This window comes from Trichogramma pretiosum, unplaced genomic scaffold (assembly GCF_000599845.2).
Source record: "Trichogramma pretiosum strain Unisexual culture from Peru unplaced genomic scaffold, Tpre_2.0 scaffold136, whole genome shotgun sequence".
Lineage (NCBI taxonomy): Eukaryota > Metazoa > Arthropoda > Insecta > Hymenoptera > Trichogrammatidae > Trichogramma > Trichogramma pretiosum.
The window spans coordinates 63,764-207,942 of NW_019640816.1; the positions used below are offsets into that span (position 1 = coordinate 63,764).

Below are 144,179 nucleotides of genomic sequence, written 5' to 3' on the forward strand. Positions count from 1 at the left end.
TTCAGCCGTTCAACGTAACGTTTCAACCCTTCATATCTTTCGAAAATGCTCGGCGACCCCCATTGATAATTATATCATTGGGGAGCTTATAAAATTTACTTTCAATGATATAAATTTCAATAAGATGGTAAATGTTTGAAGCTTATGGTGGACGAAAGACTGCAATTCCTCATAAGAGCCCATGTTAAATGTGTTAAGGTGGTTCTTTCAGTTTAAGTTTTTCTATAGTGAACTCTTGCCTAGAGCTGTATATTTTGTATGCGCAGTAAGTACTGCGCAGCCTGACATCAGCTGATTTATAGCAAAAACATCGTTTTTTTCACTTTTACGTGAAAAATCTTGATTTTTTGCAGCGTAAGCCCTGTTTTACGATACACAGGCTGGAAGATTAGAGTTTTTTCTATAAAACCTATACACTCCGATACCCGAACAAATTAATTTTTGATTAGAAATACCATATGGATGGTGGCCGTTCTATGCTTCCCATGTTAAAATAGCATACTTTGAGATAAAATATCTCGAAATTTTGCAGCGTAAGCCCCATAAATAATTATACCATTGAATTCAGCGTGATTTAATCTATAAGATAGGATAGGTCTCATGTCTCAACAAATATTGAAAGAACCACCTTAAACTTTGAATGTGATTATCTCTCGCATTTGTTCGGCAACCCATACTTTTTTTTTACCAATGAATTTGTTACCACAATAACTAACATGTGTTGAAATTTCACGAGGATGGTAAATGAATTACGTTTTCGATCGAGCCTCCTTAAAAAGAGAAAAAGAAAGGAATCTCATTTTTTTTAAAAACTTGTAATTTTCGAGGATAAATAGTTAAATTAAACATTTCAAATACATAATTTGAATGAGCATCCTTAAAAACATAATATATATTGCATATGCAATAATTTTTATATTTTTTTTGTTTCAATTCCATAAAAAAACAAAAGTTCAGAAAACGTAAATATATAGCAAATTGTTTCTATCATTAAATAAGTTGAGAAAATCCGAGCGAAAATCAACGATTTGCGTTTATAGCTATATACTAACTCGATAAAACTTAATCTTGTTAACATTTACGAATATTGAAAACTTTTTAATCTCTTCAATCTGGAAAAGAATCAGTTTTGATAAGTTTACCAACATTTAAAATTCTAATGATAGTAATATTTTTCAATTGAGAAAAGAACAAGTTGTAAAAAAAACAGGTGTAAAAAAAATATCAATAAAATTAGCAGTTTGAATTGTATTTTGAAAAATGCAACTGACACTGACGGTTACACGGGCGTCGAGAACAGTCTTATTGACTTTTTAAATATCTTTTTAAATTTTTTGATGGTCGGACCACTTGTGGCTTGCATGCTACTTTTTCGAGTAATTGACCTTTTTCGACCAGTAAATAAACCTCTTTTGAACATAAAATAATTAATACTTGTTCCATGTTACGTACAGCAATAGGGCATTTTCAGATTGTCACGAAATGATCTCTTAATTGATTTGCCTGGAGGAATTATAAAGAAACAAATCAGTAAAGTGACCATTTCGTGACAATCTGGAAACGCCTTAATCGCTAATCGCTATAAAACAGTTAAAAAACTTATATACATACAAAATGGTCATTAATTAGGTGTCGGTCAGTTACTGCATGCAAAATGCGTCTATTATTTATAGTAAGTAGTACAAAGTAGGCTCGAGCGTAATTCAAACTTCGACGCTTGGCTCGCTCGACCGTCGGCAACGGGCGAATTGACGCGTCAGAGCAACTGCGCAGGCTCGAGAAAGTATACTCGTGCTGCGTGCAGTGTGCACGAGTCTACATGTAGACGTGCTCTTCCCAACGCTGCTACTCGAATCTCGTAGTCGAGGTCAGTATCTTACTAGCAGTCATACTAGTAAGAACTATCACCAACTCTAGAACGAAAGCAGTAAATAAGTTTGAGTAGATTCGGTGAACTAAACAGCGAGTCGTTAATTCGTCGGTGACTATATTGTTCATTTCATATAGGTCATTTTGTGATAAATACGGAAGCTGTCTCTAACCATCTTGACTTTATTATTTGTTGCAACTTTGTTATCGTGATTATTGTGATACTTTACTGTTGTCTTAAGTGAGCAACATAACCTATTGAATACAGTGATTTCTCGTGCTCTCAAACGTACATAGATGCATATTCGAAAGTTTAATTTCAAATAAACTAGCAAACTCGTTGATTAGTTATTATTTTTAACGTTTTTGTACGTATTTGTGCAATAAGAAATATTGTTTGGTGATTTTTGATTGATATAAACATACTCTGGGCTTGAAACATAAATCATTCGAGATCTACTTCAGATTCTTTTTTCAATTTTAACAAATCTAAAACAAAAATGGGTGAACCAATGGATTTTGATGAAATGGATAGCCTCAATGACTTTGATAATCTCCTCGAAGACGGCGAATGCGAGGAGTCGCACCGCGTTAGTCGAACAAAGATACCAAATATCGTAGTAAGTTTTTGTTTCCTTTTGAATTATTTTTTCAATATTTAAAAAAAAAAAGTTAGGTTATGTTTCATTCTAAAATTTTCATATTTTTATAGGAATCTAAAATTGAGCATGTGGACACAAAAAAGTCAAATATGTTTGTAACTGGTGTAGATATTTTCAGCAAAGAAGCCAAATTTAAAGCAGACAAACGAGCTAAACGATTTGGTATTTCACAAGGGACTGAAAAAAGTATTTCAAATGATGCTGAAAATTTATATGTCAGGTTAGTTTGTGTTTGTAAAACATTTTAATACATTTCTATGCTTCTTAAGTTTTATGAAATAATATCTCATATCTTCTATATATTTTTAGTTTTGGAATCGACAAACACAGTGAGAGTGCCAAGAACTTTCAACTAAATGCTTTACATATGCGAGGCATTGAAAATATGACAACCAAAGATATTTTCAAGTACTTTGAAGATTATGCACCTGCTTCTGTTGAAAGAATAAGTAAAATATCATGTAATGTTATTTGGTTAGACGATATGTCTGCAGCTCGAGCTTTATTAGGACTCTCAAAAAAGATAGAAGGAATAAAAAACGAGTATCATAAAGGATTATCTGATGCAGATTCTGAAGAAGATCCAGATGAACTTATTGTCAATGGAAAACTTAAAAGAGATGATAATGTAGTGCATATCAAAGATATTCGTTGCCCATTACCCAATGGTATTTGGAGAAAAGGGCAGAATTACATGGAGTCCAGAAATATATTTTTACGCTTTGCAACACTTTCAGATAAGCAACTAATTCATGCTAAGCAAATGGCTGGGTATAAAAGCCAGTATGAAAGACAAGATAAAGGAATTGTGTCATCATCTAGAAAACGCCGTCTAAGGGAGGAAAGAGAGAATATTCAAACTGCTAGTGTACCATCAACCGAGGATTCTCCCAAAATGGAAATCTCACAAACTTCAATTCCTAAAAATGGAGCTGCCACTAAAAATCCATGGGGTACACTTTCAGAAAATTGGGGGGTAACCGATTTCGTTGAGGATGACTATTTGCCAAAGTCGTTTCCTGAAACTAATGTAAGAGAGAGACTCGGTATTAAAAGAAAAAGGGGTTACAATGATGGATATAATCCTAATGTGATTATTCTATCTGATGATGAAGAATACCAAGAGGATGAGTATGATAACTCAAATAATGAAAATGGTGATGATGAGTATTGTAATAGATATAAAAGTAGCTACGATGATAGGTACGCAATATCGCCTTCAATTACAAAACCTTACATCAAATTTAATGAAACAAGTCAATCAGATGGTTCAGTAAGTGATGAAGAAGATTGGCATGTCAGAAATAAATTCCCTAGAATGCGAATGCATGCTGATGATGAAGAAAAAAAAGTTCACATGAGGATAGGGCAAAAAAGAAATCACAGAACATCATATGTTAGTGAGATTATATCACCAATATCACCAAATAAAGATCTTAGGAAAAAATTGATAGCCAAGCGTAAGCAACCACTTACACAACAAGAACCAATTCAAGTGATTGTTGCAAACCCAATTGCTATAAAGAGTAATTTTAATAATGTTATTTTAACCGAGGATGAAGAGGATGACGATGAAATAGAAAGAAATCCAATCATTGAAGAAGTTGAAGAAGATGGAGAGATCATTGATGATTCTGATGAAGACACTACTGAAGAATATGATGATAATGATGATGAAATAAAAATAGAAACAGAAAAAAATATATCAGAAGATGAAGCAACATATTCCGATTCAGATTCGAATAGTTATTCACATTCTAGTGAATCTTGTATAGAAAAAGAAGTACAAGGTTCAAAAGGAAGTGTTATTAAAAAAATATCACAAAAGCCAAGATTACAATCTACAGTATCATCAGTTTTAAATAGACTAAGTCCTCCTGAAAGTAGTTACAAAAGTTATAAGAAATCAAGAAATCCTATTCATCAAAAGAAAAATTATCAAAGAGAAAAGAGAAAAGGTAGTCCAAAATATATATCTACATCTCAAGATTTGCGACACCGATTGCCAAAAACTGATTTGAGATTACGTATTGGAGTCAACAACAAAAGAAATCGATCACCATTAAGGATAGAGTTGAGGAACGACAAGTATTCAGCGCGCCATCGCGATTCGAATTAAATTAAAAATTGAACAAATTCAACAAATAAATAAGTTCATACATAAGTTTCATAAGTAACCAATTTCAAAAACTTAAGGCTGTATCTATTTGTTAAGTTTATTTAGGGCTGCTTTTAGTCACTGCGACAGTTACAAAAAAATAATTGACAAAATTTCATAAATAAGTTTTTTTAAATATTTATGTTAGTGCATAGTGCATACAGATATTTACTTATCAATTGTTAAGTATAAAGTGTATGAAAAATAAAACTTTGGATAACATAATTTGATCATGCCTTATGTCTTATGTTTCATTCAGGTTTAAGAATGCATAAAAATTGTGAATGTTTTTACACTATTACTTTATTGAATTAAATTTTAACTATCGAAAGATTTTTTAGGAATTCTTTATTTTTTAAACATTATCTTCTAAAAACATTTTCATGTTACCGCAAATATTTATAGCGTCAAATTGAGTTGCAGTGTACGTTTTTGTAAATACATAGAAATAGAAATATTTATGTAAAAATAGTAATTAAGAATGGCATCCTGTAAATTTGAATGATATTAAAAAGTATTTGTACTTTATTATGTATACTAATTTATATTAGTACATAGCTGAAATGAAAAAATAAGATTTTAAGTATACATTTTCAGATTTTACAATTGTTTTTTTTCATGAATCCTCTCTTTTGTATTTCATGTGGTAAGGGTGTGGATTATTAATCATAACTATTCATCAGTAATAACAATTTCAAAATATTGGCAGCTTGATTTCAAGCCTATATAAAATTCTACCAACATGGAACAGTGTACAGGCATTACAATTTCTAAATTATTTTTCATTTAGAATTTCTGAGTAATAATTTGAATTCATATTACTTAACATTTTCTTTGTACATCAAGAAGTACACACATTTTTAGATTCAATCTTGAGTAATGAAGTTTATTGACAATTATATTTTAATTTTACTATCTATTAAATGGTTAAGTCAAGTTGAATGATAGGAACACAAATAATCAATTCACATTCATCAAACATCAATTGATTAGTAAATCATAGATACAATTTATGCATTAAATACTAGGCAAATTTTTATGTGTGCATTTTAACTTTTTATAAATGAACTTATTAGCTATAAAATGATTTGCTTGTCATAAACCAATTGTTAATTATAATCTGAACTTGAGTCATTGCATAACATCATACATTATAGTACTGAAAAAATTTTAACCATTCAGAAGGTAAAAATCGATCAAGTCTTAATAAAACTCGATAAGATGATTCTATTTTCCTAATTTTGCATGAACTTAATTTTGGATATATTTTCTTTTTTCCTTGTACATTTCAGTGTATACTAAAAATTGGAAGGCAATGATGTTGCATTTGTATTTGTTATATTCATCATTTATATACTCATTTTACTATAATTCAATTTTCAGTAGCATTATAATAACACATTAATCACACATTTATGATTTAAGTTTATCATTAAGCATGAACTTCTTATGATTATTTTTTATACTTGATTGAATTTAGCAAAAGATTTAATAGTCTAAATTAGGCCTGACTCTAAGTTAGAAAATTGCATTTAAATTCTCATTTATCAATATTTTGATAGACTTTAAATTTAAGTATATTAAATCAGATAGATTAAAAAATTTCAAGCATAGGTTGTTTGTAGAAATTTATTACATTTTAAAAATAACAATTTATTTGAGAGTATTTTTTTTCTTTTTTTTATAAGATTTTCCAATTTTATTGATGGCTTATACAAAAAGCATTATTTTATTAGTGTCGCCAATGTTGATTTGAATTCTTGACCTACTGAAAAATGATACTTTCTGAAACAATTTGAGTTTTTACAATAATCCAATATACATTTCCCTGAACATGCAGATGAGTACAAGTGTTCTTTTGTTGTGCCAACTATTAATTTCTTTTCATTAATGTAGATATTTAATATTGTATTCCATAATCGTTACGAACAGTAAGATAAAATCGGATTCTGTTAAGGATTCAATGTCAGAGATACAATGAAAGTTAAATTCGTTGCTGAACTTTCTCCATCACTATTGCTTTATGTCAATAATATGGCGATGACTCTTATAGGCTTTCAGTGGCAAATTAAAGCTCAAAATGAGATATAATATTTTTTTAAATTTTAAAATAAGAAACTTATAGATTTATTAAAGGTGCATGAGAAATACATACATTTTTAAGGCAATTAAAATGATTTTGCTTCTTATTATAACAGTTTTTTTGTAAATTATATGAAAATATTAAAAAAAATCAAATTCTCTAATTGATGATGTACTACAATTCTGATTGTCAACTATTTCAAGAGATTTCAAAAAATTTCATTCAAGATTTATTTACTTCAAAATAGTATCATGTTAGTTTGAGAAAATATTATTATAGTAACAACACACAAAATACTTTATACAGTGTGCAATTAAAACAGTTGATAAATCTGTACACAATATTAGTTTTTATGAGATATTTTTTACTTTAACATTAATATCAATGTATGCCATTCAGAGTAAATGTTTAAAACATTTTTACACTCTAAATATAATTAATTATTTATTGTATGATACACTAAGTGCATTAGATGCACAATGATGGCAGTATTGGGCGATGATGAAAATTAGTAAATTTTAAATATAAAAAAAGTAAATTATGATCATTGCATGAAAAATAATTGTATGAATTTAGTAAATATTTAACTTTGCCATTGAAAGTCTACATTGAAATGAATTGACTTTTTTAATAATTATAATTAAAGCAATGCTTCAAAATTGTATTTATTACAACATTTTAGATATATACTATAAATATTTGATGAAAACGATCTCTAATTTTACAATCCTATTTTTTAAATCTTTTACGGATATTTCAACACTGAAGTTTTCAAGACTCATAATTTTATCCAAAAATTTTTCCACAACATACATAAGAACTTGTCACACTTGAATTATTACTTTTCATATAAATACTTGCATTATAGAAGTACTTGTTTATAAATCTCCACGAGTACACAGATTTACTTGAGAACATGGTATTCTACTAAAAAAATAATGTTATATATGTATATATAAATTGACATTCTATCTTACTTTGGCATTTAAAATGTATTTCAATATACAGAAAATAGACTTTTAAAACACCATGACTTGGTAAAAAGTATTATTGAAGAAATATGCTTTTAAAATCAAGTTTTGAGATCATGATTTTTTTTATTTTCATTATCATTCAGAAATCATGACCTTAAACTCAAGACAGGTAAGTTTCATAAAATGATCATTTTTGAAAAATTTCATTTATGAAAAGATACAATACAAATTGTACTGTTTTTCAGTATTTAAATCACAGACATCATACGACTGCAGTGAAATAAACTTTTAAAAAGTACTACAAAATTATTACAAAGTCATAGAACCGATTGTATTCAATTGTATACAAATTAAAATATGCACTCTTTGAATTGATAACATCACTGGTTTGTTAGACTTAAATAATCCACAAATGAATAAATTGCATTTATTGATTGCACTTTTGATGCTTCTTGCAAAAGCGACTTTAATTTTTTTTATATTTATAGCTGGTAGAGAAATATTATGGATACACTGTAATTTTCATGATCTTGCTTTTGTATCAACTCTTTCAGTCGTCCTGAATTAATGAAGGAAACTTGGATAAACACAATAATTGATCAAAAACATAATTTTGTAACATTTACTTATTATATCGTATTTTCCATGTGATTTTGTTGAAATAGCAAAGTCTCTTCAAATATTAACTGCCTCAGTGATTCCTTTGGAAGGTAATCCAGCTCCATCTCAAATCTGAATGGTTCTTCTGCTACAGGCTATGGAAACAATAATGTTATTGATATTCTAGAATATTGTAAAGTGTAATAGAATAAATTTTGGCACATACCTCGTCAGCTGGATCATAATACTGTTCCAAATAAGGATGTGCTAATGCTTCTTCAACTGTTATACGCTTGTTAGGATTAAAGGTTAACATTTTATCTAACAGGTCAAGTGCTTTAGGATCTGCGTCTGGAAATAAACTTGTCCATGGAAGCTTTGGTTTGTAGGGTAGCGATTGTAAATAATTACGAGCTTTTTTATTTATTATGTAATCAAGATCCTCAGGTGAAGGGGAACCAAGAACTCCAAGAATATGATTAAGTTGATCCAAATAATGTTTTCCAGGAAAAATAGCTCTTCTGGATAACATTTCTGCAAGAATGCAGCCTACTGACCATATATCTATAGATTTAGTATAACCCTGAAAAATATTGGAATGATAGGTTTTTGCAGTACAATCTCATGATTATAAATTGTTTTAGACATTTACTTTAGAATTCAACATAATTTCAGGTGCTCTATACCATCTTGTAGCTACATATTCAGTAAGGAAACCAGCATGATTGTGGGTTGGATCAGCAACCCTGGCCAAACCAAAATCACAAATTTTAAGGTCACATGTGGTATTCAAAAGCAAATTACTAGGTTTCAGGTCTCTGTGTAATACATTTGCAGAATGAATGTATTTTAATCCTCGTAAAATTTGATACAAGAAGTAGCAAATGTGATCATTACTGATGGCCTGTCAAATTAAATATTACTTAACACAATTTTAAGACAAAAAAGTATATTAATTAGTTTTTCTTACTTGTGTTTTGAGCAATTTGTACAGATCCGTTTCCATCAAACATTGAACAATATATACATCTTTCATTTGATCTATACTTGGAGCTCTTAAAATATCTCTTATATCTATTATCTGTAAAAGTATTAATGTATTTTACAACTTCAAGTTAAAAAAAAAAAAAAAAAATTATAGAAGCTTCAACTCACATTTTCGTGTTTAAACCTGGTGAGAATTTTAATTTCCCTCAGTGTCCTTTGGCTATAAGTTTGATGCTCAAATGGTGAAATTTTTTTGATTGCTACTTTAGTATGTGTTACATTGTCATAAGCTGAGCTAAAAAACAGATTAATTCATAATTGGTCAACATATTTAAGGAATGAAAAAAATATTATTTATAAAAAATGTTGGAAAAATTTAATGCAAAATCATGCAACACTTGATCAAATGCGAGAGAATTAATAAAAAAATAAGAATGATTATGTGATGACAAAGGATTAAAGAGCTGACTCAAAGTTTTAAATGAGATGCGTAGATGTATACATTAAGAGAAATCTCGCACCCCTTTCACGGTCACTCCCGCACAAACATATACAGCTCTTGTATGCAAAAAGTAGAGAGTGCGAGTGAGATGGGGCGAGCAGACTGGCGCGCACGAGAAAGACGTCATAGCACTAGCCGTCCTCGCAATACAGCAGTAGATATAGGTATATTATATTTACATATAGGTGTGCGCATATATATAGTCGATGCGAGCACTTGGATGAGACGCGTTCATGCTTGATTATATGTCTAGGTAGGACCAAACGTACGATTGCGACATGCAATGGATGAAAAGTGTAAATACCATTGACAGGATGCACGTCATAAACATACTTACACGACCATGCCATACGCCCCTTCGCCCATGTAGGCCAGATTCGTGTATCTGGGGCCAACCTCGAAAATCTGTCCGCGAACGATCTCGGCATTAGGTGGCGGTTGTTGTGGTTGAGCGGCTGCCGTGGCCACTGATGCCTGTGCCAATGGATTTGGCTGCTGCTGTTGCTGGACAGTCGCAGCGGCAGCTGCTCCTTCTTCGTTCATGGCATCCGCCATTTCCATGATTAAATTATCTGATAATTGAGGAATCGACAAGAGTACTAGACACGCGCAGACAAGTATCTAGGATCTCTGTACAAGTCGCAACGAAGACGGAGCAGAATCCGAGATGGGGTAAGAACAAATGTTGACGGGTGACTCGTGCAGTCAAGCGAACGAATTAGCGATCACTGCAGCAAAAACATCCGCGCGCAGACACAGTCACAGTCACGAGAGCTGCGAGCTTCTTCACCGTTGCCACCGCTGAATCGCGGCTGCTGATCGGACTGTTGAGCCTCCACTTGGCACCGTCAACCTTGTCTTACGCCTCGGTAGCTAGCAGGCAATAGCCCCCTGTGCAGCGTATGCGTGCGTGCGTGTGTGTGTGTGTGTGTGTGTATGTGCGAGCTGCAACGAGCGTTTTGAGTTGCAGAGGCTCGCAAGTCGCAAGTCTGCATAAGCGAGTGCAGTTACGGCGACGTCTCGATGTATACGTGTACGATGCACTGCAGTCCACTGAAGCCGTGTCTAACGGCGCACTAAATGTCTACTGTAGACCTATGTGTGTACATATATCTGTGTATACAATATGTACGGTACAGAACACTACAGTCGACGGCGGGATAGTCCGATGGTTGTGCAGAAGAAAAGAGAGAGACTGCGAAAGAGTCGTTATTCGTGTTGCTGGCGATTGCCTGAGAATATGTGTACGGATTGCGTGCACTCGCGAGGCCGACTGTTTAAACAAAAGATAAGCCAGCGAGGTGCAGCGTGTAACGTAGGCTGCGTATAACAATCGGTGATGATGATGCGGTATTCACTCAAACAATAACAATTGCGCGTATATCCCGAACTCGGCAAGTTGTATACGTTTATGATCGTATAGGCTATATTAAGCTTTCGCGTAAGTCGAATCTGCGCTTAACGCAGGCTAGCGAGATACTGATCGGAGCGCGATATCGCTTCCTTTTTTCATGCTCGCGCGTGAGACACGTCGTCAGGCGACCGTCGCGCGCGCGAGAGTGAGAGAGAGAGCGAGAGAAAGAGAGCAGACGAGAGGCGCCGCTCGGCCAACCCGCACGAGGGACGCATTAACGAGAAAGAACCTGCAGGGATACGTCCTTGCCGAGACGAGAAACGACCGTCACTTGGGTATTATGACTGTGTAGCTCAACAAATTATACGAATAAATGGTATATATACTCGAACGCCCGGCCAGATGAAAATACGCACTTACATGTTTAGCGATAATCGAGCCAGGTACGACTGCTCCTTTATGGCGCTCTGCATCCCCATTATTTTTTGAACATGATAAATATTCTACTATTTCTATCATCGTTACTGATCAGCACATTTAACCATTGGATAGATCTATTATCTTTACGATTGTTTAATTTATTTGTTAAGAATTTGATCGCGATACATTGCATAGAAAAACAATGCTCTGTAATGATAAAGTTCACCAGGACTTGGTCATTGTACTGTAGCTCTCCATGCACCTAAGGTAATCACACAAACTTTTTCAATAAACTTATTCGTAGCAAATCAGAGTTCGAGTGTAGTACGTCGTGCGCATTTATGCAATGATAACTTATAAGATAACGTTGATCAGTTTTGATCATCAATAACGCTACTTACGAATTTTATTCGTACCTGATGACTCGGAATCTTGTCCATAAAGTTAAAAATGAAATGATGTGAGTAAATTGCATTCGGCCAAAGTTTAAATTCCTAAACTGTTTTGCACATTGAAAAAAGATGGAAAGTTCATGGTCATGTTTTCTGCTTTACTCAACGTAGAAGAGAAAAATGGAGATTAACAGTGGTTGTATTGTTTTGTCAGTGGCGCTAGTCCGTCAGAGAATATTGTGGCTCGGACCGGCTCCCTCCGCGTTATATACGACTCTTCTGCCGGTCAATAGTTATACGGACGAACGGACGAGTCGTGCGTTTTTCTCACCGGCTTGACGTCACTCATTACGTTTGGCGCGTCAAAATAACGCGCGAGGCTAAATGTGCCGTTGTTAATAAGTAACCCAAGTAACCAAAGTATGAAGGGATATATCCGCAGAGCATAAGTATAAGAGCGTACAGGAAATATATTTTTCATCGCATCTCTTAGATTGTGGAGGGCGAGTTTCGCATCAGGATTAAATATCGAAGGCTCGAGTTGTGCGAATATGAGTCGACTGGCACTCGAGGGCTGACATTGAGAACAACGACGACCCTGATGGGATGCGGGTCGCGACCTTCACCGTCGATGCAAAAGCCTCCATCGGGGCTCTCCCTCCGCGACGTGCTGCACTGGTCTGGTCGAACTGACGGTCGGGCTGTACGCAACATACAGCGCAGCTCGCTATTGTGCGTCACATGCCGCAAGCTCTCTCAAGCTCGCGATGAAGAGCTTCTCTCGTTGTAACGGCACGGCCGAGTTATAGGAGCAGCTCCTGCTCACCCGCTCATCCCCTTTCCCCTCCTCCTCCTCCTCCTCCTCTCCCCTTTGCCGTACTGTTCGACTGCTCCAGTCGTCCTTGTACGCTCCGGCTGCAGGCGCTCGTGCACTGCAGCCGTTTTCTCGGCAGCTCATCCAGTAACCATAGCAAATCATTGCTGCACGTGTAAACGTGCACAAGAGCACTTACGCTCGTTATGCTTTTTTGCGATACGTCCATTGTCCCTCTCTCTCTTTCTCTGGCTCTCTTTTATGTAAGTATGAGATTCGCAAGGCACTTCGGAAGATGGCATATAACGGGCAACATGTTTTCCCTTCAATAACCATCGACTACCGCAGAGGCTTCGAAAAATATTTAATGTCTGCTGCAGCAGCTAATGCTATTTGTTAATAAAACAAATACATGCGTCGAGTTTAGAATTAGTTCCTTCATCGATATTCAATAAATTTTTAAAGCTTTTACAGCGCAGACTCCACGCACGTTTTGCAATTCCGATGTCGGACGCTTCGATCGGTACTCGCTTAACAGTTGTAGCCTGCTCGCCTACGATTTTTGACATTGACGAAGAAAAATTCTCGCCCGGGCTTTTCACGTCGATTCAATTAATATTTCACATTATTTCAATTTTATCGCTATAGAGAAGATTGAATCAAGTACCCACCTAATTCTCAAATTCATTTTAGGGATCCATTATATAATTACTTATGCGCAAGGAAAATATTTATAATTATTAAAAACAAAATAAAAAGAATTTAATGGATTAAGAAATTTAATTCGAATTATCTTTATTTTGTGTTAAATTATAAAATATATTTTTGTGCATCGAAATTAAAGTGCAAAACTAAAATGTGCCTGAATGATACTTATTCATAAAATACAAGTAAAAATGTATACTTGTATCGCGCACTCTTTTGAAAAACGGAGGAAAGTCACACAAGCCCGTACGTACGGCTCTGCTAATAAGTTTTAAATATTAATAATTGGTTGATCTGCGTGCAAGCTCTACGGATCGCACCAGAGTACCTCTCTCTTCACGGATCATACAGTCAACAGGTCCACAATGTTTGAGATCCTCCTCATAGGATGTTCACATCTAAAAGTCGGACTTTTCAAAATATTTTTTTTCTACAGGGACTTCACGAGGCTCATCTATGCGCATTCTATTTACCCTTGGTTATTATAGATCAGAAGAGCGTTTTATCTTTTTATATAATTAGTTCATGCAAAGGTAGTGAGGTATCTAGTGTAACATACATTTTAAAGTACACCACTTCCTTGGGGCGGCTCTAGCGGCTATCATCGGCCCGAGAGTGTTGATAAATTAGGGAATTAATTTTTCTGTACCGATGATTTTCTTGTTGATACATGTTAAATTTTTTTTTCTTGACTTTTATTGGTTAATCCTATTTGAACATATAAAATATTAGAAAAGTAAGCAAGTATCAATTGATTTAATACATATTATAATCTCCGAGATTTGGCAACCACCTTTGGTAATTTATGCTTATAATAGCTTTTGATTTTTATTCGTTATCCAATTTTTTTAAAAACTTTTTTGAAAGCTCATTTGTTATTTTAGCGACAAACTGTCTCCCTCTTTCATTCGGGGTTTTCTTGAAAATGTTGTCAATGACCTATAAGTTTGCACTATTCGAAAGTTCTACCCTGTAACTTCAATTTATTTAAATTTCAGATAATTAATACACAATTTTTTACAAAACTGGTAGAGCCATTTTAATCAAACCGCCCAATTTATTTTTCTCAGGTAAAGCCATTATTGTTTCTAGTATGATTTTTTCTGAGAAATTCATTGGACACATCGGTTGAGTGTTTATCCAAAAATATCAAAATATTCATCATTTTCTGTTTATTTTAAGAATCTGAAAGCATGCCCATATTTTTATAAAACAAATTTTCTATCCATTCAACATGTAATAAAACAAAACATGAAATTTAAAAATTGACGCTTTTGTATAGAAGCGCTAATCATAAAATGGTGACAATGAATGACAATAGATGGCAGCTTAGTACATAAAAATACCGGCACTGCTGCTTGTACATACTTCATACTAGTGCACATGACGCAGTCCAAACATATACAACTTAAAAATACTGTACTTGGTTTGGTTAAAGTTGTAGCTGTCACTTTTCACTTTGTTTTCTAGTGTTACTCTACTGCAAAATATAAAACAAAAAGATGAACGCACCACCTACATTTGAATCGTTTTTGCTCTACGAAGGAGAAAAGAAGTGAGTTTGCTTTTCTTATTTAAACTCGTTAACCTAACTTTGAACTTTTTAGCACTCTATACTATACTATACTTTTTTAATTTCATTACTTGATTTATATTTTTCCAACATAAAATAATTGTGTTCCCTTGATCACTAAACATTCTTATGATAATTTAATAATTCATAACTTTCTTATTTTAAAATTTTCAGAATAGAGAAAGAATTGGACTCCAAAGTTCCAAATGCTGCTATTTTCACTATACACAAAGAGGATCATACACTTGGAAACATGATTAGAAAGTAGGTTAAAGCTGAATAAAAACTTGAGTTACTTTTATGTTCTGGTTTTCATAAAAAAAACTATATTTATTTCTTAACTATGGTAACCAAACCAATAGTTTGGTAGGTGATTAGTTGATAGGTTAATGGACAAAATAGAAAATACCAGTAAACAATTGATTATTTGAATGATTATATCTTTGCCCCAAAGCAAAAAGGTATCTGAATAAACTCAAAAGCGCAAAGATGCTAACTTCTTTATAATATAGGACATAAATACCTTTTTGCTTCTGAGCTCAAAGAGACTTGGAGATGCAGTGGGGCAATGATATTACAATTAGTTGCTCGTCTAAATGTTAGTTTAGTTGAGCTATCATATTTTTTCTGTTTTTGTAATTATTATAAAGCAATTTAATGTAAAGTACAAATACTAATAAAATACTTTCTTACAGTCAATTACTAAAGGATCCTCAAGTTTTATTTGCTGGGTATAAGATACCACATCCTCTTGAACACAAATTTGTTATTCGAATTCAAACAACATCGGACTATACTCCTCACGAAGCTTTAATGCATGCCATCACTGACTTGATGTCGGAACTATCACTTTTTGAAGAAAGATTCAAGGTATTTTGAATGGCTAAAACACTTATAATCAGTTTTATACATTATTTATAGTAACTCTATTATTATTTTTTAGGAAGCCATTAGAGAAAAGAAAGAAGGAGGCGATTAAAAATGTAGATTATATTTACTGCATGACAATCTGTACATAAAAATCAATTAGAATTTAGTGAATGAGCATTCCAATTTTTACTTTATACCTGCAACCTTGTTTTTTGTTTTCTTTAAAGTTCTATCAAATAAATTCTTATCAATAAAATTGGTCATATACAAATGCTCGCTCTCTTTCTCATTATGTAAATATTTTAAAATTAAATGAATTAGTGTGAAGATAAATAAATTGAAATATTCTAACTAAAATTATTTGTATAAAGGAATCAATAAATCACTTTTATTCCTATACTCATAAACATAATTTAAATTTAAAGTCTAAAACATAGAACAATTTAAAATTTTTCTTAACATTCATGTTACACAACATACACTATTGATTCATTTGATTAAATTAACTTGAACATGTCTATCCCTTATTTGTACAATAAATATACCCATAGTGTAATACATTTTTCATACCAGCGTCCCGAAAGTGACTACTTTTCCAGCCGCTGCGCATAGCGGGAAGAGCGATTTTTGGGCCACTATGTATGAAAAATAGGAGCGCGACAAAATCTCGGCCACTAATTACCCGTACTCTGGGACTTATCGTTTTATCGCGGCCTAGGGCAGTAATATACTATTGTATGCCTTAAAAGTAAATATATAAAGTTCAATGATCTTAGGCTGAGGATTAAAATAATTCATATTTCACGGATATGCGTAATAAAATTATGTTTGCCATGTGCGAGGTTCGTCGCCAATACCCATCATTTATATAGCGTTGCGACTGGTCTGGATGCCAGAATTCCTAATGTACATCGCTCTCAGAATTTGTAAGGCTGTGGTTACTGGCGTGTTCGGTGGTATTGCGCTTTAATCAAGCCTGTAAATACGTGAAGAAAATCATAAAAAGGCCAATGAGAGGTAGGCGAGCAACCTCACTCCGCAGACGGATGCAATATTCCCTTGGAATGGAAATTGGCATAGCTTATCAATTACCAGATGAGCGTACTGCATGAGTCTTTTACTTTTGAAAATTTTATTCACTAAAAAAGCTTCTATGGAAGAGAAGAGAAAAGCTGAAAATGAAATACATGCTGTACATGATGGACCACTTTTGCAATTAATGAATGTCGATCTTTCGATGCCAAACCACTTCAAAACTTTCCTTGACTCTGATAACTTGATGTATGTGGTTTATTCTCGGCTCATTTTATTTGTTTCACTCTTTCCATCTCTTGATCTCATCTTTCGATCTCATATTTAATTACAGTAAAACTTCGATAATTCAAACCTCGATAATTCGAATATCATAATTCGAAATTTTGATAATTCGAAATGAAATTTTGCATTTAGAGTCTAGGTATGATATAAATTTACTTCGATAATTCGAAATGACAAATGAAAGACTGAAAAATTATTTACATTACACTACTATGTATACTCAAGTAAGTATTGTGCATAAATTACTTTCCTGTTTCGGAAAGGTTGGCTTCCCAATTTTATTTGAACCGGTTATACAGAACCTAGTTGAAGAAGTTGATAGATATTAGGATTGAGAAGAATATGTTTCTGTTGATGATGATTTATCAACATTTGGAGAAAGAATTGAGCAAAAACTAGTTGCTGATATTTTAAATAAAAAATAAAAATTAAATCAGGAATCAACTTACGATGATGACGAAGAAGGAGAAGAAAGTACCAGTAAAATAATTCCTACACTCAGTGGAGCAATCGAAAAGTTTGAAGGAGAGAGAAATTTCATTGAGTCCTGTGATGACAAAGTTTCTGATGATTTATTTTTTGCTATGCAAAAAGTCTTATAAAAACAACAAAAGGTTTTCCGTTCAACCTAAAATAATTTTTTATTTTAATTATTATCTGTGTTTTTCTATAATTCGAAATTTTAACAATTTGGCTCTCGTTTATTTCATCGATTCAAACTTCGTTAATTCGAAATTCTCGTTCATTCGAAATTACAGCCTGTATTTAAGATTTCGAATTATCGAATTTTTACTGTACTAGTAACTTTCAGGCGCGCTTCGAGCGCATAATTTTTTCAGTAGGATTTTAAGAAAGTTACTATTTTGACCATAGGTGTCACTTTATTGCTTTTCGTCTCGAGGCATAAGTAACTCGACCAATCACAGGCCGAAATAGATTGGCTTCACTTTCAGGTCCATCATTATTTTAAGTGAGGAGGAGGAGGATTTAGACCATCGAATGACGCAAAGTAAAATGTTTCTATGAAAATGTATATACAGGTACTATGAATTGAAAAAAAATATATAAGTATACTTTTTTTTTCAAAATTACTTTATTTTAACTTCTCAACACATACTAAAAATGAAACGACTTCATTTATATGCTCCGAGATTCAGCTAATTTTATGAGAAAATCTCACAAGTAAACAAAATAATCTTAAACTAAATATTGCTAAACAAATAATATATCATTGATATGACTACCGTGATGTTTCTGAAAATAAGACGTGGCCAAAACTAAGGCGTTATCAATTTTTCCAGCCTTAGAAGAATACGAGGCCTATTCAAAAAATGAGCCTTACTAATTATGTCTTACTAAGTGGCTTGTTTTGCGCACACTGTGCCAAAACAACTGGACACGTGTTGTATACTAGTACTTTACGATACTAGTGGCATAAGTAACACTTTTTGGCACGAGTATTGTACAACATTTTATAGTACTGTGCAAAGTTCACATTTATATCCCCTTTTCCGAGCCATGAGTCGCTCTTTCTGGTAGGGCGAAGTCACTTTTTAGTGCGCAAAAAACGTTTTTGGACACGAGTGTGCGGTAAAATTCCTTGTTTTCGTTTGTTATATCATACTTTCAAGAAAGTATTTTTCGCTTACTATCGCATACAATTTTGTATGCAACCTGTGCCCACTTTTTGCGCACTTGTTGCATAAACAACTATTACAATAAATTGGTGTCAAAAAATAATCAATAACACGTGCCACAATTCATTTTTGAAAAAAGTCCTCGAAAAAAGCTGTAGAAATCCATTCATGTTCTTTATAACTGATGTAAATACCTTTTTGTTATACATTTTTGGCTATCGTTTCCTTTGGATAAAAAATTGCTAAGATTAAAAACGTGAGGATGAAATAAAATATTCGGATAAATCCAAGTGTAAAATAAATACTTTCCTAATATTTGTGATTTATAAAAGCTCATAATTGATAATTCATATAAACAAATATTTGAAAAAGTGATTAATTAAAACTTACTTAAATTAAACAATATTAGACAGGTTATTTTATTGACGAATAATTAGGTTGAAGTCAGCTTTATATTTAATAACGGAAAAAAGAACGAAGCTTTTTTTAAGGTACCATTATCACCAATACTAAATTAATATATATCCAAAAATCATAAATAGTTGTAAGTATGTTCACAAAAACCTAATATTCGGTTTCAATAATTGAATTTCTCTGTTGACCTTAAACTTGTTGAAAATCGCTATTTATGAAATATTATATTCGGAAGATACATTCATCAAATAACCCCACGATCGTAAATGATTTTTGTTGAAGTAGTTTATTGATTGATAGGAAGAATTTCTTTCAGAGGCCTCAAGAACCTCTCCAATAAAAGTATTATAAATTACAGATTAAACGTGTATTTTCCGCAGTAGAAAGTATCTTGGGCAAGTTTATCGCTTGATAAGTGCTCGTTTTTACGCTTGATGCAGATTGAGGGCGGAGAATCGACTGGGGAAATATTTTTGGTCAGTTCAAAAAGGCTCAATTTCGTGCATATATTCCGAAATTTTTTATTTTTCACAATAATAAAATAGATCATTAAAAAATTCACTTTAATTGTATCAAGTTTACGATGATTTCGAGGTATTTATAACTTTTCATGATCGGTGCTTCGAACAATTTATAAGCATAGGATTTAATTATTGCGTTATTTAAAAAAATTGCTTTCGAAGGATATATTTTAATAATGGCAACAGCATCAGCTATACATACACTAAAAACATGCTGCTCGATACATTTTTAATTAGTTAACTAATGAAGGTAGATGACAGATAAGACACGGCGTTGAAAGCTTCTTTGAAAAATGTTCATTGCTTAGGTACTTATTTATAAATCAAATTTCGTTAAATCAAACTCATAACGCTGGGTACAAATAAAGTTAAAGACATTGAATAATGCGAGGCACGACGATAAAATCGTGTATCTGTAAAATATATCTTGAAGAATGAAGTAAAAATAGCTCCGGCGGGCTCAAATCGTTCTCCGAGTCTTCCAGTCCAACACTGTAGGTAGAATAAATCATCAGCCTCGCGCAATGTAATCGATTCGAGTTCTTTACGAGCACGTGACGCTACTTTTTCAAACGCGCGCGTGCGTGCGAATGTGTAAGTATATGATATGTGAAAGGTAAATGTAGCAATCTCTCCAGTCGGTGGCGAATGCTTAAAGCCACTTTGTCAAAAGTGAGATCAATTTTTGACGCGCGATCATAAACGGGTTCAATGGTTCGGCAATCTTCGGCGCAGTGAGCCAACACTGCTGCTTTTTTTCATTCCACCTTCTTTATTATAGCGACCTAGCACTTTTTTTCAATCAAGTTATTCTGCAAAGCTCGCATTTACATTGAATTTGACGAATTTACCATTATTCTCTAATTTTCTTTCATATACGTTCTACTGCTTTTACTGTACGTACAACGCGTGAAAAGTCACAAAAATATTTTCTCACGCTTATTATTTCGCAATCAGTCCAGTGATTATCTTTGTTGTTCGTATTATATTGGAAAAATATAATTGATGCGCAAATATCAGTTGTGAGTTAGCTTACTATGTTACGTGTAGCCCTGCGTCTGCAGTAATGCATCGTTTGTTCTCGCCACACACACACACACACACACACACACACATAGACGGGAAGTTTTCTGACGCGAAGTCAATCACGATTCGTTCACATTGGAACGAACGGAAGTCTAATTAAAAATAAACTTGTGTATTTCAATTAGTACGAACTAAAATACAAAAGCCAACCTATTCTATTTCAGTTATATTGACGATGCACTATTACAAACTTATGAATACTAATTATTTCGAATCCAAGTTTTCTGGCAGAAAAATCCAAGGAAACATAGACGCAGTATCCCATGCCAAAGTAGGATGCCATTCCTTCTTTCTTTATAGTACAACGGAACAGCAAACTTTTTCCCTCTCGAGCGCATTGATTTAATGTTATTATTTCTCAATAAATGTGAGTACAAACGGGCAAAAACTCTCCTGACCATATCTTCTTCCAGGCAATTCTCAATGATAATTGAAAAGCCAACTTTACCGCTGTATAGAAGAGTGAACATTATTTCATGGAGTTTGCTTCGACCACATTATACACGTGTAGCGCGCGCGTATGTGTGTTCTAACATTTATCACTGAACTTTTTGATTTTTTTTCTGGCTTTAAACTTGGTGTTTTCGAGATCTTTAGATGATAGAGTGCAGAACCGTTGTTGAAAAGTACGCTCACTCGTTTACATAAAAGCTAAACTTTCGCCAAGAGTTATTGTTTTTTTTTTCAAGTGAAATTTGGCAAGAAAATATTCAAGAACAGCTTATACCACTTGATCGCATGTTTCGTAAGGGATTGAATAAAAATGTAAAATCCATGACTAATCGTATTCTGAATATTGTTATTTTTTATTTGGATAAGTCATTTGAATTTGCCAAATTATTCAATTAAAACGGAGATTAGACAGATCATATTCAGGCAAATTTATACCAGTCGACAACTAATTAATTCTAGTCGACATGCTTCGCGAACAAATCAAGAATACAGGGGCAAAGCAAGCAGAGCGCAATAATAATACCAGTCCCTGCGCCCGTCAAAGCCCGAGCTTGTATAAACATGATTTCAAACCTCTGCATAAACTTGACTGCAGTGAACATTAATCGCACAAAAAGACTGAAAATCATATGAAAATTAAACGATGTTAAAAAATAGGAAAGTTGCATGGGTGGAATTGTATCAAGAAAGGAGCTCAGCCTGCAAGATTGGATGCACAAAGAAAAAAAAATCCATGAGCCAATATGCACACGAGTATATACTGCATGTGTATACAGGGCACGTTTGAGCTGTACGTATCGAATGAGATGTGTATACGGTCGATTGCATCGTAGTTCGACTCGTGTGCCAGAAATCTTGGTCAATACAATGTCGCCCGAGCTGTCTCTTCTTTTTTTTTTTATGTATTTTTTGTGCTACGATATCTGCCGTTTCAGGTGTCTGTAGCTCGTTGATACGGCCGAGTCTATGCGTCTCTGCACTACGTGATTGTAAATGTCGACTTCTGGATTTGCTGCGCGACGGAAAAAGCGCATCGATGACTTTGACGCTAAGCTCCGGTTGTACAAGGGATTAGCGGCAAGTGGAACAAACAAGTTTGGTCAGACTAGACGCCGAATTCAGTGTTTTCCTTCTTCTGGGTATAGGCTCATCTCTGACATTGCCAGTGCCTCCTGCAGGGTTATCGAATTTCGCAGCATCTGATGCAGCAAATTCTTTCGCAGAATTCGCAGAGCTCGCGAAGCGAAGCAGCAGTCGGGCACGCGGCGGTGGACGCGCCAAGCAAATAGTCAATATTACATTCTGAGTGGATAGCTGGGGCTTGCGCGCGCGCTCGCTCGAGCCCAATGTAATAAAAGAATAGAAAGCGAGCCGAAAGGAAAAAAACTTGGTGTGCCAGCTTTGCGAATTTCTCAAAGATTTAAACTGCATCTTATACAGCGGAGAGACGCACACGCGCTCCAACCTTTTTCTCACTTTATTCCAGCCTCGGCTTTCTACCTTCATTTTGGAGCAGAAGAAAATTTCTTTTTCCTCATCGGTTATTCCTCGTACTTTTTTCTATGCACTCGCGTGCCTGCCTATCTACTTCTTACGGAGCGCATACGTATAATACCTCGCAGCTTGCGCGAGTTAAAGAGGTGAGCTATTCGATGCAATCTGGGACATTGCCTGACTTTTCGAAAAGTTTAAAGCAGCTTGGCTCGTTTATGCCCGCCGCTCCAACTTTTCCCTCCGGCGCACGACTCGCGCGACCTTTTTTCCCTTCTCTCTTTTTTCTGATATTTAGTTATTGAATTTTCATTTCAAATCTTTTTACGATCTAACACCTCTGTCTGAGCCTATACGCCATCTAACTCGTGGAAAAATACGGGTCACACACACGCGCTCGTCTTGTGCCCGCGATTTAATTCAACTCGAACTTTCCGAATAAATATTGAAAAAATTGTCTGCGTTTATGCATGGTAATAAAAAAATTACTCTTGGCTCACGTAGAGCTTGTCAAAAGAAAGAATTTATACACACACACGCAAACACACACGCGCGATAGCAGGATAATCTGCATGCGAGAGTACTACAGCAGCGGGGGGTACGTTCAACAGAGATTGCTGCCATACTGCTCACATACGCTTCGAAGGAAGGGGGTCCAGAGCTGTGCCGCCGTCGCCTTTGCTGTTGTTAGATGCTGTATATACTATAGCATTGACGAGTCGCTGCAGAGGAGATAGAGGGAGAGAGAGAGAGAGAGAGAGAGCAAGCAGGAAGTGAAGAGCCTGAGTCGGCAATAGTGAAGAGGTCGTCGTATATAGTATACAGCATCGTGCACACGGAGCCTCTCTCGGTGGCGGCGACACTTCTGAGCGACCTCATTGTCTCTGAAGTACTACTACCACTGCTGCACTATGTGTCTTCTTATTCTGCGGGTGAAGATGAAGACGACGAAGACGACAACGGCGACAACGGCGACGGCGACGACGACGACGACGACGACTGCGGCGAAGTAGAAGTAGCAGAAGTTGTTAGCCACAGCGCAGCAGTCTTGCTTACAGACAGGCTAGCTCAAACTCTGGCTCGCTCGCGAGCTTTAATAAGCTTATGCAGCAGGCTTTGTGTCGCGCACGCGATTCTATAGGCTTCATCGAACATGTGCCGTCGCTCGGCTGCCCTACGCGCCCGAGCTCGCTTCTTTCGATTTCGAGACTGCCTACATGTCATATAATATATACGCCCGATGGCTCGTATGTGCCAGCAAAGACTTTGTACTTGCGGTCGAGCTCAGATTTTTCACGCGTAAAAATAGCAGAATTGCCGAGTCTACTGAGATATTGCTTCTTATCGGCTGTCTCGGACAAGCCCTGCAGGTACCCGGCCATGCACGAATTATGTTCTTTTCGCACCTACAGTGTCCGTGGCAATACGCGACAATGAGATTTTTTCCACTCTTATAATATATACTTTTATAATCCACTTTTATAATCAACTATTTATTAACCAATTTTTCTTATTCGATCGTGATTCTGACGACAAAACACTAATTGATGCATTCGCGAGGTTTGGACTTTTCAAATGGAAAAGTACTTCAAAGTTATATATTTATCCAATAAAATCCTTTTATACTTTTCAAAGCTTTGAAACTAAGTGAGATTACGCCCAATATTCATCGTGCAATATTTCATTCAATTATGACTAAAATTGCGACATTTTGCTACGCGCGCGATCAAAATCAATGACCCGAAGGCAAAATGTACATAGTACTTTTTCAAGAGGGAATTGTCGACGCAAAGCAGCAGCAGCAGCAGTAGCAGTAGCAGCAGCAACGGTGGCGGCAAACGTGCTGGGGACACAAAAAAACCCAAGCTTTTCCCTTATGGCTAGAAGAAATAGAATACAGCATTGTGCAAGATAGAGAGGGAGAGGGGGGGACCCCTTGAAACGCCGCCAAAAGACTTGCAAATTTACCATGTATGTACATATACAGTCCAGAGATTCTCTTCCTTCTCATTCTCCTTTTCGTTCTCTTTTTTCTTCTTAATAACAGTAGATGAAGTTTTGAACAATTTTAAAATACAACATGAGAGAGGAAAATTGTGAAAGGCTTTCCAGGGAACTGAATTGTGAATTTAATATTACTGTGACTGAATTGGACTGTAAAGAAGTTACATAAGCTTTCTAAATGTATACACATATTTCATACATATATATTTTTTTATAATATATATATGAGCAGTTTTTTCATATATGTACAACTTTTGTGCGGGGGGTTCTCGGATCTGCCCCAAAATTTAGTATGTTATTTGGGTATGTGAAAATAGCCTTCAGGTAAATTTTTAGCCCTCTAGGGGCCTTAGGGCCCAAATTTGGGCCCCTCGAAGGTCCAAAAATAGCCGTTTTTACCTATTTTTGCGTATTATTCAAATATTTGTAACTCGGGCACCGGTGCATATTTTTTAACTCTGAGGGTCGCATTTTTTAGGTCAAGACATGTACTTTTCGTAAAAAAATTATGTAGAGCTCGATAGACCAACCCCCGGTTATGGGGGGGCAATGAAGGGGGATGAAAAATCGCAAAATTGACGTTTTTTAGCTTTTTTTGAATTGATGCAGAAGGCGACTGGATTGACGTATTTACTTTTGCAACGTCTCATTTTAAAGGTATTTTTATTACCTTTAAATTGCCGTGCGCAGAATTAAGATTGGTTCAAAAACGACGGAGATAGAGCTGTTTAAAGGTGTCAACATTATGAAAAAAGGCGTTTTTTCGAGATTTCGATAAGCTGTAACTTTTTTCTAGTAACATGAATCTCTTTGAAATTTTATGTGAAAGTAGTTGATTACATGTAGTTTGAAGCCATGTAGGTAAGGATCTTGGTATTTGCCTCTATAACCGAAAACGAGGCCCCCGAAATCCGGCACTTTAGCCCTTATATAGGCAAAATACATGTTAAATTGGGCGGCAAAACTATTTGGTAACTCCTGAAATTATCGCAAAATAAACATAAAAAAAAAATCAAAAACCCCATATTAAACGTATTTTTCGACGAGGAATCCAATGGTAACCTCGAATTTGACCTTGAACATAACCTCTAAACTATAGCGAACCAAAATTGATTTTTCGCACGGTGACCCCCTTTTTTTATTTCAGATTTGAAAAGAGCGGAAAATTTCACGTTCAAATACATATTTCGTTTTTTTTTTCAAGGTAATTTTAAGGGCCCCACAGATCAAGAATAAACTCTTTGGCTGAGTTTAATATTAGTTTTAATGGAGCCTTCATTTTCAAACTGTGGGGCCCTTAAAATTACCTTGAAAAAAAAAACGAAATATGTATTTGAACGTGAAATTTTCCGCTCTTTTCAAATCTGAAATAAAAAAAGGGGGTCACCGTGCGAAAAATCAATTTTGGTTCGCTATAGTTTAGAGGTTATGTTCAAGGTCAAATTCGAGGTTACCATTGGATTCCTCGTCGAAAAATACGTTTAATATGGGGTTTTTGATTTTTTTTTTATGTTTATTTTGCGATAATTTCAGGAGTTACCAAATAGTTTTGCCGCCCAATTTAACATGTATTTTGCCTATATAAGGGCTAAAGTGCCGGATTTCGGGGGCCTCGTTTTCGGTTATAGAGGCAAATACCAAGATCCTTACCTACATGGCTTCAAACTACATGTAATCAACTACTTTCACATAAAATTTCAAAGAGATTCATGTTACTAGAAAAAAGTTACAGCTTATCGAAATCTCGAAAAAACGCCTTTTTTCATAATGTTGACACCTTTAAACAGCTCTATCTCCGTCGTTTTTGAACCAATCTTAATTCTGCGCACGGCAATTTAAAGGTAATAAAAATACCTTTAAAATGAGACGTTGCAAAAGTAAATACGTCAATCCAGTCGCCTTCTGCATCAATTCAAAAAAAGCTAAAAAACGTCAATTTTGCGATTTTTCATCCCCCTTCATTGCCCCCCCATAACCGGGGGTTGGTCTATCGAGCTCTACATAATTTTTTTACGAAAAGTACATGTCTTGACCTAAAAAATGCGACCCTCAGAGTTAAAAAATATGCACCGGTGCCCGAGTTACAAATATTTGAATAATACGCAAAAATAGGTAAAAACGGCTATTTTTGGACCTTCGAGGGGCCCAAATTTGGGCCCTAAGGCCCCTAGAGGGCTAAAAATTTACCTGAAGGCTATTTTCACATACCCAAATAACATACTAAATTTTGGGGCAGATCCGAGAACCCCCCGCACAAAAGTTGTACATATATGAAAAAACTGCTCATATATATAATATATATTATATAAGGTGACTGTACGAATACTCGATCATTTTTATTCAAGTCTAATAAACGTTTCAGCATGTTGTTAAATGATTTAAATAATATTATACTCAATAAATGGTATTAGTATTGAATAAGAGTTGTTATTATTTACAAAGTGTTTTAAATAAATCAATGAGAATATATGGTGACCTAAAATCATTTGCCTCGAAAAAAAGACGTTTACAATTTTTGTTTGAATATTCTCATTTTGGATTTAGACAGTTTATCGAGTAATCTTCGAGTTTTTATAATAAAAATTAAAAATGGTATTATTTATCATAATTGTATAAAAAACGGCCGGCTACTAAAACATTGCTTCATTATACCTGAAAGGGTCACCATAAATGGATATTTTTCTAATACCCCTCATTGCTACCTTCTGTTTACTTAATCTCTTTCATCAACTATATAATTTCTCCGAAGCTTGCTTCAAGTAAAAATGAAATGTCACTATATCATTCCCATTTGACAATGTGAATGTATATTTAAAGATCTACGAGGCAGCGAGACACGGTCAATTTTCGACACATAGACATTTCAAAGCAATCTTTTATAAAGCTAAGGGAGAAAGAGAGAAAATGTTCCCAAGAGAGGCGTATAGTCGTGTCTTGCTCAGTCGCACGTGATCAGGCACGTATGAGCCGTACAAGACAATGCAACCGAAAATTCTGCGAGAAGAGGCCAAAGAAGAAACTGCACCACCGACGACGACGGCAGCGGCAGCGGCAGTGGCGTGGTGTGAGTTAAGTGCACTGGGTGTGACTGCAGCAGCGCTCCTATACTGCTTCACCCCGAGCCTTTGTACAGCATCGTGTGTGCCGCATCCCGTGCATATGCTGGCTAGACACTTCCTTTTAGCCGGGGTGCAGGCACAGATACGCTGCTTACTCGTTTTTGCTGTAGAAAACACTAGTTCCTCTCTGTCTTTTTAAGCTTTCAAAGATGAAAGAAGCCCCGGGCGCCTGTCTTGTATGCTAGCATTAAACATACGTGCAATATTATCAGCGTGATACAGCAATATATAGTCGATTGTTGACAAGACAATCATCAATAGATATTTAAAATTACAGCACAGATCTAGCCCCCGTGGAAAGACGAGTGAAGAGTACTTCGGGTATATTAATTCAACGAGTTGTAAATTTGTTTGTTATTTTCCTTTATTATTTATTTGTAATACTAATCTGAACACAACAACAAAAAAGATTCATCGTGTTAGCACTCATTAATAAAAATTAAATAAATTTAACATTTCCAAGTAAATACCTAACAGAATCACTTTGTTTTATGACAAAAATTAACTTTTAATTTTTGCCCAACATCCAAACTTCAAGTTTACAGTACAATTTTTTGTTACCCCAAGCTTTACTTTTTATTTAAAATGTCCCGATGCGAATACAAAACGCCACCAAAATAATCTTCCATAAAACACTCATTATCAACATTCTGTTGATCTGAAAATGTTGATCCATTAACTTTTCTCTTATATCTCTCAGTTATAATAATACAAAAGAAGAGTTATAAAATGGAGAATCCTCGTCTACGGCGATGGAATTTATAGTCATGTTGCTTGCGTATGAGTTCAAAACAACGCCGCTTGTGCGGTTTTTCGTTTTAGCGATAGTCCATTCGAGTAACTCGTTCGTTATGTTCAGACATTCGTTCAGGAACAATCGTTCAAGATTATCCGATTGTTCAACCAATTTCATCAAGCCTGCTTTCCCCGACTCAGTGGCAATAACAACAATCCGACTTTTTCATACAAGGCGTTTTTTCAAGCAAAAACATGATCCTCAACTCTTTCCAAGTTTTGAATGAACAAAGATCGAAGCTTTGGCAAGGAAGCTATGCCCGACAAACCTACATTTGCTACTTTACAACAATCTGGAAACAGTTCAAGTTTTCCCTTTTTTCATTTTTTATTTATTTATTTTGTTCCTAACAATCTTTATTTTTTTAAATTAACCTTTCACGAATTTTAATACTTACATGTAATATAAATCATTAATATAGACTTAAAATTTGTTTACTCATAAAAGTCATCATTTACTAATAAATTAGACAAGACGTCCAATTTGTATAACCAAAATTTTTATTACATTTAAGGGGAATTTTATCCAGTTTGCTAGTCTAACATTCGAAACTGTTTGTTTACATATTCAAGGAATTATAATGTAAGGACAACAATTTTTAATGTATTCCAAACAACTTTCATGTATCAAGTATTTTAATCACTTATGATCTTTAAAAGGATTCATTTTACACGCAACAAATTTATTCAGAAATCTACAAACGTTATATTTAAATCTACTCAATATTTTTGCCACGCGATATACCCATTCCATTTACATGGAGCAGAATATGTAACCATAAAATCTTTCAATGTTAAAATAATTGTGTAACTTAAATTATGACGTATGATAAGACGTTTTAGTGTAACATAGATTATTAAACGATTTTATTAACAATCAAGTATCAAGTTATTTGTCAAAATAAAAATCTGTTGATAACAAATTTTGTTGCGAAAATATGTTTTTTCCTGTAAATACTAGGAATTATAGGCAGATGAGAAAAAAAGTGACCGAAACAGTGATAATTTAAAACATTCGGTACATAAAGACTTTATTTTTCTGCACGAAAAAAAATATATTAATTTTCAAGCATTGATATAAAAAATCTGAAAATAAAAATCAATCATAATTTATTAATATTGTATAACGTAAACTTTTTGAGGAGCTGGCTTTTAAACATTTATCACAGCTTTATGACGTTTTTCAATCACTATTCGGTTAAAAAAAGTACTACTAAAGAGTTGTTACATTTGCCAGTTCATAAATTTCAGCAATATTTTACGTCAGACGTAGGGTATTAAAATAATAAATTGTTAGTAGTGTATTCATTGGCATCAGTCCACGGTTCACAGAATTTGTACCCAGCCACTGAAGCAAACAACAATAAAAAATGTCAGCTCAATAGAGCGTAAATTGACAATGATTAGCGCTTGAAGTTAAATTAAATATATAATTCAATTGTTTTTTCTCGGGTTCACTGCGATTAAAAGAGTCAATTTAACGCGGAGATGAATTAACGTTCTCAAGCTCAAGTACAATGTTAAGTCATGTAAAGTTTACTGGAAGGCGGTGCTATATAAAAATGCCTTTTTTCATTTTCTCCTAGAAATTTCGGGAATGTAGCACTAGTATAAACATTTAGTTGCATCATTTTCAACGCGCAATATAAAAGTAGCAGGCAAAATACACCCGAGCAGCAGAGATAACATCCACAAAATTACAACGTTATATTACGGAGGCAGTGAGAGGGAGTGAGAGAGAGAGAGAGGAAGCGAAAAAAAATAGTCTCACTAAGGGAACTAGGACAGCAAAATTAGCTCGACGCGTTGCACGCGCGCCTCGTGCCGAGCTGCTTCTTTCTTCCTTCTATTACGCACTTCCAGATCGCTGGACCGTGAACGACGAGATAAGAAGTGCGTTGCCGTTGCTGCTGTTGCCTGGCGCGAGGCCTGGCGTATACGAGTGCGAGAGAGAGAGAGAGAGAGAGCCTGTGATGCGGCAGCCAACAGCGTCGCGTTGCTACGATTGCGTTTTTCGTCTTATCGGTGAAAACAATACTAGCGCGCGTGCGAGGATACGTCGACGCACTCTGTAAATCTGACTATTATAACGACGCCAGCTGCACACGGGGGAAAATATAACGCGAGCTCAGGGGTAATTCGAGCTCATTTCTGGCGCTCTCGAGGCCAGGCGCGGCAACAGGCAGTCGGGCTGAAATTTCGCAAAGTGAAAATTAAAAAGGAATATAGGCACTCGTATAGCTGTGAAAGCCGAGAGCCGACGCATATAAGCGGGGAAAAAAACGTATCAGGCGTATTGGAAAACTCGTTGCCTAAGCGATGCTTCCTCCGAGTCATTCGCAATGCGGCGCGTTTGGACGACGACGACGACTACGAGACTTTCAAGTGAGGAGTCGAGCGAGAGAAATGCCGTCAGCTTTTTTCACCCCTATCGAGCAGCATATTTTGCTTCGCATCCATTGCTGAGAGCAGCTTGGCGCTCGATGTTGATGCGTCAGATATATGCAGCTAGAGCAGGGCGCGTCTATATAGGGTTATCCATACATATAATGCAAGGTGTGTATACACATGCAGCCAGCTCTGTGGTATAGGAGCCAGCCGACTCCGTGCCAAAGCGGCGTTACTGCAGCTGGGCGGGTTGCCTTTCTCGCGACAAAGGGATGGCAGCGCAGCAGCGGGCGTCTCGACGAATTTTCCACAATTGCTTTTCTTTGAGCCTTTGCTCGCGCTTGCTTGCTTTAGCTCCCTCTCTCTCTCTCTCTCTCTCCTCTCCATTCCTCTCTTGCCTCTCTTCGACTTGCACGCTGCTCGCATGTGCCTTGGAAATTCAATTCTATACCGAATCCCCGATTTCATGGTTGACACTCGCTTCTTTTTTTTGGTTTACGTGTACTTGAGAAAAGCCTTGTAAAACGCAGGATACTTGCGCTTTGTGTCTTTCTCACAGAGAGAATTCTTCCCGCTTTTCTATGCTGCACTGTTTACGATGAAACGATGAATCAAATTGCTCAAAGTGCGTACTTTGTTACGTGATCGTGTAAATTAAACGTTTTCATTTGTTTTTTTTTCATACGAATTCGGCTGGTTTTTACGTTTTTTTTTATCAAAAAAACTTTCATCACTACAGAGCTTGATTTATTCAACGAAATACTAATTAATAAGTAAAATACAAATTCCGTTTACGAGCCTAAACATTTCGAAGAAAAGTTAGAGTTTTATTTTCTCCAAGCGCGCCATTGTAGTCGCCCAGACGGATCTCTGAAAATTCGTCTAAATATTACATGTGGTTCGTGCGTAGCGGCAATCGCGGATGATGTAATAAAACGCGTGTTTCATTGCGCGACTGAAAATCTCCATTGTCAATGGAGGCGTTATTGAATTATTCATATCAGGTACACGACCGAGAGGGAGAGAAAGAGAAAGAAAAGCGAGCTGTGTTGCGAACTCGGAAAGATGGAAAATGTAGGAGAAAATTTTCCTGTACCAAGCGAATTTTTTGCACTCAACATCTTTTCGAGTAGCGATGCCTCCGCCTATTATACATCTCGCACAGATTTTTTGATCGAATATTTTATCCCGAATAAGCGCCTCGAAATTCGTTCGCGCTTCGGTGACATAATCAATTTATAAAATTTTAATTTGATATCGGACTTTCGTTTCCGCTGGCCAAAATTTTGCTTCTGTATTCGAGAGAGTGAGAGAGAGGGAATATATGCTTGATTACATTATCATCGGGTCAAACTTCCAGAGCGTTAGTACGCCGACGAATCGAGCTACACACATGAAACGTAAAAAATGTTTAATTACATTATTCAGGCCCATTGGCTTCTCAACAAGGACGCCTTGTTGTGAATAAAATATGTTAAAATGTGCACTGCAGTTTGTGCCGCATTAGACAGATAACATGGGCAAACGAGTACAAGGCTGGACCGCTAGATGGTGCCAGCAGCCTCGGCGTCTATGCGATTCTGCCACTGGTCGTAATAAATACAAGCATAGTAGTTGGCGAATATATACTCGCCCTCACTCGACTTTCTGCTCCAGCTGCGGCGACGGCGGCGGCGGCACTGCCAGTGGTTGAAGTTTGCGTGCAAGCAAAACTGCATGAGCACGTTTACGTTACACTGGCTGGCGGCCACTTTTATATGCCTAGTATATACACCTGTACACGTGCGTGTGTGAGCTTGTACGTGTNGGGGGGGGGGGGGGGGGGGGTGTATGCCGAGAGCAGAAAACTCGAGCCCACTAACTGACACAAGGACCGCACCTTTGCCCATTCGACCCCTTTCTAGCTCTCTTTGAGTACTCTGTACAAATATCCGAGAGTGAAATAAAAATATTAAAATCACATGATCTGCGGCAGAATCATTTTTTTCCATTGCCCTTTTTTATAACTATTTTTATTAATCTACTCATATTAATGCTTTATGGACAATTTTTCTATTTTTCTTTATGATTTTTCACCGCGACTAAGTAGTTAAATAATTATAAAGTGAAAAAATTTAATAATTGTAAAAAAGGCTCCTCCAATGAAAATCCAGTTTTTTATACCTTATCTCAAGTAACGACCAAGGTTTAACTTTACCTTACAGTTTCTATGTTAAAGATTAGAAAAACTGAACAATATTATTGAATAAAACGAATCCTTAAGTTTTTGACGAGAAGCTAAACACTTATATATAATCAGTCTTGAATACTTAAAATATAACCAACAAAAAAGTTATTATTCTTTGAAAATTGGAATTATATTATTTTTATGCAGGAAAGAAGGACTTGAGTTAATATCGGTTATATCTGTTAAAATATTATACTCGAAAACTATAATATAATAACAATGATACAGAATTTTTTGAATTATCCTGTGTTCATGCGTAAACGCGCTCTGCCTTTTTGCTTTAATTCTTAGGCTTTATCGAAAACCATCGAGGCAAATCAGTCGGAGCGCATAGCGTGTGTCCGCTTTCGACTCGGCAGTAATTTTTATTTTTTACGAATAGCGAATTCTCACAATTGAGCTGCGAAAAAGGGCAAAGGAGAAAAAAAGCACGCGAAAGCGAGCTGAATTAGCTTTGGCATGTGCGAGAGAATATATATGTGTGCAAGCGTTGGTACACTTTGCCTTGTGCGAGGATATAGAATGGGCAACTAGGGAGCCCATATGTATATATGTATGCACGGCTAACGCTCGGCAATTAGTTAATTGAGTTGATCGATGTATTTCACTGGAACCCGGAACCCGTCTGATTGCTAGAAAGAGAAAGAGATAGAGAGAGAGAGAGAGAGACGAGCGAGAGACACATAACGAGTAAGTGCGTACAAAGAGAGGCGAGGCGCAAACACAGAGCGCGTCTGATTCGATAATTCGCTGGTATTGCGATAGTCCATCCATCATTAACCACTCAGAGAGAATCGAATTTAGGTGTTATGATTAACACGTTGAGCAGTAGCAATGGCCCGGGGCGAACGTGTTGCGCGGGCTTAATTGTCCTTTCATTTTTACCGACGAGCCTCTCATTATTGTAACTTCATACCTGACATGTAACTCGCTCGTCCCTCTCTCTCTCTCTCCCTCTCTCCTGAACGCCCGCACATGTTTTCGATATTTACCTATCTGATAAATTAATTTTCCGTGCTTCGATATACGATACGCTCGCAGCTGCGCTTGCAAAGTTTATACCCTCATTTATGAGTTTAAAATAAATAGCCGTGCTGCAGGTCTATTAGCTGCAGAAGCGTTTTCGGGCTATTATGCTTACCGAATAAACGAGACAAGTATCACGAAGAGAGTTAAGAAAAACTCGCATCCCGTGTATGTGAATGGAGAAATAGAAAAGTATTTCTTAGCAAAGGGCAAGTGGCAAGAATACAAAGACTTGAAGGGTATCTCTCTCCCTCTCTCGTGCACACACTCTTTATTTCTCTCTGCTTTCGTCTCTTATTCGCTCTAAGTACAGAAGAGATGTATAACGCGAGAAAAGGATAGAGCGACAGCGACGTGTAAGAATGAGAAGCGCATGCAAGATAAGAGGCCAAAAGATGAAAGGGCTAAGAGAGCAAGACAGAGGCAAGCAAGAAAAAATAGCTCACCAGATATAAAGTGGAAATGAAGGCTATGTATATATAATATATACACGTACTTGCCGCTGCGTATACCGAGGCAAAGAAATTGGCGACTTTGAGCCATGCAGGCGTTAAAACTGCGACTAACACTGCAACTACAATGATATACTCGCTTACTCCGATAATTCCAAGAAATACAGCATTTTCTCTGAATAAAGAGCGTTTCTGAATGAGCTCGCCCATTGAATGAATACGATTTTACAAAAATTAAAATTGAATGAGTGACCTATTTCATTTATAATACTTTTAAACAGTTTCATTTTAATCACTTTCATAAAAGTTGAAATAAGTCAAATTCCTATAAAATTTAAATTGAAAAAATTTGGATTTTTGTTCGAAGAGCAATCGAGACACTAAAAATATAAAATGAAAATGATGAAAATGAAGCGAAAAGTAAAAAAGACGTTTTTCTATTGGAACTATCAAAGCTAAAATCAATCTATTATGGTAAGTTGAGCATTGGTTTATTCATCCAGTTTGATTTCAAATTTACTTTGGAATCGAATCACATTCAATATTACTATAAGGCAGTCAACAATGGTAAGCAAATTGTGTATGACTTTTCTATTAGCTGAGTCTTTTTGAAAGAAATAAGTGAAAAAGAACAATATCCTGATGGAGAATCCAAACGCTCTGTGTAAGTTGAGGTAGCGTGAAGAGAGTTTGAAGAGGGCAAGGAAAAAGTACACACAGTATACCAAGGCGTGAAGTTGCCTTTTTTGGCCGGCCGATTCTCGCTCTGCAAACGAACCGAACCCCTTTAAATGTACACAAGGTGTATATCGTAAGCAGTTGGTCTTTGGCTACTCATAATTGCGAGCCTGTGCGAGCAAACTCGCTCGGTGGATTCGATATTTTTGCATACGTAACTAGCTGCAAGGCGAGCGAGCTTTATCTACATTTTAAATTCCCAATGGCGTTTTTGTTTTTTACAATCGGAACAGAAAATGTAATAGGGCGCGCCTCGAATACCACTCGCAAGCTGGATTATTATTTATTGGGTATAAGGATGACTCCGTGCAACGGTGGAAAATCGGATGGCTGGAATAAAGCGTTGTACGGAGGAGAATCGACGCGCTGTTTGGCCATATTGAAAATTTCACAATCAGCTGAACTATGGTTTCGAGCCGGAAAGAAAATAAGATTCAAGCGAAACGTATATAGTATATAACGATTGCGGTATTGTAGATAGCATATATGTGGCAGGAAAGTGACATTGGCCGGGAGAGCCGCAGGCGATATTAATACGCTATGAAATCAAACGTTGGGCTAAGCCGTTCCATATTCATTCCGTAGGATATTTGAATAAACTGCTGGGGATTTTTGACTCGGTGTATGAAATTCGACTATCTGCAGTTCCGAAAAGGGACTGAGATGTTGCGGCAAATGGAGATATAGGTAGCTAGACGTTTATGGCCGCAATAGCTAGGGTGCACCTTTTGAACGAGCTGCCATAGAGAAGCAGCTCGACTCGGTCCGCGTGCACGACTGCACGACTGCACGACTGCACGTTCCACGCTTGGCCAGGCAAAACGAATACAATAACGAGCGCGCCTCCATGTTTTATTGTCCAGTGAAAAAGCAATTGACGCTCCGTGTACATGAATAAATATAAATGTGTATATAGCAGCGGCATACAGCCGCATGCAGTAGATGCCCGACGCGCGCGTCTATATAGTTATAAGCCGAGTTTATGTACATAAGAGCTAATCGTGAAAACGCTCACGCACACTCGTGTGTATATATACGTGCCGGGCGGCTACCTTGGCACGCTCAAGCTCTTGCTCTGTTTCTCTCTCTCTCTCTCTCTTTCTCTTTCTCTTTCTCTTTCATGAGAAGGCGAGTTTATATAGCAAATCCCGGGAATAGTTACACTGCATGTGCGCACCTACGTCTCTGTTGGCGCTACTGCAGTATATATAGTGATTGGCAGATTGCCGATCCACTCGGGAGCACTCCTCATTAAGACGTGGCCGAGACATTTTAGTTGTATATAAACCGATCGGAGCGCGCGTCTCGACTCGTAGCCAGCTATATACGACAAAGAAATTTCACGGATCCTACGACATATACTGCGAGATCCTTACCTACACGTACGTAGCAGCAGATCGAGTCACGTGTGTGTTTGTTCTTTTTTGTCGCGCTTCGTAGCTGCCGCTGCTGCCATCGTCGCCGCCGCCGCCGCCACCGCCGCCTCTGCAGACTGGCACATTTAAGCGAATGCCAAAAAACTCCAACTCGTATTTTTCCTTAATTCAGCTTCGAACGGGACTTTTTTCGGCTTCCTCGAGCCTTCAGGCCATGTTATTTTTCATCGTTAAAAGCTGTCTGAAAAATAAGCGGATAAATCTGTCGCATATAGCAAAACCAAGTGAAATTCGTCGATGTAGCCGGGCCGGGAGAGGACAGAAACACCGCAACTTGCCTTTTGGACTTTTTGAGCTTTCACGCGCGCGCTCGTGTGTCCGTATACACAGAGAACAAGACATTTACCAGCGGAATTAATGTTGCGCATTTCTGCAACACGCACCCAACTCTTGTTCCAGGCGCTTTGTGAATAGTTACTCGTAAGCCAGGCCAGCGAAAGAGTCGAAAAATTGACGCTGATACTGGGAATCACGGTTGAAAACGACGCTTTCGAGCAAGTCAACGATGAACTTTGACGTAGAAACACAGGCACACACACACGCATACAAAGCTATGCTACGAGGCAAAAGAAAAAGAAAAAATGATTGGCTGACTTTGAGCGCTAAAAGCCGTATTATGCTGTTTATTAAAATGTCTAGTGACAAGTCCATTGAATACGTCGGAATAAGTATTTTATCGAGCGCACGTCTAGTGGCTGTATATGATATGCGATTGAATGTGTATAGCGCGGGTGGGCAAAGTCAGCGAGGGAAGCTCGCGCGCAGGGGAGAAAACAAAGCGGGCAATTTGTCAGATGCGTCAGTCGCACCTACAGAGGCTCTACTCGGGCTAGAGCGTCGCTCCTGGTGGCTGCGACGGCTGCGACGGCTGCGACGGCTGCGACGTATACCATACATATATGTATAACTATAGAAATACGCGCACATCGCGTCGTTGTGTGCAGCAGCCGAGACTCGAGACCATATCGGGGCCGGTAACATTACATGGCTGCACGCGCGTCTATATCATATGTAGCCAAGGCGAGCTCGGGCAATGTATCTATGCGTGCGTATATACGCGTATACAGCATAGACTGCACAGCGCAGCATCGGAGCAGGCTATGTATATGTGCGCGCTTTCAATGTGTCAAATTCCTCACGTATGTGCGTAAATATTCGTAGGCTCGACTCGGCTAGATGGATCATGGGTTGCGCGCGCACTGCAGCACATGCATAGCACACCTCGTTCGCAGTCGCATGCGTGCAGCGCTACATAGCTATAAACACGCGTAGCGCTGCAGCTTTGTCATAGCGCGCGAGAACGAGAGAATAGGAGCAAGAGAGATGCGGAGAATGAGCCGCAAACGTCACGCGCCGCTCTTTCTCTCTCTCTCTCTCTCTGTGTTGTGGCTCGTTTTATATACGCACGCACAAAAGATGAATGAACGCACGGGAGAATCTCCGCTCGCATCCGCCCACCCGCGCCTCTTTGCAGCCACGAAACCTGTGCGTGTGCTCGTGTGTGCTTGTGCTCTCAGGCAGCAGCTCGCATTTACAGTATACACACGCTCTGCCCATAGACGCAACTTTCCGAGCACGATTCCCCGCCGAGTGTGCCTGTTTTTATACGCACACTGACCGCCACCATGGACTTTTGTTCTACCAACGAGAGCGAGAAATTCATTTTTTACCCTCTCAAATATAATATTATTTCACGAGGAATTTTCATTCTTCTACAACGTGCCGTTTTTTTGTCGTCCATTAAAAAAATTACGCGCATACATCGAGCGAGCGACAAAAGTAAATTTAACGAAAAAAAAAATAAATTGTCTACTCTAATTCACGCGCTCGAAATTAACTATTATAGATGCTATTAAGATTATATAAGCGACGGGCAGAATTACAATTATCAAAATCATTGGGCAAAAACACAATTAGTGGATCGCTTTGAAAAAGCTTCGAATTTCGTATCCAAATAAGTTATCTAAATGTATAACGTAGGTCGAGTTACAATGCCTTAAAAGTTTAATCACTCGTATTTGCACATTATGATTCTGTAGGTGGCGATCGTCGGGCAAATTCCAATTATGAATTTTCAATAAACGCGTGTACATTTGTGAGCGCGGCCGCACGTGCGGATCGTTGCGCCCGAGAGGCAAGCGATACACCGACAATATTTCATAAAAGTTGATCCGTTTTAGTATAAAGCGCAATAATCGTTACACACTCGTCGTATTTTCGAAAACGGCAACAATGCGCTAAAAGCGACAGCCTTATATAGGTGTAGTACTGCACGTTTGTGGGAGTAAAGTCAGCGAAGCGTTCGAAACGCGTCAGAGTTTCAGTGTGGCTATGTGCGTGTATACGTATATAGCATTGTGTTGTTTTTCCATGCTGGAATTTGTTCGGAAATGAGAACGTTGAAAAAGGAAAAAAAAACCAACGAAAAAAAAAAACGAATATGGGAAAACAGTCGGACACTGGACAGCGTTCGATATGCGTATACATGCAAGGGTTTTGTGCAGAGGACATTTTTTGGTTGTAATTGATAATATAGGTAGCTAGCTACTAGGACGTAGACACGCGACAAAGCCAAAGTAGAGCAATATTTACGAGAGCGAAAAGCAGAGAGGCACGAAGAGAAAGAGAAAACGAGGGATATACAAACAACACGAGCGAAGAGGAGAATGAATTGGATATGTATATTCACGTATACATAAGGCTGGCCAGCATTTGATGAATCCCTTTGCAGCTATACGGGTATCGCTAAAAGTGTTATGTATAAGTACATTGCGCAATGCGGATTACTTGAGCGAACCAGTCGAGTCTTACAGTGCACATTATAATACGCGCCTTCATTGTGTCGTACCTTTTTCTCTCCTCTTTCTTTTCTATTATATAATTTATTCTTTCACGTGCAAACTTTTTTTCAAACCATGTGGCCTTTCATTCTATAGCCCTGAGCATTTACGAGAACATCGCTGTATCTATACGTGCAATTTATGCTTAATTATGCTTGATTATGCATGCGGTTTTTCACATAAATTTTCTTCAACTCGAGGACATATTTCTACTAACTTTCATTGAACTGCCATTGAACTTCTTTCGCGAGTGTCACATTCATTGATGAATATTATAATGAACCGAGCTTTTTCTTCACTTTTTTCAATGCAATATTCAGTTATCGAGAAAATTAGTTTAATCTTTGAAAAATTTGGATTCTATTCGAGCGTAAATGTGTATAAATCAAAAATGTTGTTGTCTGTGAAAAGTTTCATCAACGTTCGGGCAATGTAAATGAAAATTAAACACCGACAACATATTATCTATATCTTTTCTAAAGTTTTGGCAGGCTTGAAATTATGATTAATTAATGTTTTGACGTCGGATCGCGTTTTCGGACTTTTCTAACTAGTCAATGAAAAGTTTAGCAATTCAAATAAATGCAAAATCTAACTTTGAATAGGGTGTCGTCACGCAATGTAGCGGCTGGTCCGAAATAAAGTCCATTTGAATGAAATCAATTTTGAGTCATTACAAAATGTTTTAATGAAACTGCAGAGCGTAGCGAACTGTTCCCAAAGCAATTGGCAATGATCTAGGGTAGCAATTAAAAGTGCATGGCTACGATTCGCTAGAAGAAAAAAAGGAAAAAGAAGAAGGACGACGACGATAAGGACGTCAATGGCGCGATATCGCGACGTTGTTCCAAAATCCAAGTAAATGCAAGGAAGAGGTGGCGGAGAAAAAGGGAGCTGCGAGTCGAGGTGAGCGGAGCCGAGAAGGGAGCAGATTTTCCAGACAGTTGCTAAGGCCTTTTCGGCTCTTAGCTGCGCTATCGAGTGGGTATATGCCGGGGATATAGCCGTCGGGTGGATGATCGTGGCCCGTGTACGTGTGTGCGACACACTGCGCCGCTACTGCCGAAGACTGCAGAATAGCAGACGACGAGGCGTCCGTATAGGCGAGCGGAAAGTGCAAGGCAGCTGGCGGCGGCGGCCACGGGAGGAGAAGTGCAGCAGCGAACCTCCTCCTCCTCCTCTCTGTACGGCCGCGCTCATGGCGCAGACTGGCGCGACTCTATCTATAGACGTACATGTGCGCCTGTATAATATGGCTGTGCTACGATCGCGAGTATATCGCTGCGGCTGTTGCGTGTACGTGTGAGTCGGCTTGGCGCGTGTGCGTCCGTGAGGCCGCGTGAGAGAGTGCGAGAGTGCAGCAGAGTGCAGACTGCACATATATACATGCGGAGAGCGAGCGAAGAGAGAGAGAGAGAGAGAGAGCAGTCAACTCGGCACTGTACTCCGTAGCCGCGTTTTTGGCGCTTGCGCAGACGGCCTCACCGGGCGCTGCTCTCGCGGCATCGCCGCCGCAGCAGCTTGAGCGCAGTGTCGCGTTGAACTTCTCGCCGAGCGCGTCGTCAGGTCAATATATATATACAAAATATAATACATATTTACACGTATATAGCACATATATATATGTACAAAAAATAGCTGCTAAATACACGTATAGATCAGCGTAATCGTGCGTCGTTGCGTGCGTGTGTTTACTCTTGGTGCAGTCGTCTTCTGCCAGTCCGCTATCTGTCCACCTGCCTAATCTGCCTGTCACATCGGCGCAGCGAGGCGACCTTTCCATTGCAGCAACGATTGCCGGAGCGTAACAAGAGACGAGGGAAAGCAGAATCCATCGCGAGAGAATCAGCTGTAGCGAATCGAGCAGACGTCGCGCGCGCGCGCGCCTTACCTATATAGAGTCTAGAATAGAAGTAGTGGTGCGCATCGTCGCCGCGAGTCTGCCCGCCGAGGAAAAACAAAGCTCCACATACGTAAGCTCTCCGATATATCTCGAGAGTCGTGCAATTGGAGAAACGTAGAAGCCCAGAAGAAGCCGCTTGCCTCCTCCTCGGCTCTCATCGATCTCTGCTCGTTTCTCGCCTCTCGCTCTCTATTTCTCTCGGCGATCGTAGACTCGGAGAGTCGGGAGCTTTGCGTCTGACTTAAACGACTGACACTACTTAGGCCAGAGCAGCGGCTCCGTTTAACGAGCTGCAGCCGCCGAGCCAAGCACGCACGAGCTCGTCTAACGACCCGCACAGGCCAACGACACGCAGCAGCGCCAGTAGCAACAGTAGCGCACGTTTTTCCGCAACAAGCTCGTTGAGAGGAGAGCGCGCGGCTACGCCTTTTAAATCGCTCGCTCGGCTACGCCGTCAGCTGATGAATTATACACGCTGGCTCGCAGTGCGTAGCATTGGAAATCGCAGCGGACCTGACTAGACTTGTACGATATACAAGCTCGTACACGTACCGTAACAACGCATACGAATCCACACTTACACTCTCACACACACACCCACACACACTGACACACATATACACAATCACACCATTACACTCGCACACGATAGACGCGCGCGTGCGTCTAGCCCCGAGTTAGTACATACACATGATTTAAAGCTGTGAGCGAAAAAAGTGCTACACAACGTACCCTCGAATTGTTCAGTGTTGGTGAGTCCACGTGCATTCAATCAGTGGATACATCGCTCAGTGATTCAGCCGATCCGTCACAAGAGTCTCATCTAATATAAGATCTAATAAAAAGCTTCAGTAAAATATATTGTGTGTTTTGTTTATTGTCCTGACAACGATTTTGTGCCGCTGCTCGTATTGCATAATACAAGTAGAAATATCTAATAATCTGGTTCCATGGTCGATCGCGCGTGTGAAATTGAATATCTTTCTCACCTCTCTATCTATCCATCTATTAGTCTCTATATCTATTAGTCTGTCTACCTATAGTCATCTATCTAGCTGTCTATATCTATCTGTGCTCTTAGCCGTTGAAATAAAGCAGTGCATAAGTATCTGTCGTTGAAAGTGTGCAGTGGTACTAGTCGGTTAATTGCCATCCCGAGTTCAAAGTGCCCGAGTAAAAGTGCAAACTAACAGAGCTGTGCTAGAGAGACAAAGCAAGACACGTGTGTAGAACAAGTCATCGAAAGAGGCGTCAGCGACTCGGCGAGACCCGGCAATTTTCTTCGCTAGGACGATTTTCGGCAACTCGTCAACGACGGAAATCGAAGCGATGGAAGCGCAAAGTCAAGACATCGTGGCGAGCGGATCGCCGCCCGAGGTGCCCAACGACCCAGGGTACGATGACCTCCCATTATTATCACGTGACACCCACATACATGAAAATAAACATACAACCGCAGACAAACAACGCGCGCGCCGTAAGACACGCGCGCCAGCCTCGACGTCGAGCCGTCTGTGTGTGTGTGTGTGTGTGCGCGCAACGTATTACGTAGTACACGACGCTCGCAGTTTTCAGCGCTATAGGTCGTCGAGTCGTGACTAAGAGACACAAAGTGCAGTAGAGCGGCGGCGGTTATAAGCTTACACAGAGACCGAGGCGAGCGAACGACCTATAGCTAGCTGCTCTTCCGCATGCATCACGCGACACGTGTTTTGCGTGTACGTCCGTCCGACTGTCTGGCCATCCATCCGTTCGTCGTCTATCTGTCTCATTGAGCACGCGATCACGTGCTCCTCGCCACGCGCTCGGCTAATTTACCGGAGCCGCGAGGCGCGCTCGTGGCTTTGTTGCGCCCCGGGCTGCGGATACCCCTCGCTGCAGCTTTGCTCGCCCTCGCAGAGCCCCTATACGACTCTGCGCTCTATAGCTCGCTAATAACGATAAAGGCTCCTTTAATCGTGGCCCTCGTGCCGCATTTACCTATATACGTAAGAGCCGCGAGCCAGACAAAGTTCGCGGAGCCGACGCGGACGCCCTCTTGGAATTGCCAAAGAAGGGCCTCGAGGCCGAGCAAAGCTGCAGCGAGGGATATCGAACTCGGTCCATGCATACATACAGTACGATTGACCCGCTTGCGGTCGTATCGTTTTGTTTTTCCTCCGCAAGGGTCGGCGCGCGCCTCGAGTTAGTTGGGTGCTGCGCGAGCTGTTGCTCGGGCTCCATAACCTCGCTCCATCGCCGAGAGTTGGCGAGTCGCTTTTCGCGCTGGCTGGCAGTAGCAGCAGCAGCAGCAGCAGCATCGGGTGGGTGCGGATGATCGGTGGCGCGGAAAGGAGGGTGGCTACGGCAAGCCAGCCAGGAGGTCGGGTCACGTGGGGGCTGGGAGGGCGAACGCTGCCGCGATCGAAGTTACGTGTACGTGCGCGCGCGCCTCGCTGCGACACGGCTGTTGCAGCTGCAGTTTTCGGGCGGGGAATGCAGACGTCGGGGAGCTTGCGGATCGCGACGGAGCTTGCAGCTACGCCGCCGAGCGAGTTGCCAACTGCCTCGACTATATATCATGCCTGTGTACGCAGGCGAGAGCTAGCTAGCGAGCCAGCCGACGTCTGCGCGTCGTGTACTATCTCCCTCTATCCCTCTCGCACAGCAGGCAGCTGCATCAGACACAAAGGGGCTCCCGAAGCTCCCTTCGGCCACTCACGTGGTCGATAAGCGGCTGCGCGCGCGCCGACCCGAGCGAAAGGGGAAAACGCCGGTTTGTTCGCGACGACGACGAGTAGGAGGAATGGCGCTACTCCCCCAGTCACTGCCGCGTTATCCCTGCAGTCTCTATTTTTCTCTCTCTCTCTCTCTCTCGCTCTCTCTCGTACACGCTCGGATGCTAGTCGTGCTCTTTATATGCATGCTGCGTGTAGCTTGGCGCTGTTACGGTCAAATTGTACAACGACGACGACGACGACTGTAGCGTCGAAAGAGCACGTGGCTGTCGAGCGAGATACGCACACGCACTACGAGCTACGCGACTTCCGCTGCTCGCTGACCTCGATGCGAGGATGCCCTCGCCCGGCTAGTCTGCGCTCGCCACTGCCACTGTAACCATGACTCGGCAGCGATTTCGGGAATGTCGTCGAAAACGCGCTCACTGCTTTCTCTCTCGCAGACGGGGGCTGCGCGTCTTTGGTCGCGTTAGCGAGCGCGCTCCACGCAAACCAGTGCTATTGATTCTAAGCTCGCTTTTCAAGGCTGCTGCCACTGCAGCTGCTCCTACTGCTGTGTTTGCGCCGTCGAGAATGCGCAAATATTTGCAGCCCCGCTGCCCTCGCGAGTTCAACTCGAGTCATCGGCCCTTCTCCGTTCGCCCGACATTTTTCAGCCGCGGACTCGCGACCCTTTCGTTCCTAGGCCTTTTCCTCCACTGTTTGATTTATTTTAAACAAGATTTGGGTTAGATGGAACGATACGATACGTCTGACTAAAGCAACTCTCTGTCTACTTAAAAAGTAGCATTTCGCCTCGCGGTCAATATTGATTTTTCTCCCCGAGTCGCGTTGAATAATCGACCCCGATACCTCAATAATTCGACTTTTAATAATTGCCTAATTTGCCGTATTATCGACTCGAATAGAACGAAAAAAGAAGAAAGATTATAGAAAGAGCCGAGCCGGCTTTGAATTAATTTCCAGCAGGACAGCGCACCGTACGAGGCGCTCATTATTCATCGTGACTTTTAATCTACTCACGTACACCCACGTGGCAAGTAAATGCATGCACGGGAGTTTTACGTGCCTGCCGTACTTACGGCTCTGCGTGTGGTATCATATCGTCAAAATGACCGAGCGTGAACGCGCAAAATGCGTCGGCTCGAGCTCTACATATATTATATATAATACCCAGTAAATACGCTACGCGAGAATCGATTAATTTTTAGAGCCGATTATCAATCAGACTCGATCGAAAAAAAGGAGAGCCGAGCGTCCTCCTCTTTTTTTTTCTTTTCTCGTTAGTCTTTATCTAATCGAACTCAGACGTGGAGTAGGTAAAAGAGCTACTCAACTCGAGTAGGACTATATATAGGCGCATTGCTTGGCGTAGAGGATAACGATCGATGTCGACGTCGGCGGCGGCGGCGGCCGTTTTGGCGACCACGTGACGAGGCGCTCTCTGCACCCACCATCCAGCGTTGCGATTCCGCAATGCCGCTATGTATAATACGTGTGCTTCTTCGCGCTATTGAAATCGCAGCCGTGAGAATCGAGTTACATCGCGCATTGTTTCGCATTGCTTCGCATTGCTTCGCATTGCTTCGCATTGTTTCGCATTGTTTCCCTCGCGCTCAGCGACGCCAAGCTGGTCAAAAAGTTCGATGACATGCGAGGCACTTATTTGTAATTCCTCGGATCGAATGCCTAATAGTCGTGGATGAATAACCAAACAAATATTTGTAAAAGTTTCGGTCAAATAAGTCGGAGCAAGCGATAAATCAATTCTCACTTTCGAGAGAAATCAGAGATACTACATCGAGTCTTATTCTTCATTTATTATGTCCGCGTGCACGGGCTTATGGGAAAAGAAAGAGAGTCGAGAGAAAAGAAAAAGAGAATTAAATAAACGAGTCGTGCGCGCAGGGCTGTGCAGGCGGGCGTATCGACGCGAAACTGAAGCAGAGCACAAATAGCAGTCGAGCATAATCGGTTAGTCACTAGTAGGCGAGCGAGCGGGCGCTATCATAAAGATGGAGAAGAGCACGAGAGGCGGCCGAGTCGAATGAAGTTGGGCCAACTTTTAAGTGCTTCGTTTCGTCGCTACTGCCTGGGCGAAGCAGCATCAGCTTTGAGAAATCCGCGCACACGCGCCTGCCGATGTAGCGTAATACTCTTTTTCCATTGCAGCCAGGCACAGTGCCGGCCTCGGGGATGCTATACTTATATATATAATATGTACGCGCGCAAAGCAGCTAGCAGAAGAAAAAGAGGGAAAAAGATGAATAAGAAAAGGACGAGGCCGCTGCTGTTGCTGCTGGCCCCCGTTGTACTACGCGGCTTGCTCTTTTCATACGATCGCCGAGAAACAAGTTTTCTTTCCAACTTGCTTCGCTTTTTTTCTTTTTTCTTTTCTTTTCTTTTTTTTTTTTTTTTTTTGGACCACCAGCTCTTCTCTTTGTTCGAGAAGTGAAAATTACGAGTTTATAATTCGTCTATGCTTTCGCATGCCCGAAGAATTTGAGCCGCACGAAAAGTTTAGGGCTTGTGAACGGTTTTGCGGTTTATCGAGAGAGCATTTCCGACTCGTTCAGCGATGAGAATGCCAGATGTTGGAGCTGAATCGAGCATTAAAAGGCGAAAGAACGAAACATCGGTGCGCAACGATGAAAAATGATTTAACCGAGTTAAGAACGCTACGAGCACGTCGCTCATAAACGTAGGCTAGATCGATGGAAATTGACGTATATGCTTCAACGGAATGAATGCGCAGCGATCCAATGATGGATATGGACACTCGTGTGCACTTTCGAATCGAAGACGGCCCACAGCTCTAACTGCGCGCGGCCATTAAACGCGCAAAAGTTCCATCATCGTGCGTAATATCATACGACGTGTGTAACGTTCAAGATTTGGCTCCTCGATACGAGCACTTTTCCTTGCGCCACTCCTATATCCTTTCAATACACATGTACATATACACACATGCATGCCAATACGTATAGACAGCCAAGAGCAACTGATTCAAGGGTTTCTTTTGGCTTTCTCGAGACACTGCGCAATGCTGACATGGTCGTCTTTTTTTTGCAGAAAAATGTTCATCGGGGGATTGTCTTGGCAGACTAGTCCAGGTAAGAATGCAGAGATTGTTACTGATTGCCACGTTTGTACTATAAGTAGTGGGTGGCTTCTTTATATCACGTAGGCTCTAAAGTAAAAAATGTAAGAAATGGAAAAAATAATTCAATAGTTTCAATTTCTATGCGACCACTGCAAATGTGCTCATTGTTGTTTGAGTTGGTTTAAGAGCCGCACTTTTCAATGATCGATCGAATTATTAATAGCTAATTCCAATTTGCCTAAGTTTATTTTATCGATTCGACTCTACGACCATTGGCTCGTGGCGCTCGACGAGCTCTCTCAATAAATCTTTGCAACGCCTGGTTTATGTATCTCATTGTGATGTCACGGTGAATAATAAACGAGCGATATTATTCGCGTACGTCGGTAGCTGACACTATATGCAATGCTCAGTCCACATTATGCTTCCATAATAAGCGTAAATTAAGAGCGAGTCTAGGCTCGCGGCTGCGATCGCACGCGCCTGGACTAGCTAATTATTGCGTACGAAGAGCGAATAAAATACGATAAAAGAAGCTTGCCGCGCTGATCGGTGCGTTATATCGCGTGCGCGCGCAGTTTGTAAACAAGTCGACGCCTCCGGCGCACCAAATACGTCTTTATTATTTCACCTATTGACAAGCTGCAAAGGAGGAACGAGGGGCGAAGCAGAGGCAAGAGAAGATAAGCCTGGTACATATAGAGCTCGAGCAGAGTTCGAGCTCGTGTGCGCTTTGGCTGATAAGCTCGTCGCGGCACGCAACGTCGTCGAGGCCGCCGCCGCCGCCGCCGCATCGTTTCGACAATAATTCCTTTGCCTCGCGTGTGAACGCACTCGCATACATATACACGTTTATTTACAGATGCGCACGCGTATTCGTGGGCGTATAAAAGCTAGCCAGATTTGAGCGACTCTAGCATAATAGCGCAAAGTTTCTAAATGTAGCGCGCAGAATTCCGTCTCGTGTGCGGTGGCGGCCGCGTAGGCGCGTCATCGTCTGATGTTGTACACACGTGCTTAATAAACGCTAACGACTTGGAGAGCAACACATGCACGCGCGCGAGCGGCCAGAGTAGACGCTTTGTAATCGTGCTGCTCGCGAGCTCTGCGCAAAAGTCAAGGTTGGCCACCGTTTTAGAGACGATGAAAAGCCGTGTTAAAATTTGATTTTACATGCATATAGTCGAGCCTATAGCCTACGCGATATACATATCTGATGTATTAGCGCGCGTCCAGAGCCCAACAGCTGTGCTTGCACCTAAGTGGCGCGCCGTCGCCTGCGCGTGTATATGTATTTATTATTCGGCCAGTAAGCTCATGAATCACGAGTATGCAGTGCGCGATTCAACTCGCCGGATGGCTAATGAACTGTTTACCTTATCTTTTATTAAATAATTATATAGGCGCTTGCACAAAGTCGGCCTGTGTAAACCGTACATCGTTGCCGGCATATTATATACGTATTGCTGCACGCAGAGTCCGGCGCGCAACTCGCCCGAGTACGCTTCACAAACATTTGCAAATGAATAACCATTTTGCTTGTCGTTAAATGTGCTGCTCTTCTATCCGCGTTTTCTGCCCGGCTCTCGACTCTCGACTCTCTCTCTCTCTCTCTCTCTCTCTCGTGTGTAGTACTTTTTACCATACACAGTTGGAATAATTATACCCGGCATTATAATATATACGCGCGAGTATATGAACGCGCGTGCGAGTTACGCGCCTGCAAGTGATTTAACGAGCTGCGTTCGATAGAAATATTCGGCCGTACTCATTCACGGGACGTCTTTTGCACGATTTGCTATGCTCGTGTTTTAATATTTATTTATCGTTTGTTTGTTTTTTTTTGTTTTTAATTACTTCGTTTATTATACTTTTTTTTTTTAAACGATTGAATTATTTGCACGGAAGGACATGAAAATACAGCTAAAAATTTGATCAAAATTCGAAATTAAAAAGGAAATTGCATAACTATAAATTAGAAAAGCATTTTATTAGGTAACATGTTTCATTGGCACGTGGTAATTAGGCACACGTACCGATTTACTGACGAGCGAGTGATTACTCTTCTACTATTTTTACAGTTGATTAAAATCTAGCAACCATAGGCGTATATTGAAAGTGTGCTTGACCTCAAAATATTTATGGATCATTTTTCGAAGAGTAATGTGCCACCTCATCATTGCCACTAAATTTTTCATCGACTTATTTATGCACGACAAAAAATAATGAGGGCTATTGGTTTTGAAGCGATCTGAAGAATGAAAAAAATCTTGATCTCTTTAATTGGCTAGTTTTCTGAACCACTTTAAATGGCAGTTACTTACACGTGTAGTAGCAAAAATTTAAATGAAAAATTTCCTAGTCAGATTTCGAGGCAAAGCAGTTTATAAACAAGGCTACTAGTGATAAACAAAGAGCTGCCTTATCGCACATAAGCAAAACAGAGAGAAAAAGAAATATTGGCTACAGGACAAAAGTAGGCATGATATGGGCAGAAAATTTAGGTTGAGCTTATGTAAGCTATGATGGTGCGCTTGAATAGTCGCCAAGCTTGTATGAGCGCGCCGGCTTTGGCCTTGGACCGAGGTGTCGCTTGCATCGGAGCTAAATGTATATATAATCTTTAGACGATTGATCTAATTTACTAGTCACAGAGCGATGAAAAATGAATATTGTGCGTATAGGCAGTCTGACCTGGAAGCAGATCTCATTACCAAGCTAACTTTACAATCAGACGGACATAACTACTTTTTTGACAGTAGAAAAGACGAAATATTAAAAAATTCATCCAAGTTGTCAAGAAAAGTAATCAAACGAATTGAGGCACGAGTATGATCGAATAAGATTTTTCTTCAGATATCCAAACGAATTTTCATTGAGACGGGTGTGGCAAAGTTGTCTCCTCGCAATTGGATAATCGCGTAATGCCTAATTTGCAACGTAATTTGTTGTACAAGAATATATAGCTTCATCAATGGAGCTCGAGCATGTATTCATTTTACTTGTATGAGTGACGACGTTACTTGTCGAAGTTTTCAATTGCACTTGTGTACGTTAATTGTGAAAAAAGGTCAAAGCTATATGTAGAGCATACTGAAATAATGACGCACATATATGTATCGTAATCATCATCATCATCAGCAGTGGCGTCGGTAATGGTGGCAACAACAACAAAAATAACAACAAAAAACATGAACAACAACAACAACAACAACAACAACAACAACAATCATTCGGCGAATGAAACAATAACAGTGTAGAATACTCGAAATTAACGAAGTCTTTCTCTATGCAGTCGTTGTGCGAATATGCCTGTATGAGTCGACGTAAGCACACATAACACATTGTGCGAGTTGACGCGCACACACAGAGACAAATATAGAGCGACGTACGTGAGCGCGCGCTTGTGAAGACGAATTGTCTTGCAAGCATTATTTCGCTCGCTCGCAAACGCGCGCCGCTGCACTCGACGAGCGGAATCGATCTGTACGTGAGCGCACAGATCTAGCCTATATTCCTACGTTGTGTGTGTGTGTGTGTGTGTGTGTGTGTGTGTGTGTGTGTGTGTATTGTGCACGAGCAGCGAAGGCAGTCCTCGTTGATGGAAAAGTGACACACTTTCCCGCGCGACGACGCTCGAGCCGCATCCTCTCGTCTGTGCATCGCAGCGTGCGCGTGCACAAGCCACAACGCGCACGACACCGAACTCGCTATGGATCTGCTGTAGACGATATCTCATAAATACAAGGCGTCTATGAAGATGTATCTGTGCGTTCGTACGTATGCGCGATCGTTAATAGGTGACTCGAGGCGCGCGCGCGCGAGAGCGACTCATTAAAAGAGAATCGAGCTCCGCCGAGCGCACGGAAAAGCAAAACAAGTAGGAGCGAGGCAGAACGTCGAGCGAGCGAGGAGGATGAAAAAATTATGTCATAATATGGCTCGAGCTAGGCGATCGCGCGCGCGCCACATGCTGCACACGACGCGTTTCTCTTTGATGTTACGCCATGTAGCGATGGCGGCTGCGGCAAACTGCATCGTGTACACTGCACGGCCCGTCGCTCGCTTTAATCATTTATTTGCGAGAGCTGCTCGCCGCCGAGCCAGCGGTATATACCTTCGATCTATGACGTATAACATGTTTACATGTTCTGTAAACATCGCACGCGATAAGCTACACTGCGCCGCGCACGATGCGCTCTTTTTTCTTTTCTCCATCGAGCGTGTAACGACGTGCGCCATATGTATAGCTATACTTACCATTATATACTTTGGCTAGCTCGTTCTCAGCATCAGCGACGAGTGATAATTATATGTTCATGTACCGCTGAGCTGATTCAATTTCTTACGTTTAACGCTGCGTTTAACGCTGATAATACAAAGCGACCTTTACCTGCAGCCGCCGAGATAGTAGCAATGGCTTTTAGCTTCTCTCGTCTATTCGTAAACTTCGACGTTTACCTTGGCTAGTCAGGCGTGGGTAATACGTCGAGCGAATTTCACGCCTGACGGATTTTCATCAGTTATTTTCAAAAACTCCTTCGTGCGTAGAGTGCCGAGAAACAAATCGTGCGCCTTTGTGCATTACTCGATTGTCAAAGGAGCGTCAGACGAGAGCGCGCGCAGCTCTGATTTGTACTTTCAGACCGACTCCGGGGATTCTTCGAGCGATAAGCTGCGACACGTTTTGCGCCTTTTCACGTCACAATACACCAGTTGACTGGCTCTTTTTTTTATTCTTTTTCTTTTTTTCTTCGCTGAAAACGAACGGACGATAAGTTAAAAGCTGTATAATCACCAGAGAGAAATTTTACGAAAAAAATAACAAACTCGATGAAAGGATCGAACGGACGCGTTCGGAGCAATACCGTGCCACGGACTGGAAAATTAGTGGGCAAAAAGTTTGTACGTGTAAATGCTGAATACGTAACGTACTGGGAGATTTTCGCTCGCTCCTAGCGTAGACTGTCTCGTTGATTTTGGTGTCTCTGCGTCAGGAAAAGAAAAGCAGCAACAGCAGCCGAGTCAGTAGCAGATTACGCACGTAATGCACGATGAGTCGAGTGTGTACATCGAGCCCGTAGCAACTCTGCGTTAGCTCAGTTGAGAGACGAAGCAGCAGCAACAGCAGAGAACAGAGAAGGAGGAGCTCATGACACGGGCTCATTAGCGTTTATTTGCCGTCGTTACATAAGTCATTCCGCGCGCAGTACCCGCGCGCTCCCTCTTCCTCTTCGTCCATTGTCTCTTGCTCTTTCTTTCTCGCTCCATGCAACACTGCTCGCGTTACTATTACTGCTCTCTTCTTTTTCTCCTACTCCGCCTTCTCTCCTCTTCCCCTTCTGCTTTTCATCCTCGTCCTCCGTGCCCCGTCATACTTTAGCTCCGCTTTTGTCAAGTGCGACAACGTCTCAACTACGACGAAGACGACGACGACGACGACGACTACAACGATGCCGATGACGCCAAAGACGCATGTGAGCCATTTACATACGAGTCGTGTGTATACAATGTTAGCTACGTAAAATTATATTCGTGCTTAAATATTGTATTGCTTCGTGGAGATTGAAAGATCGAATCGAATTCCTGGATAGCTACGAGCCGAACGAAACGACGATCGGCATCGCTCCGAGATGCTTTCCAAAACAGCTCGAGCCAAGAATATAAAGCAATAGATAACGGAGTCGACTCGAGACTCGCTGTTCTCGTTGTGGCGAGCTCTTATATAGCACAGCTATGACAATTACATACGTTCAGCTCTTTATGCGCAGCTCGACGCTCCTCGGAAATGCTTAATCTTTGCGACAGGCTGGTTTTAAGGCGCCTCGTTGGCTGCCTCGGCGATCGAGCTTTTCATTGTCGTATCTCTGCAGTCAATATTATGAATGTATATTTTTTTACACGATCTCGAGAAGCGACGTCAGAGAGTGGCACGTAATCGTAAAAATAATAATGAAAATTGCCGCGTGGCGATTGCGGAGTGCGCCGCCTTGCTTGCTCCAACTACTCGTAGTAACAAATTCATCAATGACGACTTTTTTTGCGTCTATGCGTATGATTGTGCGACGCGTAACAAGCATAATAATAATATCGTCGAATAATATGTATAATGATACACGACTATCTGGCCGGAGGAAATGCAAATTGTTTATGTTATTACGATTGTGAAATCCTTGCCGAAGCGGCGGCATGTGTAGCCTCAGCACGACGAGATTTATGTAAAGTATATATAACTACATATGATATGCTGTAATGCTAGTGAACCACCGCCACGGCTGCTGTTGTCGTTGCCGTCGTCGTCGTCGTCGTCGTCGTTGTATATGCTCAAGCGTATATATTGTACATGTATATGCGCTCACGTGCGAGCAATAAAACTCAAAATAAAATGGACTCGGAATATAAGCTAGGCAGCATCGGGTACAAGTCGGCGAAACCCAGCCTGGATATCGCTTATTTCAATTATTTTTCACATTGGCGTCGGGAGAATAACTCGTTTTTTCGATTCAAGACTTGGAAACGCGTGCAGACATAAAGTAAATCGATGAATGAAAAATTGCACTACTGTTTCGAGGCGTTTCCCGTGCAAAAATTGCACCGTCGGCCATCGCGGCCTTGGCTGTATATGTTTAGATTAGTAAAAGGAACATTGCACGACTATGACAAATAGCCAATAGACAAAGTTTTCATCGTTGAATATTTAAAGCAACCCTTACAATTGATGAGAAAACGATTAATCATATACCTCTGTAGAATTTTTTATAATTGTATAGATTAAATACAGATGCGGGTTAAAGTGTCCTTAAGATTAAGATTGCGCATATGTAAGGCAGTAGGCATCATACCGACACAGACACGCTACAACGAGCATGTAGTGAAAGTTTGACGCACACGAAGCGTTGCAAGTTGATAACTGGAAAGGCAAATAAATACCAATGCGAAAGAGCTGCAATTGCATAGTTGATACAAAATGGCCAAATAAAGAGTATATGGTGCAGGCGCGAATGGGCGCGAAAGGAAAGGGAGATACGAATTTGCGGCGAGAAAGGGCAATCACTCAAAAGGCACTTTAGCATAAAGGCTAAAGCCGTTCTTCTCTCTGCGCCAGCAGCCAGCGGCAGAGGCAGCCTGCGTATAAACACAACAATGCGCATTCCAGGGTAATGCAGAGTCTCGATCGGCCACTTTTCCGCTTACGTATCCCGCATTATTTATTACTCGTTCCTCGAGTAGCAGCAGCAGCAGCAGCAGCAAGCTCTGGAGAGAAGCTTATACTCTCGTCTCTCTGACGGTTCTTTCTCTTTCTAATGCTCGCTCGCTACGTATCCTTTTTTTGCCCTGTTTCACCTCGAGCTAGTCTCTCGCGGTTAAGTACACACACGCTCCACACAAGCAAATATAACTACGTAGCTACATATATATATACTGTAGGCTGCCAACAATTGCATCTGCCATTGGCTGCTATACACACTTGCAGTCGCAGCAGCGCACACCTGTATGGATATAAAGGCAAGTTGCTGGAGCGTGTACACAGTGCGCGCGCAGAGGAGCTTTCTCTCTCTCTCTCTCTCTCTCACGTTCGTTAGAGAAAACGCCCGCGGAAAGCTTTATGTGCGTACAGCTCGAGCTTGCGAGCTTGCCCTCCTGCTCCTTCTCGCTCCTTCTTGCTCCTGCGTCCGCGTCTGTGGCTCAACGAGCGAGCTAAGTACACGTGTACGTGCGTGCTTAGTCTCTCTTTCTCTCGCAGGAGGAGCAGGAGGAAATCGATTGATACAAAGTTGCGCAGCGAGTTTCAGAACTGCGCTTGCATGCCAAGTTCCGAGCTTCCTTCTTACTCCAACGGTGCTCGGTTTCTGCCTCCAGCTCTATCTATATTATTCATATATGTGTATACAATCTAAATGTTGCCGCTATTGCTCCTAATGCTGCTTCCTCGAGCTTCCGGCGCGCAGCGAGACTAATTTTACCGCTATATTGCACAACTTACGCATTATTAGCGAGAGCTAGAAGCTAGCTTCGTGTGTGCATTATAATTGTCATTGATCCTTCTTAGCTGACGCTGGTCTTTTGAGCTTTGACAATTTCACTTTCGGCAATGCTTCCGTTGTAATTAATTTCAAGAAGCTCGTGATAATTTTCAAGTCGAGCGCTTGGAAACGAGCGTGCTGCTGCGGCTATACTGGTTTCTCTCGCAATTTCATGCGTCTAGCGTGCCGAATCTCGCGAGTTTGCAATTTTTCATTAAATTTGCAGAGCTTTGGAAAAATCAAACATTTGTTCGCGCTGACAAGCACATTTCAATCCAATAAGCTACATCTATATTCAAGAATGCGCATGCAGAGCTGCGTGCTATAAGCCTCGCCATCCATTCTGCCTATTTATCAGCGTTGGTAGCTGCGCGCACAGTCGTACACAGTTGGTAGGCGCACACACGAGGGCAGAGAGACATGCACACGTAGACTACATCAATTGCCCGTCGTCTTGGATCCCATGTGACTGGAGTGTAGCAGTGGCGTGGGGCGCTGTAGGCAAGTCTAGAGCCGATACACGTGAGCTATAGATAGCGTTTTTCCTCCGCGATCTATACGTGCTCCTATTTCTGAAGCACTGCAGCCGAGCATTGCGTGGCAGGTCTATATACGGCGTACACGTATATGCGCACACTTCGTAGCCCTACATTCGCCAAGGGAGCGAGTCTCGACGCGGAGTACGTGTAACCTCTCTTGTCAACGAAGCATCTCGTGCTTTCTCTCTCCCTTGCTATACGTCGATCGAGCTTTCTTCCGATGGATCTATTTCTCTCTAGCTCGTATATACACTTCTCTGGCGCGACTCGTGCCCCTTAACACACATATTGTATGCAACGATAGGTACAATATTCTGCTCTACTCAACAGCTGCTCAATAGATATCTCTCTTAGGTCTTCCTTACAGCACGATATACTCGTTGTATCTTTAGCTGAACAATTGTGGAAGCTATAGTTGTGCCTCGCAGCACAGCCCTAACAGCAAGAGTTCGGGTCAGTTTTGATTTTTAAAGTGCCGCTGCCAACGTAGACGATCGTACAGCAACGTTGGAAAAATAATTTTACTCGATAAGAGAGAGAGAGAGTAGAGGAAAAAAAACGCCCGGAGGAGTTGGCGTAACGGCGAGGTTCGAGCCAAATAATCGGTGGCACCTCGTTGCGCTATCGCCTCGCCACAGGGCCATTGGCGTGCAGGCTCGAAAGATATCCTTTTATATAGCTCGCGCTACACGTATAGCGCCACTCCACACCGTGGCCAGGAGATAACATCGGCAGCGCGGCTTACTGTTACGACAAAATGAGAGACCGCTCACGCTCGATAAAGCTCGTATCTAATGCTTGAATAATGTCTGCAATTAGCTTTTGCGCGCACTGCACAATGCCCTTCTAATGCAGCCGCATGCGCGCTTGTTTGCCCTAGCTAGCTGCGCCAATATTCCGACACACGTATATGCGCGTACACATTGGGAGCACTGCCGGTGCGTGCGTACGTCTGCGTGCCTGTATCGCGTAGGTGCGGCACTTTTACGATTATTCATCGACGAAACCGAGGCGAATTAGCTCTTATCGCGTGTCGTTAACCGTATTCGACGTTCATTAACGACCCACCGAGCGACGAATGTTTTTTTTTCTCTTTCCGCCTGTACACCCATATATACATACACGTACGAAAGCAGGACTTGGGTTGCGCGCAGCGTCGCAAAAAGCCAAGGCGATGCCGGAGGACGGAGACTTATCGGCGCGACACGTGTTTGGCTGATATCGCGTCGTTCTGTCGCGCGCCGCGGCGTCTTTTGCAAGTTGCCAAGCGGCAGAAGCTTATTACGGAGCTGCTCTCGGCCGCTGCGCATTATATACCAGCAGCAGGATACGCAAACGAGATTACCGGCGGATTAGCCTCGCTTGTTACGGCTCTCGACGAGCTATGTTTAACGGCCCGGACTGCGCGCCTTTAGGCCTGTATCGAGAGGACTTTTTAAGGCGAGCTAGCAGCGATAACGGACCAAAGCTATATAATTAAATTATTGATAAGGCAGCGTATCGGCGCGAGTTTAGCCATCATCGTGAACGCGAGTGAGCTGCTACGAGAGCAGCTTCCCGAGCTCGAGAGCTCGCCTATCCGCGGTCGTGCGTTGCTCGCATAATTATCTTAACGATTTCTTTTACAGCGGTCAGTCTGCGTTACGAGTCGATACGTGCGCGCGACGATTAGCGCGACTCGATGAATTCCGACACAATTAATCGTGCAAATGCTATAATTGTTACTTATGTATCGATAAGACGTTTTTCTTGCGAGCAAAACTCGAGCGTATTCGAACGATAAACGATTATCTCGCTCGACGCTCGCCTTGTACTGCAGTGAAGGAGCTCGAGCGAGCGGGTCTCGAATTAAAGCGGATCGCCAGAAAAAGCGATTCTTGGCAAGCCACGGCGCGCCCTTCACTGCACATCTTACACAACATCGTTCGCGCGGAAAGCGCAATAACGAAAGGAAAGAGAGAAGTATTATGATGAGGGAGGTCCTGCCGCCGCTACGTGTGTGCGTTTCTCCAGACTGCGCCTGCGACTCTCCGACTCTGCGAGTGTACATATACCTACTGCTCTATGTATGTATAAGCGCTTCAATTTCTCGCTGAATGAGCAGCAGCAATCGACTTTTTTTTATTCTGCCAACGGCTGCTCTGCACACTTTTTTCCTCATTCTCATTTCTCTCTCTCTCTCTCTCTCTCTCTCTGACTCTCTCATTCTCTTTCTCTCTCTCTTTCCACTTTCTTTTCACGCCCAAAAACGCGCTCATTTTCTCACGAATGAGCGGAAAGGTTCATCTCATCGGCTCGAGTTGCAGTTGGCATGAATTATGCATTCGGGCAGCGCTACCGTCGTCGCTTCTTCTTCTTCTTCATCATCGTCTTCTTCTTCTTCTTCTTCTTCTTCTTCTTCTTCTTCTTCTTCTTCTGTGCGTCTGTATTAGCCTGCGCCACGGGCACTATATGTGCATGTGTATTAGTATAAGAAGAAACTGACTCCATTTTGGCTGATCTATGCATTAAGCGAGTGCCGCAATCCGATTCGATAATCGGCCCGATCTAAATGGGCTTTGCGATGATACACGCAGCGAATGTCAAATTGAATGTGGATTAAGAGATTGGCTTTGGTGCATTGGAGCTCGAAGCTCGGGCGCGAGCATGTATAGCAGCGCAGAGATCGCAGCGAGATCAGCTGCGTAACGCAGCACTGAACATGTTGAATGTTATACGCGTGCGTGCGCCCGGTGCGAGTCTCGCGCGAATTTGTGCGAGCGACGTTTCGCTATAACTCTCGAGAGTCAGCGAAAACACGCTCTTAGCGTCAAAAAGCCATGTTTCCGATATTTATCGCTGGCGATTTCCACCGAACGCGCAGCAGCTCGCTCTTCCATGAGCTATTAGTGGTATACGAGCGTGCAGTTGGCAATTATCGTTTTCATAAGATCAAAAGCGCCCGTATTCGCCTACTACCCGTAGCATCCGTTTCCTCGCAGGGCCAGATAGCGGCGGGTCCGCGCAAGACACGGACTGCAGCTTCGCAGTCCAAAGGCGCCATCGAGATGTTTTCGTGCGGCGAGCATTGAAAAGTTACCCTCGTAATTCACGTGATTATGGCCAAGTGAGTCGGCCGCGACGTTTTCTACTTTGCGGCCCACAGTGCGCGCTCGCAGTCTCGAGTACGTAGGTATAGGTACGCGGCCGCAGCTGACCGAGCGACGCTAACGCCGAGCACTGCTATTTTTGAATCGTAATTGCGCGAGCTCGCCTTAATGGAACGAATACGCTGCCATGCAGATACCAAGAAATGACAGGCCGAGCGGAAGGTGCGCGAGAGAGAAAAACAACGACGGAAATTGATCGACGTACGCCAAGTGCATGCAGCGCGAACACAGCTCCGACGACCAACGCCGGCGCGATTAGTCGATTTTTGGATTTACTGCGAGCGAGCAGGCTCGCGTTGATTGAAATGTGGAATCGCCAACGGCTCGATTGAAAATAGATTCAGCGCCATCGACGTTTGACTCGTCGGATATGTTCCAAGCGCGCTCCCGAATGCCCTGCAATGTGAAACTCGATCGCCGCATTATCGCAACGACAAATGGACAATCTATATACGCGCATCGGCAATTGCGACTCAATTGTATAAATTACTACTTAATCGGGCTTTATTTCTTTTCGCCAACTGCGCTGATCGTTTTGATTTTGCAGCTCTGCAGCTCTCTAGAATCGCCGCCGCGTCTTTATCGATCGCTGTTGGCTTTCGCCCGCTTCCTCGTCTCTATATAGAGGCAGCAGCGCGCCGGCCGACTCTTCATTTTTAGACGATAAATTATTTTTATTTTTAGATTTTCGATTGCCACCCAAACGAATCGTGACGTGCAACGCAACTTGATTTTTTTTTACTCTCTTCGGATGACCTTTTGTGCCTTTGTAATTACAACCATCTCCTTCCGCACATCTCCAGTACGCATAGAACGAGGTTCATTTTCAAAACAAATACAAACTCGGGCATTTTTCGCTCATTCCAATGACTCGTATGTATTTTCGCCAAGAGATGCCCAAGTCCAGTTTATATTCACGATGCACACAGATAATGGAGTGAAAATCAGATTGACTATTGTCCTAATGGGCCGTGTGCGAGCGAGAAAGAAATAGTTATAAATATGGAATATTGCCACTCAAGCTTGGCGATTTGGTTTATTATATAGCGCAAAGTATAATTATCTAACTCGTCGCAGAAATTCAGCGCTCTTGCTCTTGACTCTATTCATTGAATATTCCTTGCTCGCCATTTGCAATTGATCTAGCCCGTAAAATCTGAATGGCCTGAGAGCTTTGTATAATTTTACTGATCACATTGAAAAGCTCTTGTAATTCTATTCTAGTCGTGGGGAAAAAAACAAAATTACTCCGTTCAAAGTTAGCAGAGCCGAAAAGGTATTCTAATTTGTAATATAGCAAATCAGATAGAAAAAAAAAATTGGCGGAACTGAATAGAAATCCTGACACAACGTGCAAAAAAGCCGAAGATCGTTGAGTCACTTATCGCTCGTCGTCTTCGACTCAGCGGTTATGGTTTTGTCGTTGTCGTCAAGGAAAGCTATATACACGACGTTATAGATACATAAAATCGTCGTTTTCTCTCTCTCACTCTGGAGCATGCACGATACACGCGCGCACGTATATGGAGAAATTACGTGTTGCTGAGAGATATGGGTCAGTAAGAAAAAAAGATATGTACATTCGCAGAAACACCAAGAGAACATTGGCACGATGAAGAAGACGAAACAAAGAAGATAAAGAAGAAGCGCTAAAACAAACGAAAGAAAAAGAGATGAAATGAACAAAGCAAAGTGCAGGGCAGAGTATATTATTAAGAGAGGACTGCGAGCATCGGTCGGCTGACCCTCGTCGCGTTCCGCTTTTTTCTCGCTCTCTATACCTATCGCAATCCACGTATTCTGCATAGAGACCATCTGTATATTATAGAACTCGCGACGCTATTGCTGCTGCTGCTGCTGCTGCTTCTGCATCAGGCAGAGTATATATATAGCAACATCAACAGACGACGTCGACGACGACGACGACTATGAGAGGGGAACTTTAATTACGTAAGTAGGTCGAGAAGGGGCGCCTAATTTATCCGCGACGTGTGTAGGTGAGCTACTCCACTGTTACCGCTGCTGCTGCTGCTGCTGCTGCGCTTGTTACTATATAGGGCTTTTGCAATATTCGCTGCTGTCGCTGTCGCTGTGTTGAGTGACAGAGAGAGAGAGAGAGAGAGAGGGAGAGAGAGAGAAAGAGAGAGGGTCAACGACTCTATACGATGACAATGTCGAGCGAATGATATATATACATGTATGTATGTATGTATGCACGTACCTATATATTATGTGTCTGTGTGTTAGAGCAGTGCTCGTGGTAGATTTCTCACCGGTGAGTGTTCCGGTTTTTGTCGACGTTGGATATTATGTAAGCTTTTATGTGCGTTCGCTGTGCTGCATTCCACGTGCAAGTGCAATACGTATATATGCTCTTTCGGATACACACACGCACACACATCTATACGGGTGTCGCTAAGTATACGGCGTATTACACTTCACATTGTACGTGCACGCGGATACAGGTATATATATAAAAATAGAACGCAGTCTTGGCGAAACACGATCCGCTCCTATTACGTGTCAATGAATAAAGGCACTAACACGAGATAGTATTGCCGAGTTGCGAGTAGGACCACTGAATTCGTCGCTCGACAGCCAAGAAAGCAAAGCAGTACATCGTTATCATCCGCGATCATTCGTACTCGCTGCGGCGCATTTATCAAAATTGAGCCTGCCCTTCTCGTGGCTCTTGACGAGCATCGACCTTGCACATTTTAACCTATATATTTATATCATGCCTGCCAAACCCATAACGTTCAGCCGTGTTTATTATTTCATTTCACAATTCTATCAAGTTGACTCACGAATGACTTATGGAATGGAACTTGTAGTAAATAATAAATATGCTGGAGTTGGACGTTCGAAATTCAAGTTCGAAGAAGGACGATCGTTGTGTCGCTGCGTGCCGCGCGTCTCATATCATGGTCATTGTTTTGGTGCTTGCTTGCCCGAGCACTGCCATTGGCCGGCCGGCCGCCTAGCCGAGTATTTGTTTAGTGGATGAACGTCGCAGTCTCGAAACAAAATTCTCGCCTGCACGTTTCTTATACAAATAGTATATTTACTTCTCGTTAGTGCATACATAATATGTAAGTGAAATGTGAATTGTGTGTGTATGTGTCTATGTGCAAGTGAATCCAAACGTTTATACATTAATAAACGTTTGTACGATACGATACTTTGGTTAGAATTTGCGCATCGTTATTTATGGTTATCGTACAAACATAGTTTAATGCCGCAAAAATAAATACTTCCCACCTCTTCCCGGAATTAATTTCATTCATCGCAATTGTTACGATTCTAATTCACAATTGCAGATTCGTTAAATGCTGTCTAAATCAGGTAAATCTTATTTGTTACTTTCGACTTTACGTGTCAAATGGGGGCCTCTCTCAATTCGAGCCATAATTCATCATTCAAAGAGTATTTTCGAAAAACCTTTGGAATATTCATTATTTTATCTCGCCGTAATGAAAATGTATATCCTCGCAGTATTGATACCAAAAATGAAGCAATTTTTAAACATTTTGCAGTTCATTATACGTTACGTCGGTTGTAGAAGAGTTCATATCGTTCTTCTAGAGGGGAAAAGGCAGGCATCCACGATAAAAAAAAGGTCCCCTTGAAAAATGAAAATTGTCCATATTAGCTAAAAGAATAATTACTGCTGGAAATTTTCGTACTTGAGCTGTATGCGTGTGTGTGTGTGTTTTATAATATAATTTAAGTTAGTAAATTTCGTAGTTAACGAATTATAAAACTTTAGCACGTAGTTTAGTAAGGAAACACATTCACACATTGGCAGAGTTTAGCGGACACCTTGAACAGTCTGACCTAGATAAAGGTACATACAGCGTTACGTACATACACACATATAAGAAGGGCAAAAAAAAGTTGGCTCGTAGAGGTAGTTGTAAATTTGCATTTTTTGTACATTTACAGCGGTGTATTATGCTCATTTGCCCCTAGTCTCTCTCCACTCTTGCACACGTTTTTTACAAAAGTAGCTAGTATATATAACTTGCAGTTGCACATGTATATACGTGGCATATATTTAAATGTATCTATACACACTACAAACTGCTTGATTTTGCAGCAGTGAAATATAAAGGGCTGAGCCTATTCTAGACCGTTTACTATTGTTACTATTTCCGCTTAAAATTAACGCAGGGGTCGCCCCTACTAGGCTGCGTTTACTTTTTGAACTGTTACAGAATTAAATACCTTCAAGTATACAAAAGCGCCCAGAGCCAGACTTTTCTTGGAGTGCGCGGATCAGCAATGTAATGCGGGAAATTTGCAGCTCGTAATATACGAGCACGAGAAAGTGGATGATGTGTCGGGGAAGAAAATGAATGCACATAATACGTGTCCTGCGCTCGGAGAGGCGCGTTCTCTCGTTCTTTACTCTTTGCGACTGGACTTTTTCAAAAAATATACTTACACGGTAGTTTATTTTTGTTTAGTAGTGCTCGACAAAGTCCGCATATTTTTCTGCGAGCTATGCCGCTATACACTGCGACGTCGCTGTGCCTCGAGCGCCACATTTATTGCATTTATTCAACGTGACTCGATGTATTTTTATACCCGCTCGAAAGTAAAATGAGTTGCGCAGCGGCAAAAACTAGCTTCGGTTTATTCAAGACATTCCTGGACTTGGCCCCGTGTGGATTTCTCGTTATCTCGAATCGACAACTGCATAGCAATCGATGCCCTCTAGGATTATAATTAGCCATATCCGCAATTACTTAGGCTTATGTGGCACTAGCTAAAAAAAAGATACGATTTGTTTCGATCACCACAGTCTCAATGACTGTAAAGCCCCGAAGATAGTCTCGGTTGGTGATTAGGTATATTCAAGCGGCTGTTGCGGAATTATAGCCTTCGAGTGCTACCGACCGCTAGCGAAATACATCGAAGTAACGGTTTCATGAAAGTGTCCCGTGTAAAAGTAGTTGTGCGAAAATTTTTTCGTAATGAGGAAACGATAACATTTTTGCAGGAGCCAGAGCGTAACGCAATCAGAATTATGGAAGCAAAACCGAGCGTCCACAAATCGTAATGTGTACGCGTGCGTGGGTATTAAATGTGTGCTGCATCTGACGCTGTTGAGTTTGGACGCGGCGATCTGGCGCGGTGGTGGTGAGGAGGGGGCATAGGCGGGAGGAGAGGATGAAGAGGAGAGCAGCCGGAGACAAGGGACACCTTGTTATGAGCTGTGACCTTATCTCCAGCGTTTTCCCTCGTGCGCGCGAATCGTTGCGCAGAACGTGCCGTGCGTAAGGCTTATCTCAAACGCAGCTTGTGATGCACACATACACATACTGCATACCATAATTTGCTTTCTCTCTCTCTCTCTCTCTCTCTCTCTCTCTCTCTCGCTCTCTCTTTATCGAACTGAACTAATGGCCTATACCCAGCCGATAAGATAATATTACACGTGAGCACATAGTACGTACGCACACACCTCGATGACGTTTTTACGCCGCTTTTTGCAGTGTTGCTTTGTGACGAAAAAAGCCACAGCTATGTGCGATACTTTTGTTCGCGCGCACGCGACTGTATATATTTGCGCGCTCACAGTTCGCAGAGCACAGGTCGAGCGATCGATTATTTATTTTACCTTAAGACCGACTGTTGCCGGATTGTCGACAAAGATACGACACGCGAGCGCATTTCCATTGAACTATAGCTGCAATCGGAAGCAATTGCTGGCCCGGCGAGTGCATTGCGCCGCGCGCTTCGAATATTATCGCGCTTATGCGATTCATTGTGAGTTTCCCTTTCAGTGACTGCACAAAACAAAGTCGCACTTTTGATGGAAATACCTCGTTATTATGTGTACTGTGTAATGTAAACGCGCAATAAGTGTCCCTACGCGTGTAAGCCGAGGCCGTATAAACCGGTTTTCGAAAATCAACGCAGCACTTGCTGTCGTTATTATTCTTGATGGTGCATCAAATGAAATTTACTGCTTATTTAACGCTCGCAGTATTTCGAATTATCGGGGCCACTATTCGCGCGCTAAATGGGTAGCGAGTGCGATCAACTGCGTTACTGCGTTCCTACTACCAGTATACGGACTTAACATTATCGCATCGTTGAAATTTAATTCTGCGTTGGCTGTTGCGGCGTTCACTGTGCGCCCGCGACACGTGAACGATATGAACGATATCATCGCCCGATGCTTTCGAATGGTGAAAAATTTTTAAAAAGCTGAACCAATTCATAAAGTTAATATTAGACTAAAGCGAGGAAGATGTACCTAGGTATACTATAGTCGAAGATGTGTAGAGCCTCGCTTTAAAAAAAGCAACGAATGTATGCGGCAGAGTATCTTCGTGGTATTCCCCATGCATATGCAATGACATTTTTTTTATACGCCCGCACGTCTCGAGGCAAATCAAAAGATGTAGCGAGACTTTAATAACCTCTGTCTTCTCCAAGGACTTGCACTCTGAGAAAGAGTCCGTTGCCGCGCCGATACATTTGCCGTCGAGCTTGGATATTCAAGCTTCATTGATTTTTCCTTGTGTACGCAAACGAAGCTTTGGCTTGCCTTTTTCCAGGACCGAATGGATACTCATTTATTTATTTATTTATTGGTCTGTAAACTTGAATACGCACGCACTCGTATATATATACAAATACAAGTGGGCGAATCGAGGAAAAAATGTTGACTGAATTTTTTTCCGAAAGTAAAAAGAGGAAAAGAGAGAAAGCAAAACAACTTTTCGTTCTTTGAGCCGTGCACGCGTATACGTGCATATAATATAATATACATGAATACATATATGCATACATTTGAATCTTTTGAAAAATCCTTCCTCAAAATGCAAATCTTAGCTTAGCCAAGCCAGAACAGCAAGAGCGTCCAGCAGCTCAGATCTACATAGAGCACTAGAGATCTGAAATTCGTAACAATATATACTGCTGACTGTATCTGTTCCACACGGAAGCACGCCTTGGATTTTGTGCTCAAGAGCAGCAGTGGCTAGCCATCGGTCAGGCCGACGGGGATATATAGCTGCGCTGCTGCTGGCTCTTCATCTAGCTTTACGCGGTTAGTGTGAATGGGACTGGAGATAGCGGTAAACCCGTGGCTGCTCGCGCCGAGTTACTCTGCTGACCTATGTCACGTCGCGATAACGTAACGAATAACCTTGCCTCGGCTCGAGCGCCCCATCCGCCTCTCGCTCGAGCCAATACACGCGCATACACACGTTATAATACCTGCGCATCTTTACGTGTTCAACGTGCAGAGTAGTCGAGCTCGCACATTTTCATACTTTTGCACACATACAATCGTTAACTGTATTAACTTGTAAAGTTCGATCTTTTGTGCGCTGATTAATGAATACAAAAACCCATTGGAAATTCGTGGCCCGATGAATCGCCAACGCATGAGGATAAATAAGTGCGCGAGCTTGTATTGTTAAAGCGTGTCTGGATGTTAATCTACCGTATAAATATTCATTTGTGCGATTGCGGTGTTGATCGTTCCTGCCCAAACATGCGGTTATTTTTCATTTAGCTCCACTTTCGATCTATGTGCACACGACTGATATGCAGATAAGTTAAATAATCCACAAGCCGCCAAAGGTGCCATGTTCCTATACAGAAAGCGCTTTTAGTTTGTTAGCAACTACGCTTCTTTTATTTTTGATTTTTTAATTTTCGAGCCAAAAAATCGCATCAATGTTCATGCAGCTTTTGTGCACAATGCAGAGCAGCAGTTTTTTACGCCTGAGCGTGGAAATAAAAGAGATGGAGAGAGAAGGGAATCGCGTGATTTGTATCTTGCACAGTTGGCAATATGCATCAAGACGTGGTACTTTTATGGGTAATATCGACTAAAACGGGGTTTTTTGCGTCCCAAAGTGCTCAATTCAAAAATAACTGATTTTATGGTAAATAAGGGCAAAGCAAAAACCATACACGGACAAGACATAGACTTATTTTTAATTTTTTGCAGCAGTGATATATTAAAATGAAATAATGCGACAATGAAATGGCACGGTAATGACATTCCATTTCAAAATCAATGAAAAAGTTCGTAGATATGAACAAATCCAGAATTTTTCTTCCATTTCACGGGCGCAAATCGACACTAAAAATTTGTTTTCGGTACGCGAGTAGGGGTCACGGGAGAGCGTTCTTTGGGGTTCTAGAAACGTAAAAAAATGCTTGAACACGGAAAATTTTAATAGTGCATCCACTTTTATGCGAAATAATGCCGTTTAGCATTAAAAAGCACGTAAAAAGTTGGTAATCCCTGAAATTTTTTGGAGTAAGCTTAAAAAAAAAAATCAAAAATTTGCTTTCTGCACACTTAAAAAAATATAGTAAACTTGACTGAGCGCCATAGTAGATTTTACGATAAAAGGAAAACTTACAATAACATTACAATACAATAACATTACGATAACAGCAGCTCGACTTGATTATACTGTAGATACTTTGGTAGATTTTACTGCAGTATATGCTTCACACGTTATGCTCATGCAGAGTCATTCTTACACCAATCTTTTACTTGTATACATTGAGATATATTGAAATTAATTTATGTTAAGGACGTTGGGGACTTTTGGGCCAAGATGGACCACGAAGTTGAAACTTCGGGAATTGATAGTTAAAAACCCTTATAATTTTCTCCCGAAATTTCAGCTTCGTTTGTCGAGTTAAATTTTTTAAATATTAATTTCAAAAGTACACTTTTTAACATGGCTACCATAGGGTCGCGCAACATATTTCACACGATTTTAAGTATAACTTGTGATAAAGATAAAGTTATTACCTTTCAAATGGTATCGGTTATATTGTATATTCACGAGTACATTTCAAAGTAATTTTATAAAAATAAAAAAATTTCGTGTTTGCTCTACACGCAATCTAACTTGAGAGGTTAGCAGCATACAAAAATACGCGCGATAGCATGCGTATTAGCTTTGAGCTTATGATACCACCGACCCACCTAGTCCAATCAAGTATCTACCTTCCGCTGTTTCTTGATAGTTGCTGATTTGAACGGTAACCGCCCATTCCCCCGAATCCATTCCCCCGATTACTTGCACTTGATACGCGAAAACATTTCTCTAGATTAATTATGTATTGCAATATAAAACAATAAAACGAAATTAAAAAAAAAAAAAAATTCGGGGGTTGTGCTTTCGGGGAAAAAGACGTCGGGGAAATTATCATTCGGGGAAATGGCATTCGGGGAAATGGATTCGGGGAAATGACCGGGAATCGATTTGAACTCGGTTGCATCCCCGACGTCCTTAAGGGGACACAAGAGTGTTAAAATCTGAAATGATAATAGGTGTAAAATAATGCATCAATCGAGTTTCAACAAGTATAGAAATTATCCATGTGTTTTTTCTTCATTTTGAATGCAAAATACCATTATAGACCCCTAGCATATCAATTTAATTGTGAAGACCGCTAAAACAACTTTTCAGCTTCGTTAAATACTTACCGCAGGATTCTCGCGTTCGCAAGTTTTTAACCAATTTTTATGGTTGATGGCTTAAACTCTTTGTAAAAGTATTCTCCTCCACTTAAGTATAACAGAATTTTGAAAAATGTCATAAGACCATTTGTACTTGTATTTTACAATACAATATATGCATTTATATGTATACAATTTCAGTATTTTTTGATTTTTTGTACATTTATAGCCATACAAATGTTCCTATGATATTTTTCAAAATTCTGTAACACTTAAGTGGAGGAGAATACTTTTACAAAGAGTCTAAGCCGTCAACTATAAAAATTGATTAAAAGCTCACTTTAGCATCCAGCGGTAAGTATGTATCGTAGCTGAAAACTTGTTTTAGTGGTCTGCACAGTTAAATTGATATGCTCGGGATCAATTATGGTTTTTTGCATTCAAAACGAAGCAAAAAAATATGTATAATTTCTATATTTGTCGAAATTCGATTGATGCATTATTTTACACCTATTAATCATTTCAGGTTTTAAGACTGGTGTGCCCCCTTAATATACATACGGATCAAAGATAGGTGTAAGAATGTCGCTGTATGACCGTAACAAGTTTAATCGGATCTGTAGTCAAATCTATTAAAGTATCTAGTAAAATCAACTTAAGTTGTTGTTACTTTCTTTCTATGTAATATAATCTACTATGGTGCTCTCGTCAATTTTATTTAATTTTTTCTCAGCGCAGGCACGTAATATACTACTTCCAACTATAAAATTTTCAAAATTTGGACGTTCGCAGTCCAAATTCCGCTTGTGTTTTTTACAATGTTGATGATAATTTTCAATTCGTTTGTGTAAGATCAATGGATGCTACTAGCAATTGGTTTGTTGTTAAATAAAAATGGAAAATCAGCAATTGAATTTCAAGACTTCGTCAGAAAAGTACGCAAGAACGAAAAAAGAAGACCGTGTAGTGTATAGAAAGCAAATACGAAGTCTTGGCACAGCGAACTTTAAAGAAAGTCGCGGGAAAAGAGGCTCTACTTATCGTAAAGCCTTCGTCAAGAAAGGAAAAAAGACGAGCGCGACGCGCTGTACGCGACGCTCTTACGACCGAAACAATCGACTCATTAAAGCCACAACTCGAATCCACTGGTTTCAAAGTCTCGGGCGCACAAATATAGCTCTCCCTACAACAAGAGTTGTAGAGGTTCTTCGCCTCAAGCTCGTTTTTTCGTTTAGTGAATGCGTGGATCTTTTTGCCCCTAACGCGTCTGCGACGACTACGGCTTACATTGTACATAAGCGCCGCACTTGTGTTACTGCGATGCGTGTCAAGACGCAAGCATGCGCAAGGGTACTCTGCCTACATCTGCAGCGCATCGAGCTCGACCGTGGCATATAACAATTACACACGACTAGTTCGAATATTTTTATACGTAATATATATACTTAGTTGAAGACGCGTCACGCTTCTGCAGCAGAAACAGCGGGAGTCTGACGCGCTTATGCGGTCGTTTATGCGTTGCATTTGCGGCACCCGCTTGCACATTGCTCTTATTTTAAGCAGCGCGACCTATTGTTTAAACAATCGGATTTTATCTACTATCCACAGATGCTGATTTGCCTCTGCTTGATTCCATTTTCGTGCAAATACTTCACTATGGAAATGTAAATATGATGCGTCAGTTAAATATCTACCCGCACTCAGCGATTTTCTGAAATGCATCTGTCCTAGAAATATACTGGGCTAGCATTTATGTGCGCCCTAATGGAAATCTCACTCGCTACGTTGATCGTGTAGACGTAAATTTCCAACTTCAATTTCGAATCGGATCAATCATTAATCTCTGCTTCATTACAAAGATCTAATGCTCGCCAATCGCTCAATATTCGTGTCATTTGGATTAAACCTCGCTATCCACCCGCTGCCGATGTCCACCTGTACTCTCTCTCTCTCTCTCTCTCTCTCTCTGGTCTCTAATGTATATAACCCACACGAGCGCAAATCAATTGTAGCTTTAAGTAATTCATGCTAATCGATATTGAGCCTGCTCCTGTGGATTGTAATATAGGCCATCCTTTTATTTTGTTTTTGGTTAGCAAGTTGGACATAGGGGGATAAAGCTTTGACACTTGCACTGCACTAAAAAATGTCAAAACACTGAGGTAAAAAGATGAAATACATATTTTCTTGGAAAATACAAAGTACACATACGTATATCGCAACTGGGGCGTGCCGACTTGGAGGCGCTATTTATGCACTTGTTGTTTACGGAAGTGACGTGCATCGATCTCCTGCAAGAGGGATGTTCGTATTCGCTCAGAGCGCTCAGGTCAGCAGCTTTTCGGGTTTCGGTAAATTTACAACTCCACCGTATATTCTTCCACGCCAGATTGTGGTTTCAATTTTTCTTTCATACAACTTTTATAGCCACTACGTGCGTAATTTATCGGACCGCTTTAAATAGAACATTTTGAAATACGATTCATTAAGCTTTTAGTACCTCGATCTGCTCAAACGAAATAATATAAAATGTTTACATTGTACCTTTTGTTTTTTGTATGCACGCACTTTTAAATAAGCGTCAATTTTAACTTTTTTTTCCTTGTTTCGCATCAAATCAGAATGAAGAGCGACTGGGCAAATAATTCCATACTACTGCTGGACGAGATTCAACAATTTTCATAAAATTTATGTGTTTTTATATATCTCTTGGTACAACCGTGGTTAATGTTAACATTCATTATCTTCTTTGTACGACTGCGCCTAGCTGTTTTTCTTGTTCCAACTTACGCTTCTTCTCGTTGTCTTGCTTTTTCTTTGTCTCGTATTCTTGCTGTAGCATATCTTGCGCTTGTCCTTGTCTTTTTTTAGTCTTCTTTACGTTTGCCAAGTAGCAAGTTTCTATTTATCTATCCACATCTATATTCCATGTACACGATACAAGAGTATATTTGTCCTTTTCATTTCGATATTTTTTTCTCGCTTAAACCCGACAATTTTCATGGCATTCTGTTCCCGGCATTGCTCGAATATTATATTTGTAAATAAGAATCAGCTAGCTTAGTAGTCTTACTTGCGAATTCAAATGAAAAAAATAATGTACATTGGAGTTGATTGTTTTTTTGACTTTTGTATATAGATTCTATTCTACCTTTTTACAAATATGTTTGAGGGCATTGGTTTTTTGAAATAAAAAAAAATCTACTGAAGGATTCTCTGAAACGTAATTATCGTTTGACTTATCAGACCTTAGAAAAGCCTTTAAGCTTTTATATTTGAAAAGGTTTCACGAAAAAATAAAATCAAGTATGAGATAAATGCAAATAATAATTATTGCTCGTGGCTGCGTCTCAGTGTTGAGCAATCTGCTCATATGAGCATAGCGATTTAAGTTTTTCTATAAATTGAATCTTTTGTTCTTTCTTTACGCATATGTGAACCTTCAGTATTTAATTATGAGTACACTGTTTGAGAATTAGCAATGTATATCAATACAAAATCCAAGTAATCATACGAAGAAGAGTAAAAAGAGATGCCATTGGAGAAAAACTATTATCGTGAATTGTAATTGTCAGTGAGGATTGAACCTCACTTGAAATTTCCTTATGCATGGCCGTAAGCGTATGCTTGAGCTCAATTTGAAGACCCTTGACCGACACACCGCAATTATTTCTGTTGCCTTTTGAGAGTAGTAAATGAATTCATCTACGGTGACATAACTGCGGGACGATACCGTAAATTGATTCGTTACCATAGAAACCGTGTGCATTCAATTCTCTATACTTTCTCTGAGTTTAAAGCGTCTGAAATTGTATCGCACAATTGAGTTGATAATGTTTAATACTTGGTATGACCACATAACTGCTGTTTTGTCCGTCTAAGCGACGGCACGGTTACACTGGCTTGAGCGTTGCTGCTGCTGCTGCTATTACGCTCATCTAAGTCCTTGTCGATGATTGTAATTTAGATAGGGATGGTTAATCACGTTCTGACAATAGCGCGACAATGTGGACACCGAAACGTTCACGATGGTGAAGCCCAGGCGCGTGCAAAACCAGCATGTTGGAGAATAACTTTGTGTGCTGCTGTTGGTGTTGCTGGCATTGACATTGCTCTGTTGGTATATGCCCCACTCCTGTGCTGCTTATATTTATTCCTATACCACACTTAAGCCTTGAGACTAAACCCTTTACTTGCGGAATGAACATATTATCCAGCTAACCTGTTGGCGAGCTCTTTTCCTTCACCTGAAAATTAAATAGTTTTGTATAGACTCTTTTTTATACTCAGAGTTTTCAGTTGATCGTCGATTCATTAAAATAGAAAAGCATTCGGGTTGAGCTGCGAGCATCAAAAATTTTCGCTTCCAATGAAAAAGCTCGGGAAGCCTACCTGCGTTTTACGACTACATCATAATATATAGTTTCACGAATCTACGCATGTTTGTAGGGAGATATAAACTTCAGCTGTGCCATGAAAAAACACTTGATAGCAGATAAATCCGCTCACATATCGCGTGGGTATTATATGACTGGAGGGCGATGTGCGAGCGTCGCACGAAGAAGACCGAGCGGTTTATGTACGCGTGCAAGTTGTTTTAATGACATATTTATCCGTTAAATCGCTGCGTAAGCTGCGTGCGTCGGGCTGCGTGCTTTTGCGTTAGTAAATATAGACTCAATCTAGGAGAAAAAAGGTTACCGAAAAGTCCATGACAAGGGAGGCGAGGACGCCGCTGCCCTGCGCCGTCGTTGCAGCGGGAAGCCTCTTTTTTCATCGTATCAGTTATCATTACACACGTTGCGCTCGCGAATCAATATTTAATAGCTATTGCTTGAAAGTCTCACTCCTGGCGTTACGTTCCTACAATTTTTCTGCGTGTCTGCAGTTTGCTCGACATTTAATATAAACTAGCGATATATCTTGCTCGCTGCCTCTGCCTCGATGTTAGATTATATTGCAAAAAAATCGTAAAAAATGCTTGAAAAACAAGAATATTATAAAAAAAATTCATATTTTTACTGAAAAATTATATGGAAGAATGTAAAATATCTATTAAAAAAAATAAGAAAAAAATATAAAGACGATTCTCAGTGAAGTCGAATGTGCAAAACACGCAAAATCGCAAAAAAAAGATATTTTTGATGTATTAATGTAGCTCGTGCGCCTTAATATTATATCAACTCTGTATTTTTGTTGTTGTACATTTATATATAACGGTAGGAAGATAGCAACCTATGCTGCGAGGGACATTATATAAAACATCATTACTTTTTACTACGTGGTCGTTTTGTTCATTGTGAACTCTTTGTTTTTCGCTATCTATAAAATTATGTAATGTAATGATGGTTTTGTCGAAAACATTGTCTTACTAGCACGACAATTCGTTCGGCCTCGCTCTATAATGACCAATGTATTTACTTTCTCTCCCTCACATTAATCGCGTGTACATCGACATTTTCCGCAAACTCGCGACAGCTACTTGCTCATTTTGTATGCACTTCACGCCTCGAAGTAAAGTATCCGATTGTGCGCCCCACGCGTGTAATTCGCATATTTTTGCCGGTTTATATGGTTGCTGCCTTGCGAGAGTGTCGCGCATTGCACTGCTGGTGACATGTCTGCGCATATGCATATTACGTCGCTTGAAGCATCGTCCTCACGCGTATTGTCTTTTTCGTCGAATAAAGATGAAAAATAAAGAGAGGAAAAGTGACTGTGGCGGTGGCAGACGCACTCGCGCGTACCGACCCACTCTGTCTGTGCAGCACACGTGAAATGTATAATATAGCACACAACGAGCGTACGGCGGGCACGTATAGGTTGATCGCGATGCGCAAGGGGGATAAGCGCCTTGCGAGCTCCGTGGTACAAGCGGAGCCAATGACTCGCATGGCCTCGTTATCGGCCTCGCATAAGACGTTCGGGTCTCAAGAGCGTGACCACCCTGGTGGTCGTCGACCGATCTACTGAACAAGCGACGAACCGTACATGAGAAAGAGAGAGAGAGATCGAGCAAAGAGAAACAAGAGAAAACTGCGCACCAAGTCGATTTACATCTCTTGTAAATCGTGTTCAGCCGTGCGTTCGACGCTACGTAAAAGTTTGTATGTGGTCGACTGTCTACTTGACCAAGAACTGAATGCGCTCGAAAATTGTCCAAATCAATTGCTTCGGAATAATCGAGCTCACTATATATATATATACGAGGTGACGAATTTTTCCTGTCTTAACGCTGGATGGTGTCTACTGTGCGCCATTTTTCTCAATGAATTTGTCACCGAGGTAGTGGCTGTTGTAGGCCCCCGAAAAAGCACGTATTTATGCGAGAATATTCGCATACAGACATATCGAAGAAAAGAGTGAACACGTTCGCGATATGTGCATATTTACGAGTAATGCATAGGATGTAATATATTAGCAAGCGTCAAAAGCTGCATTGATTTATGTTTGCCGAGCGCCTAACCATTGCACCATTTGTAGGAATATTTCTATATAAATAATCCATCCGCATTCCTTTTCTATGCTCGTGTGCTGTGAGCAGTGTATACACAATCGCACATTGCGCACATGCACATTGCACACGTTGACACACGTATAGCTGACACAGAGCGCGGGTGTTTCGCGTCGCATCGACCGCTCGTTCAATGGAAAATTCAAACAAAATAAATATCCCCACGAGCTCTCGCGACTGAGCCGGGTTCTCATCCTCGTTGTCGTCGTTGTCGTCGCGTCTCGCGAGGGCTACTAAGTATACACGTTTATCCGAGGATTCGATCGTATAGACTAAAAGTGAATCGATCTTTTTCAATGTACATATACACTGTATATGGTCTCGTTTTTGTACTTCACTCGAAAAAAGCATCTCCCTATTTCGCTCGCGCTTTTTCTTGTGCTGAATGAAACAAACGCTGCTGTATCGGAGCGAGAAAGAATATCCGTGCCATGCTGCCGCCGGCAAGAAAGCTAAGTGGGTGGGGAAGACCCTCTGCCGCGTGCGAGCTCGCGCGCGAACACGAAAGAAACAAAGGAAAACAAGGGCCGACGGCCTTTGCTACGCTCTGTTATTCTCTCTCTCTCTATCTCTCTCTTCACTCACTATTGCACACAACGCGGAGAAAGTTGCAAAAAGACAATGAAGAATATACTCCACAAGAGAAAGAGTGAGAACAGGTATACACAGAAGATCTTGAAAGTGCAGGTATACTGCACGAGCGAAAAAAAAGTGTGAAGATCCGGGCATATTGGGCCATACACGTTGCATGAACGACGAAGAAAAAGAAGCAAAAGAGGCCACTTGTTTTCAAGTACCTTGGTGCGCGTAACATTTAACGATGTATTGCGAGCCAGCGGAGCACTGAGTTCACAGTATCTATACGCGCATTGCAGTTGTGCACATGTTTGCCAGCGATGCGAACGTATACGATGGTCTGGTGCGATATGCACCGAGCGCGACTCGCTCAATAGCTTTTGCTTAGCTGCTTCTATTGACAACTTTGACTTACTCGTGCTACTGGCCAGCAATTGCTCGAACCTCCTTGCAACGGTTCGACAATAAATGCTAACACTATCTTCCGACTTACCAATTATTAAAACTCGTTTTACTTTCATTTTTTCTCTTGCAACCTAAGTAATAATACCGACTTGAAATAGCCTATTCCACGTGTAGTTGCCGCCATCGATTAACTGCCCTTAATCACAGAGTTGGATGTACACCGATGCAAAATCCTGTTATAAATTTTTACAGTAGACCAGCCGAAGGTCGAATTGCAAGGGACATTCATATTTTTCTGGCTTAGAGAACTTTTTGACGTAAAAAGAGTCCATCTTATCTTAGTATAGGGTTGAAAAAAATTTGGATTTTGCAGTTCTTTGAAAAAATAACATAAGTACGCTCGAACTTTTCTATTGAGAGTTGAGACATAGACTGAGTTATGACAGGTCTTATATTATCGATTCAATAATAATTTCATTCTTAGATTATGAAGAACTTGATGAAAAAAATGTTATGAGTGAAAAATTTCGTACAACCTCTACGGAAATTCATCGCCACTCTATTTCTTAAAAACTCTTAAAAACTCTTTAAAAGTCTAAATAAGTCTTAAAAATTCTTAGAAAAGTTCGGATTCCGTACCAAGATTTTTAAGAGTTCATAAAACTTTATAAGAGTTTTAAATGATATAAATAAATTTTTTTAATTTAAGTGAAACCTGATATTTGGTTTCCGAAATATTCAGACGGGTAAGGCAATCGCTTATTTAATTAAAAAAAATGTTTACAAATTACAATAATTATTGTTATAAAGAGTTATTAAGTATTGATGAAAGTTTTCAATATTTTTAATAGTATATTTTGCACCTAGGGAGTGAAAAACTGGAAAGTCTCAGAGCACGTGTAATTTATCATCCGAGGCGAAGCCGAGGCTGATAATCACATGCTCTGAGAGTTTCTTTTTTCGCTACATAGATGCAAATACAATTTTTTGTGAATCCCCCGGTCTAAAGTAACATTTTCATTTCGCTCAGAGGGAGTAAAATGTTACTTTAGGTTGGGGTGACACAAAAAGACTTTATTAACTCTTTAAAATCATTAATCAGATGTACGAAATCCGAACATTTGTAAGACTTTTTAAGACTTTTTTAGACTGTATAAAACTTTCTCATGAGAAAAATTTCCGTCGGGGAATTTTCAAAAAACATCTAAATTTTTTCTGAACTTTTTGGGTTATTCTTGGTTTTTTCAATTTTACCATTTTTAGAAAAATTTAAAAATTTGCTCGAAAAATTAAACAAAATTAAACAAAAAAAAATAAAAAAAATAAATAAAGAAGTCAGGAGTGACTACGTGTTTGATTGACATATAAAAAAAATTTACTTAGCTAATTTTATGCGGTTTTTTTAGTATGCTTTAGACCTATGAGTCAAATCTCTTTCGATTGGCACATTTGAGTCACAATCAAATTTAAAGCCCTAATTTTAGTTCAAATTTTTGGCAAAATCAAAAATAATTAACTTAGATAGACCGTCGCGAAAATTTAGCCGATATTACACTTAACTCGAGGATTTTACAAAGTATAACTCTCGAATTTTCAAAAGGAATATCAATGTGCAGTCACAGAGTAACTTGCAAAACGTTGAAATTTTTCTTATATTAATGTTAAAACCTCAACGTTTTTTCTCTTATTTCAAAATTTTTTTTGGGTTTCATGGTACTCAATACTGAAGCTCACTGTGCTTAGTTTGATCTCATGGGCCTTAGGGCCTATTTTTTAGAGGATTTTTCACATTATAAAAAAATCTTTGTTATTTTTTATATCGATATAGAAGTACTTAAACGAAAAAAATGCAATGAACAAAAGTTTTAAAATTTTTCAAAGAATCTGCTTGAATTTTTTCATAATTTTTGGGACCATCTATCACTTAATTCAAGAGGCCCAAATTTGACGCTTTTTTATAGATTGTAGGACTTCTTGAATAGAGTGGTAAATGGTTCCAAAAATTATGAAAAAATTCAAGCAGGTTCTTTGAAAAATTTTAAAACTTTTGTTCGTTGTATTTTTTCGTTCAAGTACTTCTATATCGATATAGAAAATAACAAAGATTTTTTTATGATGTGAAAAATCCTCTAAAAATGGGCCCTAAGGCCCATGAGATCAAATTAAGCACAAGGAGCTTCAGTATTCAGTACCAGGAGACTCCAAAACAATTTTGGAGCAAATCCACGACCTGGAGGTGAGAAGGTCTCCTTGTAAGAAGAAGGAAACAAACTAAAGGATTTGGTTGTCACTTATTGAGTAATCTACTTAGTTCCTGGTAAAAAACGCTTGCTATAACTAAGTCAATTATCTTTCGAGATTACCCTTTGCTCTTTTGGATTTTGTGATCGCTAGTGTTGATATCGTGAATTGTCGGTGACCAAGTAAAAACAAATATAGTGGTTAGGTCGTTATGAAAAAACTGATATTACAGGCGTTTGGTATTTTTTGTCTTCGTTATTTTTGCTAATTTCATTGTTTTGACTCATCAAAATGTTCAAATTGATCGAATTTTTCAGAAATATCGGAGTGCAGTATAACAGCCGTTTGTTCGTAAAAATGAGCGTAAAACATTTAAACAAAAATGAATTTCAAGGTCTTGTAAAAATAATAGCGGTAGAAACATTGATACATTTTGAAAATTAGCAAGATCTCCTTTTCAATGGTGTTGTTCCAAATACGCTTAAATGTTTTAAAAATCGTAACAAACTAGTTCAAATAAAGCAAAGGAAAATAAAAATAAATTTATATTCACATTATTTTTTAAACCAGATTTCTAATAATAATAATAATTTTCAGGTTTACGATTAGTTCACAAATATGATACTTGAATTTTCAATAAAACTTTAGACCTCTATATCTCCGGTCCTAGAGCAGTTTAAATGTTATAAAAAAACTAAACATTTTTGTTTTATCAAATTGTGTATCCAAAATATTAAAATAACCAGAAAAAAAGTTTGGGACGAAAAATCGAGTTTCTACCAAAATAATATTTCTTTACATTATGCGAATAATGAAGAAATAACTATTCCCTACCCCTCCCTCTCTCAACCTTTTTTTGTACAAGTCATAAAAAATTAGAATTGAGCTTCTTTGTTTTTTTTATTTATTTCTTCCTTCAAAAGATTTTTATTGATTTGATCAAATTAATACATTTCGATAATTTATATGACTTTACTTTATTTCAAAGAATCAAAATTAAAATTATTGATAAGTTAGCATATATAGTTCAAGTCTTGTTTTGATCTCATACGGTTTCGGAAGTTGAGAGCACGTAAAGCAAACTTTTGTTTGAAATCACTTTATAGATAGTTTATAGATAGATACGCCCATATATACATTATACACACTGCAAAAGCTGGAATGCTAATGGTTATTTGGCTTATTATTTTGTAGCACATTAGGCGCAACGATGATTCAAATTATGCTTCCAGTTCCTCATCAATAGTTCCAAGTTAAATCAAATAAAAAGTTGCATGGGAAAAATTTTCCTTCAAAGCTCATAATAATGGCGAATTCGCTTTAGCACTGATAGAGCTGCAACGCGTGCAACTGGATTTACAAGTATAAATATGCGTAGGTATTAGGGTAAAAAGGAGTTACTCTAACTTGAAAATCGTACCCGAACGTGTGATAATCTCGACATAGCTGAAAGGGCTTTTTCACAGTCGTCAGTGACGGTCAAAAATCGACCAGCTGATTTGCCTGGAGGCAAAACAAAGCGACCGCCCATATACTTTACATGTTAAAGTTGGTTGGTAAAAGTACTTGTAATTAGTTTACCGTGCAGTTAAAAAATAAACAAAAAATATCTGGAGAAAGCAGAAATCCTTGTGTATCGAAATATCGAAGCGGTTTTTAGTTAAAGTCTTTAGTTTGTAAATAAAAAAGTATTGAAAATTCGGCTTTTTTGTCTTTGATATTGTCAATAAACTCTAATAAAATAGTTATTAAAAGTGGTTTTTTGGGTTGCAATACAAACCCTCAAGCGGAGAAATTTTTATTCTTTTAAATTACCAACGAAAAACTAAGAAACAATCGTAATTTCGAAAAATTATGAAAATGATCTTGCAATCGTCTTCGCACCCAAGTCTGCTGTTGGTGGAAAGATAATATTCTTAATTACGATTGTTTCTTAGTTTTTCGTTGGTAATTTGAAAGAATAAAAATTTCCCCGCTTGAGGGTTTGTATTGCAACCCAAAAGACCACTTTTAATAACTATTTTATTAGAGTTTATTGACAATATCACAGACAAAAAAGCCGAAATTTCAATATTTTTTTATTTACAAACTTAAAACTTTAACTAAAAACCGTTTCGATATTTTGATACACAAGGATTTCCGCTTTCTCCAGATATTTTTTGTTTATTTTTTTACGGCACGGTAAACTAATTACGAGTACTTTTACCAACCAACTTTAACATGTAAAGTATACGGGCAAATCAGCTGGTCGATTTTTGACCGTTACTGACGACTGTGAAAAAGCCCAATACGATACTAGTATGTTTCAAACGCGCTCCGCGCGCGTAAATTTTTTCATTCGTGTTTTCAGGTTACTTAAGGAGGTTCCCTCGGGTAACACGCTAGTCAATTGAGAGTTCGCGCAGTAACATGGGTTAAGTTAGCTGGCTTGTCGTCTGCTAGCCCTAAAACGAGCCGAAAAAGTCGTGTTTTCGCGTCTTTTATTAAAAAAATATTGAAAAAACGGCAGGCTACCTCTACTTTGAGACACGGTTTTTGAAAGATAAGAACTTTCTCTACAATTTGTATATAATCATTCCTCTGCAAACTTTGATTTCTTTTCATAAATTGTAAATGTAGCTCAAATTTTCATAAATTCCTATGTTGCCCATGTTAATTTTCGAAACTTTGATCGCGTTTTTCTCCAGATTTTGCCTGGCTTGGGCATATGAGAGTTATACCATTGGATTCGGGAGGTCAAAATCTATCGATATTGATATATGTACTTCTTGCGAACTTTGCCAGGGAACCTCCTTAAGTAGTAACTGTCTGTTGACAGTTAGCAGCGCAGGCGCTCGTATCGAGTCGGCTCGCGTCGGGCGTCGTCGTCAGTGTTAATCAGAGGTCATTTTACGTGGCTTCACTTTTCGGCCATTCTCTTTTTTATAAGTAGATAGATAGATAGAATAGATAGATAGATTATATCGGTAATGTTCAGTTGAGGTGTGAAAACTCACGCTGATTTTGCAGTTAGTCGCAAACTTTCAGTTTCTTCTCATTAAGCGCTTTTGCATTTACACTCTTATTCCAGAAATAAAATCTAACTAAGCGTTCTTAATATTGAAAATTTAGTTGCGCGCGAGTGGAGCTTGTATTTTAGCAGTTTTAAAGTTCTAGTTTTCATCTTAACGTAATTTAAACATGTATTACATCACATATTAAAACATTTTTCTTCAATTCACGCAATAAAAATAAATATGTAAAAACTGCAAAAAAGCGCACAGTTGAGGGACACGTTTGACAACGTATATGTGCAAGCGGCAATTGGCCTCGGTTTGGTTGACAAAATTGCCTTCCCGCCTGAACGACGCGACGATGTCAGAGACGTTGCGCTAGGTCTTATATTTGTACGAAGCGTAAGAGTATGCGACTTCTCTCTCTCTCTCTCTCTCTCTATTTCCCTCTCTTTCTCTCTTTGCTGCATGACTCCTTACGTGTACACGCTGCATAAATGTTGGCAATGTATGCGCGCTTTACGCCTAGAAGTTTTTTCCGCCTTTTTACACTTGTGTTCTATTCCCCTTTCCCCCAGTTGTTGCTTATAGCAGATTCAAGAGCCTCGTGCTGCTCAAGAAGCTTCCTCTCATCTGCCTACCGCCTTTTCAAGAGGCGCTATTTATGTTATTTATGATTAGCCTCGTGTGCACGTATGAGCTTTTTGCACACACGGCCTAGCCAAGAGCACAATATTTTTAAAGATAATGTACGCAATTTCGATTTTAAAAATCGTGTTTTTGCAAGCTGCTTTTATGCGCAAAGTTTCTCTCCCGATAATCGTTGAGTTGAAAATAAAGTCGATAAAGTGCAACTCGAATGGAGTTCCCGGACAAAAAGCTCGGGACGCTAACTTAAACGTTCCTGCTACGAAACGCCAGAAGTCCAGGCTGCATCCCACAAATCTTACAGCCATAACCACTACGAAAAACCAAGTTCATAGGCAATATCGATATTGGCTCATGGAAACTTTGGTCTCTCTCGGACTAGTAGTAAAAAATTCAAAATATGAAAAGTTTAGGCTTGAGTTGAACGATACTATAGTTCTAGAATACACTAGTCGGTTGAACCTGCAATACAGAGTCGTACAATATTTTACCACTGCCTAGCTCAAGTTCAACCGCAAGAAATTTTCAATACGTCAAGGCAGCGCCGCCGCTGGTCCGTCGTTTTAGCAGGCTACTTGCGCCCGGTCGCTCGCTTGCACGCGCTTGCGAGAATAGCCCCGCATGCCCGCTATGCGTGCGCAATGCGTACATATTTTTAGCCAACTCGAGCGTTGTGCTTTCGGTACGACAGCTGCTGCCGCTGCTGCTGATGCATCTTCTTTGCCCAAGAGCGTTACGGGGAGGCGTGCATACACAACGTCGCAGACAGCCTACGTTTCCGTGGTAAAAGCCTGCGAAAAATTACGCGTATTTCTCTCTCTCTCTCTCTCTCTCTCTCTCTCTCTCTCTCTCTCGCTCTTTCGCTAATGCAGGCCACTCTTCGTTTGTATCGAAGAAAGCTTATATACACGTCCAATCGGCATTGCTATAAGCGCAGCTTATTACGGACTAGACATTTATAAAAAGTTGCAACGCCCCTGTGACCCTTCGTTTTTAGCAGATACGCTCGATATGCTGGCACCAGAGCTTGCAAGGTGCGATGATTAAGCGTGATGAATCTAAATCGTTTTGAGAGTTCAACGACAAAAGCGATGATGGTTATGACGAGAGTCTCTACTCTCGTTCCGAGAGTCAGAGAAACGATCAAGGAGAGAATCTTGGCATTACCGATGTCTAGTTTGCGCCTGCTATTTATAGTACTCGAAAAATTTTGGTCCGAACTCCTGCAGCTTCTTACTCGTTAAAATTATCCCAAGTATTTTCTCATTAAAATTTAGCAAAATGATGCTGCCTGCATTTTCAAATTTATAAATATTTTGCACGAAAAATATTTTTATTATTTGCAATGGTAGAATTTGAATGAGATTAATTTACCTGAAAATCAAATTTAGTTTTCGAAATAATTATTTTACTGTTCGTGTTTGCGTCTGTCGTATGAAATTGAGCGTAGTGGTAAACAATTCTGACACTTGAGTGAAAAGATCGAGGAATAATAGCTCGGTTAAGCATCTACGTTGACAAGAAACTATTTCTCATTTCTCTTGTGCACTTGTATACATAGTTTCTACAATATTAATCATAGCGTCTAGCGCGTGCGTGTGTTCAAAACGAATATATGCATATGCAGCAAGCCACTCAGTGACATGTGTAGCAACGAGCAAAATTCAAGTGTATGTTTTACATACTCATAGCGTATCGTATATTAGAGAATGAAAACTCTTGAATCGCTTTCGCTGACCGAGGACCCTAGCTGAGTTCACATCGTAAATAAAAAAAAACAGAAGCAAATATAATGCGGGGCCCATAGCGAGTCAAAGTGTAAAGCATGTCGTTGCATGAGGGCCAAATGCCGACGCCTAAATATGACGTAATAAAACCAGCTCGAATTCACTCGTTTGATAAAAATAATCATCTTTTGGACAATATGTGGTAATAGATAAAAAGTAAAACGATCTAATTTGTAACAAATTTATTTGTACAAGTTGCAAGTTGCGCCGCTGCCGACATTTGTGTAACAATAACAACGTGCGTACATGTGCACTGCGCTGTGCCACAGCCAAGCTCTCTCTCTCTCTCTCTCTCTCTCTCTCTCTCTTACGCGCGTGTATACACATATTTAAAGGTTTTAAGATTGTATCGAACGAGCGGCAGAGGTTCCAGTCGCTTTTGCATTGAATCACAGAGCAACGATTGCTGTTGCTTCACATTAGAGTTGCAATGCAAATTTCCCATTCAATGGACAAAAAAATTTTTTTCTGCAAGCATGAAAAACTTGCCCGTTCCTGATGTCAGAAATGTCCTCAAGTTTTTTTTCGGAACGCGTTTGTTCGACACTCTTTGATTTTCCCAGGCTGTAAGAATAACCAAACTATTATTTTAGCAGGTATCAGTTGACATTCTGAGAAAGCTGTGTGCATTTTTTGAAGGTTGGGTCGAACTCAATTCGATTTTAAGTTTTGTGTTTCTTTCTATCGAAACAAGCCTTTATAGTGTTCTAATAACTTTGTACGTTTTTTCTAAAAATTTCGACAATTTCCAATATAATCATTTTCGATTATCGCGCATTTCAAAAAAATTCCAACTTTGGACCTCTAATTAATGATGATAGACAACCCCTGAAATTCTAATCGGGACAAACAAATTTTTCATGCTTGCAGAAAAACATTTTTTTTACATTCAACCAAGATAATCATTAATTATCATGATTTTTCAGTATTTTCAGACCTTATTTTGGATACTATTTTTTTTCTACTCAGGGAAATGGTATACGTTCAGAAATGGTTATACTACCAATGAATTTTGATCAATTATTTTATATTTATATTTATGTTTTTAGCTTAGCTTTTGAATCACCATTAATTGGGTAGCTACTACCTGCATTTTTGACAATGCTCTCAATGAACTATTCTAGTCAATTAATTTTGTAATTTTCAAAGGCACAATCAGTAAAAAAATGAATATCTTCGAATTGTTTTTTTTTACATTTCTAGTTTAGGCCTGTAACCTCAAGCCTACTATGTGCACTTATGTCTTATTCGAGGTAAGCAGAGCTCATATTTTACATCATTCTATAAAAGAGGCATAAGGTGAAAAATTAATATTCAAGTCTTAATTTATTGCAAACGCCAATACACCTGGAGATTTATTGCTACATAAGATCACGCTAAAATGTTGCTTTTGGTCTTGTGTCTAATACTTTCACTACTCCAAGAGGCATACGTTGAAAAATGGTTATTCCAAAACGGTTGTTTCAACGGGATGTCACAAAAATAAATTGTTAATCATCATGGATTGATAATAAAATCGAATTTATCAATAAACTCTTTTCATGAAATTAATAATTAATATTTAGTATCCATTGAGTTAGCCCTCTGAAGTAAATGGTTTCTCCACCAAAAAAGGAAAGTTTTGATCATTTACAAAAAATAAATAAAAGGAAAAACTCTATGCAACAAATTTCACGCCGGAAGTTTTATTATGAAGATGTTCCATTGTATCAAAAAAAGCGCTCAAGAAAATATGGTAATATCTTGATTATCTCATTGAATGTTGAACAAAATGTTACAAAATGCTGCTGCAGGGCTGTCTCGTGTACGCACGTAATATGATAATGCATCGGTTTGCATTAGTGGTTTTACTGCGCTTGTGATTTTTGACATGCATAAGCTCCGAGCAAGCTTCTTTTTTATAATAGGCCCCATGCGCAGAGGGCAAGTATTGCCGAGCATTGCCGAGCATTGCCCTGAGTAGCATTACATACGTATATATATTATATATATATATGTATGCATGATTTCTCTGGTCCACGTGCATTTTGTTTTGCTAGTAGAAGCCTGTATGTGTGAGTCTAAGCGTGGATAAATGTGCACTATACGTGCAATCTATGTAAAAGCAGTCTATACGAGGACGTGTACATATAGGTAAATCGAAGCAAGAGATTTGCGTGTATGGGGTATGGCGGGACTATACGTGCAACATGCAATCGTCGTCAGTATATCGGACGCCTGGTATAGTGGCAATGAGCGCCAACTGTTTGTTTTCGGTCGATATATAGGCGCTAGCTGTTACACCATGAAGCTATGAAGCTACTATGTTTCAAATTTACCTGTGCAAACTTTAAATAAACCTACGTGGCTACTAGCTGATATGCTAAAACTTGACGTCTTTCAGCGCCGAGGCATAATTTAAATTGGGATCATTTTATTTTAAATTTTACATAAGACTTTACTCTACTCTCGCATCACTGGGCTGTGTTGCTTGGTTTAATTTTGACATTTTAATTTCTAACGGCTGTAATCACAGCAACAGTGTTTATTTATTTTCATTTTTTCTTGTCTGCTCTGCCGTCTAAATGTCAGAAAAAAGTATTACGGAGAAACTGGGACCATTACGTGTTTCATCATTTTGTACTATGTGCACTCGGTCCTCTGTACTCTGAGCGAGAAGGGATATATATTCAAGGGCTGGAGAAGTGTACGGGTGCAGCAGCTGTTAGACACAAGCAGTATGAGGAACAAAAGCAAGGCAAAGTTTCCATGTCAAATTCATCATTTTACATCTCTCTACAATGAACGGGCGTGGATACCAAGTGTGGTGAGGGAATGAGAAAGAACGAAAGAGAATAGGAAAGATAGAGGTAGGAAAAGAGAGTGGGCAACAGTCCGCACATATTTACTCCATTTTCCTAGTTCGTATGTATATCTCCTTCGGGTCTAACTTCACCATATTTGTTTTTGCGTCTAATTTTACTCTAGCACTGCAGTATAATGCATTTCAAGTTTCAGACTTTCGTGTTTGCTATATTAAAACACAGAATCCACTGCAGTACTATTATTTTACATTTCTCATATATGTGAAGAGCTTTGCTAGTATTAGAGGTCAAACAGACGGTTGTGACAGTTCGCAAGATGGTGAACGATGGTGATGGTGAAATGAGATGATTTTTTCCGTTTTTCTCCAAAGCTAATTCATACGTGTTTATTGTGTTATAGCTAAAGCTTTTGTTACTCCACGTTCGGTACATACATATTGCCTGAAAATTTGTGTACCTACTTACGTCTCACTCTGTTAGTGTTCGCACCTTGCCACAGTAGTCCTGACTGCGATATGTAACTCACGCGTGTGGCCACGCGCGAGAGATACAGTGCTATAATGCAGCTGCGACTCTGATGACACTACAAGACGAGCTCGCGCCTAATCAATATGGCCGACGATGTCACGAGCTACATATATTCTCTCAGTTTGTTGCACGTCCCGTCACATGCCCGCATTTACGCGCATCCAATTGCGTGCTTGCATGCAACGCGAATAAGTACATTTGCATGCGAGCGTCTTCTTGGATACAATATGTATGCATGCCTATGTGAGTATCAATGCAGCGGTGCAATACATGTGCGCAAAGCCACGTCAAGCGTGATATGTCAAAAAAATGCAGTTTAAACTAAGCATGTACTCTTAAAAAGTAAATTAAAAAATGACAATCTTGAAAATTTCAGCCTTATAGGTTCATCCCTCATGAATTTACAGGGGCTCAAAGTTTGATTTTTATTTTTTAAATTTCATTCTGCTTTCCTTAAGGTGAATTAGAAAAAAAATTGTTGAAGCATAAATATGATTTTTTATAAAAATTCTGATTTCTTTATCAAATTTTACATAAAAAATCATGTTTCAATAATTTTTTCATACCCCGCCCCAGAAAAGCAGAAAAAAAATTGAAAAATTAAATTCCAACTTACAGTCCCTGTAAATCCACGAGGGACGAACCTAGAGGGCTGAAATTTTCACGATTTTCATTTTTCAATGCACTCTTTAAGTACATACTTAGTTTCAACTGAATTTTTTTGACATATCACGCTTGACGTAATTTTGGCCATATTCATACGCCATATAATAATAACGCTTCTCTTTCTCTCTTTTTCAAATAAATAGAGCAAGAAAGAATACATATTGTAGCGATGTACAACTACAGTGCAGAGCTCGTAAATGCCGCGTAATCTCGCATTTAAGACGTCTACACGAGAATCCTAGATCAATTATATTTTCTTAGGTTTGCTCCTTTTTAAGTTTAATATTTGCGACAATATAGTACGCTACAAACACTTTAAAGATGTTTTATGGATGTTTGATTTAAGCACTGTTGCCAGTCGCACTGATTATCATCGTATTTTTATACAAACACACACACTATCTCTCTTTCTCTCTCACCTCTTGTTTTCCGACGCTTAGATTAGAAGATGATATGTTTTCATGCAGAATGGGCAAGGTCGTACAGTACACGTGTGCACGTAGGTATTTGTGAGTATATATCTCAAAATAATACTTGTGAGTACACATACGAATAGGTATGAGCGAGAATGTTGCGTATTGCAATGGATGTATCAATGGACTTATACTGCCAAATTCTCTACGCTTGGTTGCTCATTCGTTGAATCGTTTTTTTTTTACATTTTTTTGTCTCTTACTTTGCCATATAACATAAAAATTTACGTATTGATTGTACGAAAAAATGAATAAAGCACCTGAACTTTGCCATCTTAGTTGCTTACATCTCCGCGCAGGCAGCATTCTTTACTTAGGTATGGCAAAAGTGATTGAACGGCAGTGTAGTTTCTTTGACTTTGTTATTTACAAGTAGAAAAAAATGTCCATTTATAATTACTAATCATTTTTAATTAGTTAATACAATAAAAATTTATAATTTTTAATAATTTACAATTATAACACAAGTCTACGTGATCGAAAAAATTTATATTATTGCCATCGATTCTTCGGCATGTAATAGTATATATTACTGCCCCAGCCCGCAGAATAGTATACTGGCGTAAGTTGCGAAAAAAGCTCCAGGTTCGCCTCGGCCGCTAATTACACGTATTCTGGGACTTTCTTTAGTGCTGCGTGTAGCTACCATAGTAGTACCATGAGATAAATAATCATTCTTATCATGAATTTCTCATGATACTTTCAGACGTTATTTTGAGTAGCTAATAGTACTTTACGATACAAGTGCCATAAGTAACCATAAGAGGGTCCTAATAGCTGGGCCGAAAAGTGTCCCCATGGCACGAGTATCGTACAACATTTTATAGCACTGTGCTAAGTTCAAATTTATGCCCCCTTTTTCGATGCATAAGTCGCACTTTCTGGTAACGCGAAGTGAGGTTAGCACACGAGCGTATGCGAGTGTGATGCGAAGCAGCGGTGCCAGAATGGGCGACTATTCGTTTGCCAGAATGGGCGCCATTTCTAGCCTTGACCTGTACGCTTAAGGCTACTATGTGCACGTATGTCTTGTTGGGCATGTGCACTTTTGCTTCCTCCACGAGAAAGTTATAAGATCGGCTTGAAAATGAGTTTTTTAACCAAACATTACAGAACAATGAGGTTTACATATTTGTAAACTGGATTAAATTCCTAACACATGTATGTATGAAAGTGCGCTTTACTTTGAAAGGTTTTTTTATTTAATTCATCTGCCGTGTAGAACAGAGTTTGCATAATTACACAGTCAAATAAATGAATAAGCTCAATTTTTGTTGGTTCTTTATCATTGTTGTTCTTGCGTGTTTCTTGATTCTTGCGTTAGTCTGGAGACGACTGGCTGCGCGTATGAGAAAATCGCATTCCATTTTCCTGAGTCTTCCAGAATGAGCCATACGATATTCTTCTACTCAATCTGGTAGTTAAGTTAAATATCGATATAAGAGGAGCAGACCAAGTACAGTGCGCTAAGCTTGTTGTAGTAGCGTCGGCTGGGATGTCTTGAGTATCTGTGCCCGATCAAGAGAAAAAATGGTACCCTCTAAACCCAAAAGAGTATTTTTCAAACCTCAAAAAAGTAATCTGCGTTATTTACTCTTTTAAAAAGAGTAAAGAGCTCCTTTCACTTGTGCGCTAGAACTTAAAAGAGTAATCTGTGCGAATTACTCTTTTAGAATGAGTAAAAAACGTAGATTACTCTTTTTCGAAAAATGCTAAGTGGAGAAAAGAGTAATTCATTCCAATTACTCTTTTTGGTAAGGATTACTTTGTGCATAAGAATATTTCGAGCAGATTACTCTCTTTGAATATTAAAAAAAATATTTTATTATTATACATGAGTATATTAAAGGAACTTATATTAAATATTTTGTTATATCTTTATGATTTAGTAAAAAAGCCACAAAAAGCTTTAACAATTTAATAAAAACTATTCATGTAAGTGTGGCTAAATTTTTGATGTGAAACATCTATATTCGCGTTTGGTGTCAGGGGTAAACCCGTAAAAACCGAGCGTCCGTCCGTCCGTCCGAGCGAGCGCAACTTTGGTAGTAGAACTGCCTATACAGCGTCGGTTTGCGCTACGCGCTGTGATTGGCTGCCGCGCCAGCTACAGAACTGCTTTCTGCTGCTGCCCGCTGCCGAGACTCGACGCGCGTATGCCTGTGTTTACGTATACGCACGAGGCAACGTAACAGCATAAGCAACAGCAGTCGGCTCAGCTCACGGGATTGACTGCGTTGAGATATCTTTCTCTCTCTTGCTTATGCGTATCGCTAATTCATATAATACGTATGTGTTGTCTATGCATGTACGTCGCGAGACTATGCACTATCATGCACGTTGTCAAATCTGATACTTATTACTGCATGTATGTATAAGTGTCTATGAGTGTGTGTCTTCTTAAGGGAAGTCGAAATTATCATGTTATATTAAGATACAACGAACGATAATAGCTCAATGCACTAATTTGATTAATAAAACAAATTGAAAATTGAAAAAATTAAAAAAAATCAGCTGTTTATGAACAGCTGCAAGATGTGAAACATCTTTATCAATTAATTAAAGAAAATTTGAGAATTTAAAAGTAATCGAACGAGTAAAAGTCGAAACAAAAAAAGAAGTAAAAAATTAAAAACAAATTAAAACTCGAAAAATCAAGAAAAAATCAATTTAATACAAAAATCTAAAATCAAACAAGTAAAAAGTAAGAAAACAAAAAAACAAAAAACATGAATCAAAAAACGAGAAAATCAAGAAATTTAAATAATTTATTTTGAACAATTTTTTCTATGAGTTTCATTATTTCCTATGATTGTAACGAGACGATTTATTTGTAACTGTTCAATTTTTTGGCAAAAAAGGCACGTGCGATGACACGCATAGGGCACTAGCCCACTTTTTTGCAACAATAAACAAACCACTCGTGCACAACTCACGTGCGCATAAAGTAATCTCTACAAAAAAGAGTAATTGGAATGAATTACTCTTTTTTCCACTCAGCATTTTTCGAAAAAGAGTAATGTACTTTATTTACTCTTTTCAAAAGAGTAATTCGCTTAGATTACTCTTTTAAGTTCTAGCGCTCGAGTGAAATGAGCTCTTTACTCTTTTTAAAAGAGTAAATAACGCAGATTACTCTTTTCAGGTTCGAAAGTTACTCTTTTGGGTTTAGAGTCTAGTTTAGTCGTGGCAGCGATGGTAAGCTGGATGCACTCCTTCGAGAGTAGTGAAAAGGGGGTGGTATGCTAGCTAGGACTTAGGTGGTCTTGTACGAAGAAGTTTGCATAGAGCTTCCATCGTCTGCTCCTAGATCCACCTATGTTGGGAATTATTGGCGAGGACTCCTGTCGCTCTTGTCGCTTTCTCGCTAACTTACCACGTGCACATCGAACTGCATCCATTTGCAGGGTCAGGTAGCAAATGTGGGGAACGAGTTTATGTAGCAGTACCCTGACGTAATGGTGATGTTTTCTATCCTCTCATGCCTGTAGTGAGTCTAGTGAGCAGTATAACTTCACTTTTTTAGTCAGCCGTGTTCAAGCCGAGCTCTCAGAGCGCCTCTTAAATTTGTACGACAGCTGCGTTCTGGTGATTATTTATCTGTAATAGACGTTTGGCAACGACGACCAGAGTGATGTCATTTGCGAAGCTCATGATGGTCACTCTGTGCTGTAAGTTGAGGCGCATAATGATGACGTACATTACGTTCCACAGTATTGGGCCTAGGAATTACCCTAACGTCACATCCACCATAACGCTGCTGACTTCCGGTCCGTCAGTGCTGGCATCTGGTAATGTACTCAAGTACTGAAAGTAATTTGGGATGAATTTCATCGAGTAGACGGTCGTTGTATTTGAATACGTTCAGACGCGACGAAAATATTGTTCCACCGTGCCGTGTTGAACGCTTGCTTGACACCGAAAGTGAAGTAGTGGGTTAATAACCTCAATCCTGAAGTTTGGATGCCGAAAACACCAATACATGACCGCAAAGGTCATTTGCCGAGGCAATGGCTACTGAAATAATACGCTTGCAGTTGCGGCTTGCTAAGTGAGAAAACAAAAAAGCTGACAGGCACAATTTCAGAATCATAATGTTGATAAAACATTGAGACAATATTGAGTGAGCTGCGCAGGGATGAGGATGAGGAAGAAGATAAAATATCTAATCATCATTCGATATTAGGGATTTAGTGATGCGCAATCCGGGTTTCGCTTAGTCATCGGTCGTATAAATGCGGTTCAGTATCGACTATCGACTAGTGAGGTCATTCCATTTTGATTTCCAATTGACCTCTTACTCTCGCTTGATGCGTAACGGCATGCGAGTTACGCTGCACGGGCACACAGTAATCGCATCTGCGACAAACTCTGCAGTACTGCTTGGGTAGCAAACTCGCAGTATCAGCATTAATGCTGTAGCAGCAGACACAACAAAATGAGAATACTGCTTGCTTTGACGCTTGCATCCCCCCCCCCCCCTCTATTTCTCTCTCTCTCTCGATCGCTCACTCACACGCGAATATGTAATCAAAAGGGCGCGCAAGCATTTCTGTTCATACACAAACGGCCGCTGTCGCCACTACCGCAGCCCCTGCTATTGCTGCTATTGAAAAAGCCGATTAGCTGAAAACTTTGGTTGCTAGCGAACTTTCAGTGTTTGCTAGTGAAAAGACCAAGAGAGTTGGCACTGCACATTACGCTTATGCAGATATGACATTCAGTGAAATACGTGCAATTATGAAAGCAATATCTTCCTCGTCAACTGAACATGCATCATCTCAGTGCTTATTCATTATTCATTATTTGCTGCGATGGAGAACTACTGATTAAAATCTTTTTTCTCACCCTTTATAGTCAGCACTGCCCCAAAATATACTTACTAACTACACTTTATATCATATAGAAATTGTTTCATTTAAAGTTCTTAAGCTCGCTATGTATGTATAAGCACACTATGCATTGAGTTTACTAATATATCATACGGCTATATTTATGGCAAAAGTAGCAGTGCAACCCATTTGCTATCGATCATTCATTGAACGTGTTTGCATCGTTGTTTGTTTTTTTTATTTATTCTCGGACGCTGTCACTACTGCGTGTTATTGTTGCCGTGTTTCACAAAGCTGGAAAAAATAGCGTTGAGTATAGATTGACGTTTGTAAAGAACAAAAGCAGGAGAAGAGCTTGCTGTCGTTGGTCGCCAGTCAGCTCGGTAACGCGTATTTCATCTTCCGCTACCGTTACTGCAATGGTTTTTTAAAAATCAAAATGCCAGTGGTATCGTGCTTACTTACAAATCCATATGTTGAGCAGAAAATGCTGCCTTGAATGTGTCCTCACAAGGGTGAGCAAAAATACTGCGTTTATGAAGGAGATAAAAAATTAATAATTCCGCATATTTCATTCTTATCCGTCATTAGATGTATTATGAGCGTTGATTGTAGAATTCAATAGGCATTAAGTCTTAGCTTACTGATAATGCATACAGCGTAGAGGTATTAATTATGAACCCTGTCTGCACTAGAATTCAATTATAAATTACTAGATGTTTCAAACGCGCTCCACCCGTGTCAATTTTTTTATTCGTTTTTTGAGGTTACTTAAGTATCAACTGTCTATTGACAGTTAGCAACGCAGGCGCTCGTATCGAGTCGACGTCAGTGTCAGCCAATCAGAGGTCGTTTTACGCAGCCTCACTTTTCGGCCGTTCTCTTTTTTATAATAAAATGATAAAAAAAAAAATAAAAAAAAAATAATAATAAAATAAAATAAATAATAATAATATAATATAAGTAATAAGTAATAAGTAATAAGAGATAGAAATATAAATATAAATAAAATATAAAATTATATATAAAGTAGTATAAAGAACGACGGAGATATAAATAGTGATTTCTAATAACAACAATATTCGTACCAGTGGCAAATAATAATGGATAATAATAATAATTATAGTACTTGTACATTGAATTATAACTTAGAATAACATTGTGTTGCTATTAAGTTGATAAGTTGCTGAAATTATTGGTGTATTAATAATGATGAGAAAAATTAGCAGTAAAGAAAGTAAAAGTAAAGAATTTTCATGTATTGTGTGTCTGAAAGACAAAATTATCACGAATTCTATAAATTGAGACTGATACTGTATGTACAGCTGTATATCATCAAACAAAACCTAGTTGTTTCCACGGTATATAAGTGACCTAGGAAGAGATTTAATAATCGCAAGAAATAACACCAGACCGGACGATAATGAAATGCCAGAAGTCACAGTCGAAAACTCTGAAAAATTTCGGTCACGACCAATGACCGCTTATGTTCTTCACGTAATATATGAATGAAAAAACATTAAAACAGAATCGGAAAAATCTAAGAGTCGAAGTGACCTTAAGTTTGAAAGTAAAACTTTAAAATTGGCACATTAAAATGTTCAAATCAAATCGTATCAAAAAAGGCCTTGGAATCATCTTTGTAGATAACTCATGTAATGCCGGAACTGGCGTTATCTGTTGGGCCGCCCTGACGAACCATCGTCGCCTTGCCGAGTATATTATTAGTTATAAGAATAGTTATTAATTATTATATTTTGAATCTGATTTCATATGAGCGCCAAGTGTGAAAGGATAGAACGTAAACACGTGTATACGTTGAGATACGAGAGCGTACATATGAACAGAGGAGAGAGTCGAAGATTTGCTTTGAGAGCGAACATCCTCGGGGATGTCTACGTCGGATTGATGAGTACTGCGCGTGTAGTAAGATCCTACGTCGCCCGAGGGAAGAGTGTAAGTGCCGGTACGAGTCGACCCGAGTGCGCGGGAGAGAACCAGTGGATCCAACGGCGGAGCAGACCGCAAGGACGACCAAGGGTGAATTTGGACCAGGTAGAAGATCTCGACATCGTGGGGTGAGTCGGGCGGCCCAGCCTTCGGTCGTTGTGTTTGTGAGTCGTACGTGCCGACGCGCCCACCAGGGCTACGATCGTCGCTTCTGCCGTCGATCGGGTATTCGGGTACTCTCTGAGGCCGTGTATAATATTTATTGCATAAGAATAAACCTGGTGGTTGTTATTGTTAATATTGAATGTTTGTTTCTTGTTGTAAGTGAGAGTGAATCCCTGTATTCCCCTTTCTTTCACCCTCTAGGAATATACACTGGAGAAGCCTCTACGCAATAGAACGGACCTGCTGAGCCAAGGGGTACACGTGACCCGCACGGGCGTGTAGAGCGAGGTTTAAGGGTTACACTCAAAACTGTAAATTTTTAAAACAATTATCGCGTTACAGGCACTATCTATAAAGACCAACGTTGGTCCTGGGCAAACTCTACAAGAATTATGGAAAAGGATTAAGTATGTAAATAATTTATTAAAAAAATAACAAAAATGTGATAATATATTAGGACGCGCATTGCTGCTGCCTGCTCGCCTTCTGCTCGGCTGCAGTAGCTGATGTCAACATTGTTCAATAATCGTGATCAAATCAGTTCGTCGATTGTTTAGTTCAGTGTTTGTTTTTTTGTCGCTGTGCAATTCGTGTTCGATACACTGGAGTTAGGACACGAAGTTGCGAAGGCCCATTGGCGAGTCACTGCCGCTCAGATAAACGGTCACTGTTGCACTGTGCCAGGCAAAATTTTAGCTTGTCTCAAGATTTTTAGGATTTCTTGAGCCAAGCGAGGCCTTTTTCATGATGCAGTATGGTTATTTTTTTCAGTGTATTTTGCTAGCTGAATGTAACCACTTTTTTTGATATTGCACAAATCTTTTGAGCAGTGCGTGTATCACTTGATCGGGCAAATAGTCTACAGCTTGACTGGGCGTAAAGTAGAAATAGAGCGAAAAAACCGGCAGGTTACCTTGCTCTTGCGTGAAAATGTTGAAAATGCCGTCATTTATTCAAAAAAGGTTGCCTGCTGTATGATTTATACTCGTTCAAGTGCGCGTATAATAGAGGTATATACATTGTCTTGTCATCTGTGCACCAGAGTAAAAAAAAGATTATTTTCAACTGAAACTCTTCATACTACTGCTGGAGTTTTATCTCTCATCCTATTTTACTTACAAAATAATTTTTATTTTTGTTCCTGCGCATTACTTCGGCTACATTTTTTATTCTTTATCAGTTATCTTCTTTCAACGCTCAGGTACAATTACATTTTTAATCGTAATGAACTAATGTAAGTCCTCTCATATATTATCGAAGAGAAAGCAACGTTTTTACAAAAAACAATTAATTTTCGAATTAATTCAAGTTGTTGAAAACAATTTCGTTCACAAATTATATTGTCAATTTTCCAGTTTAAGTTATTTGTCAACTCGGTGAACCATCGTAACTGTAATTCGTTAAATCGCATGAAATTCGTAATCAAGCCTTCAGGGCCTATATAATCCTCTTTAATAAAATTCGCCCATATCTTAAACAAACGAGCCGTTGACGAGGCGTACGCCAAAACTAATCTTATCGAGGCAATGCACTGAGAAGCTTTTCATCGAGTAATAACACTCGCATGCCAACGGATGGTAGCTTTCTAGAGCTAGAGAGAGAGAGAGAGAGAGAGAGAGAGAGAGAGAGAGAGAGAGAGAAAGCTCCTACGAAAAGATTTGATCGATCTAGAAGCGCGACTAGTTGCTCCTATCTCTTTTCCCCTCGTTTTCTTCTCTCGTTCACCCGTCTCTCTTCATAAAGTTTGACGTGCAACGTATGAATTACGGCACGTAATGGATGGCTGCAATCTACTCTGAAATTTAAAAGCGTTTCATGTATTTGAATAGAAAAAAGAAACTTTGCATTTTGTCGATATTGTCAAGGTATATAGTGATGGGCTAATAGCAAATAATAGTTGAGTGAAAATTAAATCGTTTATAGAAATATGAAATAAGCTGTAAGAAATTGATTTGAAAACAATCGTACATTTTATTTTCAAATTGGCGTTGCGTGTTGTTTCTATGTTGTGTATGTCTGTGATCATTTAATGTTGTTGAGTCTACTTCGAAAAAGTTTTGGAAATATACTATACAATCTCTCTTATAAATAACATCATGAAATGCGTCATTATTGTGATTTCTCCTAAAAAAACACTTTTCTATTCTGTTTACAGAATAGAAAATTTTCTATGCAGCTCGTACATTATTTACCGATCTGATAATTGGAAGGATATTATAGAGACACTACTTCATTACCGGTTATGGATCTGGTTTATGCTCTGAATTTGATAAAGTCTCTTAGATTCAAAAGAGTATACGTCTTGGTAAAAGATATATGTGATTGTAAAGCGTTCAAATAATGATGTTCCGCGAGGCTCGTGCTGTAGTTCAATACTGTATTATATGAAAGTACTGTTGAAATTTAGTGATAAAATTTATTGATAGTAAATCAATTATTTTTTTGACATTAAGACAAATATTTTGTATAAATGTTATTATTTATTTAATTAGATTATTTTACATAAATAAGAGTTGTATATCAATGCAAATGAGTGAACGTCGAAAAATATTCGTCAAGTAACCTTTCAACTCTTATTTTTTATTTATGAGAGTTTTAAGCGACAGTGAGTATTGAATATCTTATTTTAATAATATAATTTGAGAAGAGATATTTTCAATAAGTGAACTGGAAGTTCTGTTTGCAAATTTCTATTCTTTATATACTGATAATACTGTGCCAAGAAATCAGTGTGGGTTGAATGAAGTACGTAAAAAAATATTTTATTTGACATATGGGCCCATCCGCAAAACGTGGTCGTTTTAGGTAATTGAGAATCAAAATTTGAAAATGTAGTCATACCTCTGAAACTTTAAGGTCTAGAGACTGTTAATTCATAATTTATTTACTTAAAACTTAAATATATTGCGAGTATTCGAAAAAAACTCGGGTACTCGAAAAAACTCGAGTACCCGAAAAAACTCGAGTACTCAAAAAATCAAATACTCGACTCGAACTCGACGAGTCGAGTTTTTCGAGTACTCGCACAGCCATAGGAATGACATCTGGTTAAATGAAAAAATTCTCTTTTCCGATAATTTTTTCTATCTGAAATCCCATTGACATGCTCCACATTGACTTAAATAATAAAAATAGTTTACATTACCTAGACAAGTCAACACTCCCAAATTAAATTATAGCTGTATGTGTCGTTTAATTCTAATTGAACAATAGTATATTTTGTAACAAGTGCGCGAAGCAGTTGACTCATCCAGGAGTTGTTTTCACCCGACCGTAGCGAGGGTACAAAGACTCCTGGGTGAGTCAATTTTCTCGCGGACTAGTTGCAAACGATATTTTTTAACTCTGCTTGCGAGAAACTAGGGTTTTCTGACGCTTTAAGGTTAGAAAACCCGTGTTTCGCGCACGCAGTGTTAAAAAAATACTTTGGAGTCCCAGTGTCGTACTATTTATTTTATAACCTCATAAAAGTAACCTCAGCAGAGACTGGATATGAAGGCTATCTACGTTTTATTCGCGAACATGACTTTTTCTTTACAATTTTTACCTATTTTGTTTTTATTTTTGGATATTTTGACTGATAGAAGATTTAACACAGGTCCAGACCTTTTCCAAGAGGTGCGACTGTACCCAATCATTCCTTGAGAAGCTCCTGCGAACTAGACACTGTTGGTCAAATGGTTCTCTTGGAATATTATGACAAGAGAGCCAATTTAAGCTAAAACACAAATTTCTTGTAGAAGCGTTTTAAAAAAAGTTTGCAATTATACATAATATTTCACTTAAATTAACCCTTTCACTCGATTTAATAATTCTCTTTATTTCTCGATTTAATAATAATTCTAAACTATGAAAACGTTCAAAAAGCTCTCTTTCACTTTTTGATTTTAGTTAGTCTATACCAAGCTAGGAGTTATTTCAATATTTTTCATAATCATGAATTTCGTATAAGGGGCGAAATTTCTCAAAACTCCAAGGGTCTCGCGCAACAGCGTTTTTGAGCGAAATTGCTCAATTTCTAACTCGCTCTAAAAGTACCTAAACTAACCTGGAAAAAATAACCAATCAGTGATTTCGATAGGAAATTTGCTCGGCTATTCGATGGTGAGGTCCAATTTTCCGGAATTCTCCATTTTCCCCTCGGAAAATGCAAGTAAACTTTCAAACTCGAATATCTCAAAAAGTGCTCTTTTTTGCGTTTTTCATTGTTTCAATGGAAAGCTGAGGTCTTTTTACATAAAAAACAGTTGTTTTCAAAGTGTAAAACACATAATTTCTATGAGAGATACGATCAAACATACTCGTGGCTCGCTGTAATCGCAACTCGTACAAATTGACAATGTGATTCAACTAGAAAAATAATTAAAAATATGGTTTTTATGCGTATTTTTCTCAGCTTTCACGTGGTGTAGTCGGATTTTTCGATAATTTTGATTTTCGTACGGAAAGATGGACTTGAGCGTTTATTTCATATTTTTCCTAGTAAACATGTAAACTAAGGATTTTTAGTACATGGACTTTTAGATTGCTAACTATTAATAAATACCAAATGACTTTTACGTACCAAGTGTACCTTTATAAGCAAGCTTTTCGCTTCAATTACAATAAGCAATGTGCATTTACTGTGAGTCGTTAGCCCTTCTGGTTATTTATACCAATATCCGTTTTTAAAAAGTAATGTCTTACAAATGAACATTTTAAACAACCTGATACAACTTGACTTTTTTAGCTTGATGAGCCGTTCACAATGTTCCTCGAAAAATTACATGACGATTTGCATAGTGTACGTAAACATACATGATCCATGTCAATCTGGAATAGAAAAATAAATTTTGGGAATGAAATTATGCTGATATTATGGTTATGCAATAACGCTTCTGCATGTTTATGTATACACCGCTGCTACGTGTGCCATGCGGCTTGGAAATGCAGAATATTTCACGTTTCTAGAACATATAAATCTTACATGCAAATTGCTGTGGGTATAAACGTTGATCATCGCAATCTCCATTTTAGTCTGCCACGAAGTAGCTATCTTTTTTCATGTGTAAAAGACATTATAAAAAACATTTCTTAACTGCTCTTGCAATAATCATTTCTATAAATCTTTTTGTGGTGAAAAACTGACACAGAGTAATCTTCATGAACTCTACTTATTTTGGTTATATCTCTGCAACAATAACATTTATAGGAGCTATCAGACATCTTGTTGGGGAGAAAATAGAGAGTAAAACAAATGGATGCAACATGTATAAATAAACGGAGCAATGTGAGTGATTAAATTTGATTCAGGTTATATTGTTATTACTACTTGGTTGCCACTGGAAAAGCGGAACTAATAAACACGGGTGAGACAATTAAAAATTCATAATTATTTACTCCCGACTAAGTTATTTAGTCAATTGTATGGTTAAAATGCGTGTGCGAGGTGTGATTTCAGTACACGAGGACAAAAGGTCATTTGCGTGATACGTGACTAGCTCGGGGAAATTTAAAAAGAGACCATGTGAGATGCGTGACCAAATGTTCTGAACATATTTTTGGGGTTTACTGACACATAATGATTAAGTTCCCTATGATTAATTCAATTCAATGGGCCCTGGAATTCTTTTTTAAAAATAATATTGATTTTAAATGAAGTTAATTTGGAAAAACATGATTTTTTGGCCCGTATTGATTTGTAGACCTGGCAAAGCTCATATCATTTATAAAAATCGACTTTGTTAAGGTGTTTAAATTGCTAAATTTTTTAGTTAAAAGTGTCGTGATAAGAAATTACATGGCCTCATGTACTTGCATTGAGACAGTGATATTTTGAAGTATTAATGGCCATTAGTCTTAAAATTATACGCCTTATAACGTTATAATTTGACAAGAAAGCAATTTTTATGGCCTTAAGTGAGATCCAAAAATTTCTTAACAATAAGATGCAATGTTTTCAAGGACCAGGTGTACAAAAAAAGTTAACCAAATAGTTTGAAGATAGAAAATTAATATTTAATGATATTTTTTTATTTTTATTATTTTAACGTACAGGGACCCCTCGTTCTACGCGGCGGTTACGTTCTGAAAAAGTGCCGCGTATAGCGAAACCCGCGTAAAAAGTTTATTGAACAAAAAACTTATAAAATAAATCAAAGAACATCTTTATAACATCTCATTTAAAAGGTATTGTTATTTTCTTTAAATTTACCTTACTATAACAATTTTAAGGCCTCTAGGATCAAGAATGGTCAAAGATACCATTCAGATTTAGGGTAAACCAGCCAGTGAATGACCGATTTCAAAAAATACGATGCTTATGTATTTAAATATATGAAACAATCAATATTGATGAGATAAGTTATATATAAATAGAACCTATGATGCATAGTTAACCCATGAAAAATACGCCTACCTCAATTATTTATCGTTAAAAATATTTAAAACAAAAATTAAATGAGTTGCCTCGAAAAATCCAGTGAATGACCGGGAATGCATAATTTCAATTTTAGGCTTATAAGAACTTAAATATAAATATACCTGCGTAATTCTGTTTCAAATAAATGTACTGCAATTCGAAAGCGCTCGAAGCTGTGCGAGCGAACCGTAACGTCATACTTATCATCAGTAGCAGTAGTTATAAGTATGACGTCACAGTTATGCGGACCAATCAAAATCGTTTGTGGAGTTCAAAATAATATTCAAATTTTTTTGATTTTTATTCTCGTATTAAAAATTACCTGACTGTTCAAAATTGTTTATTTTTTTACTCCCACATTCCTTGATACGTATATTTTACTATAACGTACTTATTTCAATGATTTTTTTTTCATGCAGATACCCTATTGTGAGACGAATCGCCAAAAAACTGAACTGCACAAACTTTAATATTTTTTTATTAATATTACTAGAGAAAATGTATGCCAAAATGTAGTTTCTATAGTAATTTTGTTGCTATATAAACCTTAGCAAATTTTTTAAAGGGATTTTGTTCACACAATATTTATTTATATCAAGTTAAACATTACGCGGTCATTTACTGGTAGGTGGTCATTAGGGTGTCCGTTATTTCCCGACTTTTTTGTATTGCTTCTCCCCCCCACCTAGATGTCTTCTATTTGATTAGACAATGAGAAAGCCGGGTTATAGAGTTCGAAAAAATGATTTTAAGGTGGCCCCCAAGCGGCTTGAAGCTTACATGTATTTTAAATGGAAAAAAACTTAAAAATTTGATTCTCAGCGATAAAAATGATGAAAAAATTCACAAACCCATGTATTTTATGAATTTTGTGACGGGGAATCGATTGGTGACCTTGAATTTGACCTTGAACATAACCTCCAAGCTACTGCGAACCAAAAATCGTTTTTTTCACGGTGACTCCAGTTTTTATTGCAGATTCGTTTAGAGCAGAAATTTTCATGTCTGATTATGTCTTTTGATTTTTTTTCACGAGTATTTAAAAGGTGCTGTAGATATAGATAAAGCCCTAATTAGGAAAAATTCGAAAATTGCAAGCTAAAATTAGGGTTTTATTTGTCTATGTAGCGCTTTTATAATGCTTTTGACAAAAAATTAAAAGACATAGTCGGACTTGAAATTTTCTGCTCTTTTCGAATCAGCAATAAAAAATAGGGGTCACCATGAAAAAAACTTTTTTTCTCAATATTTTTTTCGCTGTAGCTTTGAGGTTATGTTCAAGGTCAAATTTAAGGTCACCAATCGATTCCCCGTCAAAAAATACATAAAATACATGGGTTTGTAAATTTTTTCAAAATTTTTCATCATTTTTATCGCTAAGAATCAAATTTTCAATTTTTTTCCATTTAAAATACATGTAAGCTTCAAGCCGCTTGGGGGCCACCTAAAAATTATTTTTTCAAACGGCTTTCGCATTGTCTAATCAAATAGAAGACATCTAGGTGGGGGAGAAGCAATACAAAAAAGTCGGGAAATAACGGACACCCTAGTGGTCATTCACCGGCTGGTTTACCCTATGCGGCACAGAGCCTTGTAATTATAAGTCAGTTCAGGTGTTGACTGGACTAATTTTAATAAAAAAAGGTACTAGAGACAGGTTTTCTAATGTAAAAAGATTTAAAACAAACATCAATTTACATCGAAAACAAAAAATTCAATTTTAAAATTTCATTTTTATGTTTTTCAATTTATAGGATGCTATAAAATTTAACCTGGTGTGTTCCTTTAATAGACTGTAACTGCGCTCTAGAAACATGAATTTCTTAGAAAATTTTTATGAAAATATAGTCAATCATATATACACTAAAAAATATCGCAAGCCGGGGCTACGATCATTGAGCGTAAGTATGGTTTATGGCAACTTGAAAGTCGCGGGGTCTTCGAGTCGTAGTCTTTGCGTTCGAGACCCGGCGTCTACACTCATGATTATTAGCGAAGTATCCAGCATCGAGTGGTCGAAGCAAGAGACTGCGTCGAATCTACATAGGCCGTGTTTACGACTTTTTGTAGCGTCATATTCCGAATTTCGAAGCGAGATGCTTAAAATTCAATAAAAAAAAATATCTAAGAAATTTGAGTAAATCTAAAATACTGAGTTTGCAGTATATACACTGCCATCAAAAGTTAAATTTCTTTAAATTTCCATTTTATTTATAATAAATTACGGGTGATGTGACAACTTAATGAAGCTCGTTGCACATTAGACTGGTTCTTATTTCCCTCGTTGTTTTGATCTTCGCTCCAAACTTGATTTGAGATTTTTGGGATCAAAAAAGTAAGAAAAATGCAATACTAGGGCCAACAAATAATCATTAGAACGTAGTGCAACTGAAAAAACCGAAATCAATTTTCAAAAAAAGTTCTCGAAAAATCCATTTTGAGACGGAATATTACACATATTAAAATGATATTAATATAGTTGCGTGAGGTCATACACGCCTAAAGCCTTATGGCTCAGCTAGTCAGTGACGTAAATTGCCTTTTCATTATCAGTCCATGGGAGAGCGCATATAATAATCCAACAGATTAAAGAGGATTAACAGTTACGCACATATTCACGGTTTCTATGACGTCATACTTAAGTGTAAGTGCTAAATTCTCAACTAAATTTTCATTTTGCACGACACTTTTGTGCAACCACCTCCGCCATCGTTACATGCTTTGCGCGAGCAAGAGTCAACCATAGAAGAGAAAATAATAGAGCCAACTCGTTCAGCAGCTGTAATAAGCAAGTGTTGGCTCCCAGTCGCGGATTATGCACTTGCAGAAAGCCGCATGCTGGCTATAAAGTACTATTTTTGATTATTTCTAACTTGATTTAATTAAATTTAACTTTTTGGTTTATGAATTTTATCACGTATGCTTAAAATCATTCAATTATGTAAGATTTTTAAGCTGAGCTTATTGACTAAAATTCCAAACCAAAATCTTTGATGACCACCGTGATGATTTATGTCGCTTACAGCTTGTTTTATGTATAATATAAATTAAAAAAATAGCAACTAATATTTTAAATTTTGATTTATAAATTCACGGAATTTAATTTCTTGAGTTTTGCGTGATCGTTGCCGTAGTAATCAAACCCCACATAGGTATCGTGTAAGCATGTGCTTTCGAACAAACAGGTAGTAAATTTGACATCTCTGGTCCTGCACATTATTTCTGAATACATTATATTCCCAGTCTGTATATGTGGAAATCCAAGAAACTTTTAACTTTTAAGGAGCCGATGTGGAACTCATACTTTAATTATTTAAACGGGATCTATGACTATACTTCTATTATTATAAACTATATTGAAAGTCATCATGCATATACTATTCGTGCCGGCATGGCCGGCACTCGTGTCTTTTTCCGCACACTCGTGCCCAAAAACGCCTTTTGGGCACTTGTTACATAAATAACTATTATTTAAATGAGGCGTTTTACCGCACACCCGTGTCCAAAAACGCTTTTTGCGCACTAAAAAATGTGCGAAAAAAGACAGTTTTAGGGTCTTGACAAAATTAAAAAAAAAAAATTTTTTTTTTTTCAACATATAGTAAATCGAATTGATCTATAAATCATACACATAATTAATAGTTATTTGAAGAATATTCGGTTAAATTTTCAGCCCAAAATACTGGAAAATAAGGTGGCTACAGCAAATTTTCACATGCAACGTAAAAAAAATCCGGTGGACACCATCACTCAAAATCTACTCGACTGATCAACTTCATATTTTATACACTATTTAAGTAGATGATATATGAGGTAATGACGTCGAGATATTTTAAGATATTGCATTTTTAAATGCTTTTTACGAACAAGTACGATGAATTTTTACCTTCATTTTGTCAAAAAAGTCATTTTTTTCACTTCAAAATGATGCCAAATACTCAAAAATCATTTTAAACGAAATATCTCGACGTCATTACCTCATAATTTATGTAGATAAATAGTAAGAAAAATTCGGAAAGAATCGGTCAAGTAGATTTTCAGTTACAGTGTCTACCGTAATAGATCTTTTTTTTCGGTTGTGCGAGAAAATTTGCTGTAGTTAGCTTATTTTTAACTATTTTTAGCTGAAAATTTAACTGAATGTTCTTCAAATAACTATTTATAATGTATATAATTTATAGATGAATTCATTTCACTATGTGCTCAAAAAAAATTTAATGCCACAAAAATTCAATAATAAAGTTGTTCGTATAGCTAAGTTTGGCCAATACTGAAATGTGTTTTTTCAAAGATCGAAATACAACTTTTTATCAAATAGCATAATGTTTTAGCACCAGGGTCGCGTTCACTTCTTCAAAACTTCAATGCTTACGACCACTACCACGAGTGATACGATCGAACACGCTGATTGCGGTAACACGACTCTAAGATTTTTTTAAATTCCAAAATTCGGGAATTTTTTGTGGAGACCGGCATAAATCATTTTATTTGGGATTTTCATTACAAAATAGCAGAGATATCGGAAAAATACAACAAAAAGAATTATTTCAATACCGATAACTTTTCTCGGTTCCCAGAGCACCGAGAAAAAAAATAAAAATATCCTCTCAAAGTTGAATGCTTTTTCTAGAGAAGTACGTAGCCGAAAAATGAAAATTACGGAAATGACAGCTTTCCAAAATAAACAAATTTTTTTTCGAAAATTGTTTATAAAAATTGAAATGATTGATTAATCAAAAAACACTTAAAAATGTCATTTTAACCTTGAATAAAAATACTACAGCTTTTCTAGTCAAATGCTGTAAATAATAAAATTAAAACACGTAAGCCCTCTTTGAGACCATAATGATATTAATTCTGCAAATTATGCATCGATTTTCAAATTGCACATTAATGTCAAGAACCATTTATTGTACTTCTTCATTATGTCAAAAGGTCGTTGATGTATTCAATAGCCTTAAACTATTATTATTCTAGGCAGAAATAATTTCTTGATCAATTATGGTCATTTAATTTTTTTGATAGATTTGATAAGAATTTTCTAAAAGCTTTTATTCGCTTGCAATTAAAATTAAAATTCTTATCTACGTTAAAACTTGTGTTACATGAAATATGTTCTGGATCAAGCTTGAAATTTTCTCCTCTACCGGTACTCTCTTTCTTTCTCACTGTCTCTCTACCTACCTCTCTCTGTCTCTTTCTATTTATATCTCTCTATCTCTTCTTTCTACCTTTTGAGTTTGTATCTGTGTTTTATGGCATCTTACTCTTTTGAAATAATACCTTACAATAAAGAAATTCGAACGTCGGCTGTAAAAGTACCTTAAGGTGAGCGAACAAGTCATGAGTAACATGGTGTGCGAATACGACGACGACTTTAGTAACGAGATCGAGGAAGAGAGAGGGTTGTGGGTGTTGCTGCTGCTGTCTCTCTAGTGCGGCTGAGCGCACCTAGCCGCTATTGATTTTTGCACCACCTAGAGTTACTTGTGAGGGTGAGTGTGAGTGAGATCGTCCCAGCGCGGTGGCTGTCCCGTTTCCTCTTTTTAACTCTCTCAATGCCATCGCTGCTGCTGCCTCCATCCTATACGCGTTGTTAGAGTACCATGAACGTTGCTCATAGAAACACTGTTTTATATCATTTTAGCAATAGCTATAAAGTTTGGTGAGAAGTTCTTGTCCAAGTTGTACCAAGATGAGATATTTTTCATATGACGGGGGTATAAAGTTTATACAGTTTATCCACTTGATAATAATTAAGATTGCCTTTTTTATATAATCTTTAAATTCAAATATCTTACCAAGAAAGTATGGGTCTAGCCATTCAAGGTAAATTTGTACACGGAATACTGAAATATAAAAAAAAACCAGATAACTCTAGTTAACCGTATTTTTCCCTGAAAAACTATCATAGTATAAATATTGAAATAAAAATTACGAATTTCTTATGAATAGTCTTTTTAAAAAGAGTATTTGACCCCCATAACTTTAATTATTTATACAATTTTCTTGATATTTTTTGACTCTAAAAAGTATTATTTTTCATTAAAATGAGCTAGTTAAAAATAGTTGTTGAACCTTGGTCAGTATTACTTAACATAAACTAAATTAATAATTATGAAATGATTAGTAAATATTTTTAATTATAAATTCCACAAGCTCAAAGAATAGGGGCCCTGTTTAGATGCTTAGGATCTCCCTCATTTAAACTTAATGTGTAGTCTATGATAAAAAAACCAATATCTCAGGCATGGACTTGAAAACAGGTTTATGTAATCTAATAAGGTCTTTTTTATAAGGTCTAAGATTTTTTCGTTCAAGTGCTTCCATATCGATATAGAATATAACAAAGATTCTGATAATGTGGAAAATCTTCTAAAAGATGAGCCCTAAGGCCCATAAGATTGAACTAAACACAGGGAGCTTCATTATTAGGTACCAGGAGACCCCGAAAAAATGTTGGAGCAAATCCATGACCTGGAGTTGGGGTAGTCTCCTTGTTAGTTTTTACTTCATTTTTTTCAGGGGGGACAGTTGACGCAATATAGCCTATTATAATTTGAATTAACTTAAAATTAATTTAAAAGTTGCACTAATTTCTTTTAAAAAGCTACAAGTGGGCTTAATAAAGCGATGGGAATTTTTTCATTTAAAAAAATATATCAAATAAGTTAAGAAAATTTTCAAAATTGATATTGAAGTAAAATTATTTTGAAAATATAGACCTCTTTTAAATCCTTAATAATGAAACTATCAATCATAAAACGTTCTTCTGTGTGTGTACGTATATTTATAAATAGTGAAAACTACCATGTGACCATATTGTATGCTCATTATTAGGCAAATTTCAGCGAAAACTTTGGTCACTTAATTGTAATTTCACTTGGGTCAGATGGGGCTTGCCCTGCGGCCGAATCAAGTTATTCAAATCAAATCAAATCTCTTTGCCACGATCTGCTCGTGGTCGCGCTTCTGCACCTGTAACAAATTTCATGGGTTTAGTAATATATGTTATGTTCGTATGTTCTCTCTCTAGAAGCAGTAACCTTCTACCCCCCCCCCCCCTCGATGATGTAAATATAACTGTAAATATATTTACTCCACTACTATTCATCATAATCTAAAACATTTAATCTGTACTGCACTATACAAATCTAAGATATTGTACTTATAACTTTAAAACTCTCACCCTCTCCTTCAGAGAGTTTTTTTTTTACAAACATCTTCATGAAGCTACTGTATTATTTTGCTACTTGGCTATTCAGGGTGGTACCCAAGGTCAAAATGATGCTTTTTAATCAATCAATCAATCAATCTCTCTCTAAGCACAAATAGACTGAGCCATTTAGGTAAAAAACGTATTTATGGATAAATAACTTTTTTTTGGCACAAAATTTTCTCAGTGGCAAAGATGAATAATAGCAACCAAAACAGTACATTTAGTGATTTTTGGTAATACCATGTTTATTGTCGTGCAATTCGAATTGAGCTTGAGCTGTGAATTGATGCCTAACTTAATTTAATATTTTACTAAAAGTTTTTGTCAAACGTTAAAAATGTATATTTTGTCAGACTACAAGAATAAACAGTACAAATCATTTAGAGCTCAAATTAGAGCTAAAAAAATCAGCTTTTGTCATACGAAACACTTGAACTATGATAAATTCAGCAGCAGCAACAGTAGCAGTTTACGAGTGCCTATGCAGTATATACAGTTACACATAGTCCTCTAAATCAATTCTGTCCGTCGAAAAATCCAACCAAACAAAAATCAAAGTTTCCCTCTCTGATCTCTAAATCATTCCACACTTTCTTTTGTAAAGCAGCGATAGCTCTTTTTTTCGTTTCATGCAGTAGCATGCGTACATGCTCAGAACACTGTACTAATGTTACATGCTTGTAGGTGCAAAATAACAACAGTTCGGCACGCTTTGCTTGCCGGCGCCACAGGGTCTGTATCGTCATGCAAGTCCATGTGTTTCAACGTAAACAAGTTCTGTATACAGGCCATGCATTTCTCCGTCTTGAAATTCTTGCGGTTCAAGAAATTATTTGCCAGTGATTATGGCTTCATACAGCAACAGTACGAGAGCGTACGCATGTACGAGTGAGCCTTTAATGCAATTTTCACAGCTGATTCAATGTGAAGTACTTATTGTGCAGTTTGACTGTAGATATTGTGGTTGTAGCGAGAATGCTGTGCATCGTTTAATTACAAGCAAGTAGTTAATAGAACTGTTGTCAACGATGAACGACGATCGTTAGTCATCGGCAAGCTCGGTTGACTGTAACGATAATACATTTTATTCTTCACGCAAATAAAGAAGCTATTGTAGCATTTATCAAGTGGAGAGGTACTCTTCACTAAGTTTAAGAGAGAATAGGGTTAGAAGGCATGACACATTGTTTGAGTTATTGAATAAATTTTCGATAATCTTGCAATTTAGTCGAAATGATTTGGATGTGTTTATTACCGAGGCTAAAATCGGTAAGGCATTTCTATTTGTACCTGTAATATTTCAGACATTTCTGATTAAACTTTTAGTAATATCCCAAACTTTCGTCTGCTTTTAGGGTATCTCTTATAATCTTCGGCATTTCTGTGTTTGTCTGGGCAAAACGCGAAATATTTATGATTGTAGGATATACGAATTACCTTCTAAACTGTAGGAACTTTCTAAATTTTTTAGGCAATCCCCGAAATGCCTAGGTAAGGGCAGTATTGTCTGACCCTATTTTAGGCATTTTTGAGAAAACAGATTTTGTTGATTGGTTTTGATAAACCATGATCCAGTTAAAATCGTCGACGCTTTGTGATTGTCAATCAAATCCATTTGTCATCTGGTAGTCGTTTCATCGCTTACTATAGGTTGCGACACTACGTCAGTTTTCTATTGACTCATTTTTTGGTAATAAGTTTGGCACTTGTTAAGGCGATGCGCATGGGGAGCGCACGCAGCTTTCTCTCGCAGTGAAGTGAGGTTTCGCTCGTTAGCCTTAGTGAACTTTTCTCGGCTAACTTTTAACGCGCAAGAGTTCACTAAGACCGCGATCGGGTGCGATCCGAATTTTTGGCGATTCTAGAGCTCGCCAATACAGAGAAGTGGCGGGATCCGACTTTGACGTCAGATTGCGTATATCAGATTCCTCGTCAAAAAATACGTCTGATATGGGGTTTTTGATTTTATTTCTCCGCATATTTTGCCCGATTTTAGGACATTTCCAAAGATGTACTTTTGCTTTCTCATAGAGTTAGTAAGTTAGGTACTCAGAATGCAATGTACTCTCTGTAACCCTCTTTTTAACATGTTTAACTGACGATTTATAATTAATTTATCAATAATAAAACTTTTGTTAGTTTATATGAGTGGTCATGTATAAAACAAAATATTTTATGTAATAGTATAACGAAACAGTAATTTACGATACAATGGCACAAGTATTGTACTAGTACTTTACGATACTAGTGGCATAAGTAACACTTTTTGGCACGAGTATCGTACTAGTATATTATGATACGTGTGACTTAAGCAGGCCATTATTGCACGGCACGGTTAGCACCCGAGCGAAGCGAGGGTGCTAGTGCCGTGTTACTCCTGGGTGGGTCAACTTCCTCGCGGACTAGTTGCAAACGATATTTTTTAACTCTGCTTGCGAGAAACTAGGGTTTTCTGACGCTTTAAGGTTAGAAAGCCCGTGTTTCGCGCACGCAGTGTTAAAAAACATTTTATAGCACTGTGCTAAGTTCACATTTATGCCCCCTTTTCTGATGCATAAGTCGCACTTTCTGGTAACGCGAAGTGAGGTTAGCGCACGAGCGTATGCAAGTGCGATGCGAACGCAGCAGTGCCAGAATGTGCTACTTATGCCACCGAAAAGCGTGCCATAAATATGAACTTATGCCACGCAGTGCTATAAATAACTATTTCTATATGAGGAAGCTCTTTGCTAATTTGACAGCGGTTTTTTATACACTGAGAGAATATACATACTCGATTGAAATGTTAGACCATACTGAACATATGAGACTTTTTTCCACAAATATTAGTGAATATTACTACAGTTATAGTAAGTTTTACTATCCACTTTATCAAAAATTAACATGGTTTTTCTCTAATTATTTTTCACTATTTAACTGTTTTCTGATGGCTTAATATTCATTTCATTTGTGCAGAATGCAAAGCTTATTTGTAATTGAAAACAAATCAGACATTGCTTTTCTGACTTGAGACATTTTTAAATGGAGATTGTAGATTCACGATTGCGATACAACAAGAAAGAAATTTAATTTACGTTATAAAGAATGATGATGATGGTATGTGAACAATTTTAATGAAGTTTTAGGAAAAATAAAGAAGCGAGAGAACAATTTTTTTTCTAAAAGAAGACAGGATCGGTGACGTAGGCTACACTCACAACAGAGTAAAGTAAAAAAGGCGAAGAAGAACACAAGAAGATAAAAATGCAATTTAAACTTTCTGCAGCGTTTCGTGACGTATATATGCGTTGCAATGACAGGTCAAGCAAATAATTCAAACGACCATGAAACAGTATTTTCTCCTTCGTCGATTCTATCGCTCCGTATAACGGGAAGTTTGCCAAAAGTAAGCACGCAGAACAGATTTATTCCGTTCGATGCATTAGTCATACTTTTTCGACATATTACGCCTGTGCTTCATTTCTTTCTCTACCGATGCCCGCCCTTTGTATTGAACGTTTCAGAAAACAGATAACGAAAATTATCAATGTCATGGCGTGTGCTGAATTTTGAATTTCTTTTTTTTTCATCCGCTTTAGTCTAATATTTATCAAATTTCGTTTCTGTAATTTTCGAATGCCCCATTGTTATTTACAGTTTAGGAACAGGCACAAATCTTTTTCTTCTAATTATTACTCTCTTTTCTTCGTAAGTGTATTAACCCGCTGACATAGGAAGGGAGAGGGTTAACTGGATCAGTATCGCCTCAAAATTAAGCCATATTAGTTGCCATATTAGTATTATAAAAATTTTTTGTGAGTTAGAGATTCCGTGGAATTTTTTTTTAAGCATGGTATCAATCCATTTATTTATGCCTGACATCTGAGGATTAAAATACACAAACACCTAAATCGATCACTTTAACAAGTACATTTAAATACTTCCGATGAATGCATCACATGTTACCTAATCAATTTCAAAGACCATTCACAACACGTTTAATTCGATGACATAATTAATCCATCATTTTTTTTTTAGAGTTTAAAGTAAAATATATAAAAATAATAGAATATTGTTGGCTATCACTGAATATACTTAGACGAAGGTTCACGGCTATATCGATCATCTACTTAATTTAAATATATTCGACTTATTTTATGTTTTTCGTCAAGTTAGGCCTTAAAATTGTTATTTTCTAGTCTAACAAATTCCCAGTAGTGAAAAATTTATATTAGGAGCACAAGAGTATTATGAAAAGAATTGAAATAAGAATTGAATATTGTATATGGGTCAAAATAATACTCTTTCACAAAACTGTGCGCACGTATGTCCCCAATCTGAATGCTCTTTTGGTATGTTATAGTACTTCGTAAAAAGGTCCCAAAACCAAAATTTCGGACCCCCTCCCCCCTCCTACCTCTCACCCCCGCTGTAAACGTCTATTTTCTATTTATATTTATTCTGAAGCCCTGAAGTAATTAAAAAATCTTAAAAAATTCACGCAAGTACTTTTCAACAATCCAAAAAACGTTCAATTTTTTCAGATTTTTTAATTACTTCAGGGCTTCAGAGTCAATATAAATAGAAAATAAACGTTTATAGCGAGGGTAGGGGGTAGGAAGGGGGAGGGGATCTAAAATGTTGGTTTTGGGACCTTTTTACCATGTACTATAACATATCAAAAGCGCGTCCAGGTCGGTGACATACGTGTGCATGGTTTTGTAAAAAAAGTATTATTTTGACCCATATATTCAGAGTTGTCTTTATTTTAGTTTGACAACTTTATTTTGTTGTAATTTTCTCTAATTTATTTCATTTGGGACTTTAACTTTTTGGACTATTCTCTACAGCCGCTGCTCCTGATAAAAAATAATGTTGCTATGAGTACTGGAAGGAAAAAGTAAAAACTTGAAAGTCTACGTGAGTCAATGGAATGATTAATTTTTGTATTTTTGGTTACAACAGGAAGCTGCGCTTGTCTTCCAATAAACGTTTTGATCACTGCGCATGAAAAATGCACAATGACAAAAACGAATTATAACAGAGAAAAGGAATGTATATTTTAAATTGTAGGTGATTGCATGCTTGGCAAAACAATAAATCATCCATATACCTGAAAGAAAATCGTGAACAAATTTTTCATTCTGGTATTTAAGAATAAATAAATATCTGTGGACAGTGCATTGAGACAAATATTAGTACATCGAGGTTAAAATTTTTTTCGCAATAGTGAGAGTTAAGGGAACTGCAAAGCTGAATTGACATAGTACAGCAGCGTGGCGGTCACTTTAAATTTAAAAATCACTTATTTTATGGGCTACGGATTAAAAATTTTCCCAAAATTAGCGGAGATTTGATTGATTTATGCATTATACAGATTCTGTCATTAAAACTAACATAATAAAAATATAGTTCGATCGAGATGGGAAGAAGTTTGAGGTAGGAAGATTGAACAAACCACACTTATATAAAATTTATTCGCACTTCCTGGGTAATTTAACGTCCAAATGGGTACGCCAGTGAGTGAAAATGTTGGGTCTGAATGAAAATTTTGCGTCGTTAATTTATCCATCTCCCGTTTCTTTTACCTCGTCTTCATCGCAGTCGTTGTCACGTTCTTTTGGTCCCTCTCCTCTCTTCTCGGCTTCCTTTGTGGGCGCTTCGGGGCCGTTTTGTTACTCCCTAGAGAAGTTTGGGCGATCAACCATCCGTTTCTACTTGCCGTGGCAATGGCAGTATGGGTCTTTATATAACTGTTCATATATTAGTGTGTGTATACACGTATTTATAACACAGAAAAAAACGTCCAGTGCAATAAAAGGTTTGTTAGTGGCTAAATAAATCGTTTTATAAGATTACGAAACAGTAAAATCAAAGCGTTAAGTCTAAAAAATAATATGTTGCAATACGTATACATTCTGAAAATTTAAAGTTAAAATAGATATTCCAATTTATACAAATAACAATCCATGATTAACGTTCAGAAAAATGGTATTTTAAATGTGTGATGTTTTTACCAAAATGATCATAAATGGTATTTTACATCGCGAGTGATTATGAAATAAAGTTTAGAAACCGTAGGTCGATCACTGTTGTATCTTATCAATTTTCTGATACAATTCGATCAAGTAGGATAGTCTTGTATGATGAATTTCATAAAATTTTCCTTAAGTATTGACTTTTGGTGATTTCGGTTCATATATCATATCTTTATTTCGCGCCTCTGAGCAATTGTCAAAAGTTTACTTTGCATTCCGACAGCGGAAGCAAAATCAGCAACTGTAAACAACAAAAACATCTATAATTAAAAATAAAAATAATAATTATAATAAAAATAACGATAATAATTCCAAAAGTGCAATTGAATAATTTCAGAGTTATAAATCAGGATTGCAGACAGAAAGAGAAAGAGAGATTTAGCGAGTGAGACGTGAAACTTGCCTTGTAATTCTTTTGGCCAAAAGCCTCGCAATATGTATTCCACGTCTTCGTCGCCAGGGTAGAGGCATTTTTACGCTCTCTCGCTAAAATAATCTAAGCGAGGCATGACGCAACAACTTTTTGGTCGCGGAACGGTCCATAACTGCGGAAAAACTGTTTGTGATATATAGAAGTTGTATGCACGGAAGTGGCCACAGTTCAGTCGCCAACGTGCTTAATAAATTGTTGTTGCGAGGCATGCTTCTGGAATTTTTGCTGCTACTTGTTTGTCACTCCCCGCTAACGATGCCAATGAGCTACAGTGACCCGAGAAATTTTTATGAGCTAAAAACTGTGAGCTTTACAAAAAAATGAATTATTTACTACATACACGTATACGACCATAGACAACTGCGCACATGATCATTCCAAAAGCCAAATCATTTTTCAAGACAGTATGGAAACAATTTACCGAGGACTATCTAGCTGAAAAATTTAAGATTCTTAAAACTCTAGTCGGCGATGCAATGGCTACTCTTTTGGTCTACTTACTTCTTGTTCATGGAGATCTTTACTGAATTTAAAGGGAAGAAGAATGAAGACAAGAATTATTTTTTCATCAAAGGAGGTACTGACGTCAAAAACATTTTATAAATACCTATTTGTTAACAACAATTTAACCGAAAAGAAATGCTGATGGGTTTGTTCAAACATAATTCTTTTAGTCTCATTTTTTTTTCAGATGACTGACAAAAAAGTGTTGCGAGAATATGTCTGTTGCTCCCATTCAGCATAATTTATTAGCTAATTACACTGAAGCAGCACTAAATAATATCAGCTATTCACGTAATGAGTACTTTATAGTGTTATGAGATGCGGAGGTCCTTCGGAGATCCAAGTGATGAAGAGTACATTTTAATGTCGGTGGACTGAGCTTAGCCAACTTTGACCGACTTGTTGTCGATGGTTGCTAAGCTTAACGTTAAGCAGTAGCTTTGAGCCGAGCCTATTAACGAAAATTTGATGTAGGTGATCTGACTTAACCCATTAAGTCCGGGACGGACACATTTTTGATACTTTTTTAAACCGGTGTACTTTTGCTGAAAATTGTGTCTGGGGAACTTGCGAGTAAGCTTATTCTACGCAAAATTTAATGAACTTCCCAAATACGGTGTCAGATTTTCGATATAACAAACGAGTCAAAAGTTATATATGATTTTATCCAAAAAACGTGATTTTGAAAAAATAATTGTTTCTTCTTTTCGAATTTTATCATGAAAATCTTTTAAATCCTGTCGTCTTCGGTACAAATATAGCGTCCATGCCTCCTTCTCTTGAAGTTATGATGGTTCCAATTAGTGAAATATGATTTTAAGTATAAAAAATGGTGACTGGAATACGAAAATAGATAAGAAAATTTTTGGAATTTTTAACTCAAAAACGATCGCATTCAATGCAATAACTTAATGCAATAACTTATTGCATTCTAACGCCGTATATGAATTTTTAAAATTTTCAATGATTTTTTCTAAAGGCTTGAAGCACTCAAAAAATCTGAAAAAATTCAAGGTTGTTTGATTTATTGGAAAGTATTTTTGTGAATTTTTTCAGATTTTTTAATTGCTTCAGGCCTTCAGAAAAAATATGGATAGAAAATGGACGTTTATAGGGGAGGAGGGGGGTAGGAGGGGTGGAGGGGGTCCAAAATTTTGGTTTTGGCACTTTTTTATCATGTACTATAACATACCAAAAGCGCGTCAAGATCGGTGACATATGTGCGGACGAAAATTTAAAAAAGTATTATTTTGACCCATAATATGGGCTATATACATATTATGTATATAGCATAATCTCTGGATCGTCTGGGTAGTTATAGCTCTGAGAAATAATTCCATGATATTTGTATAATAACGCTTTAGAGGTAGTATCTATTCTCCAATCTATGCGAGAACGTTAGTGGCAGGAATTATGGAATTTAATTTAAAAAATGTATAAGTAACTGTTTCTGAATAAAAAGTGAAGATAAAAAAGTAATCAGTATGATTAAAAAGACTAAATGAATTCAACTTTAAGTTATAGAACATAAGTATTTAAATAGGTTAAAATCGCAATTTGATTTATACGCTCCATAATACATATCCATAGTACTACATCGCAATATGGAACGCTCGACCATGAGTGAAAAGTAGGTTTTATAATATGTACACTAGGTTGAATGGTTTAAAACTCTGATAAAATAAATTTTTACTGTTTTAATGCATATGTAATTTCAATTCATATTCAGAAGCTCAAACTGTACGAATTAAATCACATACGAAAAATTTCATAAGTTCCATCTGAAAATTATACACTTATTTTTCGGTTTACTTATAAAATAAGCACTATAATAAGGTCCTTTACCTTATGCGCAGTCCAAAATAGTTGAGGTTTCCAGGTATCTTCCTTAGGTCGATAATAATGATCTCTATTACCCTCTCATCTATTTATTACTTATTGTATTAGCCAAAAAATTAAATAAAGTAATAAAAATTGAAGTATTATTGTAATGTGACGAATAAAATTTTTTTTACAGGTAAGCTTGGAGGTTCGAAGTGATTTTACTGCTTTTGTAAGTAAGATATTTATAATATTTTTCAACTTACTTTTCTAACTTGCTAGTTACCGCTTAGCGCGCATTTAAAAGCAAGTTTCAAGAAAATCATTAAGCACTTTTTTACTGTTTTTTAATAAATCAATTATTAATGGATGTACAACATTTTTAAAATTAGCAGGACGCCATGCTCTTTGTTATAATACCTATATTAATTGTGGATTAATTGAAAAACATTAAAATACGTATCAAATGATTTTTAAAAAGTAACATTGCGGATCCAAGAGATTTTTTTATTTAGGAAATTACGGTTCATTCGTTTGATGACTTCATCAGAGTGCCGGCTCGGTGCTTCAAGTCAAAATATATTTTTGGGGACGATTTCTTCAAGGAGTCAAGGTTTTTTCGCTTGATTACGTACCAAGGTGGTGGTTCTAAATTAGTCATTCCTGTAAAATTTGACGCAAAACAAGTAAATTTTTTGGTGACAGTGGATTAGACGAATTTTAATTGTCAAAATAAGGTGTCCCTGAATTTTTCAAGGGCCTATAACAGTGAAATCGATTGTTTTTTTCTTCGTGCATACATATTCACAGTTGTCACAAAAATTTTATGAAAAATATTTTTTATATTTTGCTTACAAAAACTATCACGATTGAAAATTTTCGAAAAAAAATTATTCAATAATCACCTTGAAATTTTGCGTTGTTTTCTAATCTGAAATAAAAAGTTGGAGTTGCTATTTGAAAAATCGATTTTTGGCCCGTCGCAGTTTTGAGGTTATGTTTAAGGTCAAATCTAAGGTCATTATTGGAGACTAAACGATAATCAGCGCCATCTGTAAATTCAATGCGGCCGTCCCATAAGAACCTTCGAGCCGCCCGAAACTCGACTAAAACAATTTTCGGTTACTAAGGTTTTCGAAATAGAAAAAACTCTTGCTGTAGAATTAAGTAATTGCAACTAAGAAGCACATATGTATTTAAACGAAATATTAAAACCCGACTTTGATTGGTGGAAGAGAAACATTCTCACTTGTTAGAAAAATATCGGTTACGTCAAATATGAAAAGAAAATTTACTCCGATGCATCTTTGACGGGTTGGGGAGCTGTATGTGAGGACAAAAAAGCACATGGAAATATAGGAATTTTGCGAAAAGAGAAATATTTTGTTATACGCATCATAAATCAGTTCGAAAGAGAACTTTGAAGCCGATGAAGGGTCAAAAATTGTAAAACCAGATACAGAGTACTCTTTATCTATGACGGCGTTTAAATTGATTGAGAATCAATTTGGTCACTCTGAGATTGATTTAATCACCAGCATCAGCAGATCTAATACAAAATGTAAGAAATACATTTCTTGGAAGCTAGAACCGGGCTCTATCGCCATCGATGCGTTTACATTATCACGGTCAGACTTACCTTTTTATACGTTTCCGCCATTTGCAGTAGTATTAAAAGTCTTATTTTAAAAAGCAGGAAACTAATGAAAAATTAAGTTTTAAAACTCTGTCTCAAAAATTAATTACTTGGCTTGCGTTAGTCACGGGACAAAGGATCCAGACTTCAGCGTTGATTAAGATCGATAACATATCGATTAGCGATAAAGAAATTCGTATTTTTATTTCAAATCATATAAAGATTAAAAAAAAAACGCTAATCAGCCTTTAATATATTTACCGTATTACAAGGAGGATGAAAAAATTTGGCCAGTGACTATACGCTACAATACTATGTTAAATTATCAGAAAACATAAGAAGAAATGAGAAATCTCTATTTTTACCATTGAACGAGGGCGAAAAATTTGCTGTCATTAAACAAGCGATCAGTAATTGGTTAAAAGATGTATTTTCGATTGTTGGTATTGATAAGACATTTTCAACCCATAGTACCAGACATGCATCTACTTCTAAGGCAGAAAGTCTGGGTGTAAATCTTGATGTTATTATGCGAACAGCGGGCTGGGCTTCCACCAGCTGTTTCGCTCGTTTTTACAATAAGGATATCATTGATGATACGGACAAATTCGTTCTTGACATTTTAAATCAGAAAAAGTAATAATGTAAAAGATAATTTGTAATCCATGTTTGTATTCAATCATAGAAATAAATAGTTGTATGTTTCGTCATTAATTTGCGCCGATTTGGCTTTGAACATCTACGCATATGATACGCGGCAAGTACAATTGTACAATTGAACGAGCTTCTAGTGAAGTTAAATTAAAATGGTACGCCCGCTTCTTCCTCAAGATCAGATACCCACCCTATCCCTTTTATACTTGTAAAAATACCCTATATTGTTCGGTGCAACTTTAAAAAATAAGATCGTGGTGCGCATCGTCCGTGGGCCAAGCGGCTGAGCGAGCGTGTCGCGTCACTTTTTAGCTTTGAATGTGGGATAAATTAGGCACGGGGGAAAGGGGACTACGAATATGATCTTGAGGAAGAAGCGGACGTACAATTTTAATAGAACTTCACTAGAAGTTCTTTCAATTGTACACTTCCTCAGGGTGTAGAATTTTACATTTATTTTAACGAATAAAAGTATCTTTTCACGTTTTTTTATCACATTTGATCAATGAGAGATTTCTAAAAATTGATAATAATGGTTAAAAATTTATGGAGCTTCCATATTTTACTTTGTAAAACCAATGAAAGGGTGGGCAAGCGTAAATAAAAAATTGTTTTTATTTTGGACCACCCTACTGTACAAACATGAAAATTAAGCACTCGCATTATTTATCAGCACAATTTTTGGATCTACTTTTTTTATTTATAGAAATATGATTGTATCGTTCTCAATATGAAAGTGAATTAGATGCTGGTTCGTTTGTACATGGACAAGTACTGGTATAAGCATAAAAAGTTTTTGCCTCGGTTATCTACACCTTCTTCGCGTTTCACTCCGTTCTTTCAAATATATGTATTTACGTATCTGTATACTGATATTGCAGGGTAAAAGTAATATCGCTAAAATCGTTGAGCCTTGCCTTGATCAAACTTTTGGCTGCATAAATTTTTTTCTCCATTTATATGTATCATGGCCATTATCGATATGAAGTCTCAGACAAATGGATGAAATGTCTGTTGCGGCGATGTTGGCTAGAATTTGTGGATATAACTATCTATTTATGAGCCATTCATACACAAAATAAGCTCAAGTTTTTTTTGCTTTTTTCAAAATCATCAGTTCTTCTGAGCAAAAATTGTTAATCTTAAAATTGCCACACTTATAGTAGGGCGCCAAAATTTGGCACAAGGAAGCGCCGCTTAAGGTTAAAAACAACTCTTTCTCATATTACAAATTGTATAATGCAGATTTGATGAATCGTCGAAAATATAGCATGATGTTAAAGAAGAACCTAAATATTTTATCTTCATTTATAATATTTATCGCTTTTGAGCATTAGACTTTTTATATGCTCAAGTTTGGAACCCTCAATATTGTAAGAAAATAGCTGCATTATTTGTATTGCTTGCCGTCAATTGTTGATGATACTTTTCAATAAATTTTTTTTTGGCAAAAATGAGTTTTTTGATGTGGATAAAAAATTACTAAATAAATTTTATTTCGGGAAAAAATCTCAAACTATGCCAAAGAAACGCGCGCTATACAAGGGTTGCGACATAATAGACGGTTTTTCCCTACACATTTCTCGTGTCGTTCTACATATGAACTTATGTATTCGTGCGTACTTTCTCGTTTCGGCTGAATCTACGCGCATACGCATGAACCTATACTCTGCCTGAGTTTATAAATCGGTCAATTACCTTCGCGCGATTATGTAATTAACAGAAATGTGAACATAATCAATACACTCAACATAATTTCTTTATATATTTTATATTTGCTTGATTGTGCATCCCAAGTTGTTATTAGATTCATACTAAGAAATTTAAATTCATGTATGGTACACTGAAAAAAATTGTATACATGATTCCAACAAAAGTAGAGAACTTGATTAGTATAAGATATTCAGCTGACTCGGCAAAATATGTTGGCCTGTCAGCAAAAATGTTTGACACGGCAGTGAAATGATTTTGCTGCGTCAAATAATGTATTTTGTTGTCTTAGATAACTATTTTTGTATAGATAAACTCCCGAAGAAGAATCACGAGTAATCACGTAAACATTGAATAACACTAACAATATTTTAAATCGAGTTTTAAATGCGAAACTGCATATATAACTAGGGCTGTGCGAGTACCCGATTTTTCGAGTTTTACTCGCCTCGAACTCGAACTAAATAATGTAAATACGAGCAGACGATGGCTTCTCTGACGCACACACGAATCAACTCTCGAATTGTTATCCACATCACATGTTGCATATAAACACACTCACGTACACATATTCACTTACGAGCATAGAGTAGCAGTTCTGACAGTCTGAGACACCATGGCCATTTTTCAAATCAAGTTCTGAAATCGCACTGCTTTCGCCACTGCACACACAAACACAAACACAAATGCTCATAGCAAAACACAAGATGTGAGCAGCTCGCTGATCAAATGTTATAGAGGCACACGTATTCACACAAATACTCATATACTTACATGAATGTGAAATATTTGAATATAAAAGTTACAACATGAATGCCGACTAGTAAGATATGACATCGTTACATCGCACACTGTAAAGCACACTGTACGAACGAAAGCGTGCAACCGACGACTCTCCACTAGCCGATGATACGCATACACACACACACGCACACGAATTAATACGCGCGCAAGCATAATTCAGGAGTCTTCTTTGAACAATTCTAAGAACTTTTTCTGTATATATTCTATATTATTATTATATATTTCAAAAAAATTCTTATTATATTATATATTATATTTCTAAAAATTCTCGTTTTTTATTGTTTAATTGTTTAATTGACTTATACTCATAAACTTTTTTGCTAATTCTGATATTCAATTCGAATGGCTCATAAAAATTTACGCAGGAAATAACTAAATATTTCCGGAAAAAAATCTTCCATTACAAAGTTATAAATATTAAGAAAATATATTTTGTACCCGGGTACTCATCATTGAAATAGTATATTTCTCAACGGGTGCACATATGGTTTTTTAGCAAAACGAGGGATTATAGCACGAGCCGAAGGCGAGTGCTGTAACGAGTTTTGTTAAAAAACCATATCTGCACCAGTTTGAGATACTATTTTTTCCTACGAGAGCCTAAAATTAGCGGCAAAGTTGCGTATTTTAGGTTAGAGTGGGGAAAATTATTTTTCAGAACCGCAGAAATAAGAAAAAGTGGTTGTACGTTCAAAAGTTTGATAGATTTAGGCTGTACGAGGGTGTAAATGACCCTTTGTCAACCGGAAACATCACGAAAAATTCTGAAAAAATTTGAAGATACTCCTTAATCAATTCTAAAAAATTTTTGTCCGGAAACTAATAGGCTTAGAAGAAAATTTTAGAGAACGAAAACATCTTAAAATTGATCAAAAAGATCTTAAATTGTTTCAAAATTATTCATGATGATTTTATTCGACAAAAGGCTTACACTCCTATACAACTAATACCTATCAAATTTTTTTTATGCACAGCCATTTTTTCTTACTTCTAGGATTCTCAGAAGTACTTTTAACTGATCAGTACTGGTCAGTGGCTGCTTGCGAATAAGCCAGCTGCGCAAGCCGAGACTACTCAAAAGTTACGATGATACGTGTATTTACCCTGCAATATTTGTCTGCAATATGGTACCTTCAAAACGACCGACAGGACGCATAAATAATTTTAAAAAGCTCTATTTTTATTAAATTACTCGTTAAATAGAGCACTTTACGATGGTGTGCGTTAGATCTTGATAAACAAATTACTGTAGTCCACGTTTAAACACGTTTAAACAAGCAATTTTTTCCAGTAATTTTTAGTGTTGTGCCTTAATACTACTGGTAACTTGATATTGACTCAAACCCCATGGTCTATATTAATGATATTGGCGAAAATGGTGTTTTTCTAGTCCCAAAATGGTTTAAAAAAATAAATGATTTTATGGTGAATGAAGACGGCTTTTTGGCTTTTAACCTACCAAATGAGAAACTGTGTAATATATTAATAGCAGTGTTAAATAGAGATAAAATGACGGTAATGACATGGCACGGTAATGACATTATGCCTAAAAGTCTATGGCAAATTGCTAGTTTACTTTTGATCTAAAAACAAACGAAAAATTTCCTAGATATAGGTATTTTGAAAAATTTTGAACTATTATAATGTCCAAAACATCTACTGGCTGTTCTGCAGCAGCTGACACATAGTAATGACCAAAACTCACACTATTGCAACATCTGATCAATAAAAACGGTTAAAAGTAAAAGTTCGAATTTTCAAATATTTTCCGTTGATAGAGTATGTTTAAACGAAGGTGACCTTCTCTGTCCGGTTTTCATCGCATGTTTTTTAACGGTTCTGTGACCATCTAAGAGGTTGCAATAAGTCACCCTGGCCAAAACTATAGAGTAATTAAGCTGTCTCAACTCTGAGCTGAAGATTATTAAAGTTTTATGAGGCGATAAATAATTATCCGACGAATCTTTACTCGGATTCATAAGCACGAGGAATCTAATTGTTACACTGCTTACCTTATAACTAGACTGCAAAAAGTTTGCTATATTTTTTTTTTTTTTTTCATAATTTCTCACATCTTTCAAGGGGGGAGGGGGTAGGGTCTTGTTCGATGGTTTTCGAGCTGCACTTTAATAATTTTTTTTGAGCACATAATAAAATGAATTCATCTATAAATTATATACATTATAAATAGTTATTTGAAGAACATTCAGTTAAATTTTCAGCTAAAAATAGTTAAAAATAAGCTAACTACAGCAAATTTTCTCGCACAACCGAAAAAAAAGATCTATTACGGTGGACACTGTAACTGAAAATCTACTTGACCGATTCTTTCCAAATTTTTCTTACTATTTATCTACATAAATTATGAGGTAATGACGTCGAGATATTTCGTTTAAAATGATTTTTGGGTTTTTGGCATCATTTTGAAGTGAAAAAAATGAAGGCAAAAATTCATCGTACATGTTGGTAAAAAGCAATTCAAAATGCAAAAAGTTAAATTATCTCGACGTCATTACTTCATATTCGACCGTCCCTACGAAGAGTACCACCGTTCCAGTGAAGCGCGATCAAAAAAATTTCTCCTGAAAACTTGTGAAGAAAAAAAACTCTCTTTCGAAGATGAGGTCAAGAAAATCTCTCCAAAAATTTATTTATTTTTTTTAATTTTTTTGATTTTTTTTGATTTTTTTGAAGAGATTTTCTTGATCGCAGATTATTTAGAGTGATTTTCTTGACCGCTTCTTCGAAAGAGAGTTTTTTTCACCGCCAATTTTTATGAGGGATTTTTTTGACCGCATTCGCATGAGTATTTGCTGTAGCCAGCTTATTATTCAGTACTTTGGGCTGATAATTTAACTGAATATTCTTCAAATAACTATTAATTATGTGTATACATGTATACATCATTTTTTTTCACAATACGAGGGTACGGATCATAGGGAAATGTTTGTGGGTATCTCAGGAACATATAATCTTATAGGAACAGTCGAAATTTTGATTTTGTTTCTTTATATCTACTTTTGTGATTTATAGGACAAAAAATAATGTTTTCTCGTAATTAAGGCTACGTACTCAATTCCTACGTCACCGAAAAAGTATCAAAATGCATCTAAAAAAAGTAACTCAGTACTCAGAGAGGTCGCACGATTCTTAGCATTGCGTGACTCGCTATTGTAGATGCTCGCTCGTAATTCGACTGAAAAAATGAATGAAAATTTGAATGGGAAATTTTCTCAGCTTTCAGATGGTAATATCAGAATTTTCGATAATTTTCATTTTCACAAGAAAAAATCAAAAATAAACCTCAAAGATAATTTTTCCATACTGAGTTCACTAAGTTTTTAAATCACGTAAAAAGTATTGCAATGCACCTAAAAGAAAATGTAACCCATCATTACGATGAAAAATTACCTCAGCTTTCGTTGGCTCGCACTATAAATCTTTGTTCGATACTTCCAATTGTCAAGTCAATAATTTTCTTATTATATATATTCATTGTCATCATTTTTTATGATGGACATCGGGAAGAATACTTGTCGTGAAAATGGTTGTCGTGAAAGCGGAGTCGGGAAAGTGGGAGGTAACCGAGTCAACTTCCTCGCGGACTAGTTGCAAACGATATTTTTTAACTCTGCTTGCAAGAAACTAGGGTTTTCTGACGATTTAAGGTTAGAAAAACCGTGTTTTGTGCACGCAGTGTTAAAAAAGTTTTTTTAACTCTTCGTCTTCTTCACGCACATGTTACATAATATACTATTTTTGCACTAAAAATTGCGTGTAAAAAGAGTTTTTGTGCTTCACTATTGCATAAAATATAAGAATTCGATGATTTAAAAACTCGGAAATTGTTTGCAAGGACTAACGAACGAGAGCAGAAAATAGCTCTCGAGAACCAAATAAGTCATTGCTTTTACCATACAAGTTCAACGCCGTAGATAATATACAATTTAAAACACATTGAATCGGAAAATTGACAAGTTCTATGTTGCAACTTATGTACACGAATACAAGCAAATCATAAATTCGGTAATGGTTGGCATTGTTTGACATTTTCTATGTCGTTATTGTGCATCTTTAAATTACTAGAGAAAGCCCGCGTTATTTGCACCCGAATAAAAGTAAAAGGAACAGAATGAAAGATAATGTCAGAAAAATTCGACGAATGCGTAAGATAGTTCTTTGTCTTTTTAGAATTTTTTTTATAGAAAAAAAACGTTTCTTGCATCCTTCGGCTGATGATCAATGAAGTTTTTATAATTTGAAGCACAGAGCAAGCATAAAGTTCCATATTTTTAGGGCGAAAACACTTTCTGGACCGCTTCTTGAATCAGCAAGTCATATTTTTTCATTTGATTTCGTGTAAATTTATGTCGTAAATTACCCTACTGCAAAGAGTTGTTTGCGCCACGATCTCTCTCGTTTTCTCTTTCTCTCACAACTTCGTAGAAGTTTCAGTCCGTGAAGTATAGAGCCAAGTTTGCTTCTGGTAATTTATACTTCCAATTAGCCTGCAGTTCTCGCTTTGCTTGCTTACCCCGAATAAAGCAGAGTAGCAGGGCTATCGATGTCCTATTGATCAACCTGTGAATGAAGAGTGCTGTCGAGTACAGATTATAAACTATTTCATAAATAATAATTTTTCTGGGAAATTTGCTAGCTAAGCATTTATATTTTGAATTTATTGAAAAAAGCTTACTAATCAACGAGTAAATTTTTTAAATCGATTATAAATTAACGTTTTGATTCACTCGGATGTTTGCAAAGCACATAATTTGATATTTGCGTCAAAACATTAGGATAATTTGTTTCATCTACGTTTTGTTTGTGTGTGTGTGCACGGCTTATATTTTAATTCCACATCAAAGGTCATCTGGACACTTACTGTAGCTCTATAGGCATTTCGCAGAACTTTCGCTTTTCATCTATATCAACCTATTAACGTCCAAAGTGACCAAACTTTTTGTTCACGATCGACGCAATTTTTTTCCATTTTTTAGGCTTTAAAAGGACTTTGCACATACCTAATTTTATGTAAAAATTAATGCCCTTTCAGAATCTGGGCTCAAATTTCAGATTTTATGCTTTGTTAAAAAGTTATGGTTGTAAAAAAAAAAAAACGTAAAAATTTGTATGTAACATCGACTTTGAGAATTTTTTCAACTGCTGCGGCGAAAAATTCAAAATTTAATTATGGTCAGGGTGATCATGGGTGTACAAGTAACTAAGGAAATGTTCACAATGAACACCCTCAAATCTTTTCAGAATTTTCGAAGACGATTTTCGAATTTCCGGAAAATTCGGGAAGGTCGATTTCCCGAAAAATTCTGAAAAAATTTGAGAATGTTCCTCGATCAATTCTAAGACTTTTTATTTCATAAACTTTTTCTCTAAATTCAATTGTTTTTGAGTAAAAAATTATACATTCTCACCCGTATATGTAGTGTCTTGCATGATTGTATAAAAATTATGATTTTAATTTTTTTTTTCGTTTAAACAACTATACATTTTTAACGAAACATTAAATATTAAATTTGAGCCCGGATTCTGAAAGGGCATTAAGTTTTACATGAAATCATATGTGTGCGAAGAGCAAGGATCGCGAACAAAAAATTTCGTCATTTTCGGTTGAAAGGACGTAAAAAAAGAACTTTTTCGGTACTTATTAAACATGTTATTAACTACTTTTACAAATTTTTTCAAACAAAATACTAAATAGTTTCAGTTATATGCACTGAAACATAGTGATGAAAAAAAAAGACACCTCCACGAGTGCCAAGATAACTCAGCTAATTAAATCAAAAAAGCAAAGTTTTTTATAAACTAAAAGACATTTGCTGGATCTTGGACAATAATTACGAGGAAAAGTTGAAAATTCACAAAATGACGGACTTTCGAAAAAAAATTTTTTTTTTTGCACGTTTTTTTACTCTAAAAAGTGCTGTAGTAATATAAATAATGATTGTAAAATTATAATTATAGTTCAAGATCCAGCAAATTTAATAACTTTTAAAATAAAAATAAAAACATCTCGATATCTATAATGGTTGTTGAGATATATTGGCGCCCGTCTCAAAAAACGCGGTTTCAAGAAAAACAGGTTTAAAGTTTTTAACTGACATTAAACGCCGTATAAGCGTTTATTCTCAATCCTGAATTTGGCCGACCAAAAATTCGAATATACATACGAAATTTTAGCCAGGGATTCTTGAAAGTGTAATCAATTCGAAAACACAATAACAACAAAATTAATTTTTTTGTCGAGCTCGATGAAATCTTTCCCTTAACGCAAAAGAAACATTTTAGTATAGGTACGCACATGGGCTCAACCTTATGGACATTATGGAAATAAATTGAACAGTGATTTTTTAGATAAAATTTTATGAAAATTTAAGATTTTTGAAAAGGCCGATACATGAAATATTTTATTTCGAAGACACAAAATATAACCATTGACCAAATGTATTCCTCGACTGACATTTAAGATATTTCATTTTAAACTCGCATTTCGTATTTTCTATGTTTTTTAATCCTTTAGATTCAATTGAAATGTCTCTATTAATGTATCAATCAAGCATTATAATTGATGGTTATATTTTTGCCTTTGAAAGAACACATTACAATATTGGCCAATAAGATGGATACGAACAAGTTTAAGTTTGTTTTTGGACTTGAATGATATTTTTTAATTTTGAAAGGGATTTGAAGTTATAAATATAATTTACGATAACAAATTGGGACCCTCATCTGGCTTCACATGAGAAATAAATATACAAATACTTTTTTATCATCTCTACATAAAAGCAGAATAAAATTACGAAAATAAAAATATAACTGACGTCTCTGTAGATCCATGAGAAGCGGACCTGCAGAACCTAAAATTTCAGGGTTTTTTATTTTTTCAAATACTAATAAAGAATACACACTTAATTTCAATTTCAATTTTTTAGTATCACGATCGATATGGTTTAGCCCACATATATATTGCATCAAAGCTCTAGCTCGCGTGCACACAAACTCGCACATTCATACTCAAACAGATAAAAGTTGAAAGCTCCTGGCAACATTGCGCGCAGCAATTTCTCTCTCAGACGTTAGCTTATGCCACCGCTGTGACTGCTGCTGCTACTTCCAGTCTACCCAGCCGAACAATTTATATGCTAATTTATATGTGCTTAATAACGATGTCCGACTCGGTACTTACTGACACTCGCTGCTGGCATGGCGCTACGTCTAAAGAATATATGTATATGAAGAAGTAGGTGTGAGTATATCACTGCGCAGTGCGTTACCTTATGATGAAATCAATGTAGATTTATGAAAGTATGAGGATGAATACTGTTTATATACATTGGAATTTTTTTTATTAGGGCACGTGTGTGCAACATGCATTTTTTGTTTACTTATCGACCTAAAAAATGATGATAAAAATATAAGACGTACGGTTTTTAGCGGCTAATAAGATAAATTCAATTTTTTTTCTCAATGTCGCAGATCTAAAAATGAAAATGACTACTTTTCTACCGCTGCACAAAGCTGGAAGAGCGATTTTCGGGACCCTGGATATGATAATTACACGTACTCTGGGGCTTTTATATTCTTCACGGTCTAGGGCGGCAGTAATATACTTGATATGCAAGTAATAATATCAAAAACAAAAATATTAATTTTAACATTTTATTTTCATGTTTTTTAATTTACAAGATTTATCTCGAGTGTCCCTTCGAACGAAAAAGTACAACAGAGTTTTTTTGTTGGAAATCGTCTATAGTTTTAGGAAAAATACATGGCTGTAGCCAGCGGGGGGGGGCAGAACTGATTCGAGTATTACGATGAAAATAGTAAGATGAAAATATATTGAGAGAAACTCAAAATATAAATCACTCTGATTTGACTTTTATTTCCAAGTATATTTAAATTTTTTTTTGAGAATTTAAACTACTTCTTGCTAAATTTTTGGAATTGGCTTGCAAGTATGAAGGTCTAGAGGTATTAAGTGTGCCGAAAATCGTAAAAAAACGTCAAAAAAGGGCCAAAAACCACCGTAATGTATGTATATAAGAATGATAAACACGTTCATAATGGTCGTTAGGATTTTTCATTTAAAATTTTTTCGTATTTCTACGTGTGTATTTTTTCAAATTGACACATCTGCCTCATTTCTCCATTGACTCGCCGCAGCGGTCGCAATGGTATCGTTTAGTACGTTTCTTATGCAAAGTGCATTTCGAATTTAATCAATGATAGCTATAGTGATGAACTGGAATGTCAAGTTGCTGCCCTTATTAACTCTGATCCTTATCGCCTACGTCTTATTTTGCATTGCACTGCTCGCACCTTCATTTATCTTCATCTTTTGTACTGCAGCTCTTTTCTCGTCTATGGCACTTTTCGGTTTTTTTACTTCTTGTCCGCACCTTGCGCTATTTTTCAAGCGGGAACTATAAATTTTATTTAATTACCACTCGTAATTATAGGGTTTGTGACGTAATTCAGTCAGTTGGTTATGCAAAATTAAAGATGAGGTATTAAGATTAATGATCCCTTTGATTGCACTTGGAAAAAAATAGTCAAGAAATTTTTTTTACTAATTAAATTTTTAAATTGCTATCACTCTTTAATTGAGTATTACAGTGCAAATTGCAATTAAATATATCACCTTATAGTAAAATTCATATTTTTAATAAACATGAATATTTCAACTACCAATAACTACATGTATGACATAACTTGAAAGAGCATTCTGGCATGCAATGCTCAAAAATACACGATTTTGGGTGGGTGAAAAAAATTTTAAATAGACTCTCAAGTGTGCATATATACATATGTACTTTGAATTTCTGATAAGCATAAAAAAAGTGAATTGAAGGTTGAATACTTTTTGAGATACGTTTCTCACTGATATTAACAATGTCCATTTCAAGAAATGAAAATTATTTGTCTTTGAACATGGATTTATCAAAATGAAGCTTTTCAAAACGTTGAAAAACGTCACTTAAAAAGTATCCATCAGATCCTTTTTGAAAATTTTCACTCTTCTTAATTAATCCTTTGCGGGAGAGAGAGATCTCAAGGCAGCACCACCGCATCGAGAGGAAGAGCTTGATACCATTGGCCTCTTGACCTTGTGCTTTGCCGTATGCGCGCGCGTAAGCCCGTTTATATATGCGTATTGCATCTGCCTGCATGTGTATCTTGGCTTACCAAGTAAACCTAAACTCTCGTCGAGTGCATTGATGGTTCATGCATACGCGCTCGCAAGCATATGGGCATTATATATACTAGGCTGTAACTTAAAAAAATTGTTTTTCTTTTGGCTTGGACCAGAAAGAAAACAGATCTATGTAGATAAAAATAGTCTTTGCAAAATTTCAGCCATTAAAAATCAAGTTAGCCCGTGCCGCCAATCTATTTTAAGTTTTTGATTTTATTTAAATTATTTTTTATAGCTCATTTTTAGCGAATATACTGTGTTGCGTTATTGTACATTTTAAGTTTTATAATAGAATTTTCAATGAAACTTTTGAATTTTTAATGCATATTAGTAGTAGATATATATTATTACATTGATCGCCTTAAAAAGCTATCACTAGTTTTATACCAAAAATCGTCGACATATTCTGTCGTGAAATTTTGAAAACTTTTAAAATACCTGTACATTTTTCAGAAACTAAGAAGTTATTCTAACTGAAAATATCCCATCTCTAATGACTCTAATTTTTATACGCTCCCCAAAAATAGTATAACAAGAACAATTTTCATTAAAATTTCGTCAATTTTCAAGTGCTTCTAACTCCGTTTGTTTTGATCGCATAGGGATGAATTTTTGTAGTTTCCATCAACATTTTTTATAGTTCAAAGCCATATGTATTATGAATAGAGTTGAGTAAAATTAGGGTTGTCAGTAGCTCTTACGTGTAACACCTTAAATGACAGAAAAAATGGATATGTAGCATGTTTTTTTTTCTACTCCCACCCCATTCGGACACTCACTGGTAACCGCCGCTAGGCATTGCTTCGGTGAGGCCGGGGTTAGTTGAGCATTTCTGCTACTTCTATTTTAGTCATTTCCATACATTTCCCATCTGTCGCATAGTGATATGCGACGATAAGGGGTTCAGGACTCATCTTTTGCTACATGGTGAACCTCCGATCCTGCGCGATGCCATCTCTCGATTATCGTATCCCACTTCCGGAGCCGTAGTTTCCCACTGCGTGGTCACAATTTGCTGTCGTCTCCTCCTGAGTTAAGTTTGTTAGAACTCGCCGCCCAGTGTCATCTTGAGAGTGTGGTTCTCCACTTCTGTCGCCGCCTGGGGAGTGGTCAGTTCACCCTGGCCGCTTCATCCTGTAACGGTAGGATCAGGTGGTGGCTTATAATGATAAGTCGTAAAAGTTCAGTAACAAGTATTTGTTGATTTATTAATAAACTAAAGATTAATTATTTACAAATATAGCAAATAAATGAAGCAAACAAAATGATTTGAGTTTAGTAAAAAAAGAGTAGAAAGCAAAGAAAAGTATTAACTTTGATTGCAAAAAAAGAACAAAGAAAAGCAATAACTTTGGTTACATAATTTAACACAAGTGAGCAACAAAGGATTATTGTTTGCAAGCAATATTAAAAAGCCAGTAAGAATAATTATTGGTAGCCAAGCAAGAAGGTGACGGATAAAGCGGTCATAAGTGCGTCGGATTACCCTTTGGTCGGATAGGACCGGACAGTCGGTACCTGGAATAAAGTGAGTGTCGGTTCGTATAAGTCTCTATCAATCAGTATAAGTGTCACACATAAACAGCCCCGGGTCGGTCGGTGAGGAAGGGAGGAACGGTACGGGGATCGGGTCGGGGATGCTCACGTGTGCCCACGAGAGTCGGAAGAGTGCGTGTGCTCACGCACTAGAAGGTATGATTGTGTTACGTGTGCTCACGTACACTGCTTGATGCATGTGCTCACGTATCAAGAATCGAGCTTCTCACCTCGTGTGCTCACGATGCGATGCTCGCTTTGGCCAGAGCCGAATCTGCCTTACCGCTGCGAGTTGCCCGCTTATATAGGCGGGCGCCAGCGGTGGGGGCCGCGCGTTGCCTAGCAACGCGAGTATATGCGTGGGGCCTACAGCGGCACGCTTGTCTGCTCCGCGGCTCGCTCAGCTGATCGCGTAGCAGACGAGTGTTCGTGCGGCCACCTACTTGGTCGTCACGTCACCCCCCGGTCAGGAGAGTGAAAACTACCGGAGTTTTCACTCTTCTCATGCAAGACAGCACAAAAAAAAAAATAAATAAAAAAAAAGAAAATACTCTTAGCGGTCCTACGTATCGAATATCACCAGTCTTGGGATCCAGTCGCAGGAGTTGTTTTCCGCCCTTGTGGCGGATGACCCATTTCTTTGCACCCAGTGGAACCTCGACCAATGGTCCGCCGGGTACCTGTCGCGTCACCATAGTCCGTCCCTCCCGTGCTCTCTTGTCCGCCGCCTCATGTTCTTTACGCTTCAACGACTTCCTCCACTCGTGTAGTTTCTGGCGGCAGCGGTTGGAGAAAGTCGGCTCTTCCATGTCGATGAGCACGGGAGTACGCCACTCTGTCATTGATGGTCTCGTCGGGGGCGTATCGTCCATGGTCAAGTCCGTTGTCCGTTCCGTCAGAGTCGTCCAATCCTCCTCGGACATCGGAGTCTCCAGCAGGTTCCGCATCATCACCTCGTTCAGTGCGTCGAGTTCCTGCTGGAGCTCCAATTGTTCGGGTGTAAAACTGTCCATGTCAAAAAAAAATGAGGGAGCGAAAGAAAGGAGAGAGGTTAAGGGAGAAAGGAAAACGTTCGTAACTGTCGGGTTGGTGTAACGTGCGTAAGTGTAGCTGTAACTGTAACAAAAAAAACTTTAGTCCTGGTACGGCTTAAGGTCTTTCACGTGTACGTGGTTCGTAATTTTCCCGTTCCTTTTGAGATCGAAAATGACAGGTGACACTACCTTGTGGACTGTATAGGGTCCGTCGTATTTTTGTGATAGCTTCGCGTTTCGGTTCTCGACTTTGTTGGACAAAACGTATGATCGCTTGAGGACTTTGTCATTTAACTTAGGTTTCCAATCCCGTCTGCGTAAGTTGTAATATTTTTGTTGTTTTTGGAAACTCATCGCTTTATTTATTCGCGCTAATTCTATCGCATCTTGCAGATTTTTTATTCTGTCCCCTTCGGTGTTTTTTATTCCTGGCTTTCGCCATTCGCTGCCAGGTGGCGGTGATTCTCGGCCAAAATTGAGATATGCGGGTGAGAAACCTGTAGATTCGTTTGTCGCGGAGTTTAATGCGAAAGCTATTTCTGGTATGTATTTATCCCACTTTTTGTGGTTATCTACGGTGTATTGCGCGATCATGGTTTTTATTACTCTGTTTGCGCGTTCTACGGGGTTACATTGCGGCGAGTACGGTGGCGTTTTATGGTAGCTAATGCCGTATTTTTCGAGTAATGCGGTCATTTCTTTACCGACGAAATTTCTGCCATTATCTGAGGTTATGTTACTGGGCCGACCGAAACACAATATTATTTTATCTTTTATTGCTCGTGCAATTGTGGTAGCGTTGGCTTTCTTCAGACATTTTAGTTCCACCCATTTTGTGAACTTATCCTGCATCACGAGAAGCTAGATGTTACCGATGCTAGAGCGGGGTTGCGGACCGACCAAGTCGACCGATACTGATTCCCACGGTTCTTTAACATTCGTTGCGTGCATTTCGCCTGCTATTTGTTGCTGTTGCGGTTTATACTTTTGGCAACTGTCGCAGCTTCTCACGAACTTTGTGTCGTCTCGTAACATGCCGGGCCAGCAATAGTAACGAGCTAATCTTATCAACGTTTTATGTAGCCCTAGATGGCCCGATGTTTGGTCGCTATGACATTCGTGTAATATCTTGTGGCGTGCATTTTTCGGAGTGCAGAGTTTCCATTGTTCCGCGTGGGGAGTGTCGTTGAAATCTAACGTGTGTAGAATATGTTTATATAATTTCCCGTCCGAAATGCAATATTCTGTGTTTTCGTCTGGTGATTTTTCGGTTTTTTCAAATGTCCACGCTGTACCAGTTGTCAAGATCATCTACGGTACAAATTTCTAGCGGTGATCTTGACAATACGTCGGCCACCGTATTTTCGGTACCTTTACGGTATTTCACTTCGAAGTCCCATTGATTCAGCTCAATTTCCCACCGTGCTAGTCGACCTGAAGGATTATCGATTTTCGAAAGCCATCCTAGGTTCTGGTGATCGGTTATTACGACGAAGTGGTATCCTTCGAGGTAGTCTCGCATTTTCCAAATGCCCCATTTGACCGCGAGGCACTCTTTTTCGATGGTGGAGTAATTCTTTTCGGCTTTATTTAACGTCGGCGCCCTCTTGTCAGTGTGGTTCTCGCTTCTGACTTTATCATGGGAGCGTTGGACTCCCCGTCTATCGCCAGCCTTGTGAGTCCACGCCTCGGGCTCCTACTCATGGATATCCTCTTCGTTTCCAGCTTGCACAGTGATCGGGGTTTTTTACCGCTTCGGAGGCTGATGACATAGCCCTGATCTTCTTTTTACCCATACCATTCCACCCCGGGCACGGGCTTGACCACACCAGGCGAAAACACGAACCTCGAAAATTTGCCCAGTGGGGATCAAACCCACGCCCTACGGCACATCCTTGTATCAACATTTCTGCCGCATCGCTGGTTGGTCATTTCCATACATCCCCCATTCGTCGGATAGTCGTATGCGACGTTCAGAGGTACAGGGACCCATATATATTGTGCGCGTTAGCACTTGTTTTTCATCTTTTTTGAGTCCGCCCCGCTCGCGTTTTCCACGCATCGAAAGGCAGACTAGCCAGTCATGGACCTATATTTAAAGTGGAATCTGAACCAGCCAGGTCCAAGATCGATCTCATCAAGCGAGAAAATCACAAGTGACAGTTCGCACGATGGGAATCGAACCCGAACCCTATCGACACTCTCAGATTCATCAGACAAGAAGCCTGATGCCTTTACTTTTTTTTTTAATTTTATTGTTTGGTTAATATGTAAAAATTAATACATATGGTGGTAGTGGGACAAACAATTTTCAAAAACCACATACAATAAGACAGTGTTTCAAAAAGATTTGACTCCCGGTAGAGTTCACAGTATCAAAATAAAAGTAGGGTTATTACTTCGTCAAGTTAACGTGAGTGATCAGAAGTCGCCCGAAGGCAAACTGATTCTAAAATTTTACAGCTTGAACCAGGCAGGAAAAAAGCTATTAATAACACCAAAAATCCACTGACACTGATTTATAACAAAAAAAAGAAAAAAAAGGAAACAGAGAGGAATATATTCTTTACAATAGTATCTATATACAGAAATTTTGACTGAAATGAGAGCTTGACTTGCTTGTTCGTGAAAAAGAGAAAAAAATTAGCCTCCGAGGTCGTCGAGTGGACCTCGGGCTGATCGAGAAAGTCCTCCATCCTGATCTTTCCTTCTTGCTAAGCCTCTCGACAGTGAGTCTGAATAATATTGTCTCGCACTTCGAAACATTAACTTTGAGCTTCCAATTATCATAAAATTTATTGATGTTGTTAGTTATAGGGCTAAGTTCACGACTGGTTTCCAATGGATATTTTCCAGAAATGAAGACGATCAAGTCATCTGCGAAGGCATAAGCTCTCTGACTGTCGTTGACGTTTAGTCCAAATAATTCGAGAAGCTTTGCAGTGTATGCGTTGAACAGAATCGGTGCGTTAACAGTACCTTGCATCAGACCTTCGTAGATGTCAAGACTCATCGATTCCGACTCACCCAGCAGTTGTACCTTGAGCGAGCGCTCACGCAACATATTCTTTATTAAATATAATAGATACGATTTGAATTTATAACCTTTTAATTTGTACATGAGACCATTGGCCCACACCGTGTCGAAAGCAGTCTGCAGATATATCAGACACTCGGCTAACATCTTGTGGTTATTCAATTGTCTACAAATATGAGTCGATACCTTGTTGATCGCATGCGCTGTTGAGTGTTCGTATCTGAAGCCAAATTGTTGGTTTGGAATGACGTGCTCTCTATGACAGTGGGCAACTATTTTTTGATTTAATAAAGCTTCAACGATTTTGCTGATGTTACTGACAGCTAGCTGGACTCGTAGGGTCTTTGTTTTTTTTTTAAGGTGGGGATCACACTTGCCGCCTTCCAGGTCCTTAGGTAATATCCGTTGTTAATGATATTATTGAACAGCATAGTATAACAGTGGATGAACTCAATCGGTAGGTTTTTTAGGACAATATTGGGGATGCCATCGTTGTCGAAGGAAGTCTTGCCTTTGATGCCATTTAATATTCGAATTATCTCAGTAAAGGCAACAAACATGTCGTCTTCTTCGCGTTCGTTGAGAAGTTGGAGCGACGAGTCTGTATCGTCAAATAATCTGTGGCAGCCTCCTTCTGTTCTCCAGCGAACGATTTCCTCATCAATCGCGCCGGCCGATCGCACAATTAGACCGTCGAATATCTTGTTGGGATCGATATTCTTTCTCCTATTAACGTTGGAAAAGTGCCAGCCCAAGGCGTTAGCCACGTCCACCGGGTCCGATGGCAGATAATGATCTCCGCCGTCCGCTGTGTTTGGTTTAGGCAGTCTTAGTGTGCTCAATCAGTTTAAATTATTTTTAGAAATTTTCAAGCTATTTACAGGATCCATCGACCCTGTTCAACTCAGGGAAAAAAGAGTCGGTACATCTGTAATTAATTCGCCTTGCTTTATTGGCCCAGTATTTATTCACTGCCTTCGAGAATTCTTTATTAATCTCGTATTTGACATCGCGCAAAAGCTCTTTCACAGCTCAGATATTATCTTGAGTGGCACGTAGATTAGGATTGCATCTACGTCTGAGGTAGTTCAAGCGAGTTTCACTGACTTGTTCCTCTGTAGTTTATTAATCTCGTTGTTGGTATATTTTTCTGTGCTGTTTAAAGAATTAAACTTAGGAATCCAACGCTACATAGACTCACAGATCGCACCATTTAACACGGTCAAATAATTATCGATTTCGTCGTTAGTGATATTTTTGTTCGTGGGTTTGTTAATATTGTGATTGTTTTTTAAATGCATGCGAAATCTACGCCAGTGCGTGTCTTTAAAATTCCAAACATCCTTTTGCGGAGCGACGTCAATCAGTAGATCCCCCGTGCGCTCGAGGCCCACCTAGAAGCAGAACGCTCTATGATCGCTGTCATAATTCAGTGTTTTTAATTTGCCATTCGACAATCCACTGATCTCGAGTCGGGCATCAGCAAAGCACAGGTCCAGAAAAGAGCCCGAACTAGGGAATGTAGACTCGAATGGGGCGTGTAGAATAATGCTGTAGTCAATTGCGGCATCTCTTAGCCAATTTGTCATGAATCCACCTCTTGAGTTCGACTGCGAGTCGCCCCATGATAATGATCTTGCGTTAAAGTCGCCCGCACATAAATGTAAATTATTGTTGCAATTATACATTTTCCTGATGAAGTCGTCCCATTCTTGAATGAACGATATTCTGTTATTGCCTGCAGCGTAAATACTGGAAATGTAAATATTTCTGCCACGCGAGCTGCAGAGCTTGATTGTTGTGTGTTCAAGTGTGACATTTCCAATAGTCTCATAAAATCCAACTCGTTCATGTTTAAGATTGCGCTTGATAAGGATAGCAGTCCCGCCTCCTTGTGTCGCCTCAGGTCTGTCGCTCTTTTCCATCCAATAATGAACGAAACTCATTTTATGGCTTGGGTTGAGTTTAGTCTCACATAGAAGCACTACGTCCGGGTCATATTTCTCCAAAAAAGCAGACAAGGCTATGTCTTTTAAAATTCGTATTAATCGAATTTACATTAACGGATATTATTTTTAAATTATTAATTATGGTCATTGCAAATTGAGTTTATTCATAATAAATTGGATCTTTTGATCCTGTCTCTGTAGGTGCGAATTTATAAGGTGTTACTGATTAGACAAAGCCTTGTCCACTCCTTCTTAAATAGATTTTCCAAATGAATTCATCAGGTCAATCAAAAAAGCTTCACTGACTGGCGTTGAGTGTGTGCGTTCAACAGTGGCCTCGGCGACTCTCGAGGGTCGAGCCGAATCCGAAAGGGTTGGTATGTCGAGCGGCGTTCTGTCGCTGTTGTGTTGCTCCTTAATTCCTCGAGTAATTTCCGCAAACGAGACTATCATTTACTACTCTTCGTGAAGTTTCACGTTCTTTAAATGAGAGATTATTTATCTTATTTGCCTTGAAGTTGTTCTGCGTCAACTTCAAGTAAGGGCAACCTCTATAGTTTGCCGTATGTTTGTCCGACTCGCAGTTTATACATTTCATTTTATCACCTTCGGTCGTCTTCACTCTGCACTTAGCAGGCTCGTGGTCAGTGCATCCTTTGACACATCGATACCCGAGCTCGCATCCGGCACTGGAATGGCCGACTCTCTAGCATTTGAAGCACTGGTAAACTTGATTTTTTCTAAAGGTCTCCCATCTGATCCGCTGCACCAGCAGTGACTTCACATTAGTAAGCTCTCTTGTCTGGCTATCAGCAGAAAGATGAACTAGATAAACTCCGTTTATCGCCGTCGCATTCATTCGGAGGGCACTCACTTTGTTGATTGTGATTCCGTGTATATTTAGTTCTTTAATTTCTTTCATCAGTTTCGTATTCTTTGTTGATACCTTTGAGAACCAATAATTTGCCTTTTTCGTGTTTGGGAGTATGAGTAAAGAAGCTGATTTGTTTAGCAGTGAGAACTTTTTCAATTGCATAGAAGCTTTCAATGTCACGAGCAGAAATGGTGTGTTGGCCGGGCGCCGCCGTTCTGATATGCAAGCTTTTTCTGTCCACCGACGATGACAGTTTAAAAATAAGCTTTTTTGCAGCTGTTAGCTTACAATAAATTGGAGGCACATGAGGTTTCTGAGGTTTGATCTGTTAGCTCGATCATGATTGTCCGACTGGCCATTATGGGAGATATTATCTGCGTTACTTAGCTGGTCAAATCTATTTTTTGTTCGTAACGTAAATGTTTTTGTTTTCGTTTTGGTTGAATTATTTCTAGCCTGGCCCACAGTTGTCCAATTATTCGGATGTTTTGATTTTACACTCGGTATTGTAACGCTTGTGTTGTCAAATGAATTGTTTTCCTCTGTGACTGGCCGTCTAGTGTGAATGGCACTCAGATTTGGCGCAATATTGTTTTTATTTAATAATTTTGTTACAGTTTACCCTCGGGAGGCAGATAAATTTTTCGGTGAGACGTCCGTTGACCTGTAAACGGGGAACAAAGAAAAGGTGTGCCAAAAATGATCTACGCGATCATATAGTGTACTAGCGACCCCGTCGTGGCTTCGCCCACGTTCAATTTTTACGAAAAATGTGAAGACGTAATATTTTTAGCTTTGTCTATTGGGATGTATATGAAGAAATTCGACTGTTTGAAAGCTCTTAAGGACGTTCCCTCAGACCTAACTGACAAATTTGGGCATATTTCTAAAAAAAATCTGAAAAAATTCATACGCTTTCCTTGACAAATTCTAAGACTTTTTTGTTCTTTTAAAATTTTTCGTAGAGTTCATGATTATTGAGATAAAAAATCGCAAAGATTCATTGCTTAAAATTGTTTAAATTTGAATCGTTTATAGCTCGTTAAAAATCAATTTTAGAGAAAATTTGCAAGAGCACTTTTTTGTTTAAAATGACCCTAAAAACCTTAAAAAGTGGGTTTCAGGTAAAAAAGTTTAAATTTTTATTTTTGCAATGTTTTTACATTAACTTTTCTCAAAAACTATTTGGTCAAGTTTTTCCAGGTTTTGAGCCATGTTTTAGTACATACTGAACAATCATCTCCTAGTTTTTGAAAAGATTTTATCGATGCGTTTTTTTATAATCACGCAAAATAGCGTCTTTTCGACACGCTAGCATAGGGATCCCATGTTAAAGTACCGAACTTTGATTAATTATATTTCGGAAATGGTTTGGTTAAAGTTCCTGAAATTTCTCACACATATGAAAAGTATTGTCAATAATATGTGGTTAAAATTTCAAGACCCTTTATCGATAGTCATTTTTTTGAGGGAACTACCTTAAACAGGCCACGTCAAGAGCAAAGCAGAAAATGTCTCAGTTGAGTCCACACACTTGTAAAATGTGAATAGCGTAATAACACATGTGCATATCAAATACAATGTATGCCGATTGACCGCATGTAAGAAAAAACAACTGCTTTCGGTCTTTTTTATAACAATTGACCGCGCGAGGGGCGAGCACGCGCGCGAAGTGGTGGAAAACGAAAAAAATTCTGAACTCAAAAATAAAAAAGTAAATAATGGTTTTAATATGATAGAAACCCGCGCAGTGGTATATTAAATGCATAATAAAAATTTCAAGCTGATTGGACAAATAGTTTTTGACATCATAAAAGACAAACAGACACCAACTTCGCTTTATACACTCGGCAACAAAATTATCGCAACAAAAAAATTCATCGAAATTTCGTCGATTTTCAAATGCTTCTATCTTGGGCTAGATTTATCGTATCGACACGTTTTTTTTTTAATTTCTTGGAAATTTTGTCCTCTTTAAATCCATATAAATTAAGATAAGATTCGAGTTAATGTTGAGTTACCAGTAGTATTTGAGCGCGACACTAAAAATTACTGAAAAAAAATGACTGTTTGAACGTGTACCAGTACTACAGTAATTTTTCTATGACAATCTAACATACACCATCGCAAAGTGCTCTTTTCAACGAGTAATTTAAAAAAAAGGACCTCTCTACGATTTTTTAAGCGCCCTGTAGGTAGCTTTGAAGATACCATTTAAAGTACGTAAAATCCCCCGTTTAGCTGAAATCAAGACGATTTTCTGGGCTTTTTGCGTACACAAACCGTACCTTCAAATCGACCTACAGGGCGTTAAAAAAATCGTAGAAAGGTCCTTTTTTTTTAAATTACTCGTTGAAAAGAGCACTTTGCGATGGTGTATGTGAGATTTTGATAAAGAAATTACTGTGTTACTGGTACACGTTCAAACAGTCATTTTTTTTCAGTAATTTTTAGTGTCGCGCTCAAATACTACCGGTAACTCAACATTAACTCGAATCTTATCTTAATTTATATGGATTTAAAGAGGACAAAATTTCCAAGAAATTAAAAAAAAAAGCGTGTCGATACGATAAATCTAGCCCAAGATAGAAGCATTTGAAAATCGACGAAATTTCGATGAATTTTTTTGTTGCGATAATTTTGTTGCCGACGTATATGAGCGTGTCCAGCATAAGTCGGCCACCCCGCGTGATTACGGCATTTTTGGCCGAAAGTGTCGTATGTTTAGCTTACTCGGAAACGTTTACTAAGAGTCAAAAAAAAAATCCAAACCCATGGATCGATAGATTTTTTCCTCTTCTTTCTAGTGGCGTGACTCAAAAAATTCTTAAAAATTGATTTTGAGGTTAAAACTCGACTTGAATGTTTAAGTCAATTTATCCAAAAAATGTATCCTCAAATAATAATAAATACAAGAAAGCTAAGGATCACAAATGAGGTGCGATAATTGTTCGCTCGGCACGAAACATTCACCCGTACAATTCGTTAACGGCATCAGGCCACCGCGGCTATTTCGGTAGATACGACGGTCGTAAGTTTGGGCTAGGCGGGGACGAGATCGAGCGAGATCGAGCGTGTTTGAGAATACAATAATATAGCGCATATGCAGGAGAGAATCGAGCGACTTACATTCGTTGACTACACGGTTTAGTGGTGGTTGATCGGGCCAGACGAAGACTGTAAAAATAGCGAGGGCAGACGAGAAGGCAGCCAGATGTTGATGCTCTCCAGGATGGCAGACTCACTTCCACACACGCTGGCCATCGCAGGTCACACAGGAGAGGGCTAGGTAGCTCGGGGCTACCTCACGCGAGGTCCAACACAGATTGTTCGCTTCATCAACCCCTTGTCGGCTCGTCAGTCAGCATAGGCCTCCCTTCCACTTGACAGGTTTTCGTCTGCTCATAGGGCAGCACGCGCAAGACCCGTCTGCGCACGTAGCGTTGATCACGGCTCTCTCTTTGCAAATTCGGCGCTTATCGAAAATTGGCGCCAATCCGCATTACCATCAGGCTCGCTTATTTCAGATCTCTCTCTCGGGCGGAAGGAATTTTAGGATATAATACCAAGGAAGGAGTACCGCCGGACCCTGTGCTGGACTACTTCCTTACAATTTTTTACGCAAAGCGTTGAATTCCCGGTCATTTGAGATGGTGAGAGGCACGTTGATGCTACTATTGCGTCTTTTGATTCCAATACAATCAATTTAAGAGCTCTGTTCGAGCTCGAGTTCATAGGCAAGACGGATCATTTGTCTCTTGGCGTTCTTGTCTTCCTGAACGGAAATGTTGGAGTCTATGGCACTCACGTGTTGGATATAAAGTTGTCACTCAAGTAGGGGTGTGATTCTCCCTGATGCTGGATAAGGAGTGACAGCTTGGGGCCGCTCAGATTTAAAGAACAACACTTAAAATTTAAGATTAATAAACACTGCGTAGTACAACCACTCGCCTTGACAGTTC

At 38.2% G+C, this 144,179-nt stretch overlaps 4 protein-coding genes across 5 annotated transcripts; 3 read left to right on the plus strand and 1 right to left on the minus strand.

Annotated features, from left to right (window-relative positions):
* The first annotated feature begins 1,891 nt into the window (after positions 1–1,891).
* On the plus strand, positions 1,892–5,020 carry LOC106649851 (nuclear cap-binding protein subunit 3-like). Its single transcript, XM_014367525.2, has 3 exons — positions 1,892–2,489; positions 2,582–2,751; positions 2,841–5,020. The coding sequence occupies exons 1-3, from the start codon at positions 2,370–2,372 to the stop codon at positions 4,648–4,650; spliced, it is 2,100 nt and encodes a 699-aa protein (XP_014223011.1). The 5' UTR covers positions 1,892–2,369; the 3' UTR covers positions 4,651–5,020.
* A 2,386-nt stretch (positions 5,021–7,406) lies between these two features.
* On the minus strand, positions 7,407–11,348 carry LOC106649856 (mitogen-activated protein kinase 1). 2 transcript variants are annotated; one of them, XM_014367547.2, is made up of 7 exons: positions 10,173–11,348; positions 9,502–9,628; positions 9,317–9,427; positions 8,999–9,250; positions 8,573–8,929; positions 8,373–8,501; positions 7,407–8,305 (listed from the first exon to the last, which is right to left on the minus strand). In XM_014367547.2, the coding sequence occupies exons 1-6, from the start codon at positions 10,394–10,396 to the stop codon at positions 8,376–8,378; spliced, it is 1,197 nt and encodes a 398-aa protein (XP_014223033.1). In that variant the 5' UTR covers positions 10,397–11,348; the 3' UTR covers positions 7,407–8,305; positions 8,373–8,375. The 2 variants fall into 2 exon arrangements, with proteins under 2 accessions (XP_014223033.1, XP_014223024.1); XM_014367538.2 differs by having other exon boundaries at positions 7,407–8,501; positions 10,173–11,347.
* A 3,549-nt stretch (positions 11,349–14,897) lies between these two features.
* On the plus strand, positions 14,898–16,216 carry LOC106660508 (DNA-directed RNA polymerase II subunit RPB11). The gene is made up of 4 exons (XM_014383487.2): positions 14,898–15,075; positions 15,268–15,357; positions 15,789–15,963; positions 16,037–16,216. Exons 1-4 carry the CDS (start codon positions 15,023–15,025, stop codon positions 16,070–16,072), a joined length of 354 nt encoding a protein of 117 aa, XP_014238973.1. The 5' UTR covers positions 14,898–15,022; the 3' UTR covers positions 16,073–16,216.
* A 25,237-nt stretch (positions 16,217–41,453) lies between these two features.
* LOC111694395 (RNA-binding protein Musashi homolog Rbp6-like) lies at positions 41,454–47,912 on the plus strand. Its single transcript, XM_023462408.1, has 2 exons — positions 41,454–43,204; positions 47,600–47,912. The coding sequence occupies exons 1-2, from the start codon at positions 43,140–43,142 to the stop codon at positions 47,712–47,714; spliced, it is 180 nt and encodes a 59-aa protein (XP_023318176.1). The 5' UTR covers positions 41,454–43,139; the 3' UTR covers positions 47,715–47,912.
* The last annotated feature ends 96,267 nt before the right edge of the window (positions 47,913–144,179 follow it).

Bases quoted from the DNA above. Each gene is read 5' to 3' on its own strand.
- LOC106649851 (XM_014367525.2), top strand. From the start codon at position 2,370: ATGGGTGAACCAATGGATTTTGATGAAATGGATAGCCTCAATGACTTT. The intron at 2,490-2,581 runs GTAAGTTTTTGT...ATATTTTTATAG, and splicing joins CAAAGATACCAAATATCGTA to GAATCTAAAATTGAGCATGT. The intron at 2,752-2,840 runs GTTAGTTTGTGT...ATATATTTTTAG, and splicing joins GCTGAAAATTTATATGTCAG to TTTTGGAATCGACAAACACA.
- LOC106649856 (XM_014367547.2), bottom strand. From the start codon at position 10,396: ATGGAAATGGCGGATGCCATGAACGAAGAAGGAGCAGCTGCCGCTGCG. The intron at 8,930-8,998 runs GTAAATGTCTAA...AATATTTTTCAG, and splicing joins AAATTATGTTGAATTCTAAA to GGTTATACTAAATCTATAGA. The intron at 8,502-8,572 runs GTATGTGCCAAA...TTGTTTCCATAG, and splicing joins ATTATGATCCAGCTGACGAG to CCTGTAGCAGAAGAACCATT.
- LOC106660508 (XM_014383487.2), top strand. From the start codon at position 15,023: ATGAACGCACCACCTACATTTGAATCGTTTTTGCTCTACGAAGGAGAA. The intron at 15,076-15,267 runs GTGAGTTTGCTT...TAAAATTTTCAG, and splicing joins CTCTACGAAGGAGAAAAGAA to AATAGAGAAAGAATTGGACT. The intron at 15,358-15,788 runs GTAGGTTAAAGC...ACTTTCTTACAG, and splicing joins CTTGGAAACATGATTAGAAA to TCAATTACTAAAGGATCCTC.
- LOC111694395 (XM_023462408.1), top strand. From the start codon at position 43,140: ATGGAAGCGCAAAGTCAAGACATCGTGGCGAGCGGATCGCCGCCCGAG. The intron at 43,205-47,599 runs GTACGATGACCT...TTTTTTTTGCAG, and splicing joins GAGGTGCCCAACGACCCAGG to AAAAATGTTCATCGGGGGAT.